General features: G+C 47.1%; 1 protein-coding gene and 1 pseudogene across 1 annotated transcript; one reads left to right on the top strand and one right to left on the bottom strand.

Annotated features, from left to right (window-relative positions):
• Window positions 1-6,978: 6,978 nt before the first annotated feature.
• Window positions 6,979-120,893, bottom strand: GNA12 (G protein subunit alpha 12). Its single transcript, XM_008018831.3, has 4 exons — window positions 120,465-120,893; window positions 71,411-71,626; window positions 11,915-11,965; window positions 6,979-10,208 (listed from the first exon to the last, which is right to left on the bottom strand). Exons 1-4 carry the CDS (start codon window positions 120,771-120,773, stop codon window positions 9,639-9,641), a joined length of 1,146 nt encoding a protein of 381 aa, XP_008017022.2. The 5' UTR covers window positions 120,774-120,893; the 3' UTR covers window positions 6,979-9,638.
• Window positions 111,524-112,520, top strand: LOC119622712 (prefoldin subunit 4 pseudogene; annotated as a pseudogene).
• Window positions 120,894-122,286: the final 1,393 nt, after the last annotated feature.

The raw sequence follows: 122,286 nt of genomic DNA, 5'->3' as shown, positions 1-122,286 counted from the left end.
ATGCATTTTTACACTTTTTTTTTTTTTTTTTTTTGAGACGCAGTCTTGCTCTGTCGCCCAGGCTGGAGTTCAGTGGTCAGATCTCAGCTCACTGCAAGCTCTGCCTCCCGGGTTTAAGCCATTCTCCTGCCTCAGCCTCTGGAGTAGCTGGGACTACAGGCGCCCGCCACCTTGCCCGGCTAGTTTTTTGTATTTTTTAGTAGAGACGGGGTTTCACCATGTTAGCCAGGATGGTCTCGATCTCCTGACCTCGTGATCCGCCCGTCTCGGCCTCCCAAAACTTTATCACATCTTAACCTAGCACACTGTATTCCTACACTGAGTCCAGTCACCGCACGACAGCCTGGCACAGGTGGTGCTGGCGCTGCAGCAACTGTCACGGGGGGGCTGCATAGAGCATTCGGTTCCTTTCTGTATTTAAGGCCCTGAAGGGCTCAGGCGCTCAAGCCAGAAGGCCGTCCAACTGGTCCCTTGGGCAGTGTGTCCTCCTGCTGAGTGGGCCGGGGCCTGAGCACAGGAAAGGGAGTTTAGGACACAGTGGCCACGAGTAGGCGCCGAGCTTTACGACACCGAATTTCCTGGCGATGCTTGTGCCCATCGATGTGAGCTGGTTCAAATGGAGTTAAGAAAAAGGACATTTTGATTTTTTTTTTTTTTTTTTTTTTTGAGACGGAGTCTCTCTGTCGCCCAGGCTGGAGTGCAGTGGCCCGATCTCGGCTCACTGCAAGCTCCGCCTCCCGGGTTCACGCCATTCTCCTGCCTCAGCCTCCCGAGTAGCTGGGACTACAGGCGCCCGCCACCTCACCCGGCTGTTTTTGCATTTTTAGTAGAGACGGGGTTTCACCATGTTAGCCAGGATGGTCTCGATCTGACTGTGTGATCCGCCTGCCTCAGCCTCCCAAAGTGCTGGGATTACAGGTGTGAGCCACCATGCCCGGCCAAGACATTTTGAATGTTTTAAACCAATTTGCCTGACAGGTCAAAAGGTAATTTTTTGAGATTCTGGAGACTGACAGGATCAATAGAGATTTTAAATTTTGCATAAATAGGTTTGTAAAAGAATCCAGACTAGGGACAGTGACTTATACCTGTAATCCAAGCACTTCAGGAAGGCTGAGGTGGGAGGATCACTTGAGGTCAAGAGTTCAACACCAGCCTGGGCAACAGTGAGACTCCATCTCTATAAAAAATTTAAAAATTAGCCAGGTGTGGGTGGGTGGTGGCACATGCCTGTGGTCCCAGCTACTTGGGAGGCCGAGGTGGGAGGATTGCTTGAGCCTAGGAGTTTTGAGGCTGCAATGAGCTATGATCACACTACTGCACTCCAGCCTGGGCCACAGAGCGAGACCCTATATCTAGAATAGAATAGAATAGAATAGAATAGAATAGAGTAGAGTAGAGTAGAGTAGAGTAGAGTAGAGTAGAGGAGAGTAGAATAGAATAGAATAGAGGTTCACTGTGTAAAAAAAAAAGTAAATCTGAAATGCATTTGCATGGCAGTTGTACAACCTGTGAGTGGCATAGAAATTATACGTGACTTGAGTACATTTTATAAAAGAGGAAAAAAAAAAAGAACAGGTTGACTCCTAACAGGAAAGCACCACAGAGCATACGGCCCACAGTGCCTGCGGGCTGCTTGGGGGCCCTGCTGCAGACACGTGCTCAGCACCTGTCACCCACAGCTAAGTCACAAGAGCTGCTGGCACCTGCTTGCAGGGGAATGTGGCAACATGCACCCGGGTGCATCCAGACAGCCTGGGTGAGCGGGAGAGCCACGAAGAACCAACTTAATTCGCGTGATTTCCAGATGCAGGTCTGAACAGTTCTTGACACCCGAGTTTCAGAGTCTGCTACCTGACCAAGTGTCCTCGGCCTAGTTTGTACTGACCTTTTTTGGGGAGGGCAGATGGGAAAGACATCGGTGGCGCAGATCTCCGGCATCACCCTGAGGCTGCGGGAGGTCCCTCGGGAGCCAGCTGTCAGATGGAGGAGGAGGAGGGGTGCCACAGTCTCGAAGGGTTCACACTGCTTGGGGCGCTGATGGCCACAGTCCTGCTTGCCCCCTCGGTGCTCCCCAAGCTCTCGCGGATGATTCAGATCAGCTTTCCCCACAGCTTCCGGGCAGAGGCTGAAGTTGCAGACAGCCACGATGGAGCGATGGAGGCCTGCAGGTCAGATACCACGGCTGTCCCCAGCAACCCTGTTCTCAGAGCCTCCCTCTGCGCCAGGAGCTAGTACCAGAGAGCCCCGGAGCTGGGCCTGGAGGACTTGTTTACATCCTTCTCACAGAGGGACACGCACTTCACTGCCCCTACATCTGTGTGGAAACTTCCCCTCATCTGGACTTCTGGCCAGATGTTTTTTGAGTCTTGCTCAGTCGCCCGGGCTGGAGTGCAGTGGCGCCATCTCAGCTCACCGCAAACTCCAACTCCTGGGTTCAGGCAATTCTCTGCCTCAGCCTCCTGAGTAGCTGGGATTACAGGCACCCACCACCACACCCGGCTAATTTTTTGTATTTTTAGTAGGGACGGGGGTTTCATCATCTTGGCCAGGCTGGTCTTGAACTCCTGACATCGTGATCCACCCGCCTCAGCCTCCCAAAGGGCTGGGATTACAGGTGTGAGCCACCGTGCCTGGCCACTTCTGGTCAGATTTTAACAGATAAGCTGCACGGTCCAAGCCAGCTGGGACTCACACCAATGCCGGGCAAGGCCAGACCTGCGACCTGAGATATGGCCCCCCAGGAAAGCTCTGCCTCGATGACAAATAGATGGGGTTATGTTCATGTGGATGAAATGTGTCAGCTTTTAAAATCACAGAATGAAGTGAATTCATTGTTAAAGGGTGCCAAGGTGATAGGCCTGGAACAAGAGCCCTTCATTTTCACCAATAGGACCAGGTGAGGGAAGGGAAGCCCTTCTACCAACCACGGCACTCCGTGCCTCTCCGCACCCTCCCACCCCATTCACACGAGGGCCAGGCTGTGTGTCGGCCTGGCAGGAAATTCAGGCTGATGTGGGACCCCACGGTAACCACATCTGTGTCCCGCTTTGGTTCATGTTACACACACATCCAAAAGAAAACCAAAGGGATAAAATGACCTACTGGAACCTGCTCAAAAAAAAAAAAAGCACCTAATTTTTGGGTGGAGCTGTTTCTACTACTGTGAAGTCAGCCACTTAGCCACATTTCCAATACGACTCCCAGCAAATCACGGTCAGCCAGGTGCCGAGGCTGCCGGGCTCGTGAGAGTCTCACAGTGACATCGTCGGGGAAGGATTTCCAAACGTCAGGGTTAACTATGGGAGGAATGCTCGTCCCCGCCACACCCGGATCCACCAGGACAGAGAAGCCAGTGCCCCAGTGGGTGGTCTGCTTTTCTGGGCAGGAGCACTGTGGTCTGAGTTCCACCCACTTCCTACCCCACACCGCACACGGACACTGACTTCTAGCACCATCCACCATGCCGGGGTGTCTGGAACTCCCTCACTTCTAGGGACCTCCTGCTTCCTCCTGCTGGGTTCTGCGAGCACGCCCTGTGAATGCGAAATTCAAACACTGAGAAAAGCTCATCTCCCAGGACTAGTTCAGTGGGATGTGGGCTAGGCAAGGCCCGAGCATGGCTGTTCTGGGCCCTCAGGTCCTCCGGGCTCATGGGCTGGAGCCATGGCCATGGCCTGTGGTCAGCAGGACCACGCCACGCCGGCAGCTCCCTGAAGGGGCTGCCCTGGGCCCATAGTACCAGATGGACGCAGCCGCGCGAGGGGAGGGGTGAGGGATGCTTCCGGGGAGCAGTGACCTGTGTCTGAAGCAAGCTTCTAACCGAGGAGATGCCAATACCGCAGCCCAGAAATCCAATGCATCTATTTCAGCATGGCACCCTGAATCCTGAAAATAACCCGCCTCTGAGTTCCAGAGGGTTCTGGAGGGAGAGATGGAGCAGCGAGGGAGGGAGCAGCCGTAAGGACAGGTCTCGGTGACCCGAAGACTTTCCTCCAGGGAGTGTGCGAGACGGGCCATGAACATGGGACCAGGAGGCAGGAGCAGCACGTCCACACCCTGTGGGCTCCACTCCCAGCTCAGTTACCCCCTAAACCGCAGACTCTGCCTCTCCCTGGTAGCCTGCCAGCTGCCGTCGAGGCCTGGTCAAAAGGCGGCTTCAGTTCCTTTCTTGGGAACCCTAACGCTTTTCTCTTCCAGGTCCAACACAACGCCTCGCAAAACTTTGATCACGAGATTGAAAGGCTGATGTCAGTGAACCATCCCCTTCCAGGGCACGCGGTGCCAGAGCCTCCACTGGTGCCTCTCTATACTGGCATCCAGCCTGCCCGCTGCAGTCCCCTCGCCGACTCTCAGGCCTGGGCCAGCTCTCCTGAATGCCAAGGCTTCAAGGGAACACCAGGATCCCGTCTTTCAGGACCATCTCTCCCCGGGGCTGTTGTGCAAATTAAGCAAGCCTTCAAGTGGCCTGTCCTCTTCAAAGCAAAGCCTCCTGAATTTCAAGGAATCATTTCGGAAGGAGGCTGCTAAGCACCTGTGACACACTTGACAGAGAAATGGCACCAAGAGATTTGGAAAGGCTGCACGCATGTGATCAAAGATTTATTAGCAAGGATTTCCTCTCTGCCCGTAAATCACAAAAGAGAACCCACCATCCCCGCACTTCTCGAGGCAGGCTGCTGGTCACAGTGAGAAGACCTGGTGGTGCGTTATACGGTGAAATACAATCCTCACCACACTAATCATGGATGTCCCCAAACCTGGAAGGAACCTCCCAGCTGGCCTCTTTAGTGACTGACAACCCTGGCTGCCATCAGAACCTGGGACACAGGAAAACCTGTATCTATGAGTTGGTGTCTCGGGACTGGCAGCTCAGCACACTGCCTGGGTGAGAGCTCCTCAGGTGATTCGACTGTGTCCCCAGGGCAGAGAGCCACTATGCCATCCAGGGTAGAGACGTGAGGACATCCAGGCTCCCAGAGCTCAGCCTACAGTCACAGCACACTGTGTGCTCAGGGCAGGCATTTTTCTGGCACATTCTCTGCCTTTCCCACTTGGGGTCAGTTCAAGACCCCATCGGCCACACACAGGCTAATGGTGCTGAGTGGCATCCCCACTCCTCTTTCCAGAAAGCTGCTTGTTTGGGCAAGAGGAGAGATGCCCCGTGATGCAAAGAGCAAGTTACGGTGGAGGCCTGAGCATGAGGGCTCTGGTCACACCACGCCGAGGACCCGACAGCTCTTCACTTTCTGGCTGGAACCGTAACCCCAGGGGTTGTGAGGACAGAACCTCCACCTGCCATCCCCTTGGGCGCCTCTGGTCTCCAGAGCACATCAAGGTCCTTCCCTTCCCAGCTTCTGATCTTGAAGAGCGGGGCCTCTCACGCTTACACGTGCGTGTTTAGGTGTATATGCTGCCACGCCATGCTTTAAAAATAGTGTTTTGAATAAAAGCCTCTGGAACACATCTTTATTATTTTTCTGGAGACACAGTCTCGTTCTGTCACCAGACTGGAGTGCAGTGGCACGATCTCAGCTCACTGCAACCTCCACCTCCCTGGTTCAAGCGATTCTCCTGCCTCAGCTTCCGAGTAGCTGGGACTACAGGTAGGTGCCACCACATCCAGCTAATTTTTGTATTTTTAGTAGTGTTGGGGTTTCACCATGTTGGCCAGGATGGTCTCGATTTCTCGACCTTGTGATCTACCCGCCTCAGCCTCCCAAAGTGCTAGATTACAGGGGTGAGCCACCGTGCCCAGCTATCTTCATCTATTTTTAAGATGGGGTCTTTGCTGTTGCCCAGGCTGGAGTGCAGAATGCGATTACAGCTCACTGTAGCCTCAAGCTCCTGGGCTCAAATGATCCTCCCAAGTAGCTGGCACTACAGGCACACACCACCATGCCCAGCTAATTTTGTTTATCTGTAAAGATGCGTCTCTTGGGGCCTGGGTTGGTCTCAGACTCCTGCACTCAAGCAATTCTTCCACCTTGGCCTCCCAAAGTGCAGGGATTATAGGTGTGAGCCACTGGACCCAGCCCAAAATGTTATTTACAATGGTTTCCTCCATGCCAGGCTTTTGTGTGGTGTATGGAAATAGAAACTATGATGAATAAATAATAAACCACCTTCAAATAAAATTAGGATTAGAGCTAGGTCCGGTGGCTCACCCCTGTAATCCCAGCACTTTGGGAGGCTGAGGTGGGCCGATCACGAGGTCAAGAGATTAAGACCAGCCTGGCCAACATGGTGAAACCCTGTGTCTACTAAAAATACAAAAAATTAGCTGGGTGTGGTGGCAGGTGCCTGTAGACCCAGCTACTTGAGAGGCTGAGGCAGGAGAATCGCTTGAACCCGGGAGGTGGAGGTTACAGTGAGCTGAGATTGTGCCAGTGCACTCCAGCCTGGCGACAGAGGAAGACTGTCTCCAAAAAAAAAAAAAAAAAAATTATGATTAGAGTGATCTGCTCTGAATTTTGGGGACTGAAAAATCAATTTAGCGTTGGTTTTGAATCCTGGCAATATTTTATATTAAGCAAAGAAAGACTAAATTTATTTTAACAAACATTCAGAGGCTGATGGTGGCCGAATTTTCAAGCCAGACCCTCCCAATGTTCACACACTGGGAAAAGCTTACGCCATGAACAACTGACCCGGACCACTATCATCCCAACGGGAGCCTCTACCTTACAATACCAGGTTAGATGTCTGTTCCCAGAACCACCAAGTTAGTTATAACTAATAGTCTTCTCTCAAGTTTTTTTTTTTTTTTAATCTTGGAGTTAAAATAATCTGACTCATTTTTCTTTTATCAAAGAAGTAGGAAAATTACAATACGAATTCTAGAGATCTCTATAAATTAGACCTACGACTCAAAATCCTTGAAACAATTTCTCTACAAACAGAAGAGTTAAAAATAGATTTCAGTAAAATCCCTATATGCGTTCTTATATGTAAAGAGTTAGCTATGAGGAACACATCTTATTTTGAGGAACTTTATTGTTACATTTTTGCAATAATAGATGAGGCAAATCTACCTCCTGCTTTTCCAACATCTTAATAAAAAAAGACAATAAGGATTAACAATGAAATTAAAATTAAAAAATACAAAAGCCTAAGGTTCTGGAGACAAAACTGACTACGGTCTATGTGTAGCAAAGTTGTAAATGACAGTTTAGCCTTGCAGTTTCCTTCTCCTCCAATTACAATGTGTTACAGAATTTGGAAGGGGGTGTCTTTAAACACGTTCTAATTTACCCTGGTCATGAGGAGGAGGAGGAAGTCCAGCTCAGCAAGGCCAAGTGCCTAGGCCAGGAAGGTGGGGCCAGTGCTGAGCGGGTCAAGAGCCCAGGCCGGGGGCCATCCCACTGTGCTTTCTATCGAGTTAAACGGACCCCACAACATCTCCTTCCTTTCATGCTTTCGGTTTGAAAGTGACGAGTAAATATGTCAGACTGTTTACAGGAAAAAAAAGCACTCATTGACAAGTCTGGACTACTCAGGAAGGTGTTTCAAAGAACTCCCCTGCTACGCCAATGACAGCGCTGCTGTCGCCAACAGCGCCACCAAGAGGCTCCGCCAGTTGGCGGAGGACCCGCTTGCACTTCCTCTGGGCCCTGGATTTTAACACACACAGGAGAGACAGTAAAAGCAGACCCGGGAGGCAAACAAAGCTCACCACGCTCTGGACCGGGCTGCGCATCACTGTTGGAAACTGAAAATGTGACCTGAGACCATCCCGAGAGACCCACCAGAGGTTTCTTTCTCCTTTAAAACCTGGTCATCAGCACTCAGCTCTGGTCACATCCTTTAGGTCTGTGAAGAGCCACAGAAGCAGTACAAAAACAGCAACTTCTTTATCCAGCCAAAAAAGGAGCCACAAGCCCAGCAAACTCTGACGCACGCCCTTGAGCACTGCAACACAGAGTTCCATGCTGTCTCCTGATGAAAACGCGCTGCTCACAGGGTGACCCAGAGGCAGGTTTTCCCCTCCCTCTTCTGCATCTGTCCCAAGGGCTTGTATTTATCAGGTTTGCAGGAAACAAGCTGAGGGTGAGCTGCAGAGGCCTCGGGACAAGGGCCCTGGGATGTGTAACTGAACCACAGCAATGTCCGGGTGCCAGTTAAGAGGAAGCTTTTCATTTTTTTTTTAAATGCTAGGACACATCCCCAAACGCACTAGGCAGGATTTCTCAGTAGAGTGACACACAGAGGGGACCAGCTTGGAATGCAATGTATTTTAAACACAGTGAAAGCCACCTGGCAGGTAGCTGGACAAGTGAACTGGGCCCAGGACTGGCCAGCTTGTATCAACATTCACAGGCTTCCGCGGGCTCCCCGGGACAGCGGCATCTGAGACTGTTTACTTGTTCTGCAAGCACAGTCATAGGAGCAAGGGGCCTCGATGAGAATCAGACTTACAGGAGAGCTGCAAACAGGCACGGCTGTCCAAAGGCACTGGTGGAGCGGCAGTTTGGAGAAACTCAAGATTCCTCCAGCGTCTGTGGGCTTCCTGAAAGGTCAGCTGTGAGCTCGCCAAGCCGCTGGGGCATTAACAAAAGCTCTGCTAGTGGCCTTGCCAGCTTTCTGAAGCCCCAGAAGAGGAATGTTTCTGAAAGAAGGAAACGCTATGTGCTGCCAACTGTGTGTGCGCAGATGACTTGCAGGAAGATGGGAAAGCCATCTGCAAGGGGACCTGGTCTCTGTGTCTTTGCCGTTGGGTTGGATGGGGGTGGCTAAGGGGAGAAGAGCACCGCTGTGTGTATGCGGACAGAGCAGCAGTCCCCGTGGGCATCCTGTCTCAGTCCGTGTTGTGCTGCTGGGCATCGGGCAGGGGGGGTAAGGCTGAGCCTGCTGTAGGGGCATAAGGTGAATCCACCCCTGCAGAGCTCCCCGGCCCATCCTCAGAGCTGGGAAGGGATCCTAGACACGGCTCCTCAGCTTCATCTGAGAGGCGTGGACTAGGGGCTCTTAGGAAATCGGCACGGGAGTTTGAAAAGGCAACGTGCTCCCTTTGGGAGGTGGCCTTCAGACACTGCGGCTGGGGCTGCAGGGCCGGGCTCAGGCACTCTGAGTTTAGCAGCATCGGCGTGCACTGGATCTCTACAAGCTACCGTTAGGCAAAGCTTTCAGGTTAGTCTGTCTCAGAAGACTTGCGAGTTAGAAAAGCCGTCTGCAAGGCCAGCTGGTTTCTGTGTTTCTGTCATTAAAGACAGAGCGTGTGTGTACACATACATACACACACACACGGTCCTCAATTCAATTGTGTCAGAAAAAGAGGAACGTTTCTGTAAAAGCAAAGCAAGCTGTGTGATTAGGTGTTCCGTCTTCACAACATCATCACTCGGGTTTTCAGTAGTTTCACTTGCCCCCAGGATTCAGTAGCTAACGTAACAGTTTCCATGTCCTTTTGCCCAGAGCTCACTGGCTGGCTGGTCTGACAGCATTCCTGAGCCAGGTATTCCAGGGCACGGATCCGAGAAACCCACTCGAGGACCACACAGACAACACACACCCAGGAGTCTGGCCCACAGCCGTGGAGGCTGGTCACAGACGACAAACCCCGGGGCCTTCCTGCTCACTGCAGCATGATGTCCTTCAGGTTCTCCTGCAGGAGACGACAAACCCCGGGGCCTTCCTGCTCACTGCAGCATGATGTCCTTCAGGTTCTCCTGCAGGATGGTGTCTTTCACCGCGTGGAACACAAAGCGGACGTTCTCGGTGTCGATGGCGGTGGTGAAGTGGTGGAACAGCGGCTTGCTGCGGTTCCGTCTCTTCCGGTCGAAGCACTGGACCAGGTAGCGCTGGACGTCCTCTAGCCTGTGCGGGTCGCCCCTGAAGTCCGGGAAGTGCTTCTTGATGCTCACGGTCTTCACCTTCTCCACCAGGAGGTCCATCTTGTTGAGGAAGAGAATGATGGAGACGTTGAAGAAGAGCTTGTTGTTGACGATGGTCTCGAAGATGTTCATGGACTCCACCAGCCGGTTGGTGCGCCTGTCCTCCATGAGGACCTGGTCGTACTCGCTGGAGGAGACCATGAACAGGATGGACGTGATCCCGTCGAAGCACTGGAACCACTTCTGGCGCTGGGACCGCTGGCCGCCCACATCCACCATCTTAAATGGGATCTTCTTAATAACGAAGTCATGCTCCACAATTCCCTTGGTGGCCTTCCTCGCCAGCAGAATGTCTTGCTTACTAGGAAAGTAATTCTGTAAAACACAGAATGAGGCAGAAATTTAGGGGAAGAAGAAAGAACACAAGAAAATAAAAACAAAAAGATGGCAAAAAGACAGGGTAGAAGGAAAGAGACCAAGTTTTGCAAGAAGTTGAACCAGATACCAAAAGCAAATTTCATTTGTAAAATTATCAACTGGCCGTGAAACAGAATCAAATACTACATTTCAAAACGAACGGAGGCTCACCAGTCTGAGGACGAATGCTCAGAACACTCGTGGGCAGGCCCAGGGCAAAACCACATCCGTTTTCTTCTCCAGAGGAAATTTACCATCTCTTTTCTTTCCATACCAGAGATACCTTTTTATTTTTCTAACTCCCAGAGCTTATAGCTTCCGAAACCTTACTGTGAATTAATTTAGGTTTTGTAATGGGATGTAAATTCACTCTGCAATACATTTAATGTTATTCTTAGAAAATTCTTTAAGTCTTTAGCGACACACAGGCAACCACACTCTTCACCCACTTTGACTTTGCACTATTCATAATCCTCCAGGCCAGGCATGGCGGCTCACACCTGTAATCCTGGTGCTTTGGGAAGTGGGAGGAACAGATTGAGCCCAGGAGTTCAAGAACAGCCTGGGCAACACAGTAGAACCCCGTACTGACAAGAAGGAAAAACATTAGCTGGGCATGGTGCCGCAGGCTATAGTCCCAGCTACTTGGGAGGCCGAGACAGGAGGGTCTCTTGAGCCTAGGAGGCTGAGGCTACAATGAGTTATGATCACGTCACTGCACTCCAGCCTGGGTGACAGAAAGAGACCCTGTCTCAAAACCAAAAAAACAAAAAAACCCACACCAACAAAACACCTCCCGTGATGAGTGCACACACCACGCAGGCAGCTGTCTCGCCAAAGGAGCAAACAGGGACGTGATCAAGCCTCGATCTAGAGGTCTGATTACCACCCACAGGGTGTGCAGGGGACAGAGAAACATCTTCAATAACACTGCAGGGGTGGAAGAGCAAAGTCCACATGGCAAGAAACAACCCTACAGGATAAATAACCCAGTTACTCCAATAAACAAATTGAAAGAAAAAAAGGAGACATACAGACTAATACTTAAGTGGTATTGACCAATGGCAATGTATGGACCTTATTAGGCTGTTGATTCAAATCTGCTGAAACAAAGCAACATCAACATGAAAACATTAATGAGATAACAGGGAAAATCTCAAAACTGACTAGGTTGACATTACGGAATTACTGCTAATTTTTCAGGAGCTATACGGTATTGCAGTTACTGTGGTTGTGATTTTTCGTCTCGTCTTTTTGAGGTACACTCTAAAATATTCTTTGCATTTGCTCCTGGAGGCAGGGAGAGGGCTGCTGAAACAAGACTGGTAATCAGTGATAACTGCCGCACCTGGGGTTCCATCAGACTACTTGTTTTTGAATATGTTTGAATTTTCCGTGAGATAAAGTTAAAGGAAGTCCTCCTTTCACTCAACAACTTCTCTATCTCCTTTATGGTGATCTGGGCAAAGGCAATTTCCTCCCCTGCCCCGAGAGGGAGCCCAGATCTAAGTGAGAGCCATTACAGGACCATTCGTGGTAATGTGATAGAGTAAGCTCGGCCTGTCAGTCCCGCCAAAGCCCTCACCACGTGGACTGCTTTGGTCTCTGGACACGTGTTTTCTAACCCCGGAGTCCAGCTTCCTCGGGCAGACGTGCTTACTCACCAGCTGGCCGATCCGGTCCAAGTTGTCCAGGAAGTACTTCACTGATTCCCCCTGTCAGGAAGGAAGAATATTCACAGCTCAGTCTGGATCGAGGAATCCTGATGTGGCAAATACAAGAACTGAACAGGGTAAGAGCAGTGGTATTTCGCCTCTGTGCAAACGGGAAAGCAAAGGAAAAAGGTGAAGAGTGTCCGTGTGTTTTCTAAAATAAAAAAACTACCATTAAAGAAAAATTTTCATGCAGGTTCCTTAGCTCCAACCCCAAGATTCAAATTCTGGCTGTTTTTCAAACCCACCCATGGGTGGGTTTCGGCGTGTGGTGGGATGCCAGCCCCTCTGACACGGGACACTCTTTCCAGACATGAAGGCTGGCCCACTCCTGGCCACGCAGCCAGCAAAGGACAGGCCAGAACAGGATTTCAGATTTCGGCTCCTGGGTACAGTCTTGCTTCTGACGAAGATGGCCCAAGGACCCAAGACATTGTCCTTAAAAATGGAAGATTTTGACGAGAAGGAGCATCTGGCAAAACATCTTCCAGTTTCTAGAAAGAGTCCATTATTTCTTCCCACATTTTTATGACCTGATTTACAGTAGCCAACACAGGGGAATCTTCCATTTGGATTGTTGTGGTGGAATGACGGCCAGTCTTCTCCTGCCTGGACCAATCATCGATACAATCTGAGACGTGTTCCATAGCAAGAAGGGCCCAGCGGAATCACCCAGGACCCCGTATCAGGAAGCGCTGAGCCGCCAAACGCGTGGCACACAGCGGGCACGGGAGGAGCCGGGAGAGCGCAACCGCCGACCACAGAGCAGCCTGCACGTGAACAGGCACGTACCGAGTCCCCTCAAAGGTAGCACGTTCAAAACCAATTACACCACTTTCTAAAAGATTCCACTTTGAACCCTGCTCTACAGACAGACACCAGCAGGCGGGGTCTAGGCTTCCAGGCCGCCCTGACATCAGTGCTTGTGGAAGAGTAGTCACTTTCTGCAGTCTCAGGGAAGTGTACAGGGGCAAGGTCATACGCATGTGGTGAGCTGACGCAGGAGAATTTTAAGGAGCGAAGGCCATCAGAACGGACTACGTGAGGGTGCTGAAGCTCGTGACGTTGTAAGGGATGGAGAAAGGTGGCCAGCACCTGCTCAGTCTATCTCTTCCTCCTCTGTCCCAGACAGACTGAGGGGAGAAAGCAGACAGGAAGCCTTTCAGGGAGGAGCCCACATTCCCACTTTAGAACGAAGGCCTCTGGATGTTTCCAAAGTGAGTGTTTTGTTTGAGGGGAGAGAAACACACACGCCTCCCCATCCCAGCGCTGCCTGTGTTGAGAGAGCATACCTCCTCCTCCTCTGTGGCAGGACGGGGTGGGCACGGGCACCTCGTGACCACAGCTCTCCGGAGCCGCAGGCAGAGGCCTAGCTCGCAGCAGGGACAGCATCGAGAGTGCTGGGGTGAAGGCACCTCAGGTGCCTGGCACGACTGACCTCTTGTGCCCGCTCTCTCCCTTCCTCACCAAGCCCCTGCGATGTGGGAAGCCAGCGTGAGGCTGGTGGGGCAGCTGCCTTGCTGTGGCTGTGCCAAGTCCCCCTGCTCCTCTGCACATCGTACCTCCTCCCTCGTCCCGACAGGAAGCAGCTGGGAGAAGCTGCTGGGCGCACTCACTCACCTGATTTACAACACGTTCCTGCCTCAGTGATTTTCTTCCCTGCCTCCTCCTGCTCTCCGGCCCTCACCCGGGCCTCAGAAGGTGCCATGCAAGCCCAAGAAGCATCAAGATACCGTCCCTCCCTCTCCTGTGGCCGCTGGCTCCCCCAGGGAGCTGGGAGTGGCAGCAGCTCACAGCCCGAGCCACCCTTGCCTGTTTTTAGGCAGGTGGTGGCACCAGGCACGAAGGAAGCAGACACAGTTCTCCTGCAGGGTTCTAGCTGGGTCAGGCATGGAGTCACAGTGGCACAGATGCCCTGGGCAGTGCTCTCATCACCACAGGACACAAAACCCTGGATGCCATGTGTTCCACCCAGATAGTATGGACGCAAGGGGAAAAGCGCCGCAGAGGACACAATCAGGACGAGCTAGAGGGGAAGCAGGACACAGGAAGGACGTTTCCCTCGGTGTGAATCTAAACACTCCTCGAGTCTGAAATCAGTCCCCAAACTGCACTTTACGACATGGCAAATGCTCATATGCAAACATCTTCCCTGCCGCTTTCTCTACGATGACTGAATGAGAATGGCCCATTTAACTCATCACAGCATTTGTTTCACTACTTGGAATGGATGTAACTTATCTGTGACTCTCGGTCATCTTGCACAGTTGGCGGAGGAGTCAAATCTAGTTTCATGTCAGGGCGGCCTCACCTCGAGAAACAGCCCAGGGGGTCCATGGGAAAGCTGCCACTGAGCTGTAAGGTGCCAGGGACTGTGCCACAAGCTCTCTAACGGGGGCTGGAGGGAAGACGGGGACACAGGGCAACCCTGTGCGATCCAGACTGCGGTCCCTCACATCTGCGCTCTTGCTGTCCCTGAGGTTTGGCGCACTGCGGTTCACCAGCAGAGACTGGACGATGCACCTGCTGATGGGGCGCAGCCTATGGGATGATCGTTTGTGACGGACTCAGGTCTCACGGCAGCAGCTCATTAAAAGGGCCAGGCTGACAATCCCATGCACTTTCAACACTAGGAGAATCCAGTCATTTCTTCAGAGAAAGAGTGTGTGGCAGAAACTGAGAGGTCCACGTGAAATTAACTGCTTGGCGGGTTTATAAAGAGGCACTGTGTGTGCCAAGGTGAGCCCAGAGTCCTCTCGACGGCTGTTGCAGTCACGAGATCTAGAAACACGAGTGGATCCAAAGTGGGCTTTCAGGACTCTCCTTGGTGTGAAAAACCTGCATTGCTCAAGATTCACGCACACTTGAACTTGCGGATTAAACAAAATGAATTTCATTAGGCTGGGGCCAGAGGCCACTGAGCACACACCTGACGGGGCCTGTCCCCTGCCTCAACTGTCCCAGGAATGTGCCTGTCCTCTCACAGGCCCAGAGGCCACAGCACACACCTGACGGGGCCTGTCCCCTGCCTCAACTGTCCCAGGAATGTGCCTGTCCTCTCATGAGCAGAGGGATGAACCTGAGCAGCGGCTGGTGGGCAGTGAGAGAGGGGTTGTCTGTTTCAAGCAGCAGCAGCAGGTTGATTTGGGGCCTGTGCACCTGTGCTGGGCACAGTCAGGCAGATATGATATCGCGACGCTGGGCAGGACCTAGGCCAACACACGCCTGTGAGGGGACCACCTTTCTGTAGAGCCCTGCAGCCTTCAGCCGTTTCTGGAAGCACCTGTCACCCACACCTCCGGCAGGAGAACGACACACGCTGGGTTCGCTGCCGCTCAGAGCTCTGTCAGCGCGGGTCCTACAGCAGCCTCGCCTGTCACCTCTGTCTCTGCACACAGCGAGATGTCCCTTCACAGACCTCTGCTGTCCTCACACGCTTCCTTCAGCTAACTTAGGACCACAAGAAAAGAGTCTCAAATCTTTCAACCCTGTACAGGACCAGACCCTCGAGATCAGTACATGAGGGGGTGACTCTGGTTCCCTCTTGTCCTCTGCTCCTAACTGGAGCCTTTCTACCCACATGCTTGGTTCAGTTTCTGCCTGTCAATGCCACAGGCTGACAGGGTATGCACGAAGGACAGCCCACGTGTGGGTCCCACTGGGGAGCAAGAGGGAACAAAGGTAACCGTGGATTGGTCTGAGATGTAAGGGTCGAGGTAAGGAGAGATCAAGGACCAGAGAGTGGTTATAAGGAAAACAAACACCAACGTCCAGCTCCTGGCCACAGGGCCTTTTAGTTTTAAACCCGATCTCCCCATTCAGGAGCTATCTCACTGTTGGCTTTTTTCTTTCTTTTTTTTTTTTTTTTTTTTTGAGACGGAGTCTGGCTCTGTCACCCAGGCTGGAGTGCAGTTGCCGGATCTCAGCTCACTGCAAGCTCCGCCTCCCGGGTTTACGCCATTCTCCTGCCTCAGCCTCCCGAGTAGCTGGGACTACAGGCGCCGCCACCACGCCCGGCTAGTTTTTTTTTGTATTTTTTAGTAGAGACTGGGTTTCACCTTGTTAGCCAGGATGGTCTCGATCTCCTGACCTCGTGATCCGCCCGTCTCGGCCTCCCAAAGTGCTGGGATTACAGGCTTGAGCCACCGCGCCCGGCCTCTTTTTTTTTTTTTTTTGAGATGGAGTCTTGCCCTGTTACCCAGGCTGGAGTGCAATGGCATGATCTTGGCTCACTGTAACCTCTGCCTCCTGGGTTCAAGCAATTCTCCTGCCTTAGCCTACCAAGTAGTTGGGACTACAGGCATGCACTACCACACCCGGCTAACTTTTGATTTTTTAGTAGAGACAGGGTTTCACCAGGTTGACCAGGCTGGTCTTGAACTCCTGACCTCAGGTGATCCACCCGCCTCGGCCTCCCAAAGTGCTAGGATTACAGGCGTGAGCCACTGTGCCCGGCCCTGTCTTACAGTTTCTGCACTTAGTGAGGTTAACTCTAAAATCCTAAAACGGGGTCATTCACACTGTGACTGAAAACAGGGCTTGTCGTGGTGAGCCAGATGATTCCAAAATCTAGTTTACTCACTTCAATGTAACAAAATACGAAGACAAATTTTAAAATTGCTGTATACGAAAAATAACAGCAAATTACTCCAAAGACCAGGTTTTCAACTTCATTACTTAACACATAAATATTAAAGTTAGCATTAAATTGCCACTGAATAGAGATGCTAACCAAACAACAGAGAATCTTTCAAAATACTTTTAAAAATATTATCTAGCTCCCCAAAAGAAATCCTCATTTTGAACTCAGGCTTTGCTCAGTGAATGCCTATGACATCTCACAGGGGTGGCGTGAGATTAAATGATATCACTGCTGTGAAAGTATTCTGGAAAAGAGAGAAAGCACCACATTCACATACATTATAAAAATGAAGCTTTTCAAGTCTTAACGTGGGTACTTATGAAGTGTCTGTTGCTAATTTATCATCCCCAAGCATTAGGTAAGAGGGCCAGGCGTGGTGGCTCACAGTAATCTCAGCACATTGGGAGGCCGAGGCAATCACTTAAGGTGAGGAGTTCGAGACATGCCTGGCCAACACGGTGAAACCTTATCTGTACTAAAAATACAAAAATTAACCAGGTGTGGTGGTGTGCGCCTGTAATCCCAGCTACTGAGGAGGCTGAGGCTAGAAAATCGCTTGAACCTGGGAGGCAGGGGTTACAGTGAGCTAAGACTGCACCATGGCACTCCAGCCTGGGCAACAGAGTGAGGCTCCATCTTAAAAAAAAAAATAAATTAGGTTAGAGATTCACTGGCAGAAATACAAAGTGACGCCGGCACAAGGCTGTCACTGCAGCAAATGTCTAGTAAGAGAAGTTGGTTGAATAAACTGTGATCTCCATGCAGTCGGGGGCTGTGCATCGGCGAAGGAGAAGAGCTCTGTGGCTGGAAGGAGGTTTCCGATACCCACTGCCAAAGGAAAAGCACAAGGCACGAAACAATGCCGAGTATCTTCCTTTTATGTAAGAAATGGCGGGAGACTAAAACTCGTAGTCTACTTGCTTATATTTGGAAAAGGAAATGTGGATACACCAGCAGCAGATAAAAATGACTTCTAGGGAGGGAGGGAACGGGGGATGGGACAGAGACAGGAGTAGACCTCTCTGAGTGTGTTTGACTTTGGAACCATGCTAACATCTTCCATAATTAAAAAAAAAAAATTAAATAAAAAACCAACCCCTCAAAACTGAACCTAAATTAAAGCAAATGAACCTAACAGGATACCAAGGTTAGAGGCAGAACCTAGAATTCTGGCCTCCTTTTTTTTTTTTTGCCAGAATGTGAAAGTACAGAGGAGCTGGCCCCTGACTCTGGCCATGCTTTGGCCCCCTTGCCCTGTGTGTGGCCTCGTGGCTGTGCCTGTGGACACCTTGTCTCCAAGCCTGGCAAACAGCCACCCCTCGGTCACAGCAGTGAGACCCCAGGAAGTGCTGCACGGGGTCCTTGGCCCTGGAGCAGCCTCTACAACTGTTAAGCTCAGGCCCCGCGGGGTGTGTCCTTCGTGTGTGCATGGGTGCCGCTGCGGGGGCGCCACGCCGGGCCCCTAAAGCACCAGCCCCCTTGCCTGGGTTCTTCTGTTATTTTTTCATTAGGTAAGATCTACATAATAGAAAATTCCCCATTTTGACAACATGAACCATTCAATGGCATTTACTACCTTCAAAATGCTGTACAGCCACCAATTCCACAGCCTATCAGCTGCCACTCCCACCGCCCCGGCCCAGCCCCTGACAACACGAATCTGCTGTCTCCATGGATTTGCCTGTTCTGGAACTCGCACTGGAGTGTGATCACGCAGCAGGCAGCCCTTTGCGCCTGGGTCTTTTACTTGGTGCGGCATTTCTGAGGCTCGCCCACGCTGTGGCACGGGCCGTTGCGACATTCCATTTTATGGCAAATGTATATATATATGTATATATATGTATATATGCCACTGTATGGGTATTTTTTTTTTTCCCATTTGTCAGTTGATGAACATTTTGCCTGTTTCCAGTTTTCGGCCGTTGTGAACAGTGCTACACACAGCTGTGTGGAAGTTTTTGCTTGAATATGTTTTCATTTCTCAAGTATACACCTAGGAGTGAAATTGTGGCATCCTATGGTAATTCTTTTTTTATTTTAAGATGGAGTCTCGCCCCGTTGACCAGGCTGGAGTGCAGAGGCGCGACCTCGGCTCGCCGCAACCTCTGCCTCTGGTTCAAGCAATTCTCCTGCCTCAGCCTCCCGAGTAGCTGGGATTACAGGCATGCACCACCAAGCCTGGTTGAATTTTGTATTTTTAGTAGAGATGCGGTTTCAACGTGTTGGCCAGGCTGGTCTCGAACTCCTGACCTCCAGGGATCCGCCCACCTTGACATCCCAAAGTGCCGGAATTACAGGTATGAGTCACCATGCCCGGCCGTCCTTTGGTAATTCTGTGCTTAACTTTCTGAAGACCACCAAGCTGTTCTCCACGGTGGCTGCACAAGTTTACATGCCCATGGGCTACGTACAAAGTTTCCAATTTATCCACATCCTTGCCAACACTTGCTATTTTCTGAGTTTTAAAAGCGGTAGCCATCCTACTAGCTGTGAAGCTGCACCCCAGTGTGATCTTTTCTGGCTTTTCTGGCATTTCCTGGTGATCTTTTCGAGGAGTTTCTATTTAGATCATTATCATTATAGACTGCATGTTTGTATGTTCCCAGAATTCCTGTGTGGAAGCCCCACCTGCAGTGATGCTGTTTGGAGATGGGGCCTTTGGGAGGTGACTGAGGGCGGGGACCTCATGACATGACAGTGCCCTCCTAAGAAGAGACCAGAGAGCTCTCCCTCCCTATGTGAGGACACAGTGAGAAGCCAGCCGTCTGCAAGCGAGGAAGACCGCCCTCCCTCACCAGAACCTGATGGTGCTGCCACTTGGATCCCCAATTTCCAATCTCCAGAGCAGTGAGAAAATTAATTTCTGTTGTTTAAGCCACCCAGAGTATTTTGTTATGGCAGCTTGAGCTGATAAATATAATTATGAACGTGTAGATTTTCATCTATCAGAGGCAAAGATGGTGAAACGTAAACATGTTAATACTGGGCAGTGGCTTTATGAGTATCTGTTGGGCTCATTCTTCAACAGTTTCATAAGATGTCTAACAGTTCAAATTATAGATTCAGCCCTTAAAACTACAGATTTAGATTCTTCATTTGTATCACAGGGATCATCATAGAAAAGTGAACTAGAAAGAAATTTTACAGCATGTTTTAAGATATTCCCTTGCCTCTAGATAAAAAGCACCTAGGCTAGGTGTGATGGTGTGCACACCTGTGGTCTCAGCTACTCAGGAGGCTGAGGTGGGAGGATCACTTGAGCCCTGGAGGTTGAGGATGCAGTGAGCCATGACTGCGCTACTGCACTCAGGCCTGGGCAACAGAGTGAGACACTGTCTCTTCAAAAACCCCAAAACCTAAATAACAGGGCTGGGGGTAGGGAGAGCTCACCCCATTTCTAGAGGCTTACACCAGAGAATCCCTAAAGTCCAGCATGTGAGGCTCCAAGCATGTCACAGTTGGGCTGCCTGTTACCTTTCTACTTTTTGGGGAAATTCACAGCAGAATTCCAGCCTTTGTAGTAGCCAGAACCCAAATTCCAAGCCTCTTTGGGGCTAGGACAGAGGTATGTGTGAAAAGTCACAAGAATAGTACAAACAGCCCATACAGTCTTTCTCCAGATTCACCTCATCTCCAGATTCACATCTTCTCTCATTTGCTTTATCCTTCGTTCACTCCTTTTCAATACAGACTTCTTAAAATCCGTCATCATTTGAGAGCAAGTTGTTTACCCCTAACAACTTCAGAGGGTCTATCCTAAGAATGAGGACACCTGCTTCTACAACCACGGCAACTTCAGGCACTGCTTCAGGAGAACGCCGTGAGGATAAGAGGATTCATCCAGGATGGCTGTCTCATAAGTACCACGTATTAGACAGCAAGGTTTATCTAATATGTACAGATACAGCATTATTAGACCATTTTCCTCCTCCAGCACAGAATTTAGTATATTACTTACATGTACTTATCATGCCTCTTTAGCTTCATTTAATCTGAAACACTGAATTTATTATTTTTTTGTAATAGGAGTCTCACCCTGTTGCCCATGCTAGAGTGCAGTGGTGCAATCTCAGCTCACTGCAACCTCTGCCTCCCGGGTTCAAGAGATTCTCCTGCCTCAGCCACCCAAGTAGCTGGGATTACAGAGGTGCACCACCATACCCAACTAATTTTTGTATTTTTAGTAGAGACAGGGTTTTGCCATTTTGGCCAGGCTGGTCTCGACCTTCAGTGATCTGCCCGCCTCAGCCTCCCAAAGTGCTGGGATTACAAGCATGAGCCACCGTGCCCGGCCCACACTGAGATTTTTGAAGAAGAGAGCTGTCTCCCATGGCCCTTGGGGTTTCTGCGATGTCTCCAGTGTTTAACACGACAGTTTCGAGATGATTTTCCAATCAGCGCCACTCCACGCTTGGCGTTCTGTAGGTGACATTCTGCTGTCAACAAGAGTCCCCCTCCTGTGTATCTCGTCGCTGTCCACGTGGTCTCACAGATGCCGTCATTTTCCAGGGGCTGTAATTCACCTCTGTCCTCACTCACTTGGTGCTCAAAGTGAAGAAAGCACTGAATCTCACCGGCCCTTGGCATTTCCATATTAGTTCTAAAGTCAGTTGTCAATTTCTATCCTCCCTGTCCCCCAAAACACCTGCAGAGTTTTGATTTTGAATGAGGCCTTTAATTCCTCTTGGTAATGCTTATAAATTTTCTGTACACAGGTGCTCCGCATCTTTCCTTAGATTTATTCTGAGGTATGTAATCTTTTATGGTGCTTCTTAAATGGTATCTTTAAACATTTTCCATTTTCGAATCCTTTGTTGCTAGTGAAGAGAAATACAATTGATTTTTGTACATTGGCTTGTGTACTAGTCACTCTGCTAAGCTCTGTATTCTAATAATAGAGCTGTAGGTTCTTCTGAATTTTCCAGGTGCACAGTCACATCAGCTGTGAACCACAGGCATGGTGGTGTGTGGCAACAGTAACATTCAGACGGAAAGCCTACCATCTTTGTGGCTAGAACAAGAGGACAGAGCTGGGGCAACCAGGACTGCCAGGGAGTAAGGTGGGAACTCCAGAAAGAAGACAGTCAGTGAGGAAGACCTCAAGTTCTCTGCATAAACTCTGCCCAAGAGCCCGGCTGGCACCTGAACTATACATACGGGGCAAACTGAAAGTGGTCTCTGCTGGGATCTGAGCAACCAGCAGCATAGGCATGACCAAGATGGCAGTCTGACTCTCAGCAAGTGTCTGCTAAAGCAAAAATACCAACATTAGATGGATGAACAGAACAGGATTTACAGTCTTAAAACGACATTCATAATGCCCAGGATATAATCAAATTATTCAACATATGGAAGGTGTTCATCATCAGGGGCAAAAACAATCAGAAGTTATCAACTCAGATAGTGGGATGGCTCAACACAGACTTTAAAGCAGCTATTATAATTAGGCTCAATTAGGTTAAAAATGCTCATGTTGGATAAAGGTATAGAAAATCTTATCAGATACACAGAAAACAATGGAAAACAAGTGGAAATTTTAGAACTAAAATATATACAACATCTGAAATTTAAAAATTTACTGGACGAACTTAATAACAGACTGGGGATGAGAGAGGAAAGAATTAGTGACCAATGAAATTAGATTAATATAGATGATCCAATGATCCAATCTCAAAAAGAGGAAAAAGATAAAGAAAAAATGAGATGCAGGCATCTTTGGGACAATTTCTAAGGGCCTAATACACAGGTAGTTGGAATCTCACAGGAGAGAACAAAGAGAATGTTTTTGGAAGCAGAAGGCTTTCCAAATTTGGTGAAAGACATAAATTTACAGATTTCAAGAAGCTCCATAAATTCCAAATATGATAAATATGAACTCATAGCAAGGATACTATACCACACACTTCTGAATAATCCACAGGTCAAAGAAGTCAGACTCTCTGGTCTGACATGTAAAGGGCCTGGAAGGTGTCACTCCCATCCTCACAGCAGCAACACCAGCAAGAAGAACAAACTGAAAATCACAGCTCTGCTTAGACCCATCAGAAAGCTGAGACCACAGGACACACTGCTGCCCCCAAACTGGAGAGGCAGATAGGCAAATGCAGAGAATCACAGTTTACCAGGAAGAGAAGGTGATGTCAGAGGCTGCAGCTGATACGTTATGCCTGGCTTTTAAGAAAAAATACTGGAGTCCCCTCCTTATCCTCAGGGGACACATTCTGAGACCTCAGTGGATGCCTGAAGCCTTGAATAATACTCAACCCTATCTGTATTGTTTTTCCCTTTACACATGTACCAATGATCGAGTTTAATTAGTTAGGCAGAGTAAGGTTAACAATAATAGAACAACTATAACAATAAACAATACACTGTAATAAAGTTATGTGAATCTGGTCTCTCAAAGTGTCTCGCTGTACTGCATTCATCTGCTTTTGGATTACAGTTAACTGCGGGTAACTGAAACCATGAAAAGTGAAGCCACAGGCAAGGGGAACTATTGGACGGGCATGTTAACAGACACACACACGGTGTGAAGAGCAAGAGGGACTACTGGACGGGCATGTTAACAGACACACACAGTGTGAAGACACAAAGTGAGGCCTCAGAACCAGATTAGGATATGGCGAAGGTTTTAGAGTTACCAGCTTGGGAGCTGAAATAACTAATTAATATGAGGGTGCGAATGGAAAGGTGGACAGATGGGAACAGAAGCAAGAGATATGCACACTCCAGGAGCGGTACCCAGACATGCTAAAATCAAGAAGAATTCACAAAGTAAATCAGAAAGTATTCTGAACTTAAAGACAATGTTAAAGTGTCAACACTTTTATCTTGAAATGTGGCTGCTACAGCACTTAGGAGAGAAATCTGTTGCTTTACATGCTTATATTAGGGCTGGGCATGGGGGCACACACTTGTAACCCCAGTACTTTAGGAGGCCGAGGCAGGTGGATTGCTTGAGGTCAGGAGTTCAAGAACTGGGCAACATGGCAAAACCCCGTCTCCTCAAAAAAAAACACAAACAAACAAAAATTAGCCTAGTACGTTGGCACATGCCTGTAGTCCCAGCTACTCAGCAGGGGAAGCTGAGGGGGGAGGATCACTTGAACCCAGGAGGCCGAGGCTGCAGTGAGCCAAGACTGTACCACTGCAAGCCAGTACAGGGAACAGAGCAAGACCCTGTTTCAAACAAAAAAAAAAATCTTATAGAAGAGAAAAAATGATCAAAAATCACTGACCAAAAGGTACTACCTCCAAGAGCTTAATGAACAGTGCTTTAAACCCAAGGTAAGTAGGAGAAAGAAAGTAACAAAGATGAGATAAAGATGAGATTACGATGAAATGGAAAATGAATTTTGCAATAGATACAACAAGGCCAAATGTTGGTTCTTTAAAAATGTCAACAGAATTGATAACCTCTTAACTAAGGGAATTAAGAAAAAGAAAAAACAAATCTCCAGTATCAGGAATGAAAAAGTTACACTATAGCTCCTTCAAACATTGACGGGTATTAAGAGAATGTTCCAAACAACTTTATGCTAACAGATTGGACATCTTAGATGAAATGGACAAACTACTTTAAAAAATCTAATTTCCCAAAACGGATACTGTATGAAATAGAAAATTTGAATAGCCTTTAAAAAACTGAATTTGTTCTAAAACAACGACAACAAAAAAACTTCCCCAAAGGAAAACTCCAGGCCCAGAGGGCTTCACTAGTGAATTCTATCAAACACTTAAAGAAAAAACACTAACTAACGTGAACTTTTTCAGAAAATCAAGAGGAAGAAGTAATTTCCAACTCCTTTTTGAGGCCAGCATCATCCTGGTACCCACACTGACAAGATGACCAAAAAAGAAAAATTACAGACCAACTCTCCCTTGAGAACAGACACAGTATCTTTAACAAAACTTTAGGAATTTAAACCTAACCACATAAAAAATGTCATTAGAAGACAGACACTATTTTAACAAAATAAGGAAGAATATGAATGCTTCAATAGATGCAGGAAAAAAAAAAAAACCATGAAAAAATTCAACACACGTTCAGGGCTTTAAAAAAACCCTCTCTCACCAGACTACAAATAGAAAGGAACTTCCTCAGTTTGATAAAGGGCATCTATGAAAACCCTGCAACTAACATCCTAAGTCATGGTGGAATACTGAGTACTGTCACCCTAACACTGGGTATAAGGCAAGGACGCCACTTCTACTGCTTCTGGTCAACGCTAAGTTAGAAAGACTAACAGCAAAAAGCAAGACAGCAAGCAAGCGAACAAATGAAACAAATAAAAGACACAGGGACTGGAAAGCAAGAAATAAAACAATCTACAGATTGCCTAACTGTTCAAACATAAAATCCTAAGGAAGCTATAAAAAGGCTAGCAACAGAATCAGTGAGTTTAACACATTCACAGGATACCAGATTAATGTACAAAAATCAAGTATTTTTTTAATATACTGCCAATAAACCAATGGAATATAAACATTTTAAAAACAATTCCATTTTTAATAGTACTAAGAAACATGGAATATTTTTTGCCATAAAAAATATTTCATCTTGAAATAATTATAGATACACAGGAAGTTGCAAAGATTGCATAGAGAGGTATCGGTGGACCTGCGATGCACTTTTCCCAGTGGTTACATCTTTTGTACTTATAATACAATATCAGAACCAGGGAACTGACGTTCGTACGATGTGTGTGGTTCCATGCACTTTGTCACCTGTCTAGATTTGTGTAACCACCACTGCAATCAAGAGACAGAACTGTCCCACCAGAACAGTCCCCCTTGTGTTAACAATTTAGAGTCACGGCCATCCTCCTTCCACCATCCCTAATCCCTTGGCAACCACGAATCTGATTTCCATCTCTAGAATGTAGAGTCACTGATCTGTTTTCTGTTCCTATAGTTTTGCCTTTTCTAGAGTACTTAAAGTGAAACCATACAGCATGTGGCTTTTTTTTTTTTTTTTTTTTTTTAAAGACAGAGTCTCACTGTGTTGCCCAGGATGGAATGCAGTGGCATGATCATGGCTCACTGCAAACTCTCCTCCCAGGCTTAAATGATCCTCCTGCCTCAGCCTCCCAAGTAGCTGGGACTACAGATGCACGCCACCACGCTTGGCTAATTTTATTTTTTGTAGAGGTGGGATCTTGCTGTGTTGCCCAGGCTGGTTTTAAACTCCTGGGCTCAAGTCATCCTCCTGCTTTGGCCTCCCAAAGTGCTGGGATTACAGGTGTAAGCCCTTGCGCCTGGCAGCATGTGGCCTTTGGAAGCTGGCTTTTCTTCACTCAACATAATGCCCTTGGGATCTGCTCACACTGTTGCATGTGTCGGTAGCTTGCTCCTTTTGACTGCTGGTAGAATTCCATGGTCTGAACGTGCCACAGTTTATTTAACCATTTATCAATCTAGCGACGTTTTGGCTGTTTCTGTATTTTAGCTATTACACACACAGCTCTGGGAACACTCACGTACAGGTGTGGTGTGGATGTGAGTTTCATTCCTCTAGGGCAAATGCCCAGGAGTGTGACTGCTGGGTTGTATAAGCGTATGTTTAAGTTTTTTTTTCTTTTTTAAAGAAACTGCCAAACTCTCTTCCAGAATGGTTGTACCCTTTTACCTCCCCACCAGTGATGAACGAGACCCAGTTTCTCAGTATCCTCACCCGCGTTTGTTATTTTCACTATTTCTATTGTATCTGTTCTAATAGGTATGCAGTGTTATCTCCAGGCATCTGAGTCTGCATCTCCCTTGATCCACAGTGACTCAATGGCTGGAGGGCCTGGATGTCTTCTCGTGCTTATGTGCCATCGACATGTCCTCTTTGGTGAAATCACTTCATATCTTTTGCTTTTTTTCTGCTTGTTTTCAGGCTGTTGAGTATTGTTTTAGAGAGTTCTATTCTCCAGATAACGAGTCCTGTGTCAGATAAGCAGTCGGCAAATACTTTTCTCCCAGGCTGTAGCTTGTCTTTTCATCCTCTTATTAAGAGGATCTGGGCAGGGCGCGGTGGCTCACCCCTGTAATCCCAGCACTTTGGGAGGCCAGGGCAGGAAGATCCCTTGAGGTTAGGGGTCCAAAACCAATCTGGGCAACACAGTGAGACTTCATCCCTACTTTAAAAAAGAAAGAAAGAAAATTAGCCGGGTATGGTGTTGCGTTCCTGTAGTGCCAGCTATTAGGGGAGGCTGGGGCAAGAAGACTGCTTGAGCCCAGAAGACTGAGGCTGCAGTGAGCTATGATCACACCATTACACTCCAGTCCGAGCAACAGAGTGAGACCCTGTCTCAAAAGAAGAACTTTTGCAAAGCAAACATTTCAAATTTTGTTGAAACAAAAATGATCTTTTCTCAAAACTGGATTTCTTTTAATGGACCACTAGGGTGTCATGTCTAAGAATTCTTCACCAAGTTCTAGGCCCCAACGAGTTTCTGCCGTGATCTTCTCTCAGGTTTTAGAGTTCTGCGCTTTACATTGAAATCTGTAACGCAGTTTGAATTAATTTTGTATAAGAGATTTAGGTCAAGGTTCACTTTTTCTTCCCTACAGAGACAGTTACTCCAGCACCCTTTGTTGAAAGGGTGACCTCCTTCACTGAGTTGCTTCTGCCCTTGGTTGTAGTCAGTCGGGTGTGCTCGTGAGGAGCGACCCACAGGTCTGTCCAGTGACCTCATGTCTCTCCCTGCGCTGGCACGACCCAGGCCTGAGCACTGCAGGCAGACAACAGGCCTTGGAATCAGGGAGAGTGGCCACTCCCACTTTATTCTTTTTCAAACATTTTTGGCCATTCCAGTGCCTTTCCAGATAAATTTTAGAATAATCACATCTATGTCTACAAAAGATCTTGCTGAGATTTTCATAGGAGTTGCGTCAAATGTGTGTATCAATCAGGGGCCAACAGACATCTTGACAGCGTTGAGTTTTCCATGAACACAGCATGTCCCTCCATTTGTTTAGATCTCATTTCTTGAGTGTTTTGTGCTTCTTACCAAACAAGTCCTCTAGATGCTGTGTTAAATGTACACCACAGTATTTCATTTCTAAAATGACTGTTAATGGTACTGCATCTTAAATTTCTGCTTCCATGTGTCCACTGGTCATTGTTAGTCTATAGAAGTAAAATTTATATTTTGTATATGGATCTTGTATCCTGTGGCCTTGCTAAACTGACTCACTAGTCTATGACTTTTCTGGCAGATTCCTTGGGATTTTCTGTGCCATCCGCCAGCAGGAACAGTCATATTTCTTTTTCTCTGATATGTCTACCTTGTCTTTCCTTTTCTTGCCTTACTGCATTCGCTAAAACAGGAATTTTTTTTTTAAATGTGAAAAATTACTGAAAACTGCAGAACACTTGGGCAAAAAATTTGAAACTTAAATAATTGGAGGGTTATGTCCTATTCATGAACTGGAAGATTCCACATTGTTGTTTATGCTCCCCAAATCGATCGAGATTCAATCCCAATCCCAATACAAATCCCAGCAGGCATTTTGTTTTGGTAGAAATTGACAAGCTCATTTTAAAATTTATCTCTTTACAACACCACAGAACAACAAACCATTTTATAAAAGAAGAACAAAGTTTTTATAATACCCAATTTCAACTTTCTAGAAAGTGATAGGATTTAGCATTGGCAAAAGAAAAGACATATGGATCAACTGAATAGAAATGAGAGTCCAGAAACAGGCCCCCACATATATGGCCAATTGATTTTTTAAAAATTGACAAGGTAACTCAAATGAGGAAAGGAAAGGTTTCCAACAAATGGTGCTGGAAAAACTGGTGATCTGCACAGAACTTAAAAAAAAAAATCTCTCATTTAGAGGATCAAAAAGTAAAAAAAAAGACATTGACTCTAACCATCTCCTATATAAATCTAATTCAAACTGGATCACTAAAACTAGACTTAAAGAAACATAGGATGTCAGGTATGGTGGCTCACATTTATAATCCTACAAGTTCGAGACCAGCCTGGGCAACATAGTGAGACCTCATCTCTACAAAACATTTGTAAAGATTAGCCAGGTGTGGTGGCACATGCCTATAGTCCCAACTACTCAGGAGGCTGAGGCAGGAAGATCTCTTGAGCCCAGGAGGCTGAGGCTGCAGTGAGCCACGATCGTGCCACTGCACTACAGCCTGAGAGAGACCCTGTCTCAAACAAACAAACAAACAAAAATATAGGAGAGGATCTTTGCGATCTTGGGCTAGGAAAAGATTTCTGTGCTGTCAGAATTCTAAGATGAGCGTCAATGACACACGCCCCTGTCTTTCCCTGGAGTGTGGAGGGGACCTGGGAATATGACGGCACATCACTTTTGGGATTTGGTTACTTTCAGTCAAAGAGGAGGTGCTCTTGGGCCAGATGTGGTCGTTCATGTCAAGGTGGGAGGAACCCTTGAGCCCAGGAATTTGAGGTCGGTCTGGGTAACACAGTGAGACCTCATCTCCATTAAAAATTTTAAAAGTAGCTGGGTGTGGCGGCACATGCCTGTAGTCCCAGCTACTCAGAAGGCTGAAGTGGAAGGTTCTTTTGAGTTGGGGAGTTTGAGGCTGCAGTGAACTGTGACTGTGCCAGTGGCACTCCAGTCTGGGCAACAGAGGGATACTCTGTCCCAAAGTGGGGAAAAAAGGAGGTGATCTTGGCAGGCCCGATCTAATCAGGTGGGCCTTTAAAAAGAGGTGCTCTCCTGCTGACCTGGAAGAAAGCACACAGCCGTGCAGTGAAGAGGGGCCATGTGGCAAGGAAGTGAGGGCACCCCTAGGAGCTGCCGGCGGCCCTGGCTGGCAGCTAGCAAGAAAATGAGACAACAGTCAGATGACTGCAAGAAAATGAACTCTGCCAGTACCAGTGAGCTTGAAAAAGGATGACAAGCCTTAGATGAGAACATGGCCAGGTGCACCAGCCTCCAGCCTGCCAGGTCCCGAGCAGAGCACGTGGGGAACTCTGGATGCCCAGGCTCCTGACCCACACACACTGGGAGATCATTACATCTGTGCCGTTTTAAGTTGCTAATTGGTGGTAATCTTTTCATCCAGCAACAGAAAACCTTTAGTATTTCTTAGGGCAAAATAACCATGAAGCGTAAAGGAAAATGTCATCTTCCCTGCACATCCTCAGCCCCAGGGACCTCTTGCACTTAGTACGTACTGAACGCTTGCTGAGTCAATGAAGACATGTGTTTTTTCAAACCTGACTTTTTAAATGGCAGCTGAAATATTTTTTCCTTTAATAGCTTAGTGGTTCTCTGACTCCTGTTCACTGTCCCCACATCAGAATGGCAATAATAAGGAATGATTCTTCCCTCCCCCTACAAATGGAGCCGCCTGGTTAACACAGAACACAAGCTCTACAGACCTCATAAACGTCTGGAAAACCTCTTGCTTGGGGATGAGTCACTCCCTAACTCAAAACCAACGGGATGAGTCAGCAGCTGTTGCTTCAGACTCTTTATGGAAAGCCCCTCTATTTTTACTACCCCTTCTTAAACAAAGACAAAAACCCCAAAACTCAGCATCTCCCAAACTATCGATGCTTACAGCATGAGAAATGAAAACACCGAGCGCTTAAGAAAACAAGGCTTTAGGGCCGGGCGCAGTGGCTCACACTGTAATCCCAGCACTTTAAGAAAACAAGGCTCTGCAAACCCTTATCTCGTTCGCCATCCGAGTGATGACATCCTCATACGTCGTGTGGCCTCTGAAAAGCTCCACTGCAGGCTTGCACGTGAAAGAGGGCGTAAAGGGCAGATACTGTCTCAGCAGTTCATGTGTTCTGTGCTGTCAGGATTCTAAGACGAGCGTCAATGACACACACCCTGTGCAATTTCTTCCCCTGTAGCATGGGAGGAAGCTGGAGTGTGATGGAACGTCTCTGCTGTGATTGGGCGACTTTCAGCTAAGCCAAAGAGAGGTGATCTTGGTGGGCCTGATCTAAACAGGGGAGCCTTTTTCTTTCTTTCTTTTTTGTTTTTTGGGACGGAGTATTGCTCTGTCATCCAGGCTGGAGTGCAGTGGTGTGATCTGGGCTCACTGCAAGCTCCGCCTCCCGGGTTCACGCCATTCTCCTGCCTCAGCCTCCTGAGTAGCTGGGACTACAGGTGCCTGCCACGATGCCCAGCTAAGTTTTTGTATTTTTAGTAGAGACGGGGTTTCACCATGTTAGCCAGGATGGTCTCGATCTCCTGACCTCGTGATCCGCCTGCCTCGGCCTCCCAAAGTGTTGGGATTACAGGCGTGAGCCGCCACGCCTGGCCATCAGGGGAGCCTTTCAAGGAAAGTGGCGGAACCCTTGAAAGGGTGTCCGGGGCCCCCACAGCATACCTGGGAGAACCCCTGTGCTAGAGAGGTTGGTGCCTGTGTAGCAGTGTGCCCCTCACGGCAGGGTCACAGCCCTAGGCTGGAAGCGACAGTGCCCACCTCTCCTTCAGTGGATAATCAAGTGTACTTTACTCATCTAGTAGAACACCACAGAAGAATGTACATGAGAGGGTTATCACTGCAGGTATCAACACGATGGGTCTCGGCCGGGTGCGGTGGCTCACGCCTATAATCCCAGCACTTTGGGAGGCCGAGGTGGAACACCTGAGGTCAGGAGTTTGAGACCAACCTGGTTAATATGGTGAAACTCCATCTCTACGAAAAATACAAAAATTAGCTGGGTGTGGTGGCGAGCGCCTGTAATCCCAGCTACTTGGGAGGCTGAGGCAGGAGAATCACTTGAACCCAGGAGGCGGAGGTTGCAGCGAGCTGAGATCGTGCCATTGCACTCGACTCTGGGCCACGGAGTCAGACTCTGTCTCAAAAAACAAACAAACAAGCAAAAACACAAATAAAAAAACCCATGATGGATCTCAAAATATAACGCTGAAGAAATAAGTCATACAATGCTTATACTGTCCTTATTTACATGAAGTTAAAACACAGGCAGAAGGAAACACAGTGCTAGCTGTAAGAACTCACACCTACCTTGTGCTTCCTATGTGTCTGCACTGTTCTAAGGGCCTCCCCCATATCACCTTCACTCTCTCAACACTCGCGGTGTGTTATTACTGTTCCGTCCACGTGACAGATGGTAAGACTGAGACAAAGTGGTTAAATAACACGCCCAAGTGGTAAGTTACTACTGTTTAGGAATAGGTGGTAAAAAGACAAGTAAAAGGAAAGGAATAATTAGCCAAATATCAGAACAGTGGTGACGCTGGGGTGGCAGCAGTGGCGCACACAGGGTTTATGAATTACCACTGATGTTTTTCATCTGAGTGGCAGGTTCAGAGGTGTTTGTTCATGCTGTTTCATGCTGTGCCTATTTTTTCAGACCCTCTTCTGTAGTCATACGGGATAGGAGAGACAAGTATATACTTCAGAATTTTAAAAAGAGCAAAAGAGGCCGGGTGCAGTGACTCATGCCTGTAATCCCAGCACTTCGGGAGGCCGAGGCAGGCGGATCATGAGGTCAGGAGATCGAGACCATCCTGGCTAACATGGTGAAACCCCGTCTCTACTAAAAATACAAAGCTTAGCCGGACGTGGTGGTGGGCACCTGTAGTCCCAGCTACTCGGGAGGCTGAGGCAGGAGAATGGCGTGAACCCGGGAGGCGGAGCTTGCAGTGAGCCAAGTGCTCGCCACTGCACTCCAGCCTGGGCGACAGAGCTAGATGGTGTTTCAAACAAAACAAAACAAACAAAAACAAAACAAAACAAACAAAAAAAAGAGCAAAAGAGAAAAAACACAGAGTGAAGGGCATGAAAAAAACAGTCCTTAGGGTGGGGCCACTCCCTCCAGGCAGTTTCTGCAAAGGGCACAGATGCTGTCCAATGAGATTGTCCGCCCCTCTCTCAGAGCCCCACGGCCAGTTGAGGTCCTTTGAAAAGGGCTCCGCTCCCTGCTTTCTGTCACCCGCTCCTGCCTAGCAGGCTATGTGGGCTGGAAGCCACCAGCGGCTTTGTCACATGACCACAAACGCAGGCATAAAAATGACAGGAACACTCAGCTTTAAAAGTATTTTTTTAAAATATAAAAACACTAGGATGTCAAGGTTGAGGAACTAAAGGTCAAGAGCTCAAAGGCCTCTGTTGGCAATGTATAGGCTGGGTGTGTGGACAAAGACAGCCCCATGTGATGGACGTGCTTTCTTCCCATCGCCCGCCTCTGCCTGGGGAAGGAGTGGAGAGTGAGACACACCCAACATATGCAGTGTCCAGGCAGGAGGACACACACCAGCACAGGCTGCTCAGGCTCGCCTCCTAGCAGTGCTGCCTTCCAAGGTCCACAACCTGCTGTGTTCTGCACAGGCTCGACTCAATAGAATGCCTTACCAGTACCCCAGGGGGACACCAAGTCAGAGGATCTGAGCTGGCTCATTGCCAACCAGCCAGGAGATCAAAGCAATCAATGTCAGCAGTCTTTCCCGGACGCAATGGGAAGCACCCGAGAACCACACAGGCCCTTCCGCCCGTCAAATCAACACCGCGGCTTCACTTCCTTCTGGGCACAGCCTACTCTTCATTCCAAAGACCTAAGACAGCGATGGCACCATGTCACATCAGCGCGTCCCTGACAAGCACTGCACAAGAGCCTGTGAAGACCTTCCACACACATCCCTAAAGCAGGACTGACCTGTCACTGTCCCTTTAAGCCTTCCCAACCTCCACTCTCCAAATCCTTCTCCATTTCCTTCTACAGGCAGCTTATCCAGAGCTAAGTTTAGCTATGACCATTTCTAATCTTTCCTCTAGGGACAGCGTCGAGCTCCCTACTGCTGGGAGCACCCCAGCTGCATGGCTTTACCAAATCACCAGAGGTTTGCTTGTCTGCAAGAGGATGGCGACACGAGGACCAGAAGTTGTCACATCCTCACAGCAATGTGGCTTCTCTGGTGGGGAGTGGGGGGGTTTGGCTGGTATCTTCCCCACTCTAGCTCCTCCTGTCCTTCCCACAGTCTTGACTTGACATCCCAAGTCGCTTGCTCTCAGTCCTCACAGTCCGTGGCTCGTTTTGGGACAGTGTGTTGTTTTAGACCCAAAACGACATGTAAACGGAATCACGAACGTAGCCGGTATCTCATAGAAAGCATTTCCCACACACCTGGCTCTTGGTTGTGGGGCTCCTCTTAGAGCTATGCTGATTGGAGACAACAATGGCCGCCTCATCGAGCCACCAGGCACAACAGTGCGCAAACAAGCTCCCAGCACAGCAGCCCCAGCTCTGCCGCTTCCCGACAATGGATGGCACAGCCCCTCTCTGGGCCTCAGTTTCCTCTTCTATGAGGTCAGAGCCGTTACCCCATGCTCACAGAGCTGTCTGCTGGCTGTGCATGGATGGCATGGGGTGGGCACGCAGATGGCAGCCGTGATTTCCTTGAAACCAGGCATCTGTGCCACGCAGACTCCCAAGGACGGCTGACTTCATGGCAGAATTGGAGATATTTCAGAAGCCTAGTACAAATAAAGAAGAAAACCGGAAACTGTTTTCTAAAACCTGATGCAATTCAGGCAGACTAAAAAGAGCTGGAACGGACAGCATCGCCCTCCAGAATCATCACTACCTCATCTACTGAATTCCTAGGATAGAAACAGTCCCCACTTTACACAGGGCACGTTCCTGAACCCGCCTCTCAGGCCCGAACCCAAAGACAATTTCACAGGATTTACAATTTACAGCTATTGGTTCTTCTTTGACTGAATCCTTGAATTTGCTTAAAAAACAATGAAGAGTTGACAAGATGGGCCACTGGAAAATGAAAAGAGCATTGGCGCTACTGTAACTAAAACGTGAAGAGACGACCTACTAATGCTGCTTTCACACTCTGGATAGTGCTGAGTACCAAGCAGCTCTTTAGATCAAAACGTAAAATTCAGCTTCCAGCTAGTCCAGTTTTCCCATCTGTTGTATCCACAGAATGTCCAGATGTAAGGGAAAAATGCGGAGTGTCCAGCCGCCCATCAGGCCAACCAGCACCGCAACCTAACTTCACTGAGGCCTCCCAGCACTCACACAGAACACTCGCAGAGAACCGCGGCTCCATCCGCATTCCTTACCTTCATTACTGTGTCTACCTCCAGTCCCTCAAGAAAAAAACTAAAGCAGCAGAGAAACCGGTGAAAACAAGACATGCCAAAAATACAGACTCCAAACACCAAAAGCTCTGACCCTGAGGTGGAGGGGTTAACACAGGTTTCGTTTCTAGGAGAAGTTATAAGGGCTTCACGTTCTGCACTGCTAATAAACACCCAACAGACCCTGACTTACGGTCGTCACAGAAGGTGCACACGGCGGGGCCAGCGCGCACCCACCACTCACGCCAGGCACTGCACAACTGCTGCTGGACACACACGATCCCGCTGAACCCAGACACGGTATGGCGGTTCCCACTTTCCTCACTGAGGAAACCACAGATCAGATGTTAACCTGGCCAAGGGCAAAAACGCTACCTAACTCTGAAGTTCAGGCTCTGGACCCACCTGTGTGCAGAGTGTGAGGTGTGAGTAGCCTAACTGGAGACTACAAAAGCAGTTCCACCAAGCCTAGTTCTATGCTGGAGTTAAATCCAATGACATTTCCTGAAAATTACATTTAAAAATCCAAAAATGGACACTAATCCCCTTCCTGATGAGATCCCAATGCCATGGAGCACAGAGTGGCAGGATGATGAGGGGATAAATCATCTGGAAACCACACTGCCCAGGCCAGAGCGAAGGGGGCCCCATGTCCTCCCTCCCACAGGAAGTACACCAGGCCCGTCCTTTCCACCCAGGCTGTACAAAAGGGAGAGGAACACTCAGGGCGGCCTTCGATCCACCACACACCCAGTCAGCGCAGCTCCAAAGCAGGAGAGGGCCAGTTCTGAGCCCTGCTCATGGAGTCATTGGTGCTGTGGCTGGGAGAAGAGGCCACAGGCAGGACGCCCCAGACACTCCCGTGGGGCCTGTGCCAGGATCTCCTGCTCCTCAGAAAGAGTCCTTGTGCTGCCTCTCAGCTACTGCGGTTGCCGACAGCCCCGCCAGCCACAGGAACAGGACTCAGCGTGCCATCCCTCCAGGACGCGGACCAGGGCTCCCTACCAGCCTTGAGTGAGAGACCACGAGCAGCCTCCGAAGTCATCTTCCTCTCTTCTCAGAAGCATTTCTCGAATATTCTGCTGACAAGAGGTTAGCAGGACTTCATGAGACACCCCAACACACACATACACACACACACACACACACACGGTCTCAATACAGTTCAGAGGACACATCTGCCTTCCCACGGCCTGTGGGAGGAGTGCTGTGAGGCTGAGACACGGCCCAGTTTGCTGACGGCACAAATGCCGGTGTGCCCTCGCCACATTTTGTTTGCTTCATCTGGTGGAGAAGGCTGAGTTCCAGCTCAGGGAGCCCACAAAGGAGCTCTTCCTACAGCCCTGCCAACCGTCTGAGTAAAGGTCTTGTCTGGGAAAGCTCCCTGAGCTCCCTCATCCCCAGCAACAGTGCTGCTCTGTGGCTGAGGATGAAGCGCTGGTCCACGTCCCACACAGTGTCTCAATTCTCAATGGTCCCATAATCTAAGGCTAGCTCGAAACAAAACACAATTATTTTAAAGTCTAAAACATGCAGAAAGAGCTGCAGTGAACACAGTTACACTTCCCAAGGACAGGCATCTAAGGAAGATCCCTGATGCCAGCGTCCCTGTGCCCGCGTGCCGTTCAGTATTTATTATCACTGACTGTGCCATCATACTTCCAAATTTGGCATTTTCACTGACTACTCAGAATCAGCCTAAAAAAAAAAAAATCACATTAGTTACTTTCAGTCGTAAAAAATAAATTACCTTACCAAACAAATCAGGCTAAACAAAATGGTCCCGGCTTGTCACCAAAGGAGACAACTTCACTACAAGAAGAGCCTGGCAAAATCACGGCTCAAGGCAGAAAGTGAAGATTTCAATGAAATGACCTCTGTGAAACTGATTGGCCAAGAAATTAGAGATCAGACCTCAACCAGTAACCAAACTTCTTGATCAATTTCCGTGGCTTTTTTCTCTGCATTAGAAAATGAGATGTGAAATAAATATCCAATCAGCTTTCTTCCTTCAGGAACTGGTGCCTGCCGTGAAGAACCTGGAACCGGGACCTGTGTGCAGAATGCCCCTTGCAGGAGTTGTCCCTCCTGGAACAGCCTGTGAGTGCAGGGACACACTTTTGGGGAACCTCCTTGGATCAATACTGGGGACTTTTCAGGAACAGGCAAGTCACAAGTGAGCCACCGCACATGAGCAGCAGGGGTCTCTCAGGCATAGGGGACACTTGGAAGGTGCCAGTAAATCGCTTCTCCAAGCAGCAGGTTTGTCACCTTCTGGGAGGATTCTGCTTGGTATTTCTGAAAATTCGTAAAGCTCATTAATAAAGTGAATTTTGCTTCATGAAGCTCAGTTATTAGCGTGTCAGGGAAGATACAATATTTTATGCATCTTATATTAAAATCAGACGAAGTTCTTTTTAAAAAGAGAATAGCCACTGAGAAGCCAAAAGTATAGATTTTTAAAAACACACACCAGAAAGCAGTTCCTGGTGAGCAGCCTCAGCGGAGTCTGAAATGACGGGAAGAGGAGGGAGATCTCAGTGCGGTGGAGGAGAGTTCACTCTGTGCTCCACTGTCACCACCTTCGCAATTCTATACCAAGTTCACCGAGAAAGACGAGTCACTCCTCCCCAAAAATGGACCTTCACTAAAATCATCATCAAGCTCGCCATCATTAAAGCATCTGGATTCTTATATAATATTGGATACGAAGGAAAAGGAAAAAATATTACTTATTGTAGCAAAAATCACCAACAGAGCAAAATTCCAGCTCTTGTCGGCACCATTCACACATTTATCTTTCCTTTCAAACGCTGCATCCGAATGCTCACAGCAGCATTGTTTAAAAGTGGGAACAAACCGGGCGCGGTGGCTCCTGCCTGCAATCCCAGCACTTTGGGAGGCCAAGGAGGGCGGATCACTTGAGGTCAGGAGTTCGAGACCAGCCTGGCCAATATGGTGAAATCCTGTCTCTACTAAAAATACCAAAATTAGCAGGGTGTGGTGGCATGAGCCTGTAGCCCCAGCGACTCAGGGGGCTGAGGCACGAGAATTGCTTGAACCCGGAGGGAGAGGTTGCAGTGAGCTGAGATCATGCCACTGCACTTCAGCCTGGGCGACGGAGTGAGATTCTCGTCTAAAAAAAGTGGAAACAATCCAAATGTCCATCACCCAACTAGTGAAGAGGTAACACAAAATGTGGTTTACCCATACAACAGAACGCTATTCGGCTACAAAAAGAAAGAATCCTGACACAGGATGAATGCTACCGTGAGTGAACCTCACATCCATTCTGCTAAGTGAAAGGCGCCAGGCACAGAAGGCCACATACTGCACAATTCCATGTATAGAAAACATCCGGAAAATCTAGAGACACACAGAGGATAAGGGCTGCCGTGGCTGGGCACTGGGGTAAGTGCAAAGGGCGGGAGGGGCCTTACGGGAGGATGGAGATGTTTTAAACCGGTTTATGGTGATGGCTGTACAACTTGGTAAATTTACTAAAAGTCACTGAACATTCACTTTTAAAAACCCAAGGAATTTACTTAGGAATGCCCCTCTTTTGCTCACACTGAGAATTAATCCTCTCCCATTTAGTAACTCCTAGGTAGCTCAACACCGGCTCCGGTCTAAGAGTTATTTCAGAGGCTCAACCTTCAGACCAGGTAAAGCTCCAATTAGAAAGCCTGTTCCAGGGCTGTTTTCCTCTTTACCAGTCCTCGGTGATTTAACACAATCGCGGCAGGAAGTTAGGCGGATCGTGAATGGCAATGGAAAAGAAACCCGGAGCAGAGCATCCGGAATGGAGCTGGGGCTTCGGGGGCCACCTCCCGGCCCATGCCTCTGCGCCCACCGTAAATGGAAAGCAAGGGCGGACCGGCCCATCCTAGGCCGCGGAGGACGAAGCGGACCCTCCTTCCAGTGCTCCCAGGAGTCAGGCTTCTCAGAATCCCCAGGAAGGCAGGCGGAGCGCTGGGTTCTGGCCTCGGAGAGCCCCCAGGAAGGAAGGCGGAAGCGGGGACCCTGGCCTGGTGTTGCAGCTGGCCTGGGGCTTCCCAAAGGGCACCCAGGCACTTCCTTGCTGAGAGGTCAGGAAGGAAGCAAATCACCTCTCCCCGGCCCTGCGCCGCTGCCCACACGCCTGTGTAGCTCAGTTTAACTCATTTTCTCAAATTTATTTATTGTCAAAATCCTTTTTCACGTAAGACCAAAACTTCTTTACTCCCTGAGTTAGAAAAAAGCTCTCTTTACAATGAGCCGTTCTGAAGAAAAAGAGGAAAATCATGATCTTTATAATTATCAGAACATTCTGGCGTCTGACTGCAAGTATAACAAGATATCCTAAAACTCTGAGGCAGAGAGATGTTAAGGATTAGGAGACATCATCAGAAAAACAACATAGGAGAGAGAAGGAGGGGAGAGGGAGGAGGAGGGAAAGAGAGAAAGAACGAGGGAGATGGAGAGAGGGAGAGAGAAAGGGAGAGGGAGAGAGAAAGAGAAGGAGAAGGAGAGGGGAAGAGAGGGAAAGGGGAAGAGGGGCATAGAGAAAGCGGGGGAGAGAAGGGGGAGAGAAAGGGGGAAAGGGTGAAGGGGTGAGGGAGGGGGTAAGGGGGAGAGAAAGGAGGGAAGGAGAGTAAGTGGGGGGAGAGGGGAAGAGGGAGAGGGGAAGAGGGACAGGGGAAGAGGGGGACAGGGAGAAGGGGGAAGGGGAAGAGGGGAAGCAAGAGAGGAAGAGGAGGAGAGGGAGAGGGGAAGGAGGAGAGGGGGAAGGAGGAGGGGGGAAGGAGGAGAGGAAGATGGAAAGAGGGAGAGGGGAACAGGGGAGGGGGAGGGAGAGGGGAACAGGGGAGGGAGAGGGAGAGGGGAACAGGGGAGGGAGAATGGGGAGGGGGAGGGGAAGGGGTGGGGGGAGAGGGGGAGAACGGGGGGTGAGGGGAAGAAGGGTAGAGGGAGAGAGGGAGGGGGAGAGGGGGAAGGTAGAGGGGGAGAGGTAGAGGGGGGAAGAGGGGTGGGGGGAAGAGGGGTAGAGGGGGGAGGGGGGAAGAGGGGTAGGGGGGAGGTGAGAGGGGGAAGAGGGAGGAGTGAGGGGGAAGAGGGAGGGGAGAGGGGGAAGAGGGAGGGGAGAGGGGGAAGAGGGAGGGGTGAGAGGGGAAGGTAGAGGAAGAGGGAGAGGGGAAGGGAAAGACGGAGAGGGAAAGGGGAAGAAGGAGACGGGAAGAAGGAGACGGGAAGAAGGAGAGGGGGAGGGGGAGAGAGAGAGAGGAAGGAAGCAGGGTAGAGAAGTAGGAAGAGAAGGGGGAAGAGAAGAGGGAAGAGAAGCTGAGGTGGGGGAATTGGGGGAGAGGGAGGGGAACTGGGGAAGAGGGAGGGGAAGGAGGTGAGAGAGACAGAGGAGGGAGGGGGAAGGTAGGGCACACAAGCCAAGGGAGAGGCCGCTGGAGTTCTCAGAATTACTCTGGCAACTTTTCTGTAAGTTTGAAAATATCTCAAGACAAAAAGTTTTAAAAATTTAAAGAGTATAATCTGAGACATTTTGTGTTTGTGAGCATAAGCACATACACTGCCTGGTGAAGGTGATTAACAAGACTTCCAGAAAGGCCGCTGTCAAATGCCCGCTCATTGTTTCTTCCATGAGATTCTCTTCCACTGGGTAAGAATGAGAAAGCCTGGGCTTGTCTAGGAAACGAAAACTTCTTCTAAATGTGCCTTCTCAACACAAAATGCCTCCCCCCACAGGCTCTGCTTTTCCTGTCGCCTGGAACAAGAAAGCTCCCTGTGCAGGCCAGGCTGGGGCCTCTGCAGCGAGACCCCCACCCAGTGGCCTCCATGGCCGGCAGACAGCGAGGGAGATGGAGAGAGGAAGAGAAGGAGCTCGGCTGAGCTACTGCTTTAGAGTCTTGGTTAAAATGAATCCGATTACGCACACTTCTTTCCTATAATGACACTACAGGGGCTTGAGAACAGGGTGCACCCCTAAAGTGAGGCTTGCCTATACTTTCTAGAAGTCTTAAGGCTGCTGTGCTGGTGTCCTCTGTCTGGTTATTTTTTATTATTTTGGTTTTGAGACAGGGTCTCACTCTATTGCCCAGGTTAGGGGGCAGTGGTGCAATCATGGCTCACTGCAACCTCGAACTGAAGTGGGCTCAAGTGATCCTCCCACCTCAGCCTCCTGAGTAGCTGGGGCCACGGGCACGTGCCACTTATCCCCAGCTAATTTTTTTTTTAAATAAAGATGGGATCTCACTATGTTGCCCAGGCAGGTCTTAAACTCCTGGGCCAGAGTGATCCTCCCATCCCAGCCTCCCAAAGTGCCAGGATTCTAGGCGTGTGCCACTGCACCCAGGCAGTCTGGTTTATTATTCACAGAGAAGTGCATCTTATACTGCTGACCAGAGGGGAACTGAGATTCTGTATGAAGCCTATTTGTTCAATTACCTGACTCCTCCGAAACGCCCCAGTAGCCCAGTTTTCACAGTGGTTGTGGTCGGGCTCAGCGTTTACTTCACAGTCCAGACTCCTGGGCTTTGTTTCTGACATGTGAATGAACGATCTCCTCTGCCATGGCTCAGGGAGCCAGGGCCTGCCAGCTGGTCTCATTACAGCTGAGGCTGCCCTTGAGGTGGGGTTCTGTCTGAATGCATCTGAGTTTTTCTTTATTTCTCTGTGAACTGGAGGTGAGCTGGGTAAACCCAGTAGCTTCAGCCACAGCTGGGATCTGAGGCAGCATCCGCAGCTCTCATTCTCCCAGCGTGAGCCGGCGGAGCCTGAAGGGAGCGCTGAGACTGACCACAGCTGGACGTGCACCGCCTCGCCCTCTCGGCGAATGAGGTCCTCAGAGGCTTAAGCACACGTGAGTTTCCAAAATGCGTCTGCTCAGGTGGATGCGTGAAGCATCGAGGTAGGTCAGCTCCATTTTGTGCTGTGGAAAAGTAATAACCAGGTTGCTTTTTGTATTACGAAGAAAATGAAAACCTTAAAGGAAAGGAAGCATAATCTCAGAAATCCAGATCCAGGGAATCCCAAGTAACGCCCCCATATTTTAATGCTTGACATTCATAATCACCTGGATTAAAATCTAAGAAAAAAATCACAGGCTGATGGTAAGAGTCAATACAATAAGAAGACTTTGTTAAATGAATGAGTAGGCGGGGAAGAGCAGGTGCTTTGTAAACTGGAGAGCTTCACTTCCGAATCCTGTGACTCCAACATTCAATTAAAGAAAACCAGCAAGACGAGGTAGGGAGTTCTGTATCCTGTTTTTGTCTTTTTTCCCCCCCTTTTTGAGACAGAGTCTCACTCTGTCACCCAGGCTGGAGTACAATGGCATGATCTTGGCTCACCGCAACCTCTGCCTCCTGGGTTCAAGCAATTCTCCTGTCTTAGCCTCCTGAGTAGCTGGGACTACAGGCATGTGCCAATACACCCAGCTAATTTTTGTTTTTTAGTAGAGACGGGGATTTCACCATGTCGGCCAGGCTGGTCTCGAACTCCTGACCTTGTGATCCACCCGCCTTGGCCTCCCAAAGTGTTGGGATTACAGGCGTGAGCCACCGTGCCCGGCTCCACACCTACTTTTTAAAAAATTGTGGTAAAAAACATATTAAAATTTACCATCTTAATCATTTTAAAATGTACAGTTCAGTGGTGTTAAGCATATCAACATTGTCATGAAACAGATCTCCAAAATTTTTTCATCTTGCAAATCTGAAACTTTGTACTCATTAAACAACTCTCCTTTCCCCCATCTCCCCACCCCTGGTAACCAGCATTCTTTTTGTTTCTGTGAATTTGACTACTTTAGGTTATCGCATAAGCAGAGTATTTCTGTAACTGGCTTATTTCACTTGGCATAATATCCTCAAGGTTCGTCTCTGTTGTAGCTAATATGTTAGCTGCAGTCTTTCCTTTTTAAGGCTGGCTAAAATTCCACTGTGTGTATATACTACATGCTTTTACCTATTCACCCACTGATGAACATTTGGGTTGCTTCCACCTTTTATTTACTTATTTTTTGGAGATGGACTCTTGCTCTGTTGCCTAGGCTGGAGTGCAGTGGTACGATCTTGGCTCACTGCAACCTCCGCTTCACAGGTTCAAGCGATTCTCCTGCCTCAGCCTCCTGAGTAGCTGGGATTACAGGTACCCGTCACCACGCTGGGTTAATTTTTGTATTTTTAGAAGAGACAGGGTTTTACCATGTTGGCTAGGCTGGTCTTGAACTCCTGACCTCAAGCAGTCCACCCACCTCAGTCTCCCAAAGTGGTGGGATTACAGGTGTGAGCCACCGCAGCACCTGGCCAGTTTCTACCTTTCAGGCATGGGTGTGCAAATCTGAGACCCTGCTTTCCATTCTTCTGGATAAATACCCCGAGACGGCACTACTGGATCGCATGTAGTTCTCTTCCTACCATATGGCTGTGCCATTTTACATTCCCACCACCAGTGCACAAGGGTTCCAGTTTCTCCATTCCTCACCGACACTTGTTATTTTTCTTCTGGTAGTAGCTATTGTTTTTCTTCTGGTAGTAGCTATTCTAATGGATGTGTGGTAGTATCTCCTTGTGATTTTGATTTGCATTTCTCTGACCATCAGGGATACTGAGCTGCTTTGCCTCCGCTTTTTGGCCACTTGTTTATCCTCATTGGAGAACTGTCCATTCAAGTGCTTTGCCCATTTTTTAATCGGGTTATTTAACTTTGCTTCTTGTTGAGTTGTAGGAGTCTTTATATATTATGAATGGTAACTCCTTTCACATACATGATTTGCAAATATTTTCTCCCACTTTATAGGCTGCCTTCTCACTCTGTTGACTGTGTCCCTGTACACACAAAAATGTTTAAATTTGATGTTCTCCCATTGGTCCGTGTTTTCATTTGTTGCCTAGGCTTTTGGTGTCATACCCAAGAAATCACTGCTAAATCCAGTATCTTGAAGCTTTCCCTCTATGTTTTCTTCTATGGGTTTTAGATTTCGTAATTATGTTTAAGTCTTTAAGCCATTTTGAGTTCATTTTTGTATATAGTGTAAGAGTTGGTACTTAAAAAAAAATAGCTATGCAGCATTCCACTGAAGAAATGTACAATCACTTATGTGACCCTTGCGATAGGCACCTGGGGCATTTCCAGTGTTTTGCTACTATCAACAATTGTGACATGAATACCCTTTTTAGTACCCTCTCACACACACAACAACAACTGTTTCCCCATTTTCTTATTTAAAAATCAACTCTTGGCTGGCGTGTTTCAAATTTTTTACTTCTTCATTTGTATAATAATTCCTAACCTTTAAACCCTTAGCACCAGATATATTTTGGAATTCAGAAACTGTCAGATTTTGGAAAGATAACATGGTACATATGCGATGCATTATCAAATCCTCATAATAAAATCTGAGAATATTTCTACAGTAACAGATTTGTGTGTGTGAACAGTTGTACTAATGAAGACTATATATATATATATATATATATATATATATATTTTTTTTTTTTTGAGACGGAGTCGCTCTGTTACCCAGGCTGGAGCGCGGTGGTGCAATCTCGGCTCACTGCAACCTCCGCCTCCTGGGTTCAAACAATTCCCCTGTCTCAGCCTCTTGAGGAGCTGGGACTACAGGCACATGCCACCATGCCTGGCTACTTTTTGTATTTTTAGTACGACAGGGTTTCACCATATTGGTCAGGTTGTCTCAAACTCCTGACCTCAGGCGATCCACCTGCCTCGGCCTCCCAAAGTGCTGGAATTACAGGCGTGAGCCACCGCTCACGGCCCTAATAGAGACTATAAATGGCCATGGGTGTGTGAGGCCAGGCTTTGCTACTAAACAAGTCCAAGTTGAGTTAAATCAGGTTTTGCTGCCAAGTAAGTGATCAGAAATGATTTGCTTTCCAAGTTTAAATACAGTAAGTGTAGTGACTAAGGCGTTGCTAATTCAAACCTGCATCTCTCAGCTTCAAAGTCATGTCACTTCATCCAGTGAAGATAAGCAGCCTTCCTTTTTGAGCTCCTGCCTTAGCAAGCTACGCTCTTCCCAGTAGTTCTCCGCTTCAGAGAACTCGGTAAAACAGTAACCACGTTAGAGGACTGCTTGGAATGAAATCACATCCTAGAGTCCTGAGATGTGCCCTGAAAATCATGGATATAACATTCAGGAAAACAAAGATTACAGTAAAACCTAATGCTAATAATTTTTCTTCCAAAATGGTTATAATGCAGTTATGTACATTTAGAAAATTAATTCAGTTATAAAATTAGGTAACAGGTGAATAGGCTTGCAAGGTAAAAAAAAAAAAATGTAAACCTATGGATAAAGGAGAGCTCACTCCCACTCATTCCCACGACTGCTAATCACTGTTACCAACTTGGCATACGTTTTTCTACCTTTGTTTTTGTATTTAATATGTGCATATTGTATGTGGAGGAATCTACCGTTCAGTGATTTGTTTGGTTTATATAAATGGGATAAACTACTACACATTGATTGTTCTACAAGTTGGTTTTTACCCTTACCATGCCTTAGAGATATTTTCTTTTTTTTTTTTTGAGACGGAGTCTCGCCCTGTTGTCTAGGCTGATCTCGGCTCACTGCAACCTCCGCCTCTTGGGTTCAAGCAGTTCTCCTGCCTCAGCCTTCCGAGTAGCTGGGATTACAGGTGTGCACCACTACACCCGGCTAATTTTTATATTTTTAGTAGAGACCAGGTTTCACCATGTTAGCCAGGCTGGTCTCGAAATCCTAACCTCAAGTGATCCACCGTCTTGGCCTCCCAAAGTGCTGGGATTACAGGCGTGAGCCACTACACCTGTTTCCATGTGGACCTTCATTCCTTCTAACAGCCATCTGGTATTCTACTTAAACAGCACCACTGGCAGGTATTTAGATAGTTTTAATTTCTGCTACTACCATCAACATTGTGGAAACCATCCTCATGCACGCCACTTCTGGGACATGTATAATTATGTCTGTAAGCTAGGTATCTGTAAATAGAACAGCTGGGTCAAAGAGTATCCATATTAATTTTTAAAAACAGTTCTGGCCAAATTCTCTCCCAAAAAGGTTGTGCCAATTTATTATATTCTAATGGCAAGGGTTTAAGATATCCATTTCTTTATACCCTTACCACACTGGATATTATCAATTGAATTTTTTTCCCAATTTGATGGGTGAAAAGTGGTATGTCATTACATTTTAAGTCTAAGTGTTTTTGTTTTTTTAAATCATGGGGGGGGGGGAGTACTTTCTCATATTTACTTTTATAAAATAAAAGATTTATAATAGAAAGTTACAATAAAATAGATCATGGTGACATGCAGAGCTAAGATTCAATTCAAACTATAGACTGGCCTGGTACTGTGAGGAAAATAAAACATATTCCCAACATTATTCAGCTGCATAGATAGCAACAAATAAATAAACCTACAATGTATGACTTTACTGAGGTTCACTGCCATAATATACTATAAACAGGATAACCATACGCCCCAGTTTGCCCTGGAGAGTCCCAATTTAAGTCAATCATCTCGGCAAAATTGTTTAATAGGGTCTTGTTTTATTTATAAACATGTCCCATTTGGATATTAAATTAAATGATCATGCAATTTTAAATTTAGGCTCAAATGGAGGCTCAGTAGCCTCTAGAACCGTATCAAGCTCAAAGAGTTCAATTCTGACATAGTTCAGCTAGGCTTGTGACAGGACAATGCTGGTCCATTGCAGTTGGCATTAGATGTTAGAGTCAGCTAGGTGTGGTGGCGCACACCTGTAGTCCCAGCTGCCCGGGAGGCTGAGGTGGGGGAATCTCTTGAGCGCAGGAGTTTGAGGATGCAGTGAGCTATGGTAAGTGTGCCTGTGAAAAGCCTCTGAGCTCCAGCCTGGGTCACATAGTGAGACTCCATCTCAATATCTCAATACCACCACCACCACCACCACCACCACCACCAACAACAACAACAAACAAAACAAAAAAGAAAGAAAAAGAGCAAACAAAAGTAAAACAATGTGGAGGCTTCACTGGGCACCAGAGCTAATGGGATCCTGTGCTTGTTAATTCGTGTCTCCATGTAGGACCATCACAAATCCGAGTTACTGAAGCCAAATGCCCCTTCACTGTATGCCACAGGAATAATGGCACTGCCTAAGTGCCAGGCCATCGTGCAGGATTTTGGCAATGTTTTCAGATCATCTAAAAGTGGACCTGGGGATACTGCAAGCACCAGGCTCTGATGACTCCTTGCAGAGAAAATGGACAGGGAACAGACTTAGTAAACCAAATTATTAAAATCAAAGAAAAGGCTGGGCGCAGTGGCTCACAACTGTAATCCCAGCACTTTGGGAGGCGGAGGTGGGTGGATCACTTGAGGTCAGGAGTTCAAGACCAGCCTGACCAACATGGCAAAACCTTGTCTCTACTAAAAATACAAAAATTAGCCAGGTGTGGTGGCGCGCGCCTGTAATCCCAGCTACTCAGGAGACTGGGGCAGGAGAACTGCTTGAACCTGGGAGGCGGAGGCTGCAGTGAGCTGAGATGTCACCACTGTACTCCAGCCTGGGGGACAAAGCAAGACTACCAACCCCTGCCCCGCCTCTGCAGAAAAAAAAAAATAGAAACTATACATAGTGAACTTGCCGGATCTGATGACTTCTGACATACGCATACAGCTGTGGGACCATCATAACAGCCAAGACCATGAGCAAACACCCAAACAACTCCCACTGCGGCCTTATCAGCCCTTCCCCTCCCCTGCACTCCCTTCCCGCCCAGGCAACCCGCAGTCAGCGTCTGGCCCTCCACGTTGGTCTGCATATTCTAGATTCTCATGTAAGTCACATCTTAGAGGATGCTCCCTTCTTCGTGTGGCCTCCTGCACTTGGCATAATTCTTTCCAGATTCGCCCACACGCTGCAGGTGACCAGGTGCTCCCTTTCCTGGCTGACCAGTATCCCCACGGAAGGGTGCACCCCAGTCTGTTCATCCATCCGCTTGTGGATGGCCACATTCCCCATGTTCAGCTGCCGTAAACATGTGTGTGCAAGTCTTCGTGTGTACAAATATTTTCATTTCTCTTTGGTAAATATCTACACGTGGAAGGGCTAGCTCACGTGGTAAGTGTATGTTTAACTTTTAAGAAAGGGTCCCGCTTTTCCAAAGCAGGAGTCCCATTACTACAATTCTACCTGGGGTGTGTGACAGCCCGAGTCTCCCCCGTCGCCGCCCTCACTGCGCCGTGGGTGGTCGCCTTCCGAGCGGCAGCCTCCTCGGAGAGGGAGAGCGTGTGGTGCCTCACCGTGGTGTTCAGCTGCATGTGTGTCGTGACGGATGACGTGGACTGAGCATCTTTTCATGTGCTGTTTGCTACAGAAATCTCTTCTCTGTTCAAATCTTTTGTCCTTTTAAAAACAATTGTTTTCTTGAGTTTTGAGAGTTCTTTACATACTCTGGATAATCTGACAAAGGACTCATATTGAGAATTCCCAAGAAAATGACCAACAACCCAACAGGGCAGAAGATTGGCACGAACCTATATTACAGAAGAGGATATCCCACTGGCCAACAGATGTACAAAAGGTGCCAAACTTGCCGGGCGTGGTGGCTCAAGCCTGTAATCCCAGCACTTTGGGAGGCTGAGGAGGGCGGATCACGAGGTCAGGAGATCGAGACCATCCTGGCTAACACGGTAAAACCCCGTCTCTACTAAAAATGCAAAAAATTAGCCGGGCACGGTGGCAGGCGCCTGTAGTCCCAGCTACTCGGGAGGCTGGGGCAGGAGAATGGCGTGAACCCAGGAGGCAGAGCTTGCAGTGAGCTGAGATCGTGCCACTGCACTCCAGCCTGGGCGACAGAGCGAGACTCTGTCTCAAAAAAAAAAAAAAAAAAAAAAGGTGCCAAACTTATGTAGTCAGGGAAGTTCTTTATTAGAAATGCAAAGTTAAACATCAATGGCTACCCACGAGGAGGCTTACCATCAGGAGGACAATGCCAAGTGTTGGCTGGAACGCGGACTAACTCTCCCACACTGCTGGAGAGGCTCTAGGCCAGTGCGCACAATCTGAAGAAATACTTGGCAGCATTTCCCTACACACCCAGCACTCCCGCTCCTAGGTGTATTTCCAAGAGAAATCAGTACACAGATCCACTAAGAGACATGTCCAAGAATGTTCAAAGCAGCTTTACTTACAATAGCCAAAAACGAGAAACAAACACCATGTCTGTGAATAGGAGAAGGAATAAATTGTGGTGTATTCATTTAATGGAAGGCTACACAGAAGAAAGAAGAAAATACCAATCCATGTAGCAACACAGATGAATCTCTCAGTCAGTAAGCAAAGAAGCCAGCTAAACAATTCCATTCAAACAAACTTCAGAAACACGGAAAACACCAGTCTCCAGTGACGGAAGTGAACGAGTGTGGTCACCAGGAGGAGTGGCACCAACGGGAAGCAGCAGGAGGGACTTTCTCGGATGCTGAATGTTCTTTCATGTGGGTGGTGGCTGTGTGAGTAGATACACAGGTGAATCTCACTGTGTTGTATATACCTAAGATTTGTGCATTTTGCACATGGAAATTATACTTCAATTAAAACGAATAAACAAGGCTGGGGGCGGTGGCTTACGCCAGTAATCCCAGCACTTTGGGAGGCCGAGGCAAGTGGATCACCTGAGGTTGGAAGTTTGAGACCAGCCTGGCCAACATGGCAAAACCCCTTCTCTACTAAAAATACAAAAATTAGCCAGGCGTGGTGGTGGGCATCTGTAATGCCAGCTACTTGGGAGGCTGAGGCAAGAGAATTGCTTGAACCCAGGAGGCAGAGGCTGCAGTGAGCCAAAATCATGCCACTGCACTCCAGCCAGGGTGACAGAGTGAGACTCAGTCTCAAAAACAAACAAAAAAACAAAAAAACCCAGAATGAGAGACCTCTACACGGTCACCAGAATGGCTACTTGAAAAAGAGGACAAGTGTTGGTGCTGAGGTGGAGTAATGGGAACTTGACCTCTGCTGGTAGAGCACAAATGCAAACACTGTGAAAAATCTATGAACACTCAACCCAGGCACACCTGGATGCCCCAGCAATTCCACCCTTGGATAGCCCTGAGGGAAATGCCTACATCTCTTTCTCTTCACCAAAAGACAGGTTCTTGACTATCTATGGTAACATTTTTGTAATGACCCTGAGCTGGCGTCTACCCGGATGCCCATCACCAGGAGGGCAGGGAACTAAATTGCGGGACATTCACACATTCACAAAATAGAATACCATGCAGCGACAAGGATGAACGCGCCGCAGAATGGATGAACCGCACAAAACGAAATGGCGACAAGAAGGAGCCAGTTACACAGGAGTTAATACCGTGTGAGGCCACAGATGAAGAAGCAACGCAGAAACACCCATTCTACAGAACAGCCAGGGTTCACGGTCAGAACTGGTTACTTCTGGAGAGCAGAAGGTGGTGTGAGGATGAAAGGGGTTCTGGAGCACAGGTCATTGTTTCCTGAGCTGGCTGCACGTCACGCAATGTGCTGAGTTTGTGAAAACTGAGTTAATATAGATGCACTTTTATTTCTGTATGTGTATATGCATATATAACACATGCATGCACATATATATATATGTCATTCTCCAATAGAAACATTTTTTAAATGAAATAGGGAAAGGTAACAGGTAGTGGTGGGTGGGGTTTTGACTTTAATCATGAAGATAACATCTGAGTGAAACCTTGGTGAGATAAAGGAGGAAGAGCATTCCAGGCAGAAGGAACAGCAAGCACAAGGGCCCTGATGGCGCTGGGAGGCCCTGAGTGCGCAGGGAGCAGCAGGAAGGCCAGTGCACCCGCAGCAGGGACAGGGAGGAAGGGGAGCAGGAGACGGGCTTGCCGAGAGAAAGGCGGGTCCAGGTCGCTAATGTGTCGAATGCTTTAATGATATAAGGGTCAAAAAAAGTACGAGGTTTGAGAACCTGGAGTCAACACGTGTCACTGAATCTTCATTCCTTTTGGACTCACAGGTTTTTCCTTTTTATATAACTTCTTTCAAAGGTGAATAAAACCAGGCAAGTATAAGAATAAAAATACGTATAAAGCCCAGGTGACTTGTCTTTCCCTCCTTTTAAACCCTGTCACATATGTATGCAGCTGTCTCTGTTACTGAGCCACCTTCCTACCTGGGGTGGGGTTTAGTCATGCACAGTGCTCGGCACAGCAGGTAGTCAAGATATGACAGTCAATGTTAGTGAGTAATAATATTCTAAAAAGAGTATGAATTGCACCATTTAATTTACTGACATCCCTTCCAAATTTGGTGGTAATAGACGTGGCTTAAAGAGTTAAACAATTTGGACTTTTCACTATGAGTTATTTCCCCTCTATTAGAGATAACATCTTTAAAGTTTTTGAATAGACAATAGATGCACAGAGTACAAAATTCCTAACAGGGGAGGGGGATGCTAGAGAAACCAGTGTCTCAGCTCCCTAGCTCTCCTCTCTGTAGGCAGCCGCTGCAGCCAGCTTCCAGGGTGCTGAGGTTTTATTTGAATAGGCTTAAGTTATCCTTTCTCTGGTGCTAGTATGCTGCTTTTAATTTTGCAACCTCATTTAGGGTTAGATACGGTCATATTAAGTTGATGGGAAGGAGACAGAGCCAGCCTGAACGTCCTGGGTGATGAGGACTGAAGTCATGGGATCTAAAAAGGTTCTGGAAGATGAAGAGTGGGAACGATGAACCAAAAGGAGGAAAATCATCTGCAAATAAAGCCTTGATTCCCAATCCCTTCTATCTTAGCCACAGAAGCTCAGGAGGATCGTCGTGCCCAGTGTCTCAAAAAGGCCCGGAGCCAAAGCACTCTGCCAGCTCTTTTCATAAAGGCAGCAGCAAAACAGAGCTGCCTAGTCTATGGGGCATCTGAGAAACTTGGATACTAAACGCCTGTGTCCTATCCAACAGCCTGTTCTAACGTGGCGGGTTTTCTTAGGAGAAGACATCTGCCATCAAACTCTGCCTGTGAATTAAAGTGGAGGGCCAGGCTCCGAATCACGTCAGGAGTGGAAGAGACCTCAGAGGCTCGTCAGTGGCTCTCAATACAGGCCAGGCTCACAATCACCTAAGGAGCCTCCCACAGAGCTGGCAGAGCCCTCCCCTCCCTCCATCCCCCACACTACCTGGACAGCTTACCCAGGGGCACAGGGCCCAGACCTGTACTGTGGAAAAGGTCCATATAGCTAGGCTGGATGCAGGCGTTCTGCTTGCCAGCTGCAGAGACAGAAACTGCCAGTGGCTACGGGGCAGCTCCCCTGGTGGGAAGGTCCTGGACACAGCTGGCAAGTATAGCCCCGGGGGCTAACAATGGGTTTTCATTTTTTTAGAGACTCACTCCGTCATCCAGGTTGGACCGCTCGTTGCAGCCTTGACCTCCTGGGCTTGAGTGATCCTTGCTCAGGCTGGTCTCTAACTCCTAGACTCAAGTGATCCTCCCATCTCAGCCTCCCAAAGTGCTGGGATTACAGGCATGAGCCACTACACCCAGCCAACAAATGGGTCTTAACCAGAGTGAACACTGACTCTGGACTGGGCTTTGCTGGCCTGGTGGAAGAGGCCAGTGCTCAGAGTGCTATAGAAAGAACAGAACAGATGATACTGCCCAGATCTGGACACCGACTGTCATTTCCTCAGACCAGGGGACACACTGTGCACCCCACGGTGTCCAACAATGGGCAGAGAGGTGTCCTCCTCGGAGTGAGTCTGACAGAGCAGCGGAATGGGCGGTTAAAACCCTGGCTAAGACAGGGGCGATGAAAGCATGAAGGGCTGGCCCACATTCAACATGACTGTGGCTAAAGGATGCTCCCACTCGATGTTCCTGTTCTGTGGATCAGGGAAACAGGGGCTGGGGAGAAGACTGGTGTGACTACACAAGTCTTGCCGAGAGGGGAGCAGGCTGGCATAAGGATTATACATTTTTCTTCCTTCCTCGCATCACCTCAGCTTGGCCACCCTGCTCCCACTTGGTGCAGTGGTCTTAGGGCCAGGTCTTGCAACCCCAGTGCTGGAAGCAGAGGTGGTTCCCAAACAAGAAACTGTGCTGTTTTTAAACCTTATGTCGGGGCCAGGAGAGGTGGCTCATGCCTGTAATCCCAGGACTTTGGGAGGCTGAGGTGAACCTAAAATTTCAAGCCTGCAGTGAGCCGTGATCACGCAACTGTGCTTCGGCCTGGGTGACAGAGACGCTCTCAATAATAAAATAATAAACCTTATACTGGAATTCCAAGGACCTGATGGGGATGAGTTGTGCCTTTACCCCATCTGGGAAAACTGGGGTTCACAGTGACTGCAGCTGTACTTCCTGGTGGTAAATACAGCCCCTTAGTCCTGTACCTGTGTAGCCCTACCCTATCTGAATAGGAGTGGACTGAGGGGAGACACTGGCTAGGTTATATTGCTGTCTGCAATCCAGACCAGCACAGTGACTGAACCTAATGCTCCTTTGAAACATGGACACTTGGGTATAAGTGAAGAGAAAGAGGTCTAGTAGCAGAGGGTAACAGAATGAATAAATGGGCCATATGAGAGAAATCCAATGGTATATGAATACCTTGAAAGAAGCTTCAGAACAAGAGATGATATTGTGTCTTAGTTCAATTATACCAGATGCCTGAAAGGGCAATGCTATATGTTTGGAAATAGAAAGAAAGACCAAATGTATACTTCACAATATCACAACACTGTTATGAATGGAACGGCTGTGCCTCCCCAAATTCCTATCCCTAATCCCCAGTGGGATGGTATCTGGAAGTGGGGTCTTTGGGAGGAGATTAGGGTTAGAAGAGGTCATAGGTGGGAGCATGATGTGATTAGTGCCCTTATAAGAAGAGGGAGAGACATCAGAGCTTCTCTCTCTCCACCACGTGAGGATGCAGCAGGAAGGCGGCTGTCTGCAAGCCAGGAAGAGAGCCCTCACCAGGAACCCCACCAGTCAGCACCTTGATCTTGGGTTCCCAGCCTCTGAACTGTGAAAAATAAATGTCTGTTTTCAAGCCACACAGTGTGTGGAACTGTTGTGGCAGCCCCAGCTAAGACAGAAAACATGATGAAAATACTACTCCCGGGGCATCTGCCCACTCGGATCTGAAAGGCTCATAAATAACAACGCAGATTTACTTTTAAACTTTGAACTTATAAGCAAGGAAATTTTAAAAAGATAAACTAAAACTTTTGAGGTGTCCCTGGTGATCCCAGCAAAGATGTCTTCTAACTTCAGAAGAGGAGCGCCTTTCATTCTCTTATTTACCAAATGGCAAATCACTACGGCACTCACATCACAGGAATGTCTCGGAGGAAATGCTCACACACGAGCTACACTATGCCGCCTTAGCCCAAGCTTTTCCAAAGACTCACTGGGATACACGTGTCCAATTGTTAGTACTGGTCTGCTAGAAAGTTTAGTGAGAATAGACAAAGAAGAAAACATTTCACCACAATTTTTTCAAAAAAAAAAAAAAAAAAAAGGAAAAAGTCATAACAAGTTAATAAATCAACTATTTCATTTGGCTTAAATGCAAAATTCTCACTAAACCTCTCCTAAGAACATCCAGAATAGGGCAGGCCTTGCTTTTTCACAAGAGCAGGCTGGCTTCTGAGTGTCTGATCACCACTTACGGATTGCATCAGCCCATCTGTGCCACCTCCTTCCTATCTCTTATGACAATTTAACCACCCAAGTTAAAGTCTAATTTCTTCCATGACACACCAACAGCTCCCCACTTACATGGGGTTGGAGGCTAAATTCTGAGCATCTCTCCACAAGTTGGATAATACAAGTCCCCCACTTCAGGAGTTCAGACCCCTGGCTCTCAGGGAGACGAATGGAGGAAAATCGTTCCTCCTATATAGTTCATAGTCCACTGCTGAGCACAAAAGAAATTCGAAATCAGGGAGCCAGGTAGGTAAACAAATACTACTTGCTAAGCATGGTGTTAGATGTTTTCACATCTCTCAGAGTCAGTCTAAAAGGAGGGTATTAATACCGCCTTCTTTGATAGCTAAGGACTGAAGTTTCAATAACATGTAGCAAAAAATGGTGAGAGTCCAGGCCTCTTCTCATTCACTGGACTTTACTCAGTTCTTGTGGAAGTTGATTAAATTTGTTGAAATCTGGTAAAAGTGGATGGGGAACGGGGTTGATACCACCACCCTTTGAAACTTTCAGATTAATGGTACGTTATATTTAACCAGAATTATTTCAACTGTAAGTCTTCTTTCAGGAATAATAAACTTTATGGGATTCCAAGGCAGGAGGACTGCTTCAGCCCAGGAGTTCGAGACCAGCCAGGGCAACACAGTGAGACTATCTCTACAAGAGATAAAAATAAATTAGCTGAGGCTAGGCGTGGTGGCTCCTGCAAATACTAGCATTCTGGGAGGCCGAGGCGGGTGATTCACTTGAGCCCAGGAGTTCGAGCCCAGCCTGAGCAACATGGCAAAATGCTATTTCTCTACAAAAAATTATAAAGCCTGATGTGGTGGCATGCCTGTAGTCCCCCAGCTATGCAGGAGGCTGAGGTAAAGATTGCTTGAGCCCAGGACGCAGAGGTTGCAGTGAAACAAGATCACACCACTATAATCCAGCTTGGGCAACAGAGTCACACCCTATCTTATAAATAAGTTGGGTGTGGTGGTGCACGCCTGTAGTTCTAGTTACTCGAGAGGCTAAGGTAGGAGAATTGCTTGAACCTGGGAGTTCGAGGCTACAGTGAGCTATAATCATGCTACTATACTCCAGCCTGGGAGACAGTGAGACTCTCAAAAAAAAAAAAAAAAAAAAAGAAAAGAAAAAAAAGCCGGGCGTGGTGGCTCAAGCCTGTAATCCCAGCACTTTGGGAGGCCGAGACGGGTGGATCACGAGGTCAGGAGATCGAGACCATCCTGGCTAACACGGTGAAACCCCGTCTCTACTAAAAAGACAAAAAACTAGCCAGGCGAGGTGGCGGGTGCCTGTAGTCCCAGCTACTCGGGAGGCTGAGGCAGGAGAATGGTGTAAACCCGGGAGGCGGAGCTTGCAGTGAGCTGAGATCCGGCCACTGCACTCCAGCCTGGGTGACAGAGCGAGACTCTGTCTCAAAAAAAAAAAAAAAAAAAAAAAGAAAAAAAAATTCCTGTGGACATTAATTTTTATAATTCACTCTAAAATTGTTCTCATGGCCTTTTCTGATTATAAAAATATTTCATTTTAAAAACTTAATTTTTTTTGAAGATAGAGTCTTGCTCTGTCACCCAGGTTGGAGTGCAGTGGTGTGATCTTGGCTCACTACAACCTCAGCCTCCTGGGTTCAAGTGATTCTCATGCCTCAGCCTCCTGAGTGGCTGGTTTACAGACATGTACTACCATGCCTGGATAATTTTTGTAGTTTTAGTAGAGATGGGGTTCTGCTGTGTTGGCCAGGCTAGTCTCAAACTCCTGGCCTCATGTGATCCGCCTACCTCAGTCTCCCAAAGTGCTGGGATTACAGGAGTGAGCCGGAATGCTTGGCCAATAATACAAGTTTTGGCCACAATTAAAAATAAAAATAATTAGAAAGTGAATGTTTTCATAAACATATAAAAATAAGAAAAAGATATAGAACAACTGAGGTAGCTCAGTGGATGTACTTAACCAGGTACTGGTGTTTTATGCATTTGTGTATATATGTAAGCCTGTTTTCCTTTCTAAACAGAAATAGGATATGTGTTTTGCTACTTAACTCGCTTTTTCACTTGATGTGTAGGGACTTCTTTCCATGTCAATACACAGAATTCTCTCTCAGCTTTTCTAACTGCTGGACAATATTTGATCACACAGTCAGAATTCCAATTTAGTCCACCAGCCCCTACTGGCAAATAATTAGGTTGTTTCCTTTTTGTTTTTATAAGCAACACAATCAATATCCTTGCAAATAATCTTGCATATTGATCTGATTATTTTCCCTGTTAAATTATTATTGTAAATTAAAACACAATATAGGAAAAATGCATTAAAGATACATGCACTAACTGATAAAGCAGCAATCACTAAGGTCAAGAAATGGACTGCAACCAGCACCTCAGAAGTGCCCTTATCAAAACACTCACTCTGTCTTCTAGAAGCAACCACTGTCTTGATGCTGGTATCCTTTCCAGTAGTTTTATCTCTTGCGTATGTACTCTTCAACAATGTGGTTGAATTCTCAATGTAATCACACTATATATGTGTTTGTGTATGAATGTAAACACACTACATGTATTCTTTCCTGTCTTATGTCTTTGGTCCAACATCATAATGTTTGTGAGATTCATCCTATTGCTGAGAGCTGTCCTCTGCTCATTTTCACTGCAGCGCTCAGAAAAAAAAAAAAAAAAAAAATTTACTCACCCATTTTACTGTTGAGGAACATTTGGAGTTTTCCAATTATATATAATGCTATGAACATTTACATACATGGCTTTTCATACCTAGAAGTGGGATTACTGAGCCACTGGAAACACATACCTTAACTTTAGTAAATAATACCCATCTGTTTTCCAAACTAGAGAAACCAACTTGCGTTCCCACCAGCATTGCAGTGTATGAAAGTTCCTGTCATTCAACATCCTTGCCAATTCTTGGAATTGTCACGTTTTAATTTTTGCAAATTTGTAAGTATATCATAATATCATCTCCTCTTCTCAGAAGTGCCTATTGAAAGCTGTAACCCATACTGAATTGCCTATTTCTGGATACTCACACCTTTGTAGATTACAGACAGCAAACAACTTCACTGTTACAGCTGGTGCTATCTTTAGATACACAGAAGTTCTTGATTTGATGGGAATCAAATTATTAATCTTTTCCTCTTGGATTTGTACTTTTAGTTCCTTAAGAAATTCTCTCCTATATCAAGATCATGAAGATTCTCTCATATATAGGTGTATACACACACACACACACACACGCACACACACACGTTAGATATATGGTTTTGCCTTTCAAATTTGGTCTCTAATCCATTTGAAATTGTGTGTGTGTGTGTGGGCCCAATTTCATTGTTCTCCATGTGGTTTGACCACTCTACTTAACTAATTCTGCACCAATACCTCCACTGTATTGAAGTTTTTAAAAAGGTAAATCTTAATATCTGATAATTAGAGAAAGGGCTAGCAAACTTTTCCAGTAAAGGGCCCAAATGGTAAATATTTCAGGCTTTGTGGGTCTAAAGACATGTAGCTGTCTTTGCTTTATATACTTTTTTCTCAAGCCTTGAAAAATGTAAAAAACATTCTTATTTCATGGGTGGGCATACAAAAATAAGCTATGTGAAATTTAGCTTGCAGGCCAAAGTTTGCTAATCTCTGTGATAGAGCAAGTCTATTTTATTCTTCATCAATAACAACTTGACATCATTACTCCTCAAGGGAATGCAAATCAAAACCACAATGAGGAAAAGAAAACAAAGCTGGAAGACTCACAGTTCCCACTTTGAAAACTTACTAGAAAGCTACAGTAATCAAAGTGTGCCTGGCATAAGCATAGATGTATAGATTGAGAGAACAGAATTTGGAGTCTAGAAATAAACCCAAATATCTATGGCCAATTTATTTTCAACAAGGATGCCATTAAATGGGGAAAGAAGAGACATTTAACAAATTATGCAAGAACAACTGACTGTCCACATGTGGAAGAATGGATTTGGACCCCTACCTCAAACCATATACAAAAATTAACTCAAAATGTACCAACAACCTAAATAGAAAATAACTTAAACATAAAAAGAAAATGTAGGTGTAAATCTTAATGACCATGGATTTGGCAATGAATCCTTAGCTTTGACACCAAAAGTAAAAACAAAAGAAAAAAGAGATGTTAGTCTTCATGTTATTTCTTACGTTTCAAACCTTCCATCGGAAATCACTTTCTTCCTGTTTGAAGTATAGTTCCTATGATTCCTGTTGGGAGGATTTGCTACCCATCAACTCTCTGTGATTGAAAATGTCTCTGTTCTGCCTTCGATTTTACAAAACTCTAGATTGAGAGTTAAGCTCTCTTGTAGATACCACCTCGAGATATCATTCCACTCTTTCTGGCACCTGCTGTAGCTTTTGGGAAGAAAGCTGTCAAACTGTCACTCCTTGAAAGTTCATGTCTACATTTTTCTGTAGCTGCTTTTAAGATTTTCCTCTTTGTGTCTGGTTTTCTGCAGTTTTATCATGTCTATAGTGTTGTGCCTTTTTTTTCTTTTTTTTTTTTTTCAATCTTGCTTGGGATTCACTGGGTTTTCTTAACTCTGTGTTTGATATGATTTACCAACCACCGTCACTTCAAACATGGTGCTGCCCCGACTTTTCTTCCTGTGACTCTGTGTTAAATGTGCATTACACTTTCTGACCCCATCCTCCTTCCTCCTGACCTTTTATATTCTCCCTTTTTGTCTCTCAGCTCTACATTCTTGATACTTTCTTCCATTATTTCTTCTAGTTTACTAATACTCTGTTGCCTAACAAAGCCATTGAGTTTTTTAGTTTTAAAGGTTCAATTCTAGAATTTCTAGTTTGTTCTTTTAAACATACTCCATGTCACTTTAAATAGGGTCCAGTTTTCTAACTTTTATCTTTAAACATGTTAGGGCAGCTGTGTAAAGACCTGTGTCTGAGTCCAATATCTGAAGCATGTGGGTCCGACCCCACTGTCTGCTGCAGCCTCTGGTTCCAGGCACCGTGTTGTGTTCCTGGGAGTCTGGCTGTCTCTGTGATGCCCCTGCCCCTAAGAAACCATCTGTGGGGAATCTCCATGGTTTAGGGTTAAAGTGTCTTTCCAGAGACAGCTGGCTTCTACCAGGCACTCAGGTACATTATCTGTTTGGCGTCACTTTAAACTGGATCCATCGCACAGGGGTTGCCTGGACTGCCATGGTGCTGGGTATGTGGGTGACCGGTCCCCTAGAGAGCTGGCCTATGGGTGGGATTTAGTTTGTCTCCTCCCTCTCCCTGCCCTGCCTCTCTGCTGTCCCCTCTTTGTGCGTATCCTTTCCATTCATCCTCACCCTCTGAGGTTCCCACTCATGACAGGGCAGTCTCCTATCAGATCCCTCAACTCTGTTTCCACTCCCACGTCGAGACTCCCAAAAGATCTGTCACAAACTGCAGCTCAGGCTCTGCTTCTCCCACCAGGCTCTCGTAGGGTTTTGTCTGGTGGTGCTTTACAATCCTGTCAGTGCTTAGAGGCTTTAACACATTCATTCATTCATTCATTCCTTCATTCATTCAGATGAAGTATTTCTCTGTCCCCCAGGCTGGAGTGCAGTAGGGCAGCTCACTGCAACCTCTGCTTCCTGGGGTCAAGCGATTCTCTTGCCTCAGCCTCCCGAGTAGGTGGGATTACAGGCACCTGCCACCACGCCAGGCTAATTTTTGTATTTTTAGTACAGACAGGGTTTCACCATGTTGGCCAGGCTGGTCTTAAACTCCTGACCTCAAGTGATCCACCTTCCTCAGCCTCCCAAAGTCCTGGGATTACAGGCATAAGCCACCACGCCTGGCCTAATAAATTTATTTTTAACATTTTATCTAGCATTTTAAATTATTTTCAGCAGGTCTTTAGACTACTAGTCCACTATAACTAGAAACTGGAAATCATTTTACCTTGTTTTATTTTTATCTCATTTTATTTAAAATTTAACATTTATTATTTTATTTTGAGACAGGGTCTTCTTGCTTTGTCACTGAGGCTAAGGTGCAGTGGTATGATCATGGCTCACTGCAGCCTCAACCTCCCAGGCTCATGGGATCCTCCCGCCTCAGCTTCCCAAGTAGTTGGAACTATAGGCACACACCACCACACCTGGATAATCTTGTTGTATTTTTGGCAGAGAAGGGGTTTTGCCCCATTGCCCAGGCTAGTCTTGAATTCTGGACTCAAGCAATATGCCTGCCTCACCTACCAAAGGGCTGGGATTACAGGTATCAGCCACCATGCCCAGCCAAGCTAGAAATCTTACAATTACTGTATTAGGATAAATTCCTGGGACGATGAATTACTGCCAAAGAATAGAGTAACACTTTATGTTTTGACATAAACTGTGGAACTTCATCACTGTATACTCCCACCTTTCATGTATGATAGTACCTACTTCCTGAGACCCAATCAGCCCAAAGCATTATTCTTTAAAATCACTCCCAACCAAGCTGACAAAGCTATATCAGCATGACTTTAATTTGTGTTTCCACAATGAGTGGCATGGATGATGACCCTCTTCCTTCTTTCCTCTGCTTTCTCCTGGGGATGCATCCCTCGTGTACTGATTCGCAAGCGCTCTCTCACTCCTTTATCACACAGAAAACACCTTCGTTATAGGTTGCAATTTTCCCCGAATTTGTCATTTGACTCTTAATTTATGTTGACTTCTGCCATACAAATGTTAAAAACATTTATGTAATCAAATCCATCATTGCTTTCCTTTAGGGTTTCTGGTCTTGCTGCCACACAAAGTATTTCATTATTAACTCCATTACATCACACATTTTTACCCTGGGCCACTATGCACTGGCTTAAGGATCTGTGTTAAAATACTTAACACTTCATTTTTTTCCTCTAGAGGAGATTTGTAGAGGTTTATAAGTATATAATACTCTTCATGATTAATGAAATGAAGGGGAAAGGCCAACATCACAGGCAGAAACACATTGAAGTTTCTCACCAGTGCAGGATCCAAGAATAGCAAATACCTCAGCTTCCTGCTTCTGTATCCTCAGGCAAGAGCCACCCCAGAGGAAAAGCAAGTGTCCCACCCACTCCAGAGCTGGGATCAGCACCCAAATAAGCATCAGACGACCCAGGCTACTCTAAATTCTTCTCACGCCTGTCTGGGTCATTCATTAACTTTGTCACGTGAGGCAAATTCTTCAAGTCTCAGGCCTCAAATGGTGTCAATCTCAAATAGGATTTGCTAAGGGAATTTCTCAGGTCCTTCTGACTTTAACAGTTAAGAAAGCTCTGAATCACACTATGAAAGTTAATTTAGTGTGAAAGGTTAAAAACTGTCACACATATACACAGTACCAAACCAAAACTAAGAAAGCAAATTCTGACGGTTTAATATCTGAAATAACTCTATTTTCTCTAGAAATTATTCACTTATTTCTGACATTGTGACTTATCCTATGAGGTAAAAAATGATGCAGTCCTCATGTATAAGTATGTGTATTGTACCTGCGCCTAAGTGTCCATATACACATATTTTTCAGATAAACAAGCTGTGGTACCTCCATACCAGGGAATACTACTCAGAGATAAAAAGTACAATGGCTCATGCCTGTAATCCCAGCACTTTGGGAGGCTGAGGTGGGTGGATCACCTGAGTTCAGGTGATCTGTTTAAGACCAGCCTGGCCAACATGGTGAAACCCCATCTCTACTAAAAATACCAAAAAAAAAAAAAAAAAAAAAAAATTAGCCAGGTGTGGTGGTGGATGCCTGTAATCCCAGCTATTTGGGAGGCTGAGGCGGGAGAAACGCTTGAACCCAGGAGGTGAAGGTTGCAGTGAGCTGAGATCGCACCACTGCACTCCAGCCTGGTCGACAGAGTAAGATTCTGTTTAAAAAGAAGGTATACTGGAAAGGGGCAGCATGAGGGAGGCCGTGGTGGGAGATGGTTCTGTATTTCGACTGTGGTGTTACACATAATAAAGTGACACGGAACTACATGCACACACTCACCAATGCCAGCCTCCTGGTTTTCATCCCGTGCTATAATCCTGTAAGATGTCACCATTGGGGAACACCAGGTGACACCCACAAGGACTATCTGTGTAACTTCCTGTGAATCTGTAATTAGTTCAAAATGAAAAATTGCAAAAAAGAAAAGGGAGTTGGAAAAAACGGGCACCTGGTGATAGACTGGTACGAATCAAAAGATGCTTATTCCCAAAGAAGAAAAAGCAGCAAAGAATGTCAACAGCCAATTAACAAGAGAATAAACGTAAATGGCCAATAAACACATGAAAAGAACCAATGATTATGAAAAGTTCAACTTACCAAGCTGGCAAAACTTACAGAAAACTAAATATATAAACATATTATATCTCTGTCTGTCTATGGAAGACTAAGCATATAGAAGTCTAAAGCCATATGGCTGGGGTATGGGGAAAATCCTCTCACATACCTGGTAGAGGCTGGTGCGATTTGCTTATTTAGTTTTCACTAATTAAACACTAATTGAATACTTGAGAGGTCAGCTAGTCCCTGACCAGCACAGACCGGGACTGATGCTGTCCCCAGGGCGGGTGTCTCTGAGCTGCTATAACCTCTCCCTGCCCCACTCAAGATGGCGACTCTGGGCATCCCCAACCCAGCATGCCCATCTTGAGACCTGAAGGAATGAGGGGTGACGGCCTGCATGGGGAGACTGGGGACTCTGGGTCTGATACATGTCTCCTGGCAGAGAGCAAGACCCCCAGCAAGGAAGACACCAGACGCCACTGTGAGTGACACGATGAGCACGGGGTTCAGCTCTGTGTGCTCTGCCCTCCAGAGGCAGGGTCCAGACACACAGAGGCAGCCTGGGCGTACTCATGAAGACAAATGACGGACTCCCCAGCAAGCACCCCAAATCCACGGACAGAACACAACAACTCTGGGGCTCGCTCTTCCTCAGGGCAGACACACGAGGAATCCTGAAGCCGCGTGAGCAACAGGCGAGGTGGCCTCTGAACCCCTCCTGGTTCTAGGGTGTCTGGAAACTGACCACAGCTCACCACCTTCTGTCACCGTCAGCCACATTACTTCAAGAGCCTGCATGGGACCCCCCACTTTTATTATCAACATGGCTGCCAGCAAAATCCTATTTAAATGTAAGTCAAACCATAGCATGCCTCTGGCCAATTCCTAAGTCCTTCTGGCAGCCCGCAGGGGCCCCTCCGCACGCACCACGAGCTGTCGCCTGTCACCCACTGCTCGGGCCCACCTCCCGTCACCTCCCTGCTGCACTCCGGAGCGCGAAGCCTGCTCCCGCCTTGGGGCCTCTGCGCTTGCCGTTCTTCCAGCTAGAACAACTCTTCTCCCTTCTCCCAGGGACCCACCGTCTTCTGAGCTTTCCAGAAAATGCCACCCTGGGAAGCTACGCTGGTAAGAGCTAAAGCCAAGACACCGAGGCTTAAACAAGACAAGCTGAAGGCCGCTTCCATTGTGGGTCCATGCTGACCGCTCAGATTCTTGACAATGGCCAGGCATCAGGAAAAGGGAGAGGCTGGGGTAAGTGTCATTTCGTCCCTAGAGCAACGCCCAGCACTCAGTCCCATGGCTATGCTAAACCACAAGAAGGCAGAAAATGTAGTCCAGATTTGTGGTCATCTTCTCAACTCTGTTACCATGGCAGAGGGAAAACAAATGCCAGGGCTGGGCACCATGGCTCACGCCTGGAATCCCAGTGCTTTGGGAGGTCGAGGCGGGAGGATCACCTGAGGTTAGAAGTTCGAGACCAGCATGGCCAATGTAGCGAAACCCCTATCTCTACTAAAAATACAGAAAATTAGCTGGGCATGGTGGCAGGCACCTGTAATCCCAGCTGCTCGGGGGAGGCTGAGGGAGGAGAATAGCTTGAACCCAGGAGGTGGGGGTTGCAGTCAGCCGAGATTGTGCCACTGCACTCCAGCCTGGGCAACAGGGTGAGACTGTCTCCAAAAAAAAAAAAAAAACCACACACAAATGCCAGCAAAAACAGAGAGCCAAGAATATGTGGAAGCTGCTCCCATGGCCGCCCCACGGATCCATCCAGGATCCCCCAGGCTGCTCAACAGCTCCTCCCCGGGACAGTTTGCTGGCTGAGTCCACACTACACAGCCTGCCTTGTCGCTGTGGCCAGGTGACTGTGTTCCTGTTCAGGAGACTTCTGAGGACGTGTTGGACGGCACTTCTAGGAAGTCACTCTAAAAGAAGAGAGGAGCTCTCCCTCCCCACCCTCCTCAGTCTGGCTGGAACGCAGCTGAGAAGAGGAGCGCACGCCTGGACACTGGGAGAGCTCTGGACTGAGCAAGAAAACACACAACCTATATTCACAACTTAGTTACTACATTTCACTGGCCACAATTTCAAGAGTAAGTTATGAAAAACAGTAAGTAGTTCCATTTATTCAGGCAATTCTGTACCTAGAGATGCCACTGGCCTGCTCACAGGCCATGTTTGGAGGAAAGGTAGACAGTGAGGATTATTATTATTAACTAGGTAAGAAGCAAAGAGCTGTGCAGCCAGGAAACAAGCAGACGGGGTGATGAACAGCAGGACATGAGGGTAAGGACCAAGACCACCTCTGCCCTGCTATGATCACACAGACTCTCTATGGAGCCCAGGAGAGCTCAGCCGGCCTCGCCCTGTCTCACCTCCCCCCCGGCTTTTTTTTGGAGACAGGGTCTTGTTGCACACACACATGTTGCACAGGCTGGAGTGCAGTGGTGCAATCTCTGCTCACTGCAACCTCCACCCCTGGGCTCAAGTGATTCTCCTGCCTCAGCCTCCAGAATAGCTGGGATTACAGGCGCCCCACCACCATGCATGGCTAATTTTTGTATTTTTAGTAGAAGTGGGGTTTTGCCATATTGGCCAGGGTGGTCTTGAACTGACCTCAAGTGATCCATCTGCCTTGGCCTCCCAAAGTGCTGGGATTACAGGCGTGAGCCACCGTTCCCGGACCCCTTCAGGCATCTTTTACATGAGTCACAGTGATTTCTGGAAAAACAGCAACTCAGATCTGTGATTTACTGCTCTGACACCTCAGTGGTGCCTCACTGCCCACAGAAGAGTTCAAACCGCTTGGTACATGTGCTTGCAGAGAACGCTGTGACCTCTGAGACCCGCCTGCACCCACCGAACAGCTCACAGACTGGGTGGCAGCATCCCACCACTGCTCCAGTTAGGCGGCCCCTGCTTCTCCAGTGGTGAGGACAGGGACGCAGAGTTCATCCATGCCTAAACCGACCATGCACAGCATCTCCCTGGCCACGTGTCAGGTCCCCTCCTTGCTCCTAGTGGTGATGTGTTTGCGTGAGGCCTCATTTTGCTGCCATCATTTTGCAGCCATAGAGGAAGCCAGGCCAAAAACGAACCAGCACAGAGAAGCCCAGGAAAGCCCAGGAAAGGGCAGAGAAATAGCTCACACTGCACATAAAGCTCCCGCCTGTGTCAGTTTTTGGCTCACAAAGCGCCTTTGGTTAAGCCAGTTTGAGCTGGGATTTCTGTGCTTGCATCCACATGTATGCACACTCTTCTTGGCTAAAGCCTGCTCGACTCTGCAGGGCAGCTCAGCAAGCTTCTGCCCTGCCGGCTGCTCTCCCAGTCCCTGCCTCTGTCTGCTCCCTCTGCCACCTCACTCCGCACTGTCTCCTGGGTCATCCTACCTGCCTTTAAGAAAAGTCTCCTCCAGCCGGGCACGGTGGCTCACGCCTGTAATCCCAGCACTTTGGGAGGCCGAGGCGGGTGGATCACCTGAGGTTGGGAGTTCAAGACCAGCCTGACCAACATGGAGAAACCCCGTCTCTACTGAAAATACAAAAATTAGCCAGGCTATGGTGGTGTATGCCTGTAGTCCCAGCTACTCCGGAGGCTGAGGCAGGAGAATCGCTTGAACCCGGGAGGCGGAGGTTGCGGTGAGCTGAGATCGTGCCATTGCACTCCAGCCCGGGCAAAAAGAGCAAAACTCTGTCTCAAAAAAAAAAAAAAAAAGTATCCTCCAAAGACCTCTGACCTCCTCCTGCCAGACAGAATTGTCTGCTTTTTTCCTTTATGCTTAACACAGCCTGATTATTTTTCAATTATATATTTTTTGAGACAGGGTCTCGCTTTGTTGCCCAGGCTGCAATCAGTGCGGTGGCACAATCTCAGTTCACTGTAGCCTTGAACTCCTGGGCTCAAGCGAACCTCCTACCTCAGCCACTGAATAGCTAGAACTACAGGCACGCACCACCTTGTCTGGCCTCAATTATATTTCTTACCACATTTATAACAATTATGTGCTTGCATGTCTGTCTGTCCTACCGGCTATGTGAGGAAATGAGAGCTGACCTCAGCACAGGACCTGGCACACAGAAAGGATTCACTGAAAAAACACGCTCCACGGCATGGAAGGAGGACTATGACATACAAATCCAGGTCACACTCACGTCAGGAGCCACACACCAAAGACATTGATATGTCTATGTCATACCATTCTAATTAACTAGATCCTAAAATTCAAAGGTACACCAAGGCTGGGCCTGGTGGTATGCACCTGTAATCCCAGCACTTTCGGAGCCCAAGGCAGGAGGATTGCTAGAGCCCAGGAGTTGGAGACCAGCCTGGGCAACATAGTAAGACCTTGATGCTATGAAAAAGAAAAAGTAAAAATTAGCCAAGTGTGGTGGCACATGCCTGTGATCCCAACTACTCAGGAGGCTGAGGCGGGGTTTACCTGAGCCCAGCAGTTTGAGGCTGCAGTGAGCTATTACCACCCTACTGCACTCCAGCCTGGAAGACAGAGCAAGACTGTCTCTTAAAAAAAAAAAAGTAAAGAAATAAATGGTATACTCAAAAGCAGATGATTCATGGCAATATCATCCACATAATATAAGCACATTAGTTAATGGGCAAGCTATATTTAAAAACGCTATATTTTATTTTATTAAAAAAGAGGACAGACAAGAAGATAATGTTTGTATTAGTTACACTGATGACCAAAGCCTTTCTGTTGAGCATCCTGCTACGTCTTACTTAACTGTGTTTTGGAAGATGAGGTCTAACCTGGCGAGATCATCTTCCTTTCAGCTGAGCCACAGGAGTGATGCTCATGGGGCGTCTGCTGTGACCGGCAGCGGACAGCAGTGGCCATGCATGGCAAGGGGCCAGTGGGGAGGGCGGCCAGGCTGCCTCCTCTGCGGAAAGTGAAGATTTCCACCCCCCGCCCCGGCCCACCCTGCTCCTCAGAGGAGAGAGGCCCGTCACAAGGTCATCACCAGACACAGCCTTTTTCCTCCTCTTTTTGTTTCTACCTCTCACTGGAATGGCAAGAAAAAGCAAGACGGCAAAGGGTACAGAGAGGCGCCTAGTACCTGGCCGACAGCAATTCTCAAAGCAGCTGCAGCTCTTCACAGGAGAGCTGTGCTGTCAGCTGGGGAAGAAAGAAAAGCAAAAAAACAAGGCGATGAAGCATCACCCTAGAGAAGCTTTGACACTCAGGAAAAGATTCGAAGAGAAACAAGGGTCTACTGCAGGGGTGGGGGCGGGAGCCCTGGTAACAGTGTTCAGATGGGTGTGGTCTTTCAGTTTTGCTGTAATTGTGTATTTTGACAACGACAACTATTAGGGTCCTACTATCTAGCTATTTTAATAAAATGCTCCATCATTTTTTTTGAAGAATAAAAAAGTGCAAATGTATAAAGCATAGGAATAACAAACAGTCATGCACCCACCAACCAATAAACAAGAATTTCACATCATCTCTGCATTTGGTTATTACAGCCTTTACAAATGCATTACTGGCTTCAACAGTATATTTTGTGTATCTTCACAAAATCTTGTGGTCTGAAGCCAAGAGATAAGATCAAACCAAACGGATAACTACTGACCCACCTGTGGCCACCTCACCCTAATCACCCGCCAAGTGCATGTCTAGATTAAAAGCTCGCTGGGGACAGGCTCATGTTTGAGCATGTTGCGCCACGTCTCACACAGTAGGTGATCCATGAATGCAGAATAAATGAATGAATGAGTGAAGAAAGGGAGAAATCTGGCCCAAATTTCTCATAGTGATTACCAAGATGATGTGGCCTCAGGCACACCATAACTGCTGTGGGCTTATTTCCATATTGTGACAATACAAGGGCTTGACTTCCTAAACTGGGAGGTCCCGTCCACCACTGACACCCTGCACCGATGACCAGGGTGAAGACAGGAGCCTGTCAAAGCTGCTGCACCATGCCGGATCCCAGACAGAAGGCCCACTCCATATAATCAGCCCCGATGCTTCTGTTTCCTTCTTTGGAAAATCCTCAATTTCCATCCAAGTTCTAAATGAACGAGAATCTTCTTTCTCAGACTGTGTGAGTTTATGGGGGAAAGGCATAAACCTCAATTTCACACTGAGATATGGAGATGTATTTCCCAATTGTTTCTTACATCCCTGCTCTTTAGATTAAAATTTCCTTTCTACCGCAACCACATCTTCCACTTTCTCTTGATTCTTTTACCTTAACTGTGAAAGTTAACTTGAGAAGGAACGTGCAGATGCAAAGGGGCTAGTAAAAATGTCATCCTTAAGATGCCCTGGAGGATATTAACAGTTATAGGCAAAAGCCTGAGGAGAAACAGGCTATTTGCAGGGTCTCATTGTATCTCCCTAAGATATGCGTTAACAACACAGAGAAAATACTGACTTCGCAGTGGAGAAAGCTGGCCAACAGTGCCTCAACCAAGCGACCCAGGTTTGCAGCACCAGCCGCTGGACAATATCACGCACTTCCTGATCAGATGGTCTGAGCAGGGCTCAGTGGCATGCCTGCGGTTTCTGTGCCAAAAAATGCATCCCCTCATCCTAATGATGAGAAAGTACCACAAACCCAAACAGGAATATTCTACACAAGACCTGTCCAGTGCTCTGGACGTGTCAAGGTCATGAAAGACAAGGAAAGATCAAGAAGCTATCATGGACTGCAGGAGACCAAGGGGACACAAAGACTAAACACAATGGGGGACTCCAGGCCAGAACCCAGCAGACAGGAGCGCTAGAGGAACCGGCAGACAGGAGCGCTAGAGGAACCGGCAGACAGGAGCGCTAGAGGAACCGGCAGACAGGAGCGCTAGAGGAACCGGCAGACAGGAGCGCTAGAGGAACCGGCAGACAGGAGCGCTAGAGGGAGGAACCGGCAGACAGGAGCGCTAGAGGGAGGAACCGGCAGACAGGAGCGCTAGAGGAACCGGCAGACAGGAGCGCTAGAGGAACAGGCAGACAGGAGCGCTAGAGGAACCGGCAGACAGGAGCGCTAGAGGAACAGGCAGACAGGAGCGCTAGAGGAACCGGCAGACAGGAGCGCTAGAGGGAGGAACCGGCAGACAGGAGCGCTAGAGGAACCGGCAGACAGGAGCGCTAGAGGAACCGGCAGACAGGAGCGCTAGAGGAACCGGAAGACAGGAGCGCTAGAGGAACCGGAAGACAGGAGCGCTAGAGGAACCGGAAGACAGGAGCGCTAGAGGAAAGATGGGTCACATTCAGACAAGGTCTACAGTTAACTGATGCTTTCATACCGATGCCAACTTTAGTGTTAATAGTTGTACTGTAGTTGTGTAAAATGTTAACGTTAGGGGGACTTGGGGGAAGAATAAGGAAATTGAACTGAGGGGACTATGAGCAGACTCTATAGCACCTTTCAGATAAATGAGAAAAATAAAAATTACTCTGCAGGAAAAAGATGGGTAAAAGACATGAATAGGGCGGGGTGTGGTGGCTCATGCCTGAAATCCCAGCACTTTGGAAGGCCAAGGTGGGTGGATCACTTGAGGCCAGGAGTTCGAGACCAGCCTGGCCAACATAGTGAAACTCCATCTCTACTAAAAAATACAAAAATTAGCCGGTGTGGTGGCAGGTGCCTATAGTCCCCACTACTCGGGAGGCTGAGGTGGGAGAATCACTTGAATCTGGAGGTGGAGCTTGCAGTGAGCTGAGATGGCGCCACTGCACTCCAGCCTGGGTGATAGAGCAAGACTCCGTCTTAAAAAAAAAAAACCAAAAACGACATTTCCAAGAGCAAAATACGAAAAACAATTCAAAAGTACCTCAGTGAAAGAAGGAATGGATCCTAGTATCTTTTCACAATGGAGCATCGGACAGCATAAAAAGGAAAGAACTGCACCTATGTGCCTTGCGTGAAGAAATTCCAACATGCGGAGTGAAAAAGGTAAGTCACAGAAGCATATATACTACACAGTAAGAAACGACTTATATGAAGTTTAAGAATCAGTAAAACTCAAGACTGTTGTGTTTACAAACAATAAATGGATATTATGGCAAAATCATAAGAAGGGCAAAGGATTCATGACTTCACCTTGACTCTGGGTGCTCAGGGGGCAAAGGGCTGTGAGAGTCAGAGGCATTTCTGGATACGCTGGGTGTGTATTAATATCAGCTGTGCACATTTGTGCTGGTTATCAGAAAAATGTACGTTTTATTTTATATACAGTTAATGTTGAAAGGTAGGAAAAAAACAAAAGGCAAACAGGCAAAACCCCCCAAATTTTCTGGTTACAGATTCAGACCCTAAATGAGTCTAAATAACTGGGCTTTGTGAAGTTTTTAGACCTTAAAACGAAAGGAACAGATCTGAAGGGAACAACCGGGTGGGGTCGGATTCGCTTCCGAGGCGCTGATCTGAAAACGTTCGTGATCTGCCCATATCCACGTGTCCAAAGCTGGGAAGCTGTGGTGAGGGGATGTTATTTCCTACTATGAACAAGATTTCTAAAAAAACTGAAATTCCTTGGGCTGTGCCAATTCGGATGATTCTAAGAACCCTCCGTATTCCCAGAAGAAAGCTATTGATCTTGCCTGAGTGGCTCTTGCTCCCTCCCTCTTGAGCCTTTTATGTAGCATCTGCCTCCGTCCTGTGTTTTGGTTGTTGATCATTACAACTTACGGTGATTGAGAGCTTGCTTGGACTGTTATACAGTTTTTAAGGAAATTCAATGGTCCAAAATAGTTGTGTAAAAAACACACTCTCAGGGGCCCAGAAAGGCGGCTTTCTCACTCACCAGCTGGAACTCGCTCCTCCGGCTGAAAGCCTCCCTGATGCCGGAATCCCTCCAGAGTGCGCTCAAGGCCGGGACGTACAGCTGGAAGGTGGCGGGCTCCACAGGCAGCCCCGCCTTGTTCTCGAAGGCCATCAGGAACATCCCATGCTTCTCATTTTCAGAATACTGCCAGGGAATGCCAAGCTTATCTCGTGCATCAACAAGAACCCTTGAGCCCTAGAAAATAAAAGAATTAAGAGAGGATTTGATTGCGTTCCGAAGACTAAACCACACTAGAAAACCTCAAAATGGGTATCGATTGTCATAACGCAGAAAACTCACAAGCTCTCAAATGTGCAGTCAGAGTCTGTCTCTTGGTTTGCTTGTTGTGGCGTGAAATGTCTTAACTCCTAGGAATATAACTTCACCAAGACAGATGCACATGGCCGAGGACGGTGGCTCACACTGTGAGCCTACCCTTTGGGAGGCCAAAGAGAGAGGACTGCTTGAACACAGGAGTCTGAGACCAGCCTGGGCAACAGAGCAAGACCCTGCTTCTACAAAAAAATAAAATAAAATGAAAAACAGCTGGGCTTGGTAGTGACACACCTGTAGTCTCAGCTGAGTGGGGAGGATTGCTTGAGCCCAGGAGGCCAAGCCTGCAGTTATCTATGATTATGGCACTATATTCTAGCCTGGGCAACATAGCAAGACCCTGTTTCAAAAAAAAATAATAATAATAGAAAAGAGATGTACATAAGCACCACAGAAAGAAGTCTGCATTTTGCCATCACTCATTTGCAAAGCTACTGGAAAAGAAACAACTGAGCAGGGAGGAGGTAGCAACAAATTCAGAAAATTTCACTGGAAAATGAAGTGTATCAGTAAAAAGTCAACTTTTTTTTTTTTTTTTTTTTAGATGGAGTTTCACTCTTTTGGCCCAGGCTGGTGTGCAATGGAGTGATCTCGGCTCACTACAACCTCCGCCTCCTGGGTTCAAGCAATTCTCCCGCCTCAGCCTCCCAGGTAGCTGGGATTACAGGTATCTGTCACCACGCCTGACTAATTTTTTATTTTTAGCTGAGATTACAGGCACCCACCACCATCATGGCTAATTTTTGTATTTTTAGTAGAGATGGGGTTCCACCATGTTGTCCAGGCTGGCCTCAAACTCCTGACTGCAGCTGATTCGCCTGCCTCAGCCTCCCTGCCAAAAAAACGTTTTAACAACTATAGTAGCCCCCATCCCTTATCCGCAGCATAGGTTCCAAGACCCTCAGTGGATGTCTGAAACACTGAACAGTACCAAGCCCTACCTGTATTGTTTTTAAAGTTTAACTTATGAACTAGGCACAGTAAGAGATTAATAATAATAGCTAATAATAAAATACAACAATTATAACAATATACTGTCATGAAAGTTAAGTAAATGTGGTCTCTCCTTCTCTCTCTCAAATGTGGTACCACTGTCCGCGCCTATTTTCGGTTGGTGGCTGGCTGCGGAAACGGGGGATGACTGTACTGCTCCGAGTACTACCAGCGCTACTACGGTCATCGTCACTGAAATCTGGCAGCTCCTCTATTCCAGAAGACACAACTGCTTCTTCCAGCTTAAAATGGGTGGGAAAACATACAAATCCAGACAGTCAGCAGTCACGAGACAGGAAAAGACTAAAATATGACAAGCCAAGCAGCCCGCCCACCAAAACGGGAGCCAGGGGATCGTGTTCTAGATTTAACGTCACCATTGTTTGTGATGAGAAACTACTTTTCATTCTTCTGCTTATTTCCTCATTGTTAAAAATAAAGTTAATATTTTTCTGCCCCTTCTTACCTCACCAACAGGGTCAAGGGGATGAAGAAATAACCTAAACTAAAATAGCATTAGGGAATGCAGTCAGCCTTTGGAAAATATTCTGTCTCAGCAAAAACAGCACCCCCTGAGCAGTCAGGAGGTCTATTCCACCATTCTTAGACTAACGCTTCGAAATCAGCAAGGCAGTGTCTATGAGAACTTCCTGTGTTCTTCTGAGGGGCACGCTGCATGCTCTCTGGTATGGTCCACACTGTGGGATGTACAGAGTGGTCAAGGGCCCTGAGAAGGCAATCAAGTGCATATCTGTCCATCTGGAAAAGCCTTCTCATCTCAGAGCAAACTGGGGGACTCAGGCCAGCTGAGAGCAGCATCCCATCCTCTAGGACAGAGAATACCAGGGTCAGCTATTCACTACGTACTTAACCTATGTTCTTTTTTTGGAGACAGGGTCTTGCTCTGTCACCCAGGCTGGAGTGCAGTGGCATGAACATGGCTCACTGCAATCTCGACCTCCTGGGCTCAAGCGATCCTCGCCCGCAGCCTCTCGAAGAGCTGGGACCACAAGCATACCTCATTATGCCCGGTTAATTTTAAAATTTTTGTAGAGTCAGTGTCTCACTATATTGCCCAGGCTGGTCTCAAACTCCTGGGCTCAAGTGATCCTCTGGCCTTAGCCTTCCAAAGCGCTAGGAATGACAGGTGTGAGTCACTGCAGCTGGCCTTTTTTTTTTTTTTCCCCCCTTTTTAAGTAACAGTTTTACTGTGCTATCATCCATGTACCATAGAACTCATCAATTTAAAGTGTACAAGTCAATGATTTTTAGTTGGCACTTATCCTGAAAAGCTTAATTTCTGACATCCAGGGCAGAGTAGATGAATCCATTCTGCCTCCTTCGTCTCTCTCCTGCAGCATCAATTTGGTGCCTGTAACTTCCGCTTCTGCCTTGAACCACTGAGTCAGATGTAATGATGACCAAAGAGTAGTTACACCTCTCCTCCAGACCCAGCTCACCAGGACGGTCTGGTTTCTCCTCCAGACCCAGCTCACCAGGACGGTCTGCTTAGAGATGTTCCCTAAACTTCCCCCCGCAGGACCTCGTCTGTCTGCCGTTGGAGACCATGCCTAGTTCTACCGATCCACAAACATTTGTTCAATGTGTTCGTTTGTGGGGGAAACAAACTTTAAGAAACAGTATCTGACCCCCCAGAAACTCAGAATCTGGCTAGAAAGACAAATATATGGATTAAAAAAACCCACCCATCATGATTTTAAAAAACCTCAGCAAACTAGGAATAGAGAAATTCTTCAACCTCATAACGGTGAAAGATTTCACGCTTTCCCTCCAACACTAGGAAAAGACAAAGATGCCTACTTCTGCGACTGCTATTCAACACGGTACTGGAAGTTCTAGCCAGTGCAATAAGGTAGGAAAATGAAATAAAAGATCATACAGCTCAGGAAAAGCAGCGGGGAAAAAAAAGAGAGAACAGATTAGACAGAAAAAAAAAAAAAAAAAGAAAAGAAAACACACAACTAAACCTATTTGCAGATAAAAAGATGATCTATATAGAAAATCCCAAATTAATTTACCAAAAAAACTCCTAAATAAACGAATCCAGAACAGTTGCAGGATATGACAACACACAAAATTCAGTTGTCTTTCTATATACTAGCAATGAACACATGGGAAGTGAAATGAAAAATGCACTACTACCAATCACTGAAATAATGAAATAGGTATAAATCTAACAAAATATGTGTAGGACTTACGTGCTGAAAACCGCAAAATGTTGATGAAAGAAATTTTTAAAATCTAATAGATATACCACAGTCATGAATTGAAAGATTCAACACAGTATCAATATCCTTAAATTGATAAACAGATTTAGCACAATTTCCGTAAAATCCCAGCAGGATATTTTGTAGATATAAATACGATTATTTGAAAATTTGTATGAAAAAGCACTAAATTAGCTAGAACAACTTTGAAAAAGAAAAGTGGGAACAGTCTCTCTGATTTTAAGACTTATTGTATGGCCATGATAATCAAGACTGTGTGGTATTGGTGAGGTGAAGACACACAGATCAATGGAACATAACAGAGAACCCAGGGATAGTCCCTGATACCGCTAGCTGAGTTTTATAAAGGTGCAAAAACGATTAACAAGAGGAAGCCTGGTCTTCTCAACAAATGCTGTTGGAGGAATTGGACTTCCATAGGCAAAGAAAATCGGAGGGAGGGGAAAGAACCTTGACCTAAACCTCACAGCTTTTACAAAATCAAATCAAAATGTAAAACTATGTATCACATACGAGAGTATCTTCAGGATGTAGGGTGTGGTCAGAGTTCTTAGATGTGACTTCAAATACATGATTCATACGAGAAAAATTATCAATAAATTGAACTTTATGAAAACTAAAATATTTTGCTTTGCCAAAGACCCTCTTAAGAGGCTGAGAAGAAGCTGTGAACTGGGGGAAAATGTTTGCCAATCACACATCAAACATATCTGACAAAGGACTCATTTAGAATATACAAGGACATTCAAAACTCAACAGTTAGGCCGGGCACGGTGGCTCATGCCTGTAATCCCCACACTTTGTGAGGCTGAGGGGAGAGGATCGCTTGGGGCCAGAAGTTCGAGACTAGCCTGGGCAACATAGTGAGACCTCGTTTCTAAAAGAATATCAAACAAATTAGGCAGGCATGGTGGCGCACGCCGATAGTTCCAGCTACTCAGGAGGCTGAGGCATGAAGATCGCTTGAGCCCAAGAGTTTGAGGTTACAGTGAGCTATGATAGTGCCACTGCACTCCAGCCTGGGTGACAGAGCAAGACGCTGAGATACATACACACATACCCAACAGTTTAAAAAGCAAACAATCCAGTTAGAAAATGGGGCAAAATTCAGCAGGTTACAGAATGGAACGAAGAGGAAAAAAAATTTTTTTTAAAGAAAATGAGCAAAAGACATGATGAGATATTTCACTGGAGAACATATGCAGGCAGCAAATACACAAGTGAGAAGATGTTCAACATCACCAGACGTCAGGAAAAAGCAGATGGAGACCTCAGTAAGACACTGCTATACACCTGTTAGAACAGCTAAAAAACAAATCAAAAAACCAGCGACACCACCAAGTGGAGGTGAGGATGCAGAGACGCCGGACCTCTCCTACACTGCTGGGGGAATGTCAAATGGCACAAACTAGAAAACAGTTGGGTGGATTTGTAACTACTAAAAATGCAACTCCCATACAGCCTAGCAGCTGTACTTGGGTATTTATCTCAGAAATAGGAAAGCTGAGTCCACACAAAACCCTGTAATGTTCACAGCAGCTTTGTTCATCATAGCCCCACACTGGAAACCAGCTGTGGTGCGCCATACCATGGACTATTACCCAGCAATCAACAGGAATTCACTATGGGAATGCGACGACTTGGATGGAGCTCTAGGACACTGTGTTAAACGAAAAGTCAATCTCAAAAGATCACGCGCTATGCGGTTCTGTTTACATAACATTCTTGAAGTGACAAAATTACAGATGGACAAGAGATTCATGGTTGCCAGGGGTTAGTAAAGGGAAAGATGGGGGGAGAAGTGACTAGAAAGAGAAGCACGAGGGGATCTTTGTGGTCTGGACTGTGGTGGTGGTTACAGAAACCTACACAGGTGAGGAAAGGGTACAGAACCACACACACACTGTCCCAAAGCCCATTTCCCGACTTCAACAGCATAACGAAATCACGTGTGTCGTAACCACTGGGAAAAACTGCATGCCTCTCTGTACTATCTTTGCAACCTCCTGTGAACCTATACTTACTTCAAAACAAAAAGTTTTAAAAAGTTAACTAGCAACCATGGCAACGTAAGTCCCAACTATGTGATGTGGGGAGGGAACGTTAGCAGAGGCCAAAGGAAACGAGATAGTAGGACAAGGTGAGGCTTGCTCAAATCCTAACTGGAGAAGGGTCTCAAACTGAGCTTTCAGAAGTGTGGGTTCATCTGAACGAGCAGCGGCAGTGGACTGGAATCCAAATGTGACTTGAATAAACTCTCCACTTCCCTTCCTCCCAGCTCCCCCACTGTGATTCCTCCTCTGGGTCCTCATCTCCCCACTTCCTTTGACTACACTACACCAAACTCCTGCCTTCCCAAAACGACAAAACCAAAAAGGCTCAAGTACACAAGGAAACAAAGGCAATTCCTCTTTCCCCCACTATGCACAACAAAAACTATCTTGGCACACAGAAGGTAGCACACAGATTTCTCTGGCGAGGTCTCGGGCAAAGGGTCTCAGTGCCTTTGTACAAATCATAAAAACGCTCTCCATCGTCCAGGCAGATGCAGCCGAGCCTGGCAACGGCGGCTTGGATGGGGTTTCAGCCTCCACTGCCCTCCCAATCGAGTTACCAACCCTCCCACTATCCGGCAAGGCCCTGCTCATCCAACTTAAATACAGAAATTGGGTCTGACCCACCAAGTATCTATTCAGGTGCTATTTTTACAAATGAAAAGTTTAACTTCACAAGGAGTACAAGCTCACTCAGAAGTTCAATCGATAACCCCTAGGAAGTTGCATTTTTATACGTCAAAGACGAAGTCAGGGGGCAAAGCCGGACTTGGAAGGCCAAAGGTCACTTATGAAAACTGCAGCACTGCCTAAACCAGGCCTTCCCCAACTATCGGGGTGAACATAGGCTTGGCTTAAAAACACACACAAGCAAAACTGGCCCATACAACAGCAGTCTATTCCCACCGCACAATCCGCCCAAGCAGGCTGGGGTCGCCGGTCCAAATGAACTGCACCCAACCACGAGAAAAGACTCCTTCTTTCTCTTTTTCAAAACCCAAGAAAGGTGGCTAAACGACTGATGAGCTTTGAATTACAACAGTTAACTACAGTCCATTTTCTGTACCTTTTCCCCTTCCTTTGAAGGGAAAAGGCATTTAAAAAAAGATGTCTCTCTTTTGCCCTTTTACGTTTATTCTTGTCAAAAACTGCTCTCTGACAACTTTGTCCTGAAAATCCAAATCTGAGTTCCAGGAAAGCCTTCTACCTGGGGATATATGGCTAAATTCTGAGTCCCTTTTTTTTCCTTTTTAGAGAGAGATGTAAGCTCTTTCTGGAGTTTAAAGCCTGTAGCAATAATATATTTACCGTACTTTTGCAGAATGGATAGTTACACATTTCACCATCATTATATAGAGTTACTAAAGTCTTAAAAGTAAAACACTAGTATAGGAGGCATATTATAATAATAAACCTCTTACTCCTATCCTTTCCCCATAAAAGACCAATTTTCTAAAACACAAAAGCCAAGAAAATCCTAAAACTCACATACACTTAATAAAAGCAAGGAAGACAACTCACTCAAGTCTCTTTAATGGCTAAGAGAAAAATCCTTTTTTTCAGTAATGGTGTTACTGAAGTATTAATTGTTTGAATAACCATATATTTTATTTGGTTACTCAAATATAAACAGTTAAAGTCTCAAACAGTTGATGACTTCATCTCAATACAATGTTACACTTCCAACTGTTCAGAGAGCATATTTTTAAGACAACTTATAAATCCAGCAACTTAAACTTCTAGTCAAAGAATAGATTCCCTCTCTGCTGGGGATGGAGATTTTTTTAGGGGGTGGGGTGGGGTTCAATTCCGCTGGATGAAGACCAAAAATTGCAAATCCTGTTATCTCATTTCAAAATAGATTATGTTAGTTTAGCCCCTCATCAAACCAAATCTTTTCAGATTAGTCATTCCTTAGTAAAATCTTCCCACAATAAATACCAAAGCTACGATAGACATAAAATGCTGTAAGATAATATGAGCCTTTTTCTACAAGATGAAACCGTTCCATTAAGACAAATTGAAGATTTTGGATGTTCACTCGGGCAACAGCATGTGGACTTGGAAAGCTCTGCTTTTTAAAAACCCACTCGGCTGAGTTGTTTGCCTTTGGCCACCATCCAAATAAAAGAAACGCTGCCAGAAGTGTAAACAGGATGCATTTCTTTACATTGATGAATCCAGCGAGCAAAGACAGCGCCTCTTAGTTCCTCTCGAAAACTGAAGTGCAGGATATCTTTTAATGTAAAGCTCAGCGAGAAACTGATGAAGGGAGGCAGTAAGCCGTCAAACCAGTCATCAGAGCCTCTGCCATTTCACAGCGCAGCCCTGGCCCCACCCTAACTCCGCAGGTTTGCCTTCTGGAACAAATGCACTGTTGTACTGGATCAGGTGTATCGTTTCTCTAAGAAAGCCCCCTCTTGGCTCTGCCAGTGACTATACCGAGGGCTCACGTCACGCAAAGAAAAGTGGTGGGTAACGAATGGAGAAAAACCCAAAAGGCGGTAAACTTGGCTCCTGCTCTGGGAGAACTTTCAAAACAAGCAGAGCAGCACGACAGAGCCCGAGCGGATAAGTGACAGCCTCAGATGCAGAGTAGAGAGGCCAGCCCCATAACCGGAAGGACAGGACCGTCGGAGGACAGCCCGAACCACCACCACTAGTGAGGCCGCACTCACAGACAGGCTGCGGAGAGCTAAGAAATCTGTGTAAGAAACGGGACAGTCGAAGGCTTTGGAAAAGGAGAATGGCAAGGTCTGAGGCTGCCTGCAGGTTCCGTGGTGGGTGGGATGGGCGGCAGGGAAGGCGCAGCTAAAGCAGGAGAGGGATCAAGAGCCCCCAAGTGCTCTCAACAGAAGATGGAGAGATCCAACACCAGGAATTCAGCAAACCTGCAGAGCAGGGAGGCAGTGAGGGCCCTGCTGTGTAAGCACAATACCCACCAGTTCTCCCAACTCGGGTCCACAGGAGGGGATGGTTTGGAAGGGGTGACACTTAGGTAGGTTTTCAACAAATTTGGTTCAGTTGGACAGTGGGAAATCCAAGCTAAGCTTTTCAAGAGGAGATGGAACTGCAGAAAAAACTCTGGGTTTAGGAAGGGCACAGGAGAAGCAAACTATCATTAGCTGTTTTCAGCTGCCTTGAAAAGGTTTTCCTGAAAGTCCAAAAAAAAAAAAAAAAAAAAAAAAAAAACCAACTCCAAACCAATCCAGATTTCCCCAGATCTCCTGAACTGGAAAGTGAAAATCCAGGCTCCGTTTCAAAACTCAAAAGCCAGAAGGCTGGAAACTTCTGGAATCATCTCCCCGGCCCCCGCCGCCAGCCATGGCCACGGGCAGACCAACTTCTTCCTCTCCTGTTCTTCCAGAGGTCAGGATAAGCCTCGGAATCTCCCTTCACTAAAAATTTCACTACATGACAAACACCAGTACAAGGGGAAACAAAACCATCCTGTGAAGTACAGAAAATACCAGCAAAACTTGAGCACACACACACCAAATATCATTCTAAGGGGGAAAAGCCTGCACACACTATCAACAGGTAACAGCTTCGTGTGCCAATTCAGTGTTTTCGAAATTCAAGTCAGGATCTGCATTGTGGAATAATTTACTAGGCATTTTAAAAAGGAAAAGAAAATACTGGTAACTAAATAGACTGCAAATAATAAAGGTAAGTGTGTCACAGAATTTGTTTTAGGTAAAATTGATGTCCATACATACGGAGAGACAGCTACATATAGACGGGTGTGTGTGTGTATGCATAAACACATAAACACACACGCACGTACAGACACTGCGTTCCTCTGGACTACGGTCTGAGTGCCACTGGGCCCGACTCTTGTAGATGAGCCTGCTACAAGGCTGGCGTTCCTTGGTCCCACCACTTCAAAGCCAATAGGACTGGGCTGAGTGGCAAAAGTCCAAACAGTAACAAGTTGGGTTTTGTGAAAAACTGATGAGTGCAAAGAAACTGTGTGAGGAGGTGTGAGAAAATGGTGAAATCTTTGTCCTTTGGGGGGCAGTGTCACTAGGTTGGTTTTGATTAAACATATTCTTGGCCCATTCGTTGGGGTCATCTTGAATTGCATGGTGAAGTATGGGAATCACAGAATTACCACTCAATGTTTTCTACCACTAAGGACGTTGAAGAGGGCTGGGCATGATGGCTCACACCTATAATCCTAGCACTTTGGGAGGCCGAGGCAGGAGGATCCCTTGAGCCCTGGAGCTGGAGAACAGCCTGGACAACTTAGGGAGACCCTGTCTCTATTAAAATAAATTAATTAATTAAAAAAGACATTGAGGAGGATACAAAGCTAATGTTCAATTTAGAAAGGCTGCTTTTGATGATCAAACATGACGTGTGCAGTGCGTGGTGGTGGCGGCACCCCCATGCGGTGTTCTTTAGAACCCTCCTCCTGATCCAACCTGATCCAGCTGGGGCCTCAGTGCATTGTGGTAAATAAAGGCCCAGAGCCTTTCCACAAAGCCTTTAAATACTGACCAAGGTGCCAAATAAATGAGCAGATGCAGACATGCATAAAATTCATGCCAGTCTCTCAACCAAAAGGCTGCTTCACAGAGATCATAACAATGTGCATCGTGCATGGGACTAGTGCCTGCCATGTGAACGACACTGTGTTAAGTACTCACTGTCCATTAGCTCATTTAGTCTTTATAACTAACTCCGCAAGGGATAGTATTATGCCCATGTTACAAATGAGAAAATGGAAGCTCAAAATCACACAGCTATCAAGCCTGACCGACTGAGTTTAAGCTAGAGATTTTCTTTCTTTTTTTTTTTTTTTGTAGAGACAGGGTCACACTGTGTCCTCCAGGCTGGAGTGCAGTGGTGCAATCAAAGCTCTCTGCAGCCTTGACCGCGTGCGCTCACACTAGAGATTCTTCAGCGCTGTTCTATACTGCTATGGGAGTGTCTGGAGAGAGAAGGGAGCAGAGAAACGGGCAGGAGGCAGATGTCTGGGCTGCTGCCTGCTCTCACGCAGCTTACAGCAGGCATGGAGACTACGGCCAAAGCTGAGCTGACCTCTGAGGACCCAATACTTCTGATGTTCTCTAGAACAGTTTTTAAAAATAGTAATTAAAATCTGGAAGTACAGGATATGCTGTTAAGCCTGGCTATGTTAGGAGACATTTGTGAATTCAGACACTACTAGAGTCTAATCTCTCCAGACACTGAAAACACTCGCTCATCTACACTATCTCAGCAGCCCAGCAAGAGACCATCTAATGGTGGCTCTGTCCCAGCCACGAGGGCCACTGTGCAGGGGGCATGCGGCCCGGCCGAACTGAAAGGTATTATAAATACCTACTGGATTGCAAAGACTTAGTACAAAAAGAACATGTAAACTACTTTTAATTGTTTATACTGATTACATGTGTAATTGTAATATTTTGGATATACTGGCTTCAATAAAATATACTATTAAAATCATTTATCTTTCGTTCTTTCTCCTTAATGTGGCTACTAGAAAATTTAAAGTGCACGTGTGCCTTACATTTGTGGCTCACATTATATCTGCTATCAGACACCACTGCTGTAGGATAACATTTCTAAAAGAATTTGTCTTGGTCAGGTGTGGTGGCCCACGCCTGTAATCCCAGCACTTTGGGAAGCCAAGGCGGGCAGATTACCTGAGGTCAGGAGTTTGAGACCAGCCTGGCCAACATGGTGAAACCCTATCTCTACTAAAAACACAAAAATTAGGTGGGTGTGGGCACAGTGGCAGGTGCCTGTAATCCCAGCTACTCGGGAGGCAGAGGTTGCAGTGAGCTGAGATTGCACCACTGCAGCACTCCAGCCTGGGGGATAGAGTAAGACTCTGTCTCAAAGAAAAAAGAATTTGTCTCTTTCTGATTATAAAAGTGTATTTTTAGTGCAAAAAATAGTGGAAATATAGAAATACATAAAGAAGAAAATTAAATCCTTAAAAATATCACTACCTAGAAATAACTTATTAACATCTAGGAATGTTATCTGTCTTACTCTTTACAGAACATTTTATAACACTGTAAAAATTTTCTAGCAAAGTATCATAAACACTTTCCTACGTCATTCAAGACTTCAAGATCTGTAATGGCTGCAGAGTAGTCCAACAGGTGGGATGTGCTAAGATTAAGGAAACCTCTATGGCTGGACATCGGAATTCTTTCCAGTGTATGGGAAGAATAAACAACAATGCAAGGAGCTCCTTGACACACCCCTATCTTCACATATATGGCTATTTTCTTGTGACAAATTCCTAGATGGTGAATTATAAAACTGCTGGGTCAAAAAAGTATACACATATTTTTGAGACTTTTGATAAAGTTACTAAACTGTTTTCCAGAAAGGTTGTGCCAATTTACACATGTGTGTTTAATAACTTGGAAATTTTCCTTTATTTTCCCCCAAGTTGTTTTTCAGTTGATTTAGTTGCTTCACAAAAATTGTCCTCCAATAATATCTAAGCAGTCATATCCTCAAACCACAGCTCAAAGAGAAATCAGGATAACGAGCAACTGAAAATGCGGAAAATTTAGTGTCTGTATACTGACAACCCAAAATTAGAAAAAATGGAATAGACATTTAGCTTCTATACTTCAAATAAGCTTTTATACTGATTTTTATATATTTATTTTCCTCTAAGTTCCATTATAATACAATAGACAAAATAAAGTACCAATTAGTAATAAAAATGCTTAAATTTCACAAGCATGTTTGAATTTCTAGTCTCTTGTTTCCAATAAGAAAACTAGGCTCAGTCAACACTTCCAATAAAACTTTTCATGAAGGTATAAAGAACAATTTAAAACATTTAGCCTGAGTTCTAGAAGTTTCAAAATCAAGAGAGCCTTGAATTTGATGAGATTTACTATTAATTACTGTCTCCGTAAACGGAAATCTCTTTGAATTAATGAGCAATAAAATAAGGTATAAGAGAGAGAGAGAAAAAAAAAACTAGCCAGGATAACACAGCAGCTTGCTCACTGTTTTCATCCCTTGCCTCTAAAACTATCTGGAGGAAAGTTCAAACTTGCGATAAGACCAACTGGAAAAAAGCTGGAAGAAGTTAATTTAAGTAGTAAATTACTACTGCAGAAAATAAACTAAATGGCAACATAAACAGCACCAAAAATGCACTTGGACATGGCAATAAATTAAATAGCAGCATCAGGCAGCCTCACTAAACAAGACGCTGCAGCGTTTCAAATTAAGGGGCCAGTCTCAGGCACACACACAACCGGAAGAGCAGCCACTGAGCTCATGAAACACTCGTTCGTGCAGAAACAGCTCTGTGTCCCGTGGAGGAGCGACGATGAATTATTAGGTGAAAGTACCAAAAGCTCTATGATCATTTTGGGCACTTCCTCCACTTGGGACTCAGGCTACTGCTTAAAGAAGTCCTGCTTTGCAGGCATCCATCTTCTCTTCTATGGACTGGATGGGTAACTGTTTAGATAGCTAAAAGGAAAACCTTAATTGATGCTTCATTTGCAATTACAGAGTTGGTCTCTGCAATTTTCATTATCTATTTCGGGAATCTGTGAACATGTTTGCCTCTCACACATACCCAACTCCTTCCTGTAAACAGTGACCATCACGAGTAGTGCTACCCGACACCTACCTAGAGCAGTGTCTTCAGAGCTTATGGCCTGCACTTGGGTTAAGCCAGAGCTGGCTGGCCTACATAGGCCCTGCTACCATGCTGCCTGGAAAAGTTGCTTCTGTACCCTCTGCAGATCAGCAAGGGTGGGGGCCAAGCTGACTGTGGCCTTGGAGCCTGTCTGTCCCTGTGGGCTGGCCACTGGCTGTAGGAGGAGAGTGCCCAGGTGCTGTGGGTTACTGTGGACCACCTGGTGGGCCTGAATTTGGATGGGACGGAGAGGGACCAGGGCTGCACAGGAGGATCTCACTCCCCACAGGTCAGAGAATAGCAGTGGCCTGCAGCTAGGGGAGATGCACCATCCCGAGCTCTGGCCCAGCCTGTCAGCCAATGCTGTGGTCCTACCTTCCAGAGACAGCTAGAATTTCCCTACTTCCTGCTGCTCCCATGGCTCTCACTTGGGTCCAGCCACCACCATTTCTCATTTGGATTATGGCAAGTCTTCTAATTGGTTGCTTTGTGTCCATACTTGTCCCCTTCAGTTTACTGTCAAAACCAGTGGCTGGTCAGCCTGCTAAGCCTAGGTTAGCTCTTATCACCCGCTTTGTTCAAAACCCTACAAGGCTCCCATTTCATTCACAGCAAAAACCTGGGTCCTCACAGAGGCACATCCTCACTTCTGCCTCGGGCCTTTGCACTTTCTGGTTCCCGACAACTGAAACCCTTTACCCCGGATAGCCACACAGCTCATTTCCTCAACGCTCAGTGAGGACTGGGGCAGGGGAGCTTCTCAGGGTGGCCTGCCCTTGGCCATCTTATCCAAAACTGCACCCCAGGCCCATCCTTCCCACACTCCATGTTTGCTTTACTTCCTTGACCACTTCTGGCTGGCTACCTGCCTTCAGAGTCCACTCAGCATTTCCTGTACGATTCTCTCCCCGCCGAGCACACACCCTGCGAGCACAGGGCTCTGCTCTGTTCACACCCGTGTCCCCAGGGCTGGCCCAGAGCAGAGGCTCTACCTGTTGGCAGGATGAACGAAGGGACCCCAGGCTCCTCATCCGCAAAGTAAGGGCAGCAGTCCTACCTCATACCTGCGGTGAGGAACACTGAAGTAGCAGGCGTTTTATATTAGATATTAATTCGACCTGCCTTGTACCAAAGTTGATCAAAAATACACAAACCAAACATCATTAGCGTTTCAATGTATTTTTCATTCGAAATTCCACCCTATGACAACTCATTATTGATGTTAAGACATAAATATTGGCCTATATTTTATTTGGAAAAAAAAAGTTAATTGTACAACGGGTCTGAAAATTCCACTTAAAACTACCTCATTTTCGTATGTCAAAGACAAAATTAAAAGGCCGGCTACCCTGGGTACACCACCTTTGGGGTAGCCCTGCTCCCCAAGGAGCAGTAAAATAAAAATGAAAAAGCCTATTGACAGGAAAAGATCAACCAAAAAGACAGCAGCTTAATTTACTGTGGTGGGTAAATTAAAACTGCAAGTGACGGACAGAGTTTAATAGAAGAAGCAATTTTCACACATCTGTAAATATGTAAATATTTATGTAAACATTACTTAGTAATAAATTCATAGTAAAATTATGTAAGTATTGTTGCAATAAATTCTATGTAAATATTACTTAGTAATAAATTCATAGTAAAAATTTCTATGCTTAATACAATACAGATACTCCTTTAAAAGCATTCTGAATTCGGAACAGTCTTCTAGCATCATACCTTCTCCCAGTCAACAGTCACTACCATTACAATCACCTTCTTGGAGGGAAATGGTTTGACATGAGAAAGGGGTCAACCCCAGGAGGGGAGAGGATCGCTTATGAAGTACGCAGTTGAATGTTTCAGGGTTTGCTGCGTGTGTTAGCCTGGGCTGCTATAACAAAACCTCACAGGCGGGCGGCTTGAACAGCAGAGATTTCTTTCTCACAGTTCTGGAGGCTTAGACCCTGGCAGATCTGGTGTCTGGTGAGGGCCCACTTTCTGGCGCCTAGATGGTGATTTCTCACTGTGTCCTCAGATGGTGGAAGGGGTATACAAGCTCACTAAGGTGCCTTTCACAAGGACACTAATCACATTCATGAGGGCCCTGCCCCTGTGACCTCATCACTCCCCAAAGGCCCCGCCCCCCAACACGAGCACTTTGGGGGTTAGGATTTCAGTGTAGGAATTTTGGGATCGACACATTCAGACCACAGCACCGCAAATGGGTAAAGTAACAACAGTATTAATAACACTGCTAACAAAAACCACGCTACAGCCTTTAGAAAGAACTTACTCCTGGGGTTTTGTTAATAATATATTTTTTCAAGTTGGATTTCAAATGACGGACCCCATGGTCACTGGCAAGATAATGAGAAAAGGCCAGGCGCAGTGGCTAACGTCTGTAATCCCAGCACTTTGGGAGGCTGAGGCAGGCATATCACCTGAGGTCGAGACCAGCCTGGCCAACATGGTGAAGTCCTATCTCTGCTAAAAACACAAAAATTAGGTGGATATGGGCATGGTGGCGGGTTGCCTGTAATCCCAGCTACTTGGGAGGCTGAGGCAAGAGAATCACTTGAACCCAGGAGGCGGAGGTTGCTGTGAGCCATGATTATGCCATTGCATTCCAGCCTGGGTGACAAGAGTGAAACTCTGTCTTAAAAAAAAAAAAAAGAAAAAAGATAATAAGAAAAGATGTAGAAAGAGGCCCTGGAGTGCTCTCACTCAACAGGGACACCTAGACCTGCGGCTCAGCCTTTGGAGATGGCAAGTCCCAAGAATCAGAAGAAACAGATGCTTCCTGAGTCGAGTCAGGGGATTTCATCTCCCAATAGCAAAAAGGAGCTTAGAATTGGAAAGACAATACAGTTTACAAGAAACCCTGGCCCAGAGCCCCCGGGCTGGGTACAGGTGGGCTCCAGGGGAACAACTGCAGGTTCAGGGAGGACGGCTCAGCCTAACCTGGGTGGGGCTGACTTCTCCGCACGACATCTTCACCTGGCCCTCTGTGCACAACCAGAGCTCCCCGCTCCACCGGTGCCCAGAGCACAGCGACTATGCTGCAAGCGGGGTGACCTGGCTGATGTCACCGTGGCTCACATGGAAGACAAAGGAACAACAAAGCTGCCAGAACTCTAGTTTCTCAGCCTTGGCAGAGAAAGCCCAGGACAACCAGAGTGCTCAAGGTTCCCGAGGTACAGGAGAATAAGTGTGCTGCTGCTTCTTACTCAGATAACTTTATGTCATGACCAGTGAAGTCACTTCTATCAAATTTGTGTCAACTATACAGACTTCTTAAAAAAATAATTTGAGAAGATACCTCAAAGTGAAATCCATTTACCTGAAAGCACACAGCACAGATTTGATAAGGTTGTAAAGAAGGATTGCAGAACCAGAAGTGCTTCCACTGACAGACTCCGGTTAAACCCGAGCCGCCAATGCTGCCCGAGGGCGGCTGCCCAATTTGACCCGCAGCTGTGCTGGCCTCTGATGTCGCCACGTCTTCCCTGTGGCATGGACACTGCTGAAACTGGTGTTCCCTTCAGAGGGGTTCTGCTGACAGCCGAAAAGACAGTACGGCAGGCCACGCAGGACACCAGTGTCTACTTCTGAAAAAGCCCCTCCCTTAAGAACCAAGAGAAAAGGCCCATGTCCCGTCCATCTTATAAAACGAAAGGAAATCTGTTTCATGCACAGAGCAGCACTTATTTGTCCCCCTAGAGAGACAGCGCCACAACTTTCCCAGGGGCAGTGGGGAGGGGCTGTAAGTACTCAAGAGTACCCGGGTTTCAGGCGACTCCTCTCCAAAAACCTTAAAACCGGTAAGTCCCTGTGTTACTAATTCCGTGAAAAAAACTAAGATCTGTTTCAAGAAAGTCAGAATTCCTCCCTTAAGGACTCACATTTGCTTTTCTTCAGAATTATGGTAAATAACTCAATGTTTTTCTTGGCTTGCTTTTTCTTCTAAAGCTGCTAAGACACGGGCAGAGTCCCTAGGTCTTGGTGCTTTGCTAAAATCAGGGGCTTTGTAGGCTGGGTGCGGTGGTCAAGCCCGTAATCCCGGCACCTTGGGAGGCTGAGGCGGGCGGACCACCTGAGGTCAGGAGTTCGAGACCAGCCTGACCAACATGATGAAACCCTGTCTCTACTAAAAATACAAAATTAGCTGGATGTGGTAGCACGCGCCTGTAATCCCAGCTACTCAGGAGGCTGAGGTGGGAGAATCACTTAAACCCAGGAGGCAGAGAGGTTGCAGTGAGCCAAGATAGTGCCACTGCAGCATTCCAGCCTGGGCAACAAGAGTGAAACTCTATCTCAAAAATAAACAAACAAAAATAAACAAAAATAAAATAAAATAAAAATAAAATATCAGGGGCTTTGTGCTCCTGTCAGTCACAGCCACTTTCTACAATGGTGCTTCACCAGGACCACACGAAGGCACAGACATTTATCAAACTGAGCATCCGTCTAGCTGCCTAGGAAACCCTACCCCTAATAAGTTGGGAAACAAAGCACAATTATTTGGCCCTTTTTTTGTTGGGTTTAGGGATAAACACATACATAAAATCAAAATAATCCTGTGACCTTTACTTTCTAAACTTTTTAAAAAAATTTTATGTTTAGAGACAGTGTCTCGCTCTGTCGCCCAGACTGGAGTGCTGTGGTGCGATCATGGCTCACTGCAGCCTCAAACTCCCAGGCTCAGTCTCCTGAGCAGCTGGGAGCTACCAGCATTCACCACCATACTCAGATAATTTTATTTGTCGACACAGGATCTTGCTATGCTGCCCAGGCTGGTCTTGAACTCCTGGCCTCAAGTGATCCTCCTGCCTGGTCTCCCAAAGTATCCAGCAACCTTTAAAAGGTACTTGCTTCCCCTTCTATAACAAGAGGTTACAGTTTATATTTTCAAGTTCTAAGATGAAACAAAGTTTCAAACTGTAAATATTTATGAGCTTTGAGGAAACCGGCTTTCTCCAGAGTCCCGTTTTCATTTAAATTATTTTTAAAAATAGATGAATCTATAACCATAGTACCAATTTCACTGGGCATTAAGGGCATCTAGGGGAGAGTCTCTTCCTGCCTATCCTTCCCCAGAGGGAACACAAGCTCCCAGTCAGTGGAGCTTGCATAGGGGACATCACTGAGTGACGCCAGCACAGTGCTCCTTGCAGGAAGCCACCACAGTATCTGCTATACCTCCAGAGGGAGAGGATGGGGACAAAGCGACAGCCAGAGCTCTCAGGTGGGAAAGAAACAAACATGCTGGATGGTGAGCAGACCAATCTGCGAAAGAAATGAAGATGGAAATGGAGGCAATCGCACCATGTGAGCGGTCAGAGTGCAGCTGGAGGAGCAGGAAACAGCACGTTCGCTGGGAGACCTGGGAATGTGGGCCCACGCCTAAGTTTGCCTATCTGCAAAGACCCCTTGTCCAGAAGGTGTGGACCACATAGATTGTGATGTTAATTCCACTTAACTGGGCCACAGGGTGCCTGATGCAACACTGCTCCTGGGCATATCTGAGGCTGCTCAAGATGACGTTAGGATTAGGACAGTGGGTTCAGGAAGAGGGACTGCTCTCCCCAAGTGGCTGGGCACCTTCCAATCCCTCAAGGCCCTGAATAGAACAGACGGCAGAGGGAGGAGGAGTTCACCCCTCATTCCCCGCCTCACCGCTAGACATCTCATCCTCTCTTGCCCGGGGACTGGATGTCCACCGTTGGCTGCCCTGGTTCCCAGGCCTCCGGACCTGAGCTGAATCTGAGTCCCACCTCGGGCTTCCCTGGTCTCTGGCTTGCCTCACGGATCGTGGGACTTCTCAGCCTCCAGAATGGCGTGAGTGAAATTCCCCATTGTAAATCTCCTTTTATACATCTATGGATCCTGTTGGCTGTGCTTCTTTGGAGAATCTTGACTGAGATCAGGGAGATCGGTGGCCGAGGAGCTGAACTGAGTAAGACTCACCCTGGACCCAGGGTGTGCAATGAGTATGTGCTCAAAACAGCAGTGCTTTCAGTTTTCATCTGGTATGCTTCCTGAACCCTGCAAGTCAACATTTAACAATTCCTATAACCTGAATTAAAGACAATTAACGACGTCGGAATAAAGCCCTTCTCAAGCTTCTCCAAGCTCACAAATAAAATCAGACACAAACCAAGACTTTGAAGAAATTTCTTTTGCATCCATCAAGTCTTTACTCGGAAGGCCTTCTCAGTGTGGCCTTACTAGACCTACTATTTAAAGCCGCAACCCCCACCCAAAAATTCCTTTTTTCTTTTTCCTGCTTGATATGTTTTTTCGTGGCATAAAATCTCAGAGTTGAAAGGAGCTCTAAAAGGCTGGGCCAGTCACCCTCCAGATGTGAACTCCTTGTATATAACAGCCTTCCACAGAAGTTTATCAGCTTGTCCAACACACATCCTAGAAAGGGTTCCCTGACCTGCCCCGCACTTCTCCCAAGCACCCTTCCTGTGCTCCCGACAGCACCGGGTGTGCACCGCTCCCCTCCACAGCACTCAAACAACTACCAAGCATCCTTGCCAGGCACAGCCTGGGACACATTCTCTGTTTCACTTCTAGTGCCTACAATACAGTAGGCGCTTTGCACTCAGCGTGGCTGACAAGGACATCACTGGATCCAGGTCTAATCTCACCCCTTCCACCCAATCCAGTCCCCTGTCAAAGCCATCAAGCGCCCGTCACTGTGGCAGGCTCCAAGGACACAACAGAGAACCAGACAGACACGGCCATGCCGTGTGAGTGAGGCTTCCACGCTCACTGGGGAAGCAGCAATACAAAAAGCAAGTGGACAGGCACATCGGTGAGGTGCCTGCAGCCAGCACTGTGACTATGCTCTCAATGAGGAAGCCAGTCAGCAGACAAACAGTCAAGGGGGCTGCTTAAGTGAGGGCTGTTGGGGAAGGCGGCTCAGGAGGAGGCCTCTACACTGACCTTAAGGAGGGGCTGGCTGGGCAGCAGGGGCAGAAGCAGCTTTCCTGGTGGAAGGAATCTCATGCGCGAAGGGCCTGAGCTTCGCATTTTTCAAACACTAAAGAAAACATGAGGGAGGCTGGCGCGTGTGGGAGAGATGACTCAACGCAGGTTGGAGCGCAGGGCTGTACTGGGGGCCAGGCTCCATGCTGCAGGCAACCATATGCCTCTGCCAACCTCCCCAGGGCCAAGCACTAGACAACCAAGGACCACCCTGGTAGCACAGAGCCTGGGGAAATTATTCAAACCAGCCAATCTTACACTGTGGACGCCGCCTTGCCCATTTCTTTTCAGAAACCACAGTCCAGGCTCTTGTCCTCAGGTTCCCCTCTGTGCCTCCTGACCGAGCCTGGTGCTCCCCCAAGCCTGGTGCTCCCCGTGTGCTATGCCTCCTGTTTCTACAAATCTGTGAGCACAAACTCCTTCTTCATGACAGTCCCGTCTGTGTCTTAGCACACCTGATGACGTCCAATCCCAGAGACATTTCCCATCACTCCTCTGCTCTTCTTCATCTACACAAACAGTGAATTTTTCATTCATCTGAAAATAAGGCAGATAGTTTTTGAGTTCATTTAATAGCCTTGCTGAGACTTTCCATGGGAAGCAACGGTTGACAGCCCCTGGCAAAGCTGGGCCTGCGTGGAAGTGACCCAGCAACTCTGCGTCTAAGTACACATCCCGAAGGGACCCTGGCCGCCGCGCACAGAGGTGTGGACATGGACACACAGTGCAGCACTGCTGGTCGCAGGGAAAATGGTAATATGCGTTTGCAGGGAACAGATCAGCAATTATGGTAAGTGATGTGATGGTGAAAAGAAGGAAACTAGATCTTCATGCACCCACATGGACAGCTTTTTTTTTTTTTTTTTTGAGAGATAGTTGTGATCTTGTCGCCCAGGCTGGAGTGCAGTGGTACGGTCTTGGCTCAGTGCAACCTCCACCTCCCTAGTTCAAGCGATTCTCCTGCCTCAGCTTCCCGGGCAGCTGGGATTACAGGTGCCTGCCACTATTCCCAGCTAATTTTTATATTTTTTAGTAGAGACGGGTTTCACCAGCTGGCCAGGATGCTCTCGAACTCCTGATCTCAGGTGATCCACCCGTCTCAGCCTCCCAAAGTGCTGAGATTACAGGTGTGAGCCACCGCTCCCAGCCTAGCAAATCCATTTTTTAAATGATATATTCAAAATAATGCCATTTCTATAAATTTTTAAAAACAAGTAAAATATATATTGATTATGGACTCAAAACATGTACAGAACACGCATCAAATAAATACCCACCTCACGCCAGGGTTTCCTCGGTGGGAAGGACAGTAGCAGCAGTGACAGTAAGAATGATATTGAAGCTAACATTCACTGAACACCTACTCTATCCAGGCACAAGTTTAGCACACATTAACTCATTCAATTCTTAGAGCGGCCAGGAGATAGCCATGATTACCATCTCCATTTCACAGATGAGAAAATTCAGGCTAGAGAAATGATCAAGAATGTACAATACACTCCAGTGACTTCCTGCCACCTCCTCTGCCCCCACCGAGTCAGTCTGGGTCTCTCTTGCTCTTCCCTGATGCCCCTGCTCTCATTCTTGCCCACCTCCACCTCCTACCCCCGGAGGAGATCTGCACTCCCCACTTAGCACGCAGTGGCCCTTTTAAAGACACAGTTGGGTCAGTTCACCTCTCTACTTAAACCTTTCAATGGTTTCTCATCATACTCCACTTTATTTATTTATGTCTGAGATGGATTCTCGCTCTGTTGCCCAGGCTACAGAGCAATGGCGTGACCTCAGTTCACTGAAACCTCCACCTCCCGGGCCCAAGTGATTCTCCTGCCTCAGCCCCCTGGTAGCTGAAATTACAGGCACGTGCCAACACGCCTAGCTAATTTTTTGTATTTTTAGTGGAGACAGGGTTTCACCACATTGGCCAGGCTGGTCTCGAACTCCTGACTTCAGGTGATCTGCCCACTTCAGCCTCCCAAAGTGCTGGGATTACAAGCATGAGCCACTACACAAGGCCCATACTCCACTTTAAATGAGAATCCTTACACAGCCTACAAGACTATATATCCTCCCCCACCTCCGCCACCCCATGTCCACCTGCTCTCTCGCCCTCACTCACTCTGCTCTGCCCACACCAGCCTCTCGGCTGTCTCTGCGGAGACATTATATATTTCTTCACTGACTCATTATTGGTCCCTAACCTGCCCATTACGCAGACAAGGACTCTGTCTGTTTTGGCCACTGCTGTTACTCCCAATGCTGAAAACAGCACCTGGTGCTCAGATGTTTGTGGAACAAATGAATGAAAGCAGCTGATCCAAGGTCACTGAGCCAGAGGAGGGTGAAGTCAGGATCCCAGTCCGAGCAGTTTGGTTCCAGTATTAGGACTGGGGAGGAGAATGGAATATAGAAGAACTATCTAAAGTAAGTTATGACAAACACTGTCACCTATTAATTGTGAATAAAGAATTCTTTGTAAATTATCATCTTCTCCTTCCTTCCCTCCTTTTTTTCTCCTTTACCTTCCTCCCTTTAGTTTTATTTTTAAGTCTCCATAAGTACACTACACATGAATTATTAGTTCCAAATGTACTAGAACACCTGCTTTCATAGTTAGGAAACTAAACCAAAAAAAGAAGAAAAAGTACTAGAACACTGTAAGACTGCTCTTACTGTTTCAGATGGGACTTGAGTTCACTGTAACATATTAAAAATAATTCACTGAACACGAATGACTCTCTACACAGCTATCTAACAGGCATGTCAGGGTTTTGTAGGTTCTGGGGGGAGTTATCATGAAGAACATCAATTATTTACATAATAATGTCATTCTGCCGTTAAAAAATTGACCGTTTGACATAGAACGAAGTTTCTCTGCCACATCAGTACTGACCTCTGGGGCTGGGGAACTCTGTTTGGGAGCGCCTCACGCACTGCAGGACGGTCAGCAGCACCTCCACCCATCAGATGCCGGCAGCGCCCATCAGTGTCACAACCAAACACCTCTGCAGACCCTGCCAAATGTCCCCCTGGGGAGCACGGTCTCCCCAACTGAGAACCACTGATCAGAGGCTAGACAAACTACAACTTGTAATAAAACACAACTTATAATAAAGAACAAGAGGTTGTGCGGTGGCTCATGCCTGTAATCCCAGCACTTTGGGAGGCCAAGGCACGCGAATTGCCTGAGGTCAGGAGTTCGAGACCAGCCTGGGCAACATGGTGAAACCCCGACTCTTATAAACACACAGAAAATATTTGGGCATGGTGGCATACCCCCGTAGTCCCAGGTCCTCAAGTGGCTGAGGTGTGAGAATTGCCTGAACCCAGGAGGTGGAGGTTGCAGTCAGCCGAGATCACGCCACTACACTCTAGCATGGGTGACAGAGTTAAGACTCTATCTCGGAAAAAAAAAAAAAAAAAAAAGCAAAGGACAAACAAACAAGGGAACTGGCCTCTCCCATAGGTTTTGCTTGCTGTTTCCACTTGTTCTCTCTGACCAGCCTCACAACCCTTTCCTGGTCCCCTGTGACTGGAAGGCTGTAAGGCAGGCCACGAGCCTGTGACATGGGCAGAATTCTAAAGATGGCCTGGGGTATTCATCAATCGGAAATCTAGGTGAAAGGCCTTGGCGGAGGTAATTAAGGCTACCAACCAGCTGAGCTTAAAATAGGGCGATTGTTCTGGATTACTCTGCGAGCCTGATGGAGTCACCAGTCCTTACAAGCAGACGCGAAAGGTGGAAAAGGCTGGCAGGTTCGTTGTGAGCTGCTCGCTGCCGGTTCTGAGATGCAGGGGCTGCAAGCAAGACTGGAGGGAGGTCAGAAAGGAAACCGGACCTCAGTCCTACAGCCGCAAGGACCTGAACTCCTGCCACAACCTGAATGACCCTGGATGCTGATGCATTCCCAGAGCCTCGAAAAGGAACACAGTCCGGCTGGAACCTTCCTGTCAGTCTCATGTCACGCAGGGCAACCAACTGAGCCATGCTGTGCCCAGACCTCTGACCCAAGCAACCAGGAGCTAACAAATGTTTTAAGTCCCTAAGCCTGTGGAAACTTGTTACAGCGGCAACAGAAAACCAAAACAGAAGTGTATGTGACTCATTACTGAGAGGTGAGCTTGTAAGTGAGAAACACAATAACCAAAAGCAGTCCCCCTAAGAAATTCCCTAGTCTGCCTAAAAGACAAAAATGGGCAAAGGATCTGTACAGCCAAATCTCCAAAGAAGATATGCAAACGCCCCATAAGCACATGAAAAGGTGCTATGCCTCATTCACCATCAAGGAAAGACAAACCCAAAACAGGATGGCTGGAATCCAAAGGACAGATCGACACGAGCGCTGTTAGACCCCAAAGACGCTACTGCTGGGAACAGAAACGGTGTGGCCAATTCAGAAAACACTCGGGTAGCTCATCAAAATGTTAAACACAGAGTAACCATGTGACCCAGCAATTCCACTCCTAGGAATATACCCAAGAGAAAACATGTTCACAAAAAACCCGCACGTGGATGTTTACAGCAACACCATTCATCACACACAAAACATGGAAAGAACCGAGATGCCACTGACCGCGGCACGGAAAAACAAAACGGGGCGGAGCGAGAGGGAATGCTGTTCGGCCGCTTAGAGGGATGACGATGCCACGCTACAGCACGGATGAACTTCGAAGAAACGATGCTAAGAATTCTGTCACAGAAGACAACAAACCATATGATTCCATTTACATAAAATGTTCCGAAAAGGCAAATCAATGGCGTGGAGAGAAATCCACCGCGTCAAGAGTGGGCTGCTGGCCGCCTGGGGCTGGGGCAGGATGCCAGAGGAAAATGTGCGGTGGCTACAGGGTTTCTTTCTGGGGAGATGAAAATATTGTAAAAGTGACTGTGGTGATGGTTGCACAGCTCTGTAAACAGACTGAAGCCCACTGAATTGTAGGCTTTAAATGAGTGCATGGTATGATACGTGAGTTATAGCTCAATAAAGCTTTTTTTTTTTTTTTTTTTAAGATGAGGCCAGGCATGGTAGCTCATGCCTGTAATTCCAGCACTTTGGGAGGCTGAGGTGAGAGGATCGCTTGAAACTAGCCCAGGAGATGTGCAAAACCCTATCGCTACAAAAAAATCAAAAATAAAATTTAAAAAGTTAAAAAGTTGAAAAAGAAAGTCCCTGGTGCTGTAAAACACAGAGCATGGAAGCAACACACAGTGTGGCAGCTGCTTGTTGTCCAGACCTGCCCCACCGGCCAGTCACCAGCTCCTGGCTCACTGACCACCCCGGCCTCTGCTCTGTAATCTTCCAAAGAGGAAACTCCAGCCGTGTCTTTTAAAAACTTTTTACTTTAGAGACAGGATCTCACTCTGTCACCCAGGCTGGAATGCAGTGGTGCAATCATAGCCCTCTGCAGCCTCAAGCTCCTGGACTCTAGCCATCCTCTTGCCTCAGCCTCCCGTGTAGCTGGGATTACAGGCATGCACCGCCATGCCCAGCTAATTTTTTTTTTTTTTAATTTTTAGTAGAGATGGGATCTCACTATGTTGCTCAGGCTGGTCTTGAACTGCTGGCTTCAAGAAACCTCCTGCCTTGGACTCCCAAAGTGCCAGGATTACAGGCGTGAGCCACCACATCCAGCCTGCATCCATGTTTTCATCAACACGGACAAAACTCCACAGGAATCACTCCCATTTTACAAAAATGTTGTCTAGGTGAAAGATGCCAATCAATTATTCTCTGGTTAATGTTCTGCTTATTCTCGGCTTAAGAATTTTTGTAATGACGCTTAGATTACAGATATTCCGCAAGACAGGCTGAGAGACAGAAGCATTCCAGTCACTCACGCTGTACCCTGAGGGCAACTCCCCGCCTCTAACAGTGGGGACACGCTGCCTCCGTGGCAAGGGACTGTCTTGCTGCTGACCCGGGCAGAAAGACCATGAGAATGAATTCACCAACCAGGGTTCCCTTCCCTCGTAAATAGAGTGTGAGAAAATGGATGTCAGTGTCCAGCTGACCGCAGAGAAATCATGGCCAGGTGTTGGCACTTACAGAGAAGAATGAATACAGAACTGCTTTAATCATCTACTCAGGAAACTCCCCGATTGTATCAATGACTCTATATAAGGAAACGAGGCTTGCAACTCCAAACTCACTCACTGGGTAGCCCCCAGCAAAACAATTCCCCTCAAACAGTGTGCCCTATGGACAAGGAAAACTCCTGCAGTTATTCTATTTTCTCAGCTCCCTGCCCCTCGTTTTCCTCCACCTTAGTAAGACAGTGATGAACAACGCTAGGTAAGCTCTTTCCCTTCCTGTGGCAAGTCTAGCAGCAAAGGGCTAGTTGCCAGGAAACACGAGGTTACACTATATTCCTGCTCAGTGGAATCCTGACCTTCATGTTACTAAAACATGAACAATACTTCGTTTACAAGATCAATATTAAAATTTGGTTTTCAAGTTCCCTAAGACCTTTTTCCTGTATTTATTACAAGAATTGATGCATCCAACAAATACTCGAATGCCTACTATGTGCTGCCATGGTGCCAGGCCCTAGGGACACGGGGGAATCGGACCAGGCCCTCGCACGCCCGCCCAGGCTGACATTCCGCGATGTAATGACTAGTACTATGTAAAATGTGACATACACATCAACAAGGGTGACTCAGATTAACACCAACATTTCTTAACAAACCAAACTAAAAAATGTTAGAATGTGCTTAGCCTTCCCATTCTCTTTTTTTACCTAAACCTACAGATTCTGAAGCTTCTATGGACGATTGGAGTGGTTGTTTTGTGTCTCAGGTTTCACTGGGGCAATTTCTTCAGAATTCAGAGGTCTACCTACTGGAGCTAGCATCTGTAGAGACTGTCCAGTAACCAGGAGTGGTAGTTCTGAGTTACATGGGCCTGAGACCTGGCACACTCTTACCTCCCCTATCTAAGACATATCTTACGGAAGTCCCCTTCTCAAACCCTGATAAAGATTGAAGGGCCAACTGCGGTGGCTCTCGCCTGTAATCCCAGCACTTTGGGAGGCCAAGGTGGGAGGACTGCTTGAGCCCAAGAGCGTGAGACCAGCCTCAATCCATCATTAAAAAGAAAAAGGACTGCAAGCCCATGGCGGGAGGACTGCTTGAGCCCAGGAGTTTGAGACCAGGCTGGGCAACACAGTGAGTCCTCGTTTCTACAGAAATATTAGCCAGGCGTGGTGATGCGTGCCTGTGGTCCCAGATTCACAGGAGGCTGGACTGAGAGGATCACCTGAGCCCAGAAAGTAAAGGCTGCGCTGAGTTATGATTGCCCCACTGCACTTCAGCCTGGACAACAGAGTGAGACTCTGTTTCAGAAAGAAAAGAAAGATTTAAAGACAATGACTTGCAAAGGAGTTGAACGAGATAAACACTGAACCCCCTCAGTCCCTAAGACAGTCTGCTTAGCCCACTCCTAAAAGTGATAAAAAGGTGCTCCCTAGATTCACCATCAGTCTTCTGCCCATTCCCTGGCCTCCAATTACTGGAATTCACAACGTGGTTTAAGAGATTAAAGATGCTGAGTCTTTCAGGGACATTACAGTTACCAACCACTCTGATGGCCTTGAAGAAAGTAACTTTAATTCTCAGTAACTATTTGTACATTATTTGTAACTAAAAACGTGGGGTCCGAGGCATCATCTATGGCAGGCTTTGTTGGAGGGCCTTTTCCAGGCTTCCTGGTGTAGTCCAGAGCCAGCCCCACACCCTGTCTGCTTCATCCAGCATACACACAAACCCAAGGCACCCGCTTTCCCCAGCTCCACAGAAACAAGAGGGAACTATTTATATAAAAAGGCTACTTATCTGACTGAAGACTGATAGCAGTAAGGGCAAAAGTGTGTTCTGACACTCCAACTTCTACTGCAGCCCCCATTCACAACTTTGATGGCATGCAGAAGAGTGCTTGGGGAAGGTAACAGGAACAGAGGGCATAAGGAAGAAAAAATTAGAATCTTCAAGAATTAGACAATCATGCTTCGGTCTTTCAAGCATGCTAATAATAACCCTCTGCAGGTTTAGAAAAATAAAACTGTTCTGGAAGAGGCCAGCCGTTGCTTAAAAGAATTAGAACAATTCGTTCAATAAGCACTTAGAAAGTGTCTGTTACAAGCTGGAATACAGGAAAAATAAAAGTGCAATCCTCAACGTCAAAGGATCTTGCATTCTAGTTGGCTAGGCAAACTAAAAAAAAAAAAAAAATTAAAAATTAAAAAAGCATGTTGTAGACATAATAAAGCACAAACTACCTATTAATATCTATAAAACACAATGCAAATGAGTAATCTTCATAAAGAACATGCAGTAAAATTACATAGAGAAAGAAGCAGTCTTTTCTAAGACTCTTTTTCCTATAAAAATAATGTGCATTCTAGGAAAGAGATAAGGGTAATACAAATAAATCCCCTTTAATTAGAGAGAAATGCTCATGTTAGTGTCATAACCATATGCCACCACCATCATTTTTTTGTGTTCACATTCAAAATATGGTTCCTAAAAGATGGTTCACTCCTTTTCCAGTTCAACAGATCACACCCACGTCTGCCTGTCTCAAAAATGGTGTTTTCAACATCAGCGCTTTCACATTTCTAGGATCTGACCGCTTCCCAGCATCTCCACTCCCAACACGCTGGTCCCAGATCACTATGACAGCCTCTCACTGCCCCCACGTCCACCTGGTCTCCCTCAGTGAGGGTGGCCAGAGCGACCCTGTGAATGTCCAAGTCCGATCCTGCCACTCCTCTGCAGAAATCCTCAGGGACAAAGATCCACACACGGAGTTAAGGCCGCGTCTTCCCAGTGGCCTGCCAGGCCCACGGGGGCTGCACCAGCCTCTGCCCGTCCGGGGGTCTCCTCCCTCACTGCATGGCCATCACACTGGCTCCTCTGGGTCTGCGGAGGCCTTTGTACTTGGGGTGCTCTCCCCACCACCTCTGCAGGTGGCTCCCTGCCACCCAACATGGACACGCTCTCGCCCTGCTTTCTCCTGCCCCCAGCACTTGTTGCCTTCTAACACTTCCTAAGACGTGCCTGTTTACCCTGTGGATCGTCTGTTTCCCACACTAGAATGTAAGCTCTACATAGCAAGGATTTGTTTTCAGTGATGTATCCCAGGCACCTGACATAGAGAAGGTGCTCGAAAATATCAGCTGATTCACCGACTTCCTAAAAACTATGCAGTGCCCACCACACACCACAGTTCAATCAGTCAGCCCCTACAAGTGGCGATTAGGTCGTTCCAGGATTTTAACAATGCAAACCAAACCGCAATAAAAATCCCTGGTGCTCGAAGTGTGGCTGAGGACCGGTGGCAGCACGGCCACCACCTAGGAGCTTCCAGACCTCCCAGGCTTGCCCAATAGAATCCGCATTTGAACAGGATGCCCAGGTGACGACAGGCACAGGAAGTCCAGGAACCACTTTCTGATGAAGGACAAGTGAGGAGGCCCCTCTGCCTCAGGCCCCGTGAGGGTGAGGCCCCGTGAGGGTGAGGTACCTGTGGGTGCACAGATGCCTGGCTTGCCTCCTCTTGGATCTCACCCTGGGTAGTACCCGCGACCCCATGACCATCTCTAAGCATCAGATTGCCACCAGAAGAGAGGTTACGACAATTTACATCCTAAATCCAGGCACCCAACAGGAAACAAGCAGCACACTCAAGTTAGGAACTAATCACAAAGGTGTGGGGGAAGCCCGAGAAACAAGACAGAAGGAATCCTGGGGGGTGGCGGGGAGAAGAAATACTGAACCTCACTCTCTTCCCTCCCTCCCTCTGAGCTCTTGCCAGGACTTCCCACCGGCCAACCAGAAGCCAGAAAGCACCACACTCGCTGCTCCAATCTATACAGGTCAGCCCGAGAGCAGAGGATGGACAGAAGCGGGAGAGAGGGTGCAAAGGGGCGGACAGAAGCATCCCAGCATGTGCGGCCCAATAGCATACGAAGACACTTTTCTCTTTTCCCGAAAGGGGTGTGTTTTCATTTGACGTCATATGAGGACGCCATGAGGAAGGTGTAAACTAGGCAAGGACGTGCTGGAGAAAAGGGAGCTATCTCAGAGAGGAGGAGAAGCGCGTTTGTGCCAGTATACAGCTACTGTGGTCATTTCTGGCTGAGAAGGTATAGAGCTGATGGGAGGCTGAGGGCCACTATAATTTTGTAAACAGGAAAGCAGCCTTACAAAAAATGCCTGAGAAAGCATGTGCTGGCGTTTGCGTCCAGGACACTGAAGGAAGAAGGACGCAGGGCAGAGAAGCCAGGGAAATGGCTGTGGTGGGACCGCAGTCACAAAGCAATTGCGGCAGCTGAAAAGAACAAGTCTTTAGAGTACGTTCATTCCAACGTTCATCCCAGCATTCCCACCACCCAGGGGACAATCAGCACATACAAAGACGTTCCACACCATGTGTCATTAGGGCACTGCTAATTACAACACTGAGATGCCATTCCTCACCTCTTAGAGCGGCTAAAATCCAAAACAGACAATGCCACATGGTAGCCAGGAAGTGGAGCAACAGGAACTCTCATTCCCTGCTCTGGGAATGCAAACTCCGGAAGACAGCTGGGCAGTTTCTCACAAAACTAAACACACTCGGGCGGCGGGCGGTGGCTCACACCTGTAATCCTAGCACTTTGGGAGGCCCAGGTGGACGGATCACCTGAGATCAGGAGTTTGAAACCAGCCAGGCCAATACGCTGAAACCTCGTCTCCACGAAAAATACAAAAAATTAGCTAGGCTTGGTGGTGGATGCCTGTAATCCCAGCTACTTGGGAGGCTGAGACAGGAGAATCACTTGAACCCGGGAGGCGGAGGTTGCAGTGAGCCAAGATCGCACCATTGTACTCCAGCCTGGGTGACAGAGAGACTCCGTCACAAAAAACAAAAAACAAAACAGAAAACATACTTGTACCATACGATCCAGCAATTAACTGCACTTCGAATGAGTTGAAAACTTATGTCTACACAAAAGCCTGCACACAGGTGTTTACCACAGCTTTATTCATAATTGCCAAAACTTAGAAGTCACCACAATGTCCGTCAGCAGGTAAATAGATAAACAAAGTGTGGTACATCCACACGAAGGTACACAACCCCATAATGAAAACAACGAAACTCGCAAGCCACGGAAAGACACGGAAACCTTAAATATGTACTGCTAAGTGAAAGAAGCCAATGTGAAGGCTACACATTCCCGATTCCAACTGTAGAACATTCTGGAAAAGGAAAAACGATGGAGACAGTGAATGCTCAGTGGCTGCCAGGGGTTGAGGGGAGACAGGGACGGAGGGACAAACAGGTAGAACAAGGGGGATTTTTAGGGCAGTGAAATTATTTTGAATGATGCCATAACGGCTGAGATATTTGTCAAAACCCATAGAATGATACGACACAATGAGTGAACCCTAACGCCAACTATGGACTTCAGTTAATCATATGTTCATATTCACTCACAACTTTCGCAACCCTTCCACACTAATGCAAGATGTTACTCACAGGGGAAAGTCGGTGTGGGGGAGGCAGGGAGTGTGGGAAATCTGTATTTTCTGCTCCGTTTTTCTGTAAACTTTAAGTGATAAAGTATATTCATTTTAAAAAAGTGAAAGAAGCCAGACACAAAAGGTCACATATTATAGGATTCCATTTATATGAAATATTCAGAATAGGTACATTCATGGAGACAGAAAACAGATGAGTGGCTGCCGGGGGCTGGGAGGAGGAGGGAATGGGGAGTCACTGCTAACGCATCCAGATCTCCTTTGGGGGCGATGAGAACGTTTTGGAACTTGATAGAGGTGGTAGGTGAATAACACAGGGAATGTACTAAATGCTACTGAATGTACGCTTCGAGGTAATTGTATGCTATGTGAATTTTACCTCGATTATTAATTAATTAATTAATTAATCTATTTATTTATTTTTGAGACGGAGTCTGGCTCTGTCGCCCAGGCTGGAGTGCAGTGGCCGGATCTCAGCTCACTGCAAGCTCCGCCCCCTGGGTTCACGTCATTCTCCTGCCTCAGCCTCCTGAGTAGCTGGGACTACAGGCGCTCGCCACCTCGCCCGGCTAGTTTTTTGTATTTTTTTTTTTTTTTTTTTTTAGTAGAGACGGGGTTTCAATGTGTTAGCCAGGATGGTCTCGATCTCCTGACCTCGTGATCCGCCCGTCTCGGCCTCCCAAAGTGCTGGGATTACAGGCTTGAGCCACCGCGCCCGGCCTACCTCAATTATTTAAAAAAACAGAGTGAAAACAAAGAGATTGTATCAATGAAACTTCAGCGGGTCAGGTGAAGTCTGCGATGTTGCATGGGAATTCAAACACTGTGAGCCGGACTGAAGGCACCTAAACTGAGGGAGTAACCACCAAACCGACCGGGAGGGAACCACAGGGGCTTTTGCATGACCAGGCGGAGGACGGTGGGGCTGGGCTGGCCTGTCCGCGGTGTGGAGGACTAAACAGGACTCCTGACTGCAGTGACACCAGGACGTGACTGAGAATAGGGCAGATGCCAGGACCCATGTCAGAACCACTCAGAAAAAGGAGTTATAATGAAGGAAACTATCACCTAACTACAAAAACATACCCAAGAAAATAAACATCCACGTATCTCTATCATGAGGTATCGCTAATTAACTATAAAAACATCGGGCAAATTTTTTTTAGAAGACTCAAGATTGAAGTCTTTTAACCTACTTCGAAAACACCTACATTTGAAACATTCTGCCTACCCCCAATACTTCATTTCAGTGTTGTTGTTTTTTTTAAATTAATGAAAGACTAGAAAAGGGCATCTTACTTTACCAGAAGAGTTCTAATTTGCTCCAGGTAACAGGAAAGAACTCAGGCAAGTTGGTGGCTCTTTTTCTAAAGTTACCAAGAATTAAGAAACAAGACACGTTTCCAATTAAAAAAGAAAATGCCGAAGATGCTGTGGTCTCCTTGGCTGATATTTACACATTCTAAAAACATTCAAGATTACAAAAACTTTAAAGCAAGATTCAAACCAGAAATTAAAACACCTACAATTCAAAATGAAAACCTCCTGAAAACTGCAGAGGAATACAGGGAGAAAAGGCTTTAAATAATCACTACTGGACAGCTAAATTATATTCCTAAGGATTTGTACTAGAAAATCACTATCAGCAATGCAGTTTCTAAACTAATGTTTGCTGTAGAAAGTATATTTATTTTTAGTTTTTTAGAGACAGGGTCTCACTCTGTCACCCAGGCTGGAGTGCAGCGGCACCATCATAGCTTACTGTAATCTTGAACTGCTGCGCTCCAGCGATCCTCCTGCCTCGGCCTCCCAAACTGCTGGCATTACAGGCATGAGCCTCCACATCCAGCCGGTATTGTTATATGGTACCAGGGACGCAGCTGGGGAAGACCAAAGTGTTGTCCACCAAGCCGGCTGCGGGTGGCTGCCCCCAGGTCTCCTAACCCCTATTACCTTAGGGCACTACGTTAAACACCAGGAAAAGGAAAACAAACACAACTATTCCTGCTCTGGGGACTTCAGGTTAGCAGGTGGCCAAAGAAATACATTGCCCTCTACTCTAATGGAGTCTTCTTTAGTGGACATGCCCACATGAAAATGGCCTGCTTGGTCAGGCACGGTGGCTCATGCCTGTAATCCCAGCATGTAATCCTAGCATTTTGGGAGGCCAAGGTGGGTGGGTTGCTTGAGCTCAGGAGTTTGAGACCAGCCTAGGCAACACGGCAAAATCTACAAAAATCTTAATTTTTCTCTAAAAAATTTTTTTAAAAGTGAGCCAGGTGTGGTGGTGTCTGCCTGTGGTCCCAGCTACTTGGGAGGCTGAGGTGAGAGGATGGCTTGGGCCCAGGAGGTGGAGGCTGCAGTGAGCCAAGATCACGTCACTGCACTCCAGCCTGGGTGACAGAGCCAGACCCTGTCACAAAAAAAAAAAAAAAGAAAAAGAAAAAGAAAATGATCTGCTCATTGTATGAAGTACAAAGGGCTCACCCCCGTGACAGCAGAGACCTGCTATTCGTACAAAAGGTCTTTTGCAGCCGTTGGCCCTGACAAACAGGTCCCTGCCCCAAGGAGTTTAAAATCAGGGACACAGGAGGAGGAGAAAGCCCAGAATTGGGAAATCCTCCACTTTTATTTCCCTGTGCGGGGAGAGAGAAGAAACACTGAGGCGTCTTTGAACATGGAGGTTTAGGTACATGTTTTTTGGGCAAATGCCTGAAGGAGTCCAGTGTCTGACTCCTGACTCTACAGCCATGGGGGGTGCTGACAGTGGGTAGGAACCAGAGACATCCCCTGGCATCATTGTTCATTACTATTCAGCTCCTTCCTGTCTCCGATGTACTTATGAGATCTATGACGATGCTATCTGAGTTTTCAATTTATCTCATTACCTCTGCCATTTCCCTTTGCGTCTCATGTTAATGCTTTCTCATATCCTGGAGCTCTTGTTTTATATCATCTATATGCTCATTATTCTAATACAACATACAGCACTCTTGGACAGGCTACTTCTCTTTCATAGTTTCTCTTCTTACCCTGTTTTTCATCTGACTTTTGCGTGCTATTTCTCCTCTCGCCCTCTTTTCTTTTGGGACACAGTGTTTTGGAGCTGCCATGTCGCCCCTTACCAGCGTCCCTGTGGTAGCCCTCCACCAGCCTGTTCTCAGATGTGCTCCAGGTCAGTTTCTCCTGATTCTATTTCTACCTGGTTTGTCTTCTCGGATCAGAGCTAGAGTTTGACAGACGGACACTGCTTTCAGTCCCTCTCTGAGGAAAGGGAGATGATGAAAGCTGGAAACTTGTCTGGGGCTAGTGGATTTTCTCCTGCTAGCTGGTAAGTGTCCCGGCCTCCAGCGGACTCCTGCCTTGAGCTGTGGTCAGCACAGAGCTCTGGCTGCCTCCACACTTCCTGCCTCTACCAAGGGCCCTTTCGAGTGTTCTCCCCGAACTTTTCCCTGGCTTCTATTCCCGACTTGGGGTCTGTTTCTCTCTACATGGGAAGGTATCAAAATGGTTAAGGTTGCAACAGCTCTTTCTTGCCTCAATACTACTTTTAGGGGCTGGGGCTAAGAAATGCACTACACACCCTAGAATCTTCTTTTTGCCTCGGGTGCTGTGTTCATGCTCATACGAGTCTCAATATTTCTTCCTCTGCTCCCAGTCTAGAATCCATTTGGAAATCAAAACAGGAGCCAGGGCCGGGCGCGGTGGCTCAAGCCTGTAATCCCAGCACTTTGGGAGGCCGAGACGGGCGGATCACGAGGTCAGGAGATCGAGACCATCCTGGCTAACACAGTGAAACCCCGTCTCTACTAAAAAAATACAAAAAACTAGCCGGGTGAGGTGGCAGGCACCTGTAGTCCCAGCTACTCGGGAGGCTGAGGCAGGAGAATGGCGCAAACCCGGGAGGCGGAGCTTGCAGTGAGCTGAGATCCGGCCACTGCACTCCAGCCTGGGCGACAGCGCGAGACTCCCTCTCAAAAAAAAAAAAAAAAAAAAAAAAAAAACCGGAGTCAGATGGATGGAGATGAAAATATTGGCCTTCTGACTAAAGAGTTTGGTTTTGGGTTTGCAGCCAAGTAGGCTCCTGACCACTGCCATAGTGGGACAAATGCAGGTGAGGTGACCCTACAGCTCTGGCAGGAGAAAGGCATGCCATCTTTGAGCAGGGCAGCTCCCAAGTGGGTGGAAATCTACAGGGCCTAAGCCCCGCCTGCTTATTGCCTTCCCCAAAACCCACCCATCAAGCAAGTCACTCCTTCCCCGAGCAAAGGGGGACAAGGGATGGCAGGAGAAGCAAGAGAATCACGGTAGCTGACATCTCTGGACAAGGAAACATGAGGCTAGGAAAGTGAGAATCCGTCCAGTCAGAGTAAACCCCAACCTGACCTTACAGGCTTACTCGGAGGATCAAAGACATAATAGATAAGGTGCTTCAAAAACACAAGCTCCCTGCCAGGCGGGCTGTGGCGGTGTGCACCTATGTCCTAGCTACCCAGGAGGCTGAGGTCAGAAGATCACTCGAGCCCAGGAGGTCGAAGCTGCAGTGAGCTGTGATTGCACCACTGCACTCCGGCCCAGGTGACACAGCAAGACCCTGTCTCAAAAAAAAATCCAAAAAACAAAAGCTCCCAATGCACAGAGAAGGTATCAAGGTATCACTCTTTCCAGGCTGTCTTCCCATCTCCTCAGCTTCTTGCAGTACCTAGCACAGAAACACACACTTCATTGGCATTTGTTGACTCGGTGTCCCAAGATGATTACTTTTCATGAGACATCTGCTTTAACTAGTGCGTTCCGGCAGTCCTGGTATGTTTAAAAACAATCTCATTGTGTTACAGTCATACCAAATAAGTACTGATAAGAAGGTAAATGACTAGTTCTCTATTTCTCAATTCTGACCAGCTCATCTCCCAGGGAGTTTCGCCTTCTGGGCTACATCACTCCACACTTTTAACAGAGTTTTCGATCCATATCTATCTAATCAAGTCATCAGAACCTTAGGGAAAAACAGTTCCTCTCCCCACCCTAAAACTAAAATTACAGATTTTCTTAAAAAAAAAAAAAAAAAGTGGTCACAAAAATATAGTTATTAGTCATCTCATGTGCGCCAAGAATTGTAGATATAAGACTGAGTATGAGTAGAAAACACGGATTAAAAGTCCTGTTAGTATTATACAAGTAAACACCTGAACCAGCTATTCCCTCTTCACTGTAATGGAAACCAGGAGGCAGGTGAGTCTAAGTAATGACTCCTTTCCTTATCACAAGGGTTTTGCTTGGAATACTGTGTATCTTGTCTAAAAACATATGCAAAATTTGACCTTGAAAATGAATGCAATTTGCATCCCATGGAGTTGTCAGTGACTGCCAGTATCTCACCCTGACTGAGCACGGAACTGTTTTGTTACAAATCCCTCCGCAGCCCGAATGCCTGATTTTGGCCCTGGGACACGGTTAGACCGGTCCGGGTGGATGTCTTCATCCATCTCATGGACAGTCGAATGGCCTCTTCCACTAGACAAGGGCTCCCCTGTCCTCCAAGTGACTTTCCCAGTGATGTTACTGCTCATGCCCTGTCTTCCCGTTGTGGTTCCTGTCCCCAGAGAAGCGAACTAGGAATCAGCTCCACGAGGCCAGGACTGTATCTCTTCCACCCACTGCCGTACACACAGCACAAAGCCTGGCTGTGAACGACAGAGCAGGTTCTCCCGTGGCCCCAGCATCTAGCCTGGCCTTTCCCAGGTGAGACCAGGGAACCTCCACTGACTGCCCCAAACAGGCACTGGAGGACTGCGAGGAGTCCATGCCACGCACCATCACTGGAACCTCCACCGCAGTGGCGAGAGAATTAACACAGATTCTTTGGTCTCAGTGCTCCTCGGGCTTAGTTTCTGCTCAGCTCAGGTTCAGTAGCTATTTGATTACTAGAGCCTGGCGCGCTACCACCAGCAGATACCCACGAGGGCTGTTCTCTGCTGCTGTGGTCTGATGTAACAGGCCATGTGACAAAGCTGGTGCTGTGGACTTCAGACTAGACAGTAAAATAGATGCTGACGTTCAGAGAGAGGTGCCGTCTGCTTGGCCTCTGCTTAAGAAAGCGGGGGTCAGGGAAGTTTTCCTCCCCTTGCCGTCCAGGGCGGCTGGATGTGCTGCCCTCCAGCACCTTGCCAGCTTCTTGCAAGAGCTCCCACACTCTGCTTCTCTGTCCTCTGGATGTCGCACTTCCAAAGCAGACGTTCCAAATGCATTTGGTCAACGGAATCAACCAGAAGCGTGGGCTTCTCTAACGGATATGCTAACACAGGATACAAGTCATGTTTTCCATTCTGCAAAACCTGGACACACCTGAGCATTTATCCTCCCTGAGAGAAAGACTAACCCATCACGTGGTCAGCAACTAATATTCATACTCGGCTTTTAGGATTAAAAGGCAATCCGGTGGTCCTGAGCAGCTGCTCTGTCCAGCCCACTTGAAGCCTCCATTTCTTTAAGTACAGACAAACCATAATAGTTACAGCACGAAATGAGCCGGCCTGTCATTACGGGATGGCACTGCCCTTCAGGTGATGCAAGTTAAGCTCTAGGTCTATTACACCACATCAGCTTCTTTGGTTTGAACATCACCCTGTAATTACATCTCTAGATAAGCCCGAAGTTTAAATCTTCAGTTCCATTTAAAACCGATACGATCCATGAACCCACTCTCAACTGAGTAAGAACAGAAAATAATTATGAGCTGTCAACAGAACACTATCTCACATCAAGCGCAGCCAGATTCCAAACCTCACATGACAGATGACTGAAGGTCAAACCCTGCTCCCCCTAATTGATTTCGTTACGATAATCAACAGGTAAGCTTGAAAGCTGGGGGACAAGACCATCACTCATGTGTTCTGAACCCCCAAAAATGGCCAGAGTCGTCTCTGGATTTATTTAGCTGATGGAAAAAGATGTTTTTGCTTTTTTTTTTTTTTTGGTATCACAAAAGGACCAACCCCATATGTCAAAGCATAAGGTAAACCTGTTAAATGCAATTTGCCAACAAGGCAATAAAAACCCAACTGTGCTTCCAGATCCCAGAAGCAAATGTATGCTTCCGCCGTCACGCAAACCCGCTGCAGCACCAAGCCCAAAGAGGGGCTTCTGAACTCCCGCAACAGAGACTCTTAAAGGCCAGAACAGCAGAGGAGGCTTCTTCAAAGTTCCGTACATCTTGGCAAAAAGTACATGTGATACAGCAAACAATCCTTTATAAAAAAAAAAAAAAAATCCAAAATGTTTACATAATCTTTGATATTCTACAATGAACGCTGTTAATCTGCAGTCCATGGGCCACTAGTAGGCCCACTCTTGGGATTTAGGACGTCCAAACACCCCCCTGAAACTCTATGTAGATAAATGAATTTTGTAGGGAGAAGGACCACAGCTTTCAGCTAGAGCGCTGTGACTGCAGTCCAAAGCAAGCCACATTACGACCACTCCTTCGGACTAGAAAGTTCCAGCTAGCTCCTGATTCTTTCGCATCTCTACCTATTGAATTTTCTGTCTTAGCTGATAGATGAATGTAGAGCCATTAAGATGGTTCTCATTTGTGTATTCTTCTCCACTTGCTGAAATCCTACGGAACCTTCAAAGGCCAGCTCAAATCACAATTCGACAAGGCTTTTGTAGATACCTCAGCCAGAATTAATCTTCCCTGCTGTCCTCCTGCAACACCTCTCTACTTCTCCAGTGGCATTTAACGTGGTATCCATTCACGCCGTATGTTAAAGTTACTTGTGCCACTGTCTCCCCAGCTTGAGAGTGCGGGTGGAGAGTAGGGGATGGGCAAGATGCACTGACTACTGCTTCTGCACCAGCGCCTAGCACAATGCCTTGGAGATTTTGTTGAACTTGATGTTTTTGTTTCAGTGGCAACAAGAGGCCACCCATTCTAATCATCCACTTCTTCAAAAAAGTTTCTAAAATCAGCCAAACAGTCACACACCGCATAATGATGTTCTGCTAAAAGATAAACTGCATATACGATGGTGGTCCCATAAAATTATAACACCAGATGTTTACGGCACGTTTTCTATGTTGAGATACATAAATGCTTGCCATTGTGCTACAATGGCCCACAGTACCTCAGTACAGTAACATGCTGTACAGGTTTCCAGTCTGGGAGCAACAGGCCTAGGTGTAAGGTCAGCTATATTATCTAGGTTTGTGTGGCTCCACTCCAGGATGTTTTGCGTGAGAACCTCACCTAACGATGGACGGGATCTCAGTCTTTACATCGCGACACGTGACTACACATTTGCATATAAGCAAGTCTACCTTGGGGTTGCTAAAGGCTACACCAATGCAATTATGTGGATGGTTAGGACTTCCAGTCTATATAACAAGGAACCTTCAGACAGCTAACATTTTATCCACTTCTAACTGGATGTGAAATTTAGTCATTAAAACACTCTTGGAATTTAATGCACCACACATACATCAGGGAATGGAACCACTGTGAGATAAATCTAAGCTGGCCTGATGCCTGCCATCAGCCTGAGGCACGCACCACCACCAGAGGCATTACTACACAACTTCAGAAACACCAAATACACAAACTTTAAGGATAGTCCAGTCAGGAAGTGAGGGGATATCATCTGCAGAATTAGAAAAATAAAAAGAATAAACAAGGCTGTTCGCCACACCCCCGTTGATGTCGGCCCACGGGGGTTGCTGGTCCCTTTAACGGGCATGTACCAAGTCCTGCCGGGTGACATTTCCTCCCTGCGTCCCAGCTTTTAGGGATCATTGGCCATAAGTCCAAGGGGAGGGAATGTGGAGACAGGGTTGTATTTGCCGGGGAATTCTGGGCCAACAGGCAGCGAGAGAGCACTTGGGGGCAAAGTGGGCCATTGCCTCATGCTGTACTCCAGTCCCGAGATAGTGGCCACCACGAAGCTGGCTGAAGAAGATGTCAATGTTACTTTCAAAGAGCAACAAAAGATAAACAAATTTGCACAGAACACAAGTAGAATCACAGAGCTGAAGGAAGAAATAGAAGTAAAACAGAAACAACTCCAAAACATAGAAGATGCTTGTGACAGTACCATGCTTGCAGATGCTGACTGCTTAATGACGCCTTATCAAATTGGTGATGTCTTCATTAGCCATTCTCAAAAAGAAACACAGGAAATGTTAGAAGCAGCAAATAAAAATGTGCAAGCAACTGACGCCTTAGAATCCAAAGTCGAAGCAATTCAGTGGGTGTCAGCAGATTTGACAGTTCAGTTGTATGCAAAAATTTGGGAGCAACATAAACTTTGAAGCTGATGAAAGTTAAACATTTTATAATACTTTAAAAAATTTGTTTAATAAACTTGAATACTGTTTAACAAAAAAGAATAAACTAGAGAGTCTTACTGGCAATCTTCACAAAAAAATCAAAGCAACTAGTAGATTCAAATAATGAACTGCAGAGGACAGAATGAGGTAATGAAGTCCTCGCACTATCTAACAGAAATCCTATGTGCAAATTCAGGCACAACTGTGATCAAGATGGAAAAGCTCAACACTGAGTAAAAAGACCAGGATGATGGAGACTTCCATGAAGTAACAGCTCTACTCCTCCCAGGTCCGCCCCCTTAGGGCTAACAAGAAAGCTCTGAATGGAACACAACCAGCAAGCGCAGAAAGAAGGTAGAAAGAAGGTGGCAGGCTACCTAGCAACCTCAGGACTTGAGGAGCGACAAGGCAGGGAGTTCTCTGGCTGTCCTTACTGCCTCCTACCTAGCCAGGATGGGTGCTGCAGAAGCCTCCAAGCTGGAACAGCTGAAAGGTACAGAGAAAAAGAACTCCAAGAAGAGCCTGTTCTTGGCCAAAGGACCCGGAAAAGGACGCTCTTATAGTAGCAGACCTTTGCAATGCCCGCCCTATTCCAAATAACAAGAGAAGGCCAGGCGCAGTGGTCCACGCCTGTAATCCCAGCACTTTGGGAGGCCAAGGTGGGTGGATCGCCTGAGGTCAGGAGTTTGAGACTTCTGGCCAACATGGTAAAACACCGTCTCTACTAAAAATACAAAAATTAGCTGGGCGTGGTGGCACGTGCCTGTAATCCCAGCTACTCGGGAGGCTGAGTCAGAAGAATCGCTTGAACCTGGGTGGCAGAGGTTGCAGTGAGCCAAGATTGCGCCACTGCACTCCAGCCGCCACTGCACTCCAGCCTGGGCAACAAGAGCAAAACTCCATCTTAACAACAACAAAAAAAACAAATACAAGAGAAAACATCAGCAGAGAAATCACATATACCACCCACTAAGGTTTCAGTGGAATTGAGGGGGAAACTGATCTTCCACCCTAAGGAACCAGGTGACATGCTCCAAGTGGCATGCCAAAGAGTGCTGGCAGGGCCAAGCAGGGATCTCACCTTCCATTCTCTGCCTGGAAGCAGCAGGAGGTGCTCCAAATTCCATCACCAGGGTGGGGTCAGCAGGGCCCAGGGGGGAAGTGCACCCCCACCACCAGGCAGAAAGGGAGGATAGGAGGGTGAGAGGCTCCACTGTTGTCGCTTTGCTACCCCCTCCCATTCCCTGGAATCAGCAAGGCCCAGAGGGGAGCTGATGTTACAACCCCATTCAACAAGGCCACAGGGTCTCAGGGACCCAGAGTTCATTAACAGAAGTGCTAACAGCCCTACATCGGAGTCCCAGAAGGAGAGGAGAGAAGGACTGAAATAGTCATTCAAGAAATAATGGCTGAAAACTTCTCAAATTTGGCAAGAGACATAAATGTACAGATTCAAGAAGCCAAACAAGCCCCAACTATAATGAACGGGATGAAGCCTGTGCCAAGACAAATCATAACGAAACTTCTGAAAACTAAAAACAAAACTCTTCCCAGCAGCCAGACAGGAGCAATGCCTTCACTCGGAGAGGAAGACCAATTCAAACGACAGCAGGTTTCTCTTCTGGAACAACGCGAAGGTATCCTTCAAGGATGAAGAGGAAATACAGACATTCTTGGACAAAGGAAAGCTCAGAGAATCTGTTGCAAGCAAACTGATCGTTAAAGAATGGCTAAAGGAAGTTCTCTAAACAGAAAGGAAGTGATAACAGAAGAAGGCTTAGAGCTTCAGAAAGAAGACCATCGAAATAGGTAAAAAGAGGGACAATTTTATTCAGTAAAAAGGAGGAAAAAGACGGTATAAATATAATAGCCTACTCCTGAAGAGGTTTTCAAATCACAGTTGATGACTGAAGTAAACCACCTGATGAGGCATTCAAAGTCTGTTAAGAAGTGCTAAGACATTTATAGTGAAGTGGGGTGGGTAAATGGACCCAAGCAGAAGTTCCTACACTGAAAGCTGTGAAACACTGGGGCCAGGAGACTAGGATAATTTACATATGTATACTGTAAACCTAAGGCAACTACCAAGAAAATAATACAAAGCATTATACTTAAAAAAAAAAAATCTATCAGCCAAGCAGGACAGCTCATGCCTGTAATCTCAGCACCGTGGCTGAGGCAGGAGGATGGCTCTGAGGCTAGTAATTCAAGAGCAGCCTGAGTAACAGTGGAACCCTGTCTCTACAAAAAATAAAAATAGATTAAAAATTAGCTGGGTGTGGTGGTGCACATCTGTAGTCCCAGCTACTGGGGAGGCTGAGGTGGGAGGATGGCTTGAGTCCAGGAGGTCAAGGCCACGATCGTGCCACTGCACTTCAGCCTAGGCAACAGCATAAGACCCTGTCTCTAAGATAGTAACAGTCACAATAATGACTTTACCCTTAATGTAAAGAGTGTATTAAAAAATACGATGCAACAATATGCTGTCTACATGAAACTCAATTCAAAACAACAAGGGTATTAAAAGATGGAAAAATATATATGATGAAAGCATTAATAAAAACGGAAGTGGCCATATTAAAATATCTGATAAAAGAGGCTTCAGAGCAAAGAAAATTACTGGCAAAAAAAAGGAGGACATTACATAATAAAAAAAGGTTAATCTATCAAAATATAATAATCCTAAACATTTATGCACCACATAACACAACCTCAAAATACATGAAGCAAAAACTGATAGAGCTCAGGAAGAAATAGACAAATCCACAATTATCGTTGAGGACTCTTAACAACTGACGGAACTACTGAACAATCAGCAAGGATACAGAACTCAACACCACTATCAATCAAAGAGATCTGACATATGGCGCACATTCCACCAAACAAGAGCACAAGCGTTTTTCACGTACTTACTGAACATTCACCAACACAAGACCACAGAACATCTGCCAAATAGACCATATCCTAGGCCACAAAACCAACCAACAAACTTAAAAGAAGTGAAACCACACACAGTATACTCTGTCCATAGTGGAGTCGAACCAGAAATCAACAAAAGAGAGATAACAGGAAAAAATATATATATACATGTATATTTTTATTATATCTATATAAATATATATAATATATAAAATATATAATATATAAAAATATAAAAATATATAAAAATATTATATAAAAATATATATATTTATATATATAAAATATATGTATTTTTTATTATATATTTTTGAGGCAGGGTCCCGCTCTGTTGCCCAGGATAAAGTACAATGGCACGATGTTGGCTCACTGCAACCTCTGCCTCCCAGGTTCAAGTGATCCTCCCACCTGCCTCTCAGGTTCCAGTGTGCATCACCACATCCAGCTAATTTGTTTTTGAAATAGTGTCTTGTTCTGTTGCCCAGGCTGGAGTACAGTGGCATGCTCTCTGCAACCTTTGCCTCCTGAGTTCAAGTGATTCTCCTGCCTCAGCCTCCTGAGTAGCTGGGATTAGACGCACCTGCCACCGCACTCGGCCAATTTTCGTAGTTTTTGTAGAGACGGGGTTTCACCATGTTGCCCAGGGTCTTGAACTCCTGGGCTCAAGCAATCTGCCTGCCTTGGCCTCCCAAAGTGCTGGAATTAGAGGCATGAGCCATTGCACCTGGCCATGACATTTATGAAATGACAAAATTATAGAATTAAAGAATAGAGGCCGGATGCAGTGGCTCACACCTGGTGTTTTGGGAGGCTAAGGCAGGCAGATCACCAGGTCAGGAGTTAGGGATCAGCCTGGCCAACACGGTGAAACTCCGTCTCTACTAAAAATACAAAAATTAGCCGGGCGCGGTGGTGGGCGCCTGTAATCCCAGCTACCTGGGAGGCTGGGGCAGGAGAATCGCTTGAAACCAGGAGGCGGAGGTTGCAGTGAGCTGAGATTGCGCCATTGCACTCCTGCCTGGGCGACAGAGCAAGACTGTCTCAAAACAACAACAAAAGAACAGATTATTCATTGCCAGGGTCTGGGACAGGAGGAGCAGACACTGGCTACAGAACAGCAACATGAAGAGTCCTTCTCTGATGGAAATGCTCTACATCGTGACCGTATCCACGTCAACATCCTGGTTGTAAGATTGTGCTATACAGTTTTACAGGACATTATCACCAAGGGAAAGCTGGCAGAGGGTACGTGGGATCTCTAGTATTTCCTACAACTGCATAGGACTCTAGAATTATCTCAAAATCAAGTTTAATTTTTTTAAAAAAGCATGTTTAGTTCCTAGCTCTGCCATCTGCTAATCAGGTAGCTGGCCTTGAACAGATTTTAAAGTCTCTATCCTCAATTTCCTCATTCACTAAATGAGGTAATACCATCTGAAGCATTACGAAAACTCAACACTGTATTTGAAAGGATCAGGCACAATGTGTATGGCACACAGTCCGGGCTCTAAAAGGAACCTGTCAACACTAAACCTCTAAATAGCCACAAATATTATTCTAAATGGTATTCAAATGTCCAGTACTAAAGGCATTGCAGAGCAATTTATTTGAAGTCTCTTCCCTGGCCAGGTGTAATGCTTCACACCTGTAATCCCAGCACTTTGGCAGGCTGAGGCAGGTGGTTCACTTGAGTCCAAGAGCTCAAGATCAGCCTGGGCAACATAGTGAGACCCCGTCTCTACAAAAATTAGCTGGGGGTGGTGGTACATACCTGCAGTCCCAACTACTCGGGAGGCCGAGGTAGGAGGACTGCTTGAGCCCACGAGGCGAGGCAAGGACACAGTGAGCCATGATTGTGCCACTGCACTCCAGCCTGGGTGACGGAATGAGGCCCTGTCTCAAAAAATAAAAATCAAAAAATAAAATAGTCTCTTCCCAAAGTGATCTGTTCAAATAAAAATGCGGGGGTGGGGGTTGAAGAGGAGGAAACAGTTTTTGGTTTTAAATTGAAAGATGAATTTCTAACTTGTTATTGAAATGGTCACAACACATGAAGTGAGTTTAGTATGAAACTATAATTAGAAAAAACAAAGCTGGAAAGGAAGTTAAGATACTAGTTAACACATTTTGTTTCTGCTGATGAGAAAGTCAGTGAAAGTTAACGTTTCTATGCATCAGGAGGTTGAGTCTTTTTTTTTTTTTTTTTGAAAAAAGGTGTTTTATCAAATTATTTTCTTCCCTTCACAATCCTAAAGGAGCTCTATAAACTCCTTTAGGATTCTATAAAAATGAAACATTTCCATGAGAAGTATGTCAGGTGGGGATACTGGCCTGGAAGTCTGGAGGCCAAGATTATAGCACAGAGACCCCAGAAGGAGTCACTTCACCTCCAGGGCTGAGGCAGGTATCCTTATGGGTCAGCGAAACGTACCCGACAGGTTTCTACGAGGCTTTGCTGAATTTAAAATCTCCCAGGCACCATAAAATCTAGTCTCTAGGCAGGTTTTCTGGCATGGCAAACTTCTCTCCGCCTCTGCTGTGAGACAACTGTCCTCGCCTCAAACTTGGTTTCCCCAAAATGGGCTCGGGAAAAAAGTGGTGAGGGGACAAGGAAAGGGGAGGAAAGGAAGGGAGGGAGGGGGGAAGGAAAGGGAGGGAGGGAGGGAAGGAGGAAGGAAGGGAGGGAAGAATGAAAGGAAGGGAGGAAGAAAAAAGGAAGGAAAGGAGGGAGGGAGGAAGGAAGGGAGAGAGGAAGGAAGGGAGGAAGAGAGGAAGGAAGGGAGGAAGGAAGGGAGGGAGGAAGGAAGGGAAGAAGGGAGGGAGGGAAGAATGAAAGGGGAGGGAGGAAGGAAAGGAAGGGAGGAAGGAAGGAAGGGAGGGAGGGAGGGAGGGAGGGAGGAAGGAAGGGAGGGAGGGAGGGAGGGAGGGAGGGAGGGAGGAAGGAAGGGAGGGAGGGAGGGACGGAGGAAGGGAGGGAGGGATGGAGGAAGGAAGGGAGGAAGGGAGGGAGGGAGGAAGGGAGGAAGGGAGGGAGGGAGGGAGGGAGGGACGGAGGAAGGGAGGGAGGGAGGGAGGAAGGGAGGGAGGAAGGGAGGAAGGGAGGGAGGAAGGGAGGGAAGAATGAAAGGAAGGGAGGAAGGAAGAAAAAACGAAGGGAGAAAGAAAGGCAGGCAGGCAGGAAGGAAAGGAAGAAAAGGAAGGAAGAAAGGAAGGGAGGAAGAAAGGCAGGCAGGCAGGAAGGAAAGGAAGGAAAGGAAGAAAAGGAAGGAAGAAAGGAAGGGAGGAAGAAACGAAGAAAAGGAAGAAAGGAAGGAAAGAAAAGAAGGAAAGGAAGGAAAAAGGGAGGGAGGGAGAAAGGATGCTATTTAGGTGTAAGCAAGGCTCCACTGTTCCCTCATCATCAGTTTTCTCCAGATCTTCCTTGGGGCCCTTTAACACAGGCCCACAGTCCTGAGAGACTGGAACCCTGACTTTATCAACTCTATGGTTCTTTTATTTTTTCACTGCCACTCAGGCTGGAGTGCAGTGGCCCAAACATGGCTCACTGCAGCCCCGACCTCCCAGGCTCAAGCAATTCTCCTACTTCAGCCTCTCAAGCAACTGGGACTGCAGGTGCACTCCACCATGCCCAACTAATGTGTTCGTTTTTGTGGCACTGAGGTCTTGCTATGTTGCCCAGGCTGGTCTCAAACTTCTGGCCTCAAGTGATCCTCCTGCCTCAGCTTCCCAAAGTGCAGGAATTACAGGCATGAGCCATCACACCAGGCCAACTTTTACAGCTTCTTTCACAACTATGGCAAAGAGAAAAAAGGAAGCAGGAGATAGGAGAATCTGGAGATTCATTGCAACGTATGTCGATTCAAACAAAACAATAACGCCACAACGGAAGAATTCTGAACACTGGATATCTGGTGATATTGAGCTATTACTAATTTTCAGGTTTGCTAGTGGTACTGCAGTTGTGTTTTTACATGGAGGCCTTATCTTTCAGCCACTCATACATCCTAAAACCTTTCCTAATGCAACTACACAAAGTTGGATATGCTTGCAGACTATGGGGAGGGTACAGGTGAATAGGATTGGCACAGAAGCGATGATTGCTTTAGTTGGGGGTGGGTATTTTACAAACATTCTACTAGTTCCTCTACTTTCGCATATGTTTGAAGTTTTCCTATTAAGAAAATGTGGCTCAGCACTTTGGGAGGCCCAGGTGGGAGGATGGCTTCAGACCAGCCTGGGCAACAGAGAGCCTTTCTAAAAAGAAAAAAAAAAAAAACCAAGAAACGTAAAAAGAGACTCATGGCTGATTCCTGTCCGGTCTCCATTGCTCTTCTTCTAAGCTCAGCCGGAGCGCAGGGCAAGCTGGGCTCCTACCCCACAGATCTTCCAGTGGGAAATGGGCAGATACCATTCTGCTAGGGCACATCCAGGAGGGGGCTAAGTGCCAAGCCCCTCACCCCCCATCTCCAGAAGCTGACCCGAGTTTCCACTCCCACGGTCCCCAGGCACCCTAGAGAGGGCAGAGGCAGGCCAGGTGCCATGACTCATGCCTATAATCCTAGCACTTTGGGGAGGCCAAGGCAGGAGGATCACTCGAGGCCAGGAGACCAAGACCGGACTGGGCAACATTGCAAGACCCCATCTCTACAAAAAAAAAAAACCTTAAAAATTAGCTGGGCTGGTGGTGCGCGCCCGTAATCCCATTACTTTGGGAGGCCATGGAGGGGGTAGGGCTTGAGCCTGGGAGGTAGAGGCTGCAGTGAGCTGTGGGCGCGCCACTGTACTCCAGTCCGGGCAACACAGCGAGATCCTATCTCAAAAAGGGCGAGAGGGGGGTGGGACAGAGACGACGCCAGCAGGCCCCGGGGGATGGGTGGGAGGGAGTGGGGTGCAGGCGGGGCTGGATCCGGCATCCTGGCTCCAGGGGTCCCCGCCCGCGGCGGCGGACCAACGGGGGGCCAGGGGCGGGGGTCAGCGCCCCGGCCCACCTGGGTGCAGGTGCTGGGCGGGGGGCGCGCGTCACCTTGAGGATGTTGTCGAAGATGGTGTCGCGGAACTCCAGCAGCGCCTTCTGGTCAAACTCGCGGCCGTGGATGATGCGCATCTGCTTAAGGAACGTGGACTTGCCGCTCTCGCCCGCGCCCAGCAGCAGGATCTTCACCAGGCGCCGGACCGCGCGCCGCTCGCGCGCCAGCAGCGCGTCGATGTCGCGGCTGCGCCTCCGGGCCTCGCGCTCCGCGTCGCGCGCGCCGCCGCCCGCCCTGCGCTCGCGGGCCCCGCCGGCCTCGGCCGGCAGCAGGCAGCGGCTGAGGGTCCGCACCACCCCGGACATGGCCCCTCAGGCCGCGGCCGCGCCCCGCCGGCGCCCGGGGGCCATGGACGCTCCCGCCGGCGAGGGCGAGCCCGGGCCGAGGCACCGCCCCACGCCCCGCCGCTCGCCTCAGGCCGCGTCCGCCGCCGCCGCCGCCGCTGCCGTCGCTCCGAGGCCCGCACTCGTCGCCCGGCCGCCACTCGGGCCCGGCGGAGGGGCGGGTCGGCGCCGCGTGAGGCCCGGCGGATTGGGCCGGCTGCCGTCCATCTGGCCGTGAGAGCCCTCCGATTGGCTCATCTCGCCAAGGGAGGCGGGCGTCCCTTCCGGCCTCGGGGCGGGGTCGACGCCGAAAGAGGCGGGATCTTTGAGGTGAAGGCGCTTCTCATTGGACGCCCAGGCTGAGGTTCTTTCTCTCAGAATGAAAGGGAGGCGGGGTCGCCCGGGAGGCGGAGCGGCTGTCCGCTATGGCCAATTATAATTGCTCTGAGTGGACGTCAGTCATGCCCAACGGGTTTGGGATTGGGTGTTCGGGGGACGGGGCGTGACGAGAAGTGCCAGGTGTACAGAAAGATTCTCCCTTAGTTCCCAGATTGGGTCCGCCTGTGAGACCAGGACCTCGCGGAGTAGTCCAAAGGCTGGGAAATGCTGATAAGAGGTTCAGCTGTTCGTCGTGTTCCCTCCGATGATCTTGTTTCTACACTATTTTCCTTCCAAAAACACTGGAGGGGGATGGGCCATACATTTCAAACACATGCACCCTTTGAGAGTGGCATGGGCCTCTAGAAGGCTTTGCGAAAAGCTGACTGACTAATCCCTAAAATCACCAGAAGCTCCCCCAAAAGTCTTATGTCGCACAGTGGTTGAGAGAGTGGGGTCTGGAGTTGCTGGGCCTGAGTTGGAATCTCCAGTAGACCAGTTACTAGGTGTACTAGTTGCATAACTTTTTTTTAGCCGCTTCCCCCACCTCCCCAACCTTTTTGATGTTCTTAGCTTCAGTTTCCTCACCTGTAAAACCGGGGGTGTTAACGACGGCATTGGTCATGGCTTGACATTGCTCAAATCGTCATGAAGAGACAAAGTGAGAGCACGAACTTACAAAACACTTAGCACATGAGCCAGCCCCAAATCAGCTCTTGATAAAGATCAGCTGATTACAGATTCCTGACTGTCCCAGATCTACTAAATCAGAACCTCCTAGAAGGAGCTCAGGTATCCCTTAAGATTACAGGCGTGAGCCACCGCGCCTAGTCCAATGTGTATAGTCTTTTATCTCTCGCCACCCCCCACCTTTTCCCCTGAGTCCCCAAAGTCCAATCTCTGTGCGGTGTCTGTTAACTATGCTGATTATTTCTTTTGCAGTGCAGAAACTTTTTAGTTTAAGTCCCGTCTATTTATCTTTGTTTTTGTTGCATTTGCTTTTGGGTTCTTGGTCACAAAGTCTTTGCCTAAGCCAACGTCTAGAAGGGTGTTTCCGATGTTATCTTCTAGAATGTTTATGGTTTCAGGTTGTAGATTTAAGTCTTTGATCTATCCT

The sequence above is a fragment of the Chlorocebus sabaeus genome, chromosome 28, assembly GCF_047675955.1.
Source record: "Chlorocebus sabaeus isolate Y175 chromosome 28, mChlSab1.0.hap1, whole genome shotgun sequence".
In the NCBI taxonomy this organism is placed as follows: domain Eukaryota; kingdom Metazoa; phylum Chordata; class Mammalia; order Primates; family Cercopithecidae; genus Chlorocebus; species Chlorocebus sabaeus.
Note: the sequence above shows the minus strand (reverse complement) of the source record. Positions and strands in the feature narration are given on the sequence as shown.

What these genes read in the sequence shown, in the direction of transcription:
- GNA12 (XM_008018831.3), bottom strand. Translation starts at nt 120,773, where the DNA reads ATGTCCGGGGTGGTGCGGACCCTCAGCCGCTGCCTGCTGCCGGCCGAG. An exon ending in TCTTCGACAACATCCTCAAG is followed by an intron (nt 71,627 to 120,464) that starts GTGACGCGCGCC and finishes TTTATTTTCTAG; the next exon opens with GGCTCAAGGGTTCTTGTTGA. An exon ending in GGAGGAGCGAGTTCCAGCTG is followed by an intron (nt 11,966 to 71,410) that starts GTGAGTGAGAAA and finishes CCTTCCTGACAG; the next exon opens with GGGGAATCAGTGAAGTACTT.